Source organism: Bos taurus, chromosome 6, assembly GCF_002263795.3.
Source record: "Bos taurus isolate L1 Dominette 01449 registration number 42190680 breed Hereford chromosome 6, ARS-UCD2.0, whole genome shotgun sequence".
NCBI classification, from domain to species: Eukaryota; Metazoa; Chordata; class Mammalia; order Artiodactyla; family Bovidae; genus Bos; species Bos taurus.
In genome coordinates, this window is record NC_037333.1 from 21345591 (window position 1) to 21489769 (window position 144179).

Here is a 144179-nt window from a genome sequence, read left to right on the forward strand (position 1 = left end):
GAAACTGGAAGAAATTTTCCAGTTTGTTATGTTTGTTATAAACTTGGCTGACTGGAGATTTGCTTTTGAGTGGAGAGTATAACTTGTAACCGACAAACTTGGATGTTTATCTGAGGAGATTTCCAAGCAAAGCATGGAAGTTCAGCCTTGGTTTCTACTTGCTACTTGTAATAAAATGCAAGTGTTACCTTGGAGAAAGCCCTGCTAAGTCACAAGGAGCTAGAAAACTTGAGAAAGTTTATAAAATTCTTAGCCTGTCCATATGGTAAAAAATGAGAATACTGTGCTTTGGAGAAAACACCAAGAGTGCGGCTGGACAAACTTTTGGAAAGACTAGGCGTGTGATGGATACAAACAGTCATCTTAGCAGAAACACTGCCATCTTGGACTGAAGCAGAGAGAGACAGGATGACATGAAGAAGGGCATTTGGACTTTTGGAATTCTGTTGGTAGGAAACAAGAAATAAGCTAGTAGAGATACTAGACTGTAAATGTGTGTTGTCTTTCCAAAAAAGGAAAGAAACATTGTTTAACCATCCTGCTGGTTGAGTGGTCAACAAAATGGCACCTCCTCATTTCTAGAGGATAGGGCTACCCCTGTCCTTGGGCCCGCAGGATGGGAAAACCTCAAGCTAAAATGGCAGGACTACCACTAAGAGCCCAAGGCAGGAACAAATAGGGCTTTGGTTGACCCAGAAGCAAGGACTGATGGAATCTGCAGACCCAGAGGACAGAGCATCAAGCAACAGAAAGTAATTTTCATGCCTTATATCTAATGGATTTTGCCTTGCTTGACTCTGAATTTTCTTTAAAACTGTGATTCCTTAATTCCTTCCATTATCTCCCTTTTCGGAGGGGAATGCCTATTTCATGGCTGCCTCACCATTGTGTTTTTTAAATAATTATTAATTTGGGGGTGTATTGGTCTTCACTGCTGCACGAGTCTCTTTTAGTTGTGGTAACCAGGGACTACTCTGTCATTGTGGTGCAGGCTTCTCTCGTTCTCTCTTGTTGCAGAGCACAGGCTCTAGGCACACGGACTTCAGTAGTTGTGGCATATGGGCTCAGTAGTTGTGGTCTTGGGCTCTACAGCACAGACTCAGTTGTGGCACAGTGACAGCTGATTCGTAGCTTGTGGATTCTTCCCAGACCAGAGATCAAACCTATCTCATTGGCAGGCAGACTCTTTACCACTGAGCTACTATGAAAGCCCCCAGCACTGTATCTTAAAAACAGATAACTTGCTTTCTAGTTTCAAAGATCCATAAATGGAGAGGAATTTTGCTGCATGACAGACTATACACAGAATCTTATGCATTTCTGATAATGATAAGATTTGGAGCTTTTTGAGTTAATATTTCATAGGATTTTGGACTTGACCTTGGAATAGGTAAAACTTTGGGGCATGTTGAGTTAAAATGAATATATTTATACAGGTGAAGACATTGTTTGGAAATAGGGGCTTTGCAGATGTAAGCAAGTTAAGATGATGTATGCTGGCTTGGGGTTGCCTTTAAGCCAATAACTAATGTCTTTATAAGAAAAGGATCATTTGGACACAGAACAACATACAGGGATGTGATGTAAAGACACACAAGTTTACCATGTGATGACAGGCAGAGATTGGAGTAATACATCTACAAGCCCAGAAACACTGAAGATTGACAACAACCAACAGATACCAGGAGAGAGTACATGGAACACAGTCTCCCTCAGAGCTTCAGGAAGGAAAAAACGACCTTGTTCATGTACTGATTTCAGATTTCTAACCTCTCAAACTGTGAGAAAATAAGTGCTGTTGTAGGCCATTCTGTTTGTGGTAATGTGTTATGACAACCCTAAGAAATTAATGCAAATGTCAAATGCTAATGCTACAGAGAGATCAAGAAAGTTCAGGATGGAAAGTGAAAAATTGTTTAATATGCAATTTGCTAAGAGTCGGACACACCTGAGTGACTGAACTGAACTGAACTGAACTGAATTGATAGGACTAAACACTGACACAACAGTATTAAGTATTTTCATACCTAAAGATATTGTGAGTGATGAAGTGGAAATATTAAATTTAGACATTTTGTTTAAAAATTTTATCTAGAAACAAAAGAAGAGAGAGAACAGTGGTAACCAAAATGGAATGTAATCAGGAAAAGGGCTATTTCATATAGATTCTTAAATATGCCTCAGTCTTAAAGAAAAGTAAGTGTTTAAGAGAGAGAGAGGATAGGAATTGTTGAAAGAATGCATAGCACAAATGAAAGAAGATAAACCACTTTCACAGAGACAATAAATTCCTAAGAGATGGATGGAATGCACAGAAATGTGAAATTCTTCTGTCAGATACTTTGGAAACAACATAATTTGTTAAACACAAAGAGGAAGATGGAGAAGAAAGAGAACTGAAGAATGGCTGGGAACCGATCATAGACCCATCATAGAAAGGGTGTCTGGTAGACAGCAAATATTGCTGAGTAGCTGTCTGCACAATTAAGTGGAGATGATCTACTATTGATTAATTGGTGGGTTGCCAGCAATACTGAGCCCTCTGATTTTAGGAGCCCAGAACTCAGAGGGTAGAAATGACCTCAGTGTAACTGCCAAGCAGGTACAATGAAATAATAAAGGGAAACCAATAAAGCGAGAGTCAAAGAGTAGACTTACCAGGAAATGATACTGATGAAAAATAATATCTCAACATAATGGGGAATAATGAACATATTGAAACTAAAAGTGCTGGAGAACTGTCAAACAGATTATTGCCAGAGACAGAAATCTAGAAGTTTGACAACCTTTCCTTTCTGAAAATAACTCCTTCACTAGCCAGCAACGGTGCCTGAAATTCTATCCTGAAATGTTTATTTTGGGGAGGCCTGTTAAAAATAAAACTAGAAGCATGAAATATGCCATATTGTTTCCTTGAGTTGTAAGAGAGGAAAAAAATAATACATGGCCAGGATCCATTCTATTAATATAAATTGTTAGCAAATTAATGAGGCACATCACCAGTAACTATTATAAATAAAAATATGGAGAGTAAATAAAATTTGGAAAAATGTAATCTATTATGCACAGTAAAATGGGCAAACATTTCTTGGTTCTTAGGAACAAACTATAAACACTCACATAAACGATCATAATTTGTATTACATTTATTCCATCAAACCAAGATTTACACACTAAATCTAAAACCTATTAATGTCTCCCTCGGTACCATGCTTGGCCTACTTCCCAGGATCCTCAGATATTTCCATAGGCACATACTCAAACATACTTCCCGATTCTAGCTGTGGGAGCATTGGATACCTCTCTAAGTCACCTTCTAGTGTGTTAGAAGGTGCATCTTGGCCTCTTGGCCTCTTTCCTTGGTAGTTCAAGGCTAAGACTTTTGGAGTTCTTAAGAGAAAGAGGATGAGGAAGAATTAGGAAATCAGCAGAGTGGGCTTAGATAAAAGCAGGATTCAGATTCTGGAGCTATGATGGCCAGATTATTCAACAAATTCTCTTAGTTGGAAAACTTCCTCCTTAACCATTATCTCCTAAGCCTTCCTATTTTTCAAGGCATAAGCTTCTGCTAAGTCTATCTTCATTTTAGCACTTCACTTTATCCTCACAAAGAAAAGTTTTAAACAAAGTTAAAGGAATCCAGTGGGTACAGCATCCACTTCCTTGGTGACATAGCTCCACTGCTCTCTGTGCCTTCCCATTCTATTACTCATGATTCTCACCTCAATGTCAAAAATACTACTAGACTGCAGGTTCTGTGAAGACAGGGTTCGTATCTAGTCGTTTCACTGCTATATCCCTAGTATCTGGTATAGCTTCTGGAAAGAAGCAAAGAGAATGCACTGGTCATAACAAACACCCTCTTCCAACAACACAAGAGAAGACTCTACACATGGACATCACCAGATGGTCAACACCAAAATCAGATTGATTTTATTCCTTGCAGCCAAAGATGGAGAAGCTCTACACAGTCAGCAAAAACAAGACCAGGAGCTGACTATGGCTCAGACCATGAACTCCTTATTGCCAAATTCAGACTGTAATTGGAGAAAGTAGGGAAAACCACTAGACCATTCAGGTATGACCTAAATCAAATCCCTTATGATTATACAGTGGAAGTGAGAAATAGATTTAAGGGTCTAGATCTGATACATAGAGTGCCTGATGAACTATGGATGGGGTTCATGACATTGTATAGGAGACAGGGATCAAGACCATCCCCATGGAAAAGAAATGCAAAAAAGCAAAATGGCTATCTGAGGAGGCCTTACAAATAGCTGTGAAAAGAAGAGAAGCGAAAAACAGAGGAGAAAAGGAAAGATACAAGCATCTGAATGCAGAGTTCCAAAGAATACCAAGAAGAAAGCCTTCCTCAGCGATCAATGCAAAGGAATAGAGGAAAACAACAGAATAGGAAAGACTAGAGATCTCTTCAAGAAAAGTAGAGATACCAAGGGAACATTTCATGCAAAGATGGGCTCGATAAAGGACAGACATAGTATGGACCTAACAGAAGCAGAAGATATTAAGAAGAGGTGGCAAAAATACACAGAAGAACTGTATAAAAAAGATCTTCACGACCCAGATAATCATGATGGTGTGATCACTGACCTAGAGCCAGACATCCTGGAATGTGAAGTCAAGTGGGCCTTAGAAAGCATCACTATGAACAAAGCTAGTGGAGGTGATGGAATTCCACGTGAGCTATTTCAAATCCTGAAAGATGATGCTGTGAAAGTGCTGCACTCAATATGCCAGCAAATTTGGAAAACTCAGCAGTGACCACAGGACTGGAAAAGGTCAGTTTTCATTCCAATCCCAAAGAAAGGCAATGCCAAAGAATGCTCAAACTACTGCACAATTGCACTCATCTCACACGCTAGTAAAGTAATGCTCAAAATTCTCCAAGCCAGGCTTCAGCAATACGTGAACCGTGAACTTCCACATGTTCAAGCTGGTTCAAGCTGGAAAAGGCAGAGGAACCAGAGATCAAATTGCCAACATCCGCTGGATCATGGAAAAAGCAAGAGAGTTCCAGAAAAACATCTATTTCTGCTTTATTGACTATGCCAAAGCCTTTGACTGTGTGGATCACAAGCAACTGTGGAAAATTCTGAAAGAGATGGGAATCCCAGACCACCTGACCTGCCTCTTGAGAAACCTATATGCAGGTCAGGAAGCAACAGTTAGAACTGGACATGGAACAACAGACTGGTTCCAAATAGGAAAAGGAGTACGTCAAGGCTGTATATTGTCACCCTGCTTATTTAACTTATATGCAGAGTACATCATGAGAAATGCCAGGTTGGAAGAAGCACAAGCTGGAATCAAGATTGCCGGGAGAAATATCAATAACCTCATACCTGCAGATGACACCACCCTTATGGCAGAAAGTGAAGAGGAACTAAAGAGCCTCTTGATGACAGTGAAAGAGGAGAGTGAAAAAGTTGGCTTAAAGCTCAACATTCAGAAAACTAAGATCATGGCATCTGGGCCCATCACTTCATGGGAAATAGATGGGGAAACAGTGGAAACAGTGTCAGACTTTATTTTGGGGGCTCCAAAATCATTGCAGATGGTGACTGCAGCCATGAAATTAAAAGATGCTTACTCCTTGGAAATAAAGTTATGACCAACCTAGATAGCATATTGAAAAGCAGAGATATTACTTTGCCAACAAAGGTCCATCTAGTCAAGGCTATGGTTTTTCCAGAGGTCATGTATGGATGTGAGAGTTGGACTGTGAAGAAAGCTGAGCACTTAAGAATTGATGCTTTTGAACTGTGGTGTTAGAGAAGACTCTTGAGAGTCCTTAGGACTGCAAGGAGATCCAACCAGTCCATTCTAAAGGAAATCGGTCCTGGGTGTTCTTTAGAAGGAATGATGCTAAAGCTGAAACTCCAGTACTTTGGCCACCTCATGTGAAGAGTTGACTCATTGGAAAAGACTCTGATGCTGGGAGAGATTGGAGGCAGGAGGAGAAGGGGACAACAGAGGATGAGATAGCTGGATGGCATCACTGACTCGATGGACTTGAGTCTGAGTGAACTCCGGGAGTTGGTGATGCACAGGGAGGCCTGGCGTGCTGCGATTCATGGGGTCGCAAAGAGTCGGACACTACTGAGCGACTGAACTGAACTAGAAAGAAGTACACTCAATACACATTAAAGGAATGACTGAAGCAATGCATGAACAATAACTACTCTACTAGGACACATGGAAAGTCTTTCCATGTAAGGCAGATCTAAAAGGAAAGCTATGATTGGATCCCTATCTTCTTCTGAAAGAAAACAACTTTTTTTGTTTGTTTTTATTTTATTTTTTTAACTTTACAATATTGTATTGGTTTTGCCATATATCAACTTTTTAAATGCCTGTTATTGTATCTTCTCCTAATTCCATTGTCAATCATTTTCTGTCATATCACTTCTACTTCTGTGTAAGTACAATGAGGACAAAATTACAGACTTATGATGATCTGTATGGACAAGTAACTGTAGAAGGAAATGGTAACCCACTCCAGTATTATTGCCTGGGAAAGCCCATGGACAAAGAAGCCTGGCAGGATACAGTCCATGGGGTTACAAAGAGTTGGACACGACTGAAGCAACTAACACAAAAAAGTAAAACAGTAGTGTAAACTGAATAGATTTTTACACGAATAAGTAACTTTTATCCATATTTTGTGGAGAAGGCAATGGCAGCCCACTCCAGTACTCTTGCCTGGAAAATCCCATGGGTGGCAGAATCTGGTAGGCTGCAGTTCTTGGGGTCGCTAAGAGTCGGACACGGCTGAGTGACTTCACTTTCACTTTTCATTTCATGCATTGGAGAAGGAAATGGCAACCCACTCCAGTGTTCTTGCCTGGAGAATCCCAGGGATGGGGGAGGCTGGTTGGCTTCCATCTATGGTATCACACAGAGTCGGACACGACTGAAGCAACTTAGCAGCAGCAGCAGCATGCATATTTTGATCAAATATTTAAAGTTATAATTACCAAACCACAACGTGGTCCATTTCATAATCTTGATAAATGGTGTGTGTCATATGAAAGAACTTAAAAAAAAATTCTTCCTTCATTTCATTAGGGAAGGAAGACTTTCATTTTAACTTAAGTAATTTCAAGATGGTAAATTGACAGAAGTAATTTGCCTTTCAAAAGAAAACAATTTAATTTAGAATTAATTAGCAGGAAGTGTGGAATCTGTTAACTTATGATTTATCACATGTTTTTCAGGTCTTTCTGGGAAAAAATAGAAAATAATAACCTTTGATAATTATCATTTTCAGCATGCATTTATTTTGAAGCAGTGCTGTGTCCATAGAATTATTATTAGGGTGCCTCAAATTTATTTCTATACACTAACTTTTTGTCATAAAAACTAAAAAAAAGAATATTATTCATCACTCTAAGTCCATATATGCAATAATTAGGGTTTTTAAGGAATAGATACTTACACCAAAGAATAGTGTTCACAAATCACAAGCTACGTTCTCTTGAAGCAAATCAAACTTGCTCTCCAATACATCTTACCTGAAAATGTTTTATGTAATGCATATTGTAACAAGAGAGAAGGGCACTAACATTTATTGAGGTCTCTCTCCTGCTTGGTATTGTTGAAAAGCTGTTATCATCCCCCTGTTTACCCTGAAATGTAGATTTAAAAAAATAATCTTCACTTTCAAGTAAAGAAATCGAGGCACAAAGAGTTCAAGTGGGGGAAAAAAGAGCTCAAGTAGGGGGAAAAAGATTTCAAGTGTTTTGGGGAGATTGCTAAAATACGTGTAGCCCTAAATCCCTTCCACAAGAGACTAATATAAAAGAGAGTCTTGGCTCTCCTGATAAATGGCTGGTGAGATCCACCTAAGCACAGACTCCAGCTCACACTCCACAGAACACTCCAGCTCACCTGCTGACAGCCAAAGCTCATTTGTCTCATTCTCATCAGTGTATCCACATGATCAGACCCTAAAAGCCAAGGCTCCAAATGTTCAAAACACTATAGCCCTGTGTACTTATGTAGATTGTTCATAGGATACATTCATTGCTGAGAAATGGTGAAATTTAAGTCTTGTCCTTGTGTTTCAAGAAGACCTACATCTCAATATTTCTGATTTACCCTCAGTATGTTATGGCATTCCAAGCTGAGAGAATCCTCTGGGCCAAAGTCTCTCTCTGTCTGGGGGTTAGGAGAGAGGAGGGGACAAATTTCTGGTGACTGAGATTACAGGAAGAGAGGGAATGGGTGGATTTGGGAAGCGGGAAAAGCAACGGGATCTGAGAAGGGAAAACAGAAACACACAAGCAGAAATTTGAGTGAAATTCCAAAAGCCAGTGAACAAACGAGCGGTTCTCACAGTCCTCAGCTAACTGCACCCACAGGCGATCTTGCCAGAAAATCTTCTGGGACTTTGCCTATGCCTTAGGGGTGAATGGTTTAATTGGTTTAGAAAATAAGAGTCCACAATACAGCTGAAAGCAGGGACTTAAGCAAAATATCTTGAAGTTAAAAGACGAAAAACAATCTTGTCAAGATTTTAATTACATATAAGAAAGTGCAGCCCTTCCTTGAGCCTGTCAACCCGCCAAGCTCCAGCGAGTAGCGAATGAATGAAACCCAGAGGGCGGGGGTGGAGGAAAGGAGCGCAGTCGTCTTCCAAAAAGGGGTTGTCAGCTCCGCGGCCCCCACAACGTCACCGAAGCAGAGCCCTGTAAGAGACTATAAAGATCGCAGCGGCTCCTGAACCTCAGCGCTTCAGCTGGTGCCCCGGGAACTCCAGCAGGAGTGATTCCCGGAGGGTCTCCGCTGGCGCCAGTCCCTAACATCACTTTTTTCAGACTGTCTCATCCTTCTTGCCCGATAGATGCTCAAAGTCGCTTTTGGAGAAAGCGCCTCCTTTCTCCCCATCACCTACAGGGTCAAAGCATCCCTTAACTAGCAAGGGCTGTGGTACCTTCTCCACCTCGATTCGGGGCGGGGCTGAGGTCCGCTCAGCAGCGAAGCGACTGGGAGGCGGAGAAGAACTTCGCGGGAGACGGGCCGGGCTGACGGTGGGTGAGCGAGGGGACTCAGGTTGCACACCCATCGCTATGGCCTCTCTCCCAGTAGCCGCGAACTGGACGAACGGGGGAACGGCCGGCGCGGACATCGGGAACCTGAGTGCGCTCGAGCCTGGGGCAGCCGCGGGAAAGGCTGAGACTGAGTGGCTGCAACTGCTCGTCCAAGCCGGCAATCTTTCCGCTTCCTTCTCCCCGCTGGGTCTGGCTGCGGCCTCCCCTGCGCCTTCGCAGTCCCGGTCTAATATCACCAACCAGTTCGTGCAGCCGTCCTGGCGCATCGCGCTCTGGTCCCTCGCCTACGGCGTGGTGGTGGCCGTGGCCGTCTTCGGGAATCTCATCGTCATCTGGATCATCCTGGCCCACAAGCGCATGAGGACCGTCACCAACTACTTCCTCGTGAACTTGGCTTTCTCCGACGCCTCCATGGCCGCCTTCAACACCTTGGTCAACTTCATCTATGCGCTGCACAGCGAGTGGTACTTCGGCGCCAACTACTGTCGCTTCCAGAACTTCTTTCCTATCACAGCGGTGTTCGCCAGCATCTACTCTATGACAGCCATTTCGGTGGACAGGTGAGGAGAACACTGGGAGGAAGGAGGAGGAGGAGACAGACAGAGAAGCTGGGCAGTGGGATAAGGTTAAAAAGAAATGGATCTGATGAAAGGAAAGGGACTGGGTGAAAGTTCTTAAAGCAGGTCACTAACCTTGGTGGCTCAGAAAATAAACAATCTGCCTGCAATGCAGGAGACCCAGGTTCAATTCTTGGGTTGGGAAGATCCCCAGGAGAAGGAAATGGGAACCCATTTCAATATTCTTGCCTGGAAAATTCCATGGACAGAGGAGCCTGGAGGGCTACAGTCCTTGGGGTCACAGAGTCAGACACGATTGAGTGACTAACACTGATGATGATGAACCCATTTACAAATGGGTCCATCAATGGCTGAACTTGTTCTGTTTCTATGGCCTCCCCACTCCCACCCTAAACCCCTAATCCCCATTGAGGTCATCTAGAGAGAATGAAGAAGGTGAATGAAAGAGATGGGAAAACCTGTCATTCCAAGTAGGACAAACTCAACTAAAAACACTTAACACTGGTACATTTTCTCAAATGGCTTCAAACAATTGCCACAAAAATTATGTGACCTTTAACCTTGTACTTTGGAGGCTTCCTCCTCTCCGTTAGTCACTGTTCTGTCAGAAAAATGAATGCTACCTGCCTCCTCTCTCTGGTTTGCTGATTCTTAGTGCCATCCATCCTGTGCCCGATCCTTGCCCCAAGGCCAGCACCGGTTTGGTCTCCCAGTTATGGAGGATCCAACAGAGGCAGTAAGCTCCCTCCAAATGATTGCTAGCAGCCAGCAGTTTCTCCAGTTCTCCAGGTTAGTTTTCACTTCCAGTAATCTGTGGAGACCCTGTGCCTGGAAGATGGTATCTGACTCTTTCAGATGATAGGCAAGAAAAAGCCCAAAGACTAAGTGGTTAGGAAATGAGGCATGCCACTTGATAACTGTTTAAAGATAATCTTTTAGAATGTTCCCCCATCTACTTTGGGAATCCCGAGATTCTTAAGCAATTATAAGAAGCTGGAGAGACATTCAACATTTGTTCTCATAAACCAGTTTATGAAATTTCAGTGTGTGTTTGCTTCCTCATATTGAATATTATGGACAATGCAGACTGTGTTAAGACAATGGTAAATATCTACCTGTTACTAGTGAAAGTGAAAGGCACTTAATCAGGTTGGACTCTTAGAGACCCCATGGACTATACAGGCTATGGAATTCTCTGGGCCAGAATGCTGGAGTGGGTAGCCTTTCCCTTCTCCAGGGGATCTTCCCAACCCAGGGATTGAACCCAGGTCTCCCAAGTTGCAGGCAGATTCTTTACCAGCTGACCCACAAGGGAAGCCCAAGAATACTGGAGTGGGTAGCCTATCCCCTCTCCAGTGGATCTTCCCCACCCAGGAATTGAACCGGGGTCTCCTGCATTGCAAGCAGATTCTTTACCAACTGAGCTATCAGGGAAGCCCTGTTACTGATGGTTACACTTTAATTCAATAGTATGCTAAAAATGAACCACATTAGTGGCTTTTAGTCTCCATTTTGTGATTGGCAGTTTGCATGGGGTTGATGGGGGTAGGGGAGGTGAAGTGACTTTAATTTCAAGTATTAATGTTCTCATCCATGAAAAGGAAAGAATACTTTTTTCTATATTAACAAACTTGTTTGAAAATAAAATATAGCTTAATATTAATTCTTACTACAGTAATTCACCATTATGAAAAAAAATAAGAAAAAAAATGACTTTTTTCCATCAGTCCATCCTCTGTCTTTATTGTTTTGAAATTGAAGGTATTGAAGGCATAAAGCTTTAGAAACAATTTTCAAATGCCAGGCCCATGGGGTTAAATTGAAGGAGCAGTGGTTAGTTACCACTGACTAGGATATGTAAGCACAAAACCACATTTTTTTAAAGCCTCTGACACTGCCAGTCTTCTTTTCCCCTCTATGTCTAGTTTTCAAGTATCTCACTCCTTCATTTTTGTAGGCACAAAGGTGAGTACAAAGAAGAAACAAAGTCAGTTCCAAGTTGGAAAACAAGTGAAAGCACCTCTAATCTTGCTCCACTGATCTAGAAAGGAATGTTTTTTTGGTTTGGAATCTGTCTTTAGTTTTGTTATGGTTTGATTTATTCTTTGCTCTAATCTGGAGGAGGTATGCATTAGCATATCAGGTTGTAAGATTCTCACAATGTTCTTAAAATGTTAATGATACATTATGAAATTTGATGAAAATTTAGTGTGTGAAGGCTGTGAGGGAAAAAAAAATTTAGTGTTTCAAGTATGTGAGGGGGAAAAAAGGTCATTTTCCCAGTTACTTTCTGCCAATATTTATGTAAAATCTGAAATAACACTGGAGTTATTCTAATTGATAATGTAATGCTATTTCATCACATTCACTGGTTTGAAATCAATGAATGTTTTACTACTTACACCTTACTATTTCCTTACTAGAAAACATTATTCAATTACCAAAACTACTCAAAATTAAGGATCATACAATTTGCAATAAAGTCTGAGGCATATTCAGTGCAATATGCCTGAAGAAATTTTAGTTTCCAATATAATTAATGCTTTATTGAAATAACCATAAAATTACATAAGCCCTAATTGGGTCTTAATTGGTAAAGGATTACATCATTTAAATTGTGATAGTAACACTTGGCTTATTGAATTGTGAGTGTTTTCTATTCCCATTTTTTTCTTAGATTATATTCCATTATAGGTTATTACAGGATATTGAGTATAATTTCCCATGTGCTTTGTTGTGCTAATTTTCTTCAGTCATGTTCGACTCTTTGGGAACCTATGGACTGTAGCCCACCAGGCTCCTCTGTCCATGGGATTCTCCAGGCAAGAAAACTAGAGTGGGTTGCCATGCTCTCCTCCAGGGGATCTTCCCAACCCAGGGATCAAACCCATGTCTCTTATGTCTCATGCACTGGCAGGTGGGTTCTTTACCACTAGTGCTACCTGGGAAGCCCCTCTATTCCCATTTAACATAAATTGAATTGCATCTTCCCAGCCTAAATGAAAAATGTATTGAACTCACTGTGTCCCTCTCCATGTGTGTGCGCTCAGTTGTGTCTGACTCTTTGTGACCCCGTGGACTGTATAGCCTGAAAGCTCCTCTGTCCATGGGATTTTCCAGGCAAGAATACTGGAGTGGGCTTCCAATTCCTACTCCAGGGGATCTTCCCGACCCAGGCATCCAACCTGCATCTCTGTGTCTCCTGCATTGGCAGATGGATTCTTTACCACTAGCGCCACCTGGGAAGCCCTTGTGTCCGTCTGCCTAAAATCAAAAAGATCTTCTGAGGTTTAAAACTACTTCAGCTTTGAGGCAGGCACTTATAGCTTTGCTTCAGCTGTAGCAAAATGCTTACAACCTCCTCTGAGAAATCTTAGACCTGAAAAGGATTGCAGATCCTCCCTAATAAACATTTGTATTTTACACATGGAAAACCTCAAACCAACAGTCCCACATTTTAAATAAAAACACTGTGTTTTCCTTTAAATGTTTTGCACTCATTCTGCACTGGAAGAATTGCTTGACTTCTAACTTCACATTTTTAATGTAATTAATAATTCTACTAAAGATTTGAATGTGAGTTCACAGGTTCTGATCTTATCCTGAAACATCCTATGTATTTGCTTTGTTAGAAATTCTTGCAAATCTTATATATGTTCTATAGACCAAAACATCATCTTTAAGTTCTACACAGTTCCTTCTTGCCTATAAGGCTACTTCACCATCCTTACACACACACACACACACACACACACAGTGGAATTAGTGCCAATGAAGAGTCACTGTTTCTCTCAACTATCCTTCCCAAATTTGGCATTTTGAAATGTAACATTTGAACACAACTTTTATCTGAAAGATGTTTGGCTCTCACAGGATCACGCAGTAGCGCTTCAAACCACTGCAGTCCACTCCAGGACCCCTACTGTTCTTAACCTCTACACTTTCTTATGACTCCTAACTAGTTGTGATAACTATAGGTTAATATTAAAATTTAGCACTTGTCTATGCTATCTATTTCACATGTATATATAAAACATCTCATATATTTACATGTTTTAATTGAGAATGCTAGAATTTTAAGATGTTAGAAAATTATTAATAGAACAGTTATTATCTTTTTAAGTATATGGTATACCACTTGATATATAGGGATATTAGAAAATATTTTCTTCCATTTTCTAAGCACATTTTCAAGTTAAGTTAGAAACTCTAGAAAAGTGTATTAGTATATGTGGTTTAGTCCCTAAGTCGTATCTGACTCTTGTGACCCCATGGACTGTAGCCCACCAGGCTCCTCTGTCCATGGGATTCTGCAGGCAAGAATACTGGAGTGGGTTGCCATTTCCTTCTCCAGGGGATCTTCCTGACCCAGGGATTGAACCTGGGTCTCCTGCTTTGCAGGCAGATTCTTTACCAACTGAGCTATGAGGGAAGCCCTTATTAATATATAGTAAAAGACAACAAAGGTCCGTCTAGTCAAGGCTATGGTTTTTCCAGTGGTCATGTATGGATATGAGAGTTGGACTATGAAGAAAGCTGAGTGCCGAAGAATTGATGCTCTTGAACTGTGGTGTTGGAGAAGACTCCTGAGAGTCCCTTGGACTGCAAGGAGATCCAATCAGTCCATTCTAAAGGAGATCAGCCCTGGTTGTTCTTTGGGAGGAATGATGCTAAAGCTGAAACTCCAGTACTTTGGCCACATCATGCGAAGAGTTGACTCACTGGAAAAGACTCTGATGCTGGGAAGGATTGGGGGCAGGAGGAGAAGGGGACGACAGAGGATGAGATGCCTAGATGGCATCACCGACTCGATGGACATGAGTTTGAATGAACTCCGGGAGTTGGTGATGGACAGGGAGGCTTGGCGTGCTGCGATTCATGGGGTCGCAAAGAGTTGGACACGACTGAGCGACTGAACTGAACTGAAAGGACAATTTCAGAGCATAGAGTCCAGTATCAATTGAAATATTTAAAGACTTTTTTAAGTGACAGTCACTGTTTTTTTACCTGGTAACCTTAAGGATGTAATTTAATGTGTTTTATTTAATAGTCCCAAAGCCTTAACAAACACAGCAAAAAATTCTTTATATTTTTCAAACCCAGGGACACCTGACATAATTATTAAAATAAATATTTAATCTAACTGAAATAATTTCTGTTTTATCCAAATAAATTAAAATTTTACCTTGTATGCTATACTTTTTAAAATTTGCTTTTCATAGAGCTGTTATGCAAAGTATTCATAGAACCTTGATTTCTTTTGAAATTTATTGTGGACAGATAAAAATATATAATCATAAATCATGAGGCCTCAATCTGATAACAAATTATCTAAATGTACTGCAGTAAATTTTACCATTGCTTTAAATATTATGGCTATAAATACTTCAGTAAATTTTTTTAAATGCCTTTATCAGTCTTGTGCCTGACCAACGTCTTCATTCTTCTCTACCTGGTGTCATGCTCAGTAGTTCAGTCGTGTCCGACTCTTCGATCTCATGGATTGTAGCCCTCCAGGCTCCTCTGTCCACAGGATTCTCCAGGCAAGAATGTTGGAGTGGCTTGCCCTTTCCTCCTTCAGGTTATCTTCCCCACCCAGGGACTGAACCCACATCTCCTGCGTCTCCTGCACTGGCAGGTGGGTTCTTTCCCATTCTGTACCACTGAGCCACCGGGCAAGCCCAGGCATATCCCAAAGCAAACTCAGTGAATGAAGCTGTAAAACCTCTATCTGATCACAATTTCCAGATGGTCTGATTTGTTGAATTGAAAAAACTGCCAGAAAGGATAAAATGCATTTCCTCCAAAAGTATCTTTTTACCTGAACTTTGGATATAGCTTAAGAATCAAATAATTCAGAGTTGTAACATATGGTAAAAGCTCTGTAAATCATTCTCATTCCAGTCCCCAATTTCTGATCCTAATCCGTCCTCTATACCAATCTTTTATTTAAATGTATTTTCCCCTGATTAATTATAACGAGTATACAGGCATAGTGAAAAAATTAAACATATATATTAGAAAGTTAAATTTATCCATAATTTTCCTACACCCCAAATATAGCCAATCTATGATCTTGACATTCACATTTTAACTCTCATTTGTCGTGATATATTTATCTCACATGTATGTATTTTATATATATATATATGTGTGTGTGTGTGTGTGTGTATACAACTCTTGAATAGTACATTATCAGTTCAGTTCAGTTCAGTTCAGTTGCTCAGTCGTGTCCGACTCTTTGCAACACCCCTGTCCATCACCAACTCCCGGAGTTCACTCAGACTCACGTCCATCGAGTCAGTGATGCCATCCAGCCATCTCATCCTCTGTCATCCCCTTCTCCTCCTGCCCCCAATCCCTCCCAACATCAGAGTCTTTTCCAGTGAGTCAACTCTTCACATGAGGTGGCCAAAGTACTGGAGTTTCAGCTTTAGCATCATTCCTTCCAAAGAAATCCCAGGGCTGATCTCCTTCAGAATGGACTGGTTGGATCTCCTTGCAGCCCAAGGGACTCTCAAGAGTCTTCTCCAACACCACAGTTCAGAAGCATCAATTCTTTGGTGCTCAGCTTTCTTCACAGTCCAACTCTCACATCCATACATGACCACAGGAAAAACCAAAGCCTTGACTAGACGGACCTTTGTTGACAAAGTACTGTCTCTGCTTTTGAATATGCTATCTAGGTTGGTCATAACTTTTCTTCCAAGAAGTAAGCATCTTTTAATTTCATGGCTGCAGTCACCATCTGCAGTGATTTTGGAGCCCAAAAAAATAAAGTCTGACACTGTTTCCACTGTTTCCCCATCTATTTCCCATGAAGTGATGGGACCGAATGCCATGATCTTCGTTTTCTGAATGTTGCGCTTTAAGCCAATTTTTTCACTCTCCACTTTCACTTTCATCAAGAGGCTTTTGAGTTCCTCTTCACTTTCTGCCATAAGGGTGGTGTCATCTGCATATCTGAGGTTATTGAGATTTCTCCTGGCAATCTTGATTCCAGCTTGTGTTTCTTCCAGCCCAGCGTTTCTCATGATGTACTCTGCATATAAGTTAAATAAGCAGGGTGACAATATACAGCCTTGACGCACTCCTTTTCCTATTTGAAACCAGTCTGTTGTTCCATGTCCAGTTCTAACTGTTGCTTCCTGACCTGCGTACAAATTTTTCAAGAGGCAGGTCAGGTGGTCTGGTATTCCCATCTCTTTCAGAATTTTCCACAGTTTATTGTGATCCACACAGTCAAAGGGTTTGGCATAGTCCATAAAGCAGAAATAGATGTTTTTCTGGAACTCTCTTGCTTTCTCAGTGATCCAACGGATGTTGGCAATTTGATCTCTGGTTCCTCTGCCTTTTCTAAAACCAGCTTGAACATCTGGAAGTTCAAATTGCCAACATCCGCTGGATCATAGTACATTATACATATGCATAAATAAAGATACATTTTTAATTACTAAACTTAACTAAAATAGCATCACATTATTGTGTCATTTTAAATTTACCATTCACAGAGTTATCAAAATATATTTATTCTGTGCTTAGCCCTTACTGTGTCCTTACGTCTGTCATACCAGCTGGCACATGGTAAGCACACAATCCAGACTACTGAATAAAATAATCATAAAAGTAATCAAATAAAAATTAAAGTGATGAGATACAACCTTTTTCCATTAAAATTTACACATATTGCTATATTGTACTAAATATGACATTTTTACACATGCTTTTAGATTGAACCATATGTAACTGCCAATTTTTATAGCTTAAAATGTCATTATTTTATATGATTTAATCTAGTAGTTGGATATGTATTGTCAAATTGCAGGGGTGCAATTTTCCAACAGGTTCAAAAACATTTTTCAAATCAAAATTCATGTTAAAGCATTTAAAAATCAAATTTTACCTAGCAAATTAGAAATTACATTTGAATATAACATCAATTTTATCAAGTCTCTGAAGTGAAGTGAAGTTGCTCAGTCGTGTCCGACTCTTTGCGACCCCATGGACTGTAGCCCACCAGGCTCCTCCATTCATGGAATTTTCTAGGCAAGAGTACTGAAGTAGGTTGCCATTTCCTTCTCCAGGGGATCTTCCCCACCCAGGGATTGAATCCGGGTCTCCTGCATTGTGGGCAGATGCTTTACCATCTGAGCCACCAAGGAATCCCAATCAAGTCTCTAGGCACATATATATAAATGTGCTAACATTAACCTACCCAACATTTTTTAGTCCATAACCTTTACTTATAAATCATTTCTTGCTAGTTATTTCAAAGACAACTAGTCTCCAGTATTTCAAAGAATCCCTAGAAAGGTCTGATAACAGTTTATCCGTAGTCTTCTTTAGCATTTCCATTCTCCGTACTCCGCTCTGGCCAGAGACAGAGAAAGAGACAAAAAAGGAAAAGCAATGTCAACACTTTGGTACAGAGCATAACAGTGTGTCGGGAATAAGCCATGCCCTTTCCCGGTGGCTGTTTTGGGCATATTGCAGCCAAACCTGCAAAAGTCTTAAGTTACAAACTACCCTCTGCCTGATATTTTTGTGATGTCTATTTGTGTTCCATATAGAATTCAGAGAAATTATCTTGTCCCTAAGCTTCGCTCCATTAACAATTTCTTAATGACCAGTGTTCCTTCATCTACTTGCAACTCTCTCTCCCTGGGGCTCAGCTCTAAAGCATATGTCCAGGATGAGGGATTGTCCTACTTCCCTATGCTTCATTGCTCTGAGAATAAACCATTCTAATTAAGGCTCCCTCACTGGTACATTAAATAAATGCTGCAAAACATACAACTGGGATTTGCAGCCCCACCACTTCAGGTCATACAGTCAGAATCTGAAAGGCATTTTAGACTTAACAGGATCTGAGGAATTGTTAGACAATAAATTTAACAGTCTGATATAATTCTATATGTACAATAAGGTAGATGTAGATTTGATTTGCTCTGAATGGTGAGATTTGGGGTAATTTTATTTTCTTTTATACTTTTCCTTTTCTAATTATCTACAACAAAATGTGCTTCTTTTACATGAAACAAAATACAGTAAAAAATTAAATAATAATTAAAGCCCTGGAGATGTATGTTGCTGATGGTTGCACAACAATGCGAATGTATCATTGAACTGTACACCTAGATATAGTTACCTAGTAAATTTTATGTTTGGTATATTTGACCACAATAAAATTTTTAAAATATTAAATAAGTAAACAATGTTTAAAAACCCAATAATGACTCTGAAAAAGTCAAGCCAAAGAGTTTGGACTCAAGAAGATAGTGACTTGATTAAACTTTGTATAGATATTTTATTGATAAATGTTTTATGGCAACATTTTTAACATACTTTCTAGGCTAACTTAGAAATCATGAAGACACTCTTGCAAGAGAGTACTGTTAATATTACAATGGATTAATTTGTAAATTGAAATTTTTTTCTCAGGAGTTATGTAAAGATATCACATCTGTGTGGAGTAATTTAGAAGACTACCTAAAGGCACAGGGATAAATTAGCTTAGTATTTCTACTATTCAGTCTGGTATATGACAAAGGTTTTTAAATATTTGCTCAAGTCCTCAATTTTGAGCTCGTATGAATTATCATCTATGAATTTCTTTACCTTCAAATCTGCCCAAGTGTCAAAGATTATTTATATTTTCCATACCTATAAGTAAGGAAAATATGTATCTGATTATATCACTAAGCAACAAAGGGCTCAGTTCTGTTCTGGAGCTGCTTTATTACTTGTTAGAGGGAATCAACTGTGTATATTTCTTCTCAATTCTGCTGTCAGCAATGTTACTTTGGTAGCCTGAAATCATAGTAGGAATATTTGCATCACAGAAATCTGCAAATGCTAGAAATCATGAATTTTGCTTTGTTCTGTTCATTTTTTCTTTAGAGAGCCTGTGGTTAAACATTTACCAGCACACAAATCACTATTCTTGTAGTCATTCACTCAGAAGGTATTTCTTAAGAACCTTGTAAGTATTAACACTGTGTAGAAAGAGGGCACACTGGGATAAACAAGAAGGACATGTCCCCTATTCTAATGAAACTGTGATTAACATCTCCACTTGAACCCCTTGGCTGTATTCCATAGTCCTAAATCCAACAATCTATTGGACTTCATCATTTGAATGTTTAATAATCATCTCAGAAGTCACGTGCTTCAAACTGAGTTCCCTACATTCCTCCAAAACTTACTCACCCTACAGTCTTGAGGTCAGAACTCTTGGAAGTATTCTCAGGTCATCTCTTCTTTCATACTCTGTGTCTAATCAATTAGCAAATCTAACCACTTTTACTTTAAATATATATATGGAATCTAATCACTCCTTAAGATGTCTACTGTTTCCTCCCTGCTGCTGCTGCTGCTGCTAAGTCGCTTCAGTCGTGTCCAACTCTGTGCGACCCCATAGACAGCAGCCAACCAGGCTCGGCCGTTCCTGGGATTCTCCAGGCAAGAACACTGGAGTGGGATGCCATTTCCTTCTCCAATGCATGAAAGTGAAAAGTGAAAGTGAAATCACTCAGTCGTGTCCGACCCCCCTCGACCCATGGACCTCAGCCCACCAGGCTCCCCCCATCCATGGGATTTTCCAGGCAAGAGTACTGGAGTGGGGTGCCATTGTCCAAGTCAATCCTGTTTCTCACCTAAGAGTTTTCTCAGAGGATGAGATGGTTGGATGGCATCGCCAACTTGATGGACATGAGTTTGAGCAAGCTCTGGAAATTGGTGATAAACAGGGAAGCCTGGCCTGCTGCAGTCCACAGGATCGCAAAGAATTGGACACGACTAAGCGACTGAATTGAACTGAACAGTTTTTTCTATCCCTGCTCTTGTTTCCCTTTCTCAATGCAACTATCAAAGTGATCCTGTAATGAGTCAGATCATTTATCCCCTCTGCAAGTCCTCCAGTGGCTCCTCAGTTCTCTCAGGGTAGAAATCAAAGTCTTACAATGGTCTATAAGATTTTATAATAAGCAGTCCTTTGTTTCTCTCTGATCTTATCTCCTACTACTCACCATGTCACAGCTCTGCTCAACCATCTCTAGACTTCTCTGTTACATCAATATGCTAAGCATATTTCCGCCTCAGAATCTTATACTCTGTGTGAAACACTTCCTCCAGACAGCCACATTGTTCATTACCTGTACTACTTTGGACCTTGAGCACTCTTGTTTTAATTGCTTTAAATTTTTCTTTGTCACATGTATCTGTATCACCTCCTAAAATACTATATAATCAGCTCATCTCTATGAAGTAAATGAATAATAGGGTCTATGGTAAGTATGAGAACACATAGCAGGGGAAAGCACTAGAAGGCGATGGCACCCCACTCCAGTACTCTTGCCTGGAGAATCCCATGGACGGAGGAGCCTGGTAGGCTGCAGTCCATGGGGTCGATAAGAGTCGGACACGACTGAGCGACTTCACTTTCACTTTTCACTTTCATGCATTGGAGAAGGAAATGGAAACCCACTCCAGTGTTCTTGCCTGGAGAATTTCAGGGACGGCGGAGCCTGGTGGGCTGCGTCTGGTGGGGTCGCACAGAGTCAGACACGACTGAAGCGACTTAGCAGCAGCAGCAGCAGAGCAGAAAAACACAGAAATGTAGAAGCACTTTTTTTCACATGGTGATCACCTTTATTTGCGAAACACTGATTTTTTTTTTAATTGGGGTATAATTGCTTTACAATGTACAACATAGTGAATTAGCTATATGTATACATATATTGGCTGCTTCTTGTTCCTTCCTTCCACCCCAACCCCATCCTGGCCATCATCAAAAAATCTACAAACAATAAATGCTGGAGAAGGTGTAGAGAAAATGAAACCCTCTTGCACTGTTGGTGGGAATGTAAATTGATACTGTCACTGTGGAGAACAGTATGGAGGTTCCTTAAAAAAATAAAAATAGAACTATCATATGGCCCAGCAATCCCAGTACCGGGAATATATCTAGATACATTTTTAAAGTTATTTTACAAAAGTATAGAAAATTTCTCCTAGTAAATTTGCTATGAGTAGTTACTATTTAAATAAAAATGAAACATTTAAAATAACTATACAGCTTAATATGTAACTATCATATTAAACTGAATTATCTATAAAGAAAAAGATTAGATTTTCAAATGAGCAAAGGGAACAATTCTGAAGAAATTAAAATACAAATGGAGTGTTTATTCTGCATAAGTACTCTTAATCACAATTCAGAATTCTTAGATGAATAAACTTAACTGAATTTAAAAGATGTCACAGTACCATATATCAGAGTACCGTAGTTATTTTTTGTTTTGTTTTGTTTTGTTTTTTTAATTTAATTTTATTTTTAAACTTTACAATATTGTATTAGTTTTGCCAAATACCGAAATGAATCTGCCACAGGTATACCTGCGTTCCCCATCCTGAACCCTCCTCCCTCCTCCCTCCCCTACCCTCCCTCTGGGTCGTCCCAGTGCACCAGCCCCAAGCATCCAGTACCGAGCATCGAACCTGGACTGGCGACTCGTTTCATACATGATATTATACATGTTTCAATGCTATTCTCCCAAATCTCCCCACCCTCTCCATCTCCCACAGAGTCCATAAGACTGATCTATGCATCGGTGTCTCTTTTGCAGTCTCGTACACAGGGTTATTGTTACCATCTTTCTAAATTCCATATATATGCATTAGTATACTGTATTGGTGTTTTTCTTTCCGGCTTACTTCACTCTGTATAATAGGTTCCAGTTTCATCCATCTCATTAGAACTGATTCTAATGTATTCTTTTTAATGGCTGAGTAATACTCCATTGTGTATATGTACCACAGCTTTCTTATCCATTCATCTGCTGATGGGCATCTAGGTTGCTTCCATGTCCTGGCTATTATAAACAGTGCTGCAATGAACATTGGGGTACACGTGTCTCTTTCAATTCTGGTTTCCTCAGTGTGTATGCCCAGCAGTGGGATTGCTGGATCATAAGGCAGTTCTATTTCCAGTTTTTTAAGGAATCTCCACACTGTTCTCCATAGTGGCTGTACTAGTTTGCATTCCCACCAACAGTGTAAGAGAGTTCCTTTTTCTCCACACCCTCTCCAGCATTTATTGCTTGTAGACTTTTGGATCGCAGCCATTCTGACTGGTGTGAAATGGTACCTCATAGTGGTTTTGATTTGCATTTCTCTGATAATGAGTGATGTTGAGCATCTTTTCATGTGTTTGTTAGCCATCTGTATGTCTTCTTTGGAGAAATGTCTATTTAGTTCTTTGGCCCATTTTTTGATTGGGTCATTTATTTTTCTGGAGTTGAGCTGTAGGAGTTGCTTGTATATTTTTGGGATTAGTTGTTTGTCCGTTGCTTCATTTGCTATTATTTTCTCCCATTCTGAAGACTGCCTTTTCACCTTGCTAATAGTTTCCTTTGTTGTGCAGAAGCTTTTAAGTTTAATTAGGTCCCATTTGTTTATTTTTGCTTTTATTTCCAATATTCTGGGAGGTGGGTCATAGAGGATCCTGCTGTGATGTATGTCGGAGAGTGTTTTGCCTATGTTCTCCTCTAGGAGTTTTATAGTTTCTGGTCTTACGTTGAGATCTTTAATCCATTTTGAGTTTATTTTTGTGTAAGGTGTTAGAAAGTGTTCTAGTTTCATTCTTTTACAAGTGGTTGACCAGTTTTCCCAGCACCACTTGTTAAAGAGATTGTCTTTAATCCATTGTATATTCTTGCCTCCTTTGTCAAAGATAAGGTGTCCATAGGTGCGTGGATTTATCTCTGGGCTTTCTATTTTGTTCCATTGATCAATATTTCTGTCTTTGTGCCAGTACCATACTGTCTTGATAACTGTGGCTTTGTAATAGAGCCTGAAGTCAGGTAGGTTGATTCCTCCAGTTCCATTCTTCTTTCTCAAGATAGCTTTGGCTATTCGAGGTTTTTTTGTATTTCCATACAAATTGTGAAATTATTTGTTCTAGCTCTGTGAAGAATACTGTTGGTAGCTTGATAGGGATTGCATTGAATCTATAAATTGCTTTGGGTAGTATACTCATTTTCACTATATTGATTCTTCCAATCCATGAACATGGTATATTTCTCCATCTATTAGTGTCCTCTTTGATTTCTTTCACCAGTGTTTTATAGTTTTCTATATATAGGTCTTTAGTTTCTTTAGGTAGATATATTCCTAAGTATTTTATTCTTTCTGTTGTAATGGTGAATGGAATTGTTTCCTTAATTTCTCTTTCTGTTTTCTCATTATTAGTGTATAGGAATGCAAGGGATTTCTGTGTGTTGATTTTATATCCTGCAACTTTACTATAATCATTGACTAGTTCTAATAATTTTCTGGTGGAGTCTTTAGGGTTTTCTATGTAAAGGATCATGTCATCTGCAAACAGTGAGAGTTTTACTTCTTCTTTTCCAATTTGGATTCCTTTTATTTCTTTTTCTGCTCTGATTGCTGTGGCCAAAACTTCCAAAACTATGTTGAATAGTAATGGTGAAAGTGGGCACCCTTGTCTTGTTCCTGACTTTAGAGGAAATGCTTTCAATTTTTCACCATTGAGGATAATGTTTGCTGTGGGTTTGTCATATATAGCTTTTATTATGTTGAGGTATGTTCCTTCTATTCCTGCTTTCTGGAGAGTTTTTATCATAAATGGATGTTGAATTTTGTCAAAGACTTTCTCTGCATCTATTGAGATAATCATATGGTTTTTGTTTTTCAATTTGTTAATGAGTTAATGTGTTAATGTGTTAACAATGTGTAAACACAATGTTAATGTCTATAACATTGATTGATTTGCAGATATTGAAGAATCCTTACATCCCTGGGATAAAGCCCACTTGGTCATGGTGTATGATCTTTTTAATGTGTTGTTGGATTCTGATTGCTAGAATTTTGTTAAGGCTTTTTGCATCTATGTTTATCAGTGATATTGGCCTGTAGTTTTCTTTTTTTGTGGGATCTTTGTCAGGTTTTGGTATTAGGGTGATGGCAGCTTCATAGAATGAGTTTGGAAGTTTACCTTCCTCTGCAATTTTCTGGAAGAGTTTGAGCAGGATAGGTGTTAGCTCTTCTCTAAATTTTTGGTAGAATTCAGCTGTGAAGCCGTCTGGACCTGGGCTTTTGTTTGCTGGAAGATTTTTGATTACAGTTTCAATTTCCATGCTTGTGATGGGTCTGTTAAGATTTTCTATTTCTTCCTGGTCCAGTTTTGGAAAGTTGTACTTTTCTAAGAATTTGTCCATTTCTTCCACGTTGTCCATTTTATTGGCATATAATTGTTGATAGTAGTCTCTTATGATCCTTTGTATTTCTGTGTTGTCTGTTGTGATCTCTCCATTTTCATTTCTAATTTTATTGATTTAATTTTTCTCCCTTTGTTTCTTGATGAGTCTGGCTAATGGTTTGTCAATTTTATTTCTCCTTTCAAAGAACCAGCTTTTGGCTTTGTTGATTTTTGCTATGTTCTCTTTTGTTTCTTTTGCATTTATTTCTGCCCTAATTTTTAAGATTTCTTTCCTTCTACTAACCCTGGGGTTCTTCATTTCTTCCTTTTCTAGTTGCTTTACGTGTAGGGTTAGGTTATTTATTTGACTTTTTTCTTGTTTCTTTAGAAATGCCTGTATTGCTATGTACTTTCCCCTTAGGACTGCTTTTAAAGTGTCCCACAGGTTTTGAGTTGTTGTGTTTTCATTTTCATTAGTTTCTATGCAAATTTTGATTTCTTTTTTGATTTCTTCTGTGATTTGTTGGTTATTCAGCAGCGTGTTGTTCAGCCTCCATATGTTGGAATTTTTAATAGTTTTTCTTCTGTAATTGAGATCTAATCTTACTGCATTGTGGTCAGAAAAGATGCTTGGAATGATTTCTATTTTTTTGAATTTACCAAGGCTAGATTTATGGCCCAGGATGTGATCTATCCTGGAGAAGGTTCCATGTGCGCTTGAGAAAAAGGTGTAATTCATTGTTTTGGGATGAAATGTCCTATAGATATCAATTAGGTCTAACTGGTCTATTGTATCATTTAACGTTTGTGTTTCCTTGTTAATTTTCTGTTTAGTTGATCTATCCATAGGTGTGAGTGGGGTATTAAAGTCTCCCACTATTATTGTGTTATTGTTAATTTCTCCTTTCATACTTGTTAGCATTTGTCTTACATACTGCGGTGCTCCTGTGTTGGGTGCATATATATTTATAATTGTTATATCTTCTTCTTGGATTGATCCTTTGATCATTATGTAGTGACCATCTTTGTCTCTTTTCACAGCCTTTGTTTTAAAGTCTATTTTATCTGATATAAGTATTGCTACTCCTGCTTTCTTTTGGTCCCTATTTGCATGGAAAATCTTTTTCCAGCCCCTCACTTTCAGTCTGTATGTGTCCCCTGTTTTGAGGTGGGTCTCTTGTAGACAACATATGTAGGGGTCTTGTTTTTGTATCCATTCAGCCAGTCTTTGTCTTTTGGTTGGGGCATTCAACCCATTTACATTTAAGGTAATTACTGATAAGTATGATCCCGTTGCCATTTACTTTATTGTTTTGGGTTCGAGTTTATACACTGTTTTTGTGTTTCCTGTCTAGAGAATATCCTTTAGTATTTGTTGGAGAGCTGGTTTAGTGGTGCTGAATTCTCTCAGCTTTTGCTTGTCTGAGAAGCTTTTGATTTCTCCTTCATATTTGAATGAGATCCTTGCTGGGTACAATAATCTGGGCTGTAGGTTATTTTCTTTCATCACTTTAAGTATGTCTTGCCATTCCCTCCTGGCTTGAAGAGTTTCTATTGAAAGATCAGCTGTTATCCTAATGGGAATTCCCTTGTGTGTTATTTGTTGTTTTTCCCTTGCTGCTTTTAATATTTGTTCTTTGTGTTTGATCTTTGTTAATTTGATTAATATGTGTCTTGGGGTGTTTCGCCTTGGGTTTATCCTGTTTGGGACTCTCTGGGTTTCTTGGACTTGGATGATTATTTCCTTCCCCATTTTAGGGAAGTTTTCAACTATTATCTCCTCAAGTATTTTCTCATGGTCTTTCTTTTTGTCTTCTTCTTCTGGGACCCCTATGATTCGAATGTTGTAGCGTTTAATATTGTCCTGGAGGTCTCTGAGATTGTCCTCATTTCTTTTAATTCGTTTTTCTTTTTTCCTCTCTGATTCATTTATTTCTACCATTCTATCTTCTAATTCACTAATCCTATCTTCTGCCTCTGTTATTCTACTATTTGTTGCCTCCAGAGTGTTTTTAATTTCATTTATTGCATTATTCATTATATATTGACTCTCTTTTATTTCTTCTAGGTCCTTGTTAAACCTTTCTTGCATCTTCTCGATCTTAGTCTCCAAGCTATTTATCTGTGATTCCATTTTGATTTCAAGATTTTAGATCAATTTCACTATCATTATTCGGAATTCTTTATCAGGTAGATTCCCTATCTCTTCCTCTTTAGTTTGGTTTGGTGGGCTTTTATCCTGTTCCTTTATCTGCTGGGTATTCCTCTGTCTCTTCATCTTGTTTAAATTGCTGAGTTTGGGGTGTCCTTTCTGTATTCTGGCAGTTTGTGGAGTTCTCTTTATTGTGGCATTTCCTCGCTCTGTGTGGGTTTGTACAGGTGGCTTGTCAAGGTTTCTTGGTTAGGGAAGCTTGTGTCAGGGTTCTGGTGAGTGGAGCTGTATTTCTTCTCTCTTTTTTTCCCTCTGCTTCGTCTAGTTTCACTTCCTCCTAAGGAACTGCATGTGGAGGCGTTGCGCTGGACACTTCAGACCAGGGTTCCAAGTGGAAACGTCTGCACCCAACTCGGACAGCTCAGTTCAAGATGGTGGCGGACCTGGGCAGAGGCACTGGCCCAGGACCTGGAAGGATCTAAGCAGCACTCCCATAGAGCACTGCCAGTACCGTAGTTTTAAATCTTCAAACTAAAGGGATATATGAAGGCTATTTTCTCCATTAAGTTAACTACATGGTATAAAATAAATTCAAAACTTTTAAACGTCCTTCTTGTTTCATTAGCTTAAAATGTTTTACTCCAAAAATATAAATATTTTCAATATCTCTTCAACAAAAATTAACATAATCTAAATTTCATGTTGAGGGCTCTGATATTTCAGAAACAAAACTGTATAATAATATGTTTAAAATAATAGATTACTAATTTTTTCTACCTAAGAAATTACTGACAATCCCCATTGACTAGTCACAAAACCATTGCAGAGACTATCTTTAATGAAAATGAATGAAACAGGTCTCCTTAGAAACATATAAAAGGATACCATTTTAAAGTTTTAGCAGCTCAAAAATAGGACACATATGCCAAAGAACACACACATATGCAACAAATTCTATGCGTGCACAATTCTATACATGAACTTGCTTTACACGAATTTCAATTAACGAAGATTATTTAGTTATATATCTATACATTTATTTGTAATATAGTAATATAACAGACATAATAGTTATATATATATATATATATATATATATATAAAAGAATACCAGTCCCCTCAAGAGCAAGCTCAAGTTTTTGTTACCATGTCATATCAACTGTATTTGCATAAAGTAAAGCTGTTAGCTTTTCAGTCCATGAATTGTTCCACAAATAACATATGCACTTCATAATCAGTGGTCAATCATATTCCTATTTTTCAAAATCTGTTACTGACTGGTCCCTGATTATCTGTTAGTTGCTTCCTGCACACACAGCAAAGCACATAGTTGCATTGCCTCGATGTCCTTCAGTGATAACCTCAAATGACATCTTAGAAAAATGGCTAATCAAAAGAAAGACTTGCCAACAAAGAAGAAGGTGTAGTGAAGAAATAAAAAGTATTAACACCAAAAGTGAAATTCAAGTTCAATATAGGTGAAGATAAAGAAGAATAGCTGCATATGTGAATGTTGACAGTCACTTAACAAGAGACTCAAAGTATGCAGCCAGGGGAAATTAGTAAAGGTGAATTTATCAACATAAATGAGGAAAATGATACTGACAAATGAGGAAGATGTCTGAGAGGAGGAGACACTGGCCAAAATCGTCATGTTAAAAAACAAAACAAAACCTCTCAGAGATATTTCAACGTTTTCCAAGTTCAAGAATAAAATGTTGAAGTCAATTCAAACTCACAAAGGTACAAAAAAAAAATATGCTGGCTCTGTATATGTTATACGAAAGAATAAGTAAACAATATTCAGATTCAGGACTTTTTTTTTCTAAGGGTTTATTTTAGAGAAAGTTTTGTTTAACAGCAAAAATGAAGAGAAGGTACAGAGACTTCCTATATATCTTCTGCCCATCCCCCTTATGCACAGCCTCCCTGTTATCAACATCTCCCACTAGACTGGTACATTTGTTAGCACTGATGAACCTATACGGACTCATCATAATCACCCAAACCCTGTCGTTTACATTAGGCTTTACTTTTGGTATTATACATTCAATGCATTTAGGCAAATGTATAATGACGTGTATCTACCATTATGGTCTCCTCCAGAGTATTTTCAGGACCCTGAAAATTCTCTGTCCTTTACCTATTCAACCCTATTTCCCTGAATCCCTAGCAAATACTGATCTTCTTCTTGTGTCCATAGTTTCATCTTTTCTGTAATCATACAGTTGGAATCAGTGTGTAGCCTCTTTCAGATTGCGTCTTTCACTTACCAATTATGGATTAAATGTTGTTAATGCTTTTTCATGGCTTGATATAGAATTCTTTTTAACAGTGAATGATATTTCATTATCTGATGCACCATAGTTTGTTTATTCATTCATCTAATGAAAGACATCTTCGGTGCTTCCAAGTTTTTGGCAATTATGAATGAAACTGTGATAAACATCCATGTGCAGGGTTTTTTGTGGGGGGTGACACTGCTGTGGGGGGAGCTGTTGTGGGACATAAGTCTTCAACTCCATTTAGTAAATATCATGGAGCACAATTGTTGGATTTTATGGTAAGAGTATGTTTGGCTTTTTAAGAAGCAACCAAACTATCTTCCAAGATGGCTGTACCATTTTGCATTCCCACTAGCAATGTATGAGAGTTTCTGTTGCTTCACATCCTTTCCAGCATCTGGTGGTGTGGGTTTTCGCCATTCTAACTGATGTCTACTGGTATCTCATTGTTGTTCTCATTTGTATTACCTGATGATGTATGATGCGGAGCATATTTTTGTATGCTTATTTGCCATCTGTATATCTTCTTTGCTGAGGTGTCTGTTAAGGTTTTCAGAACCTTATATATAAGTTAGCTCAGAGATTCTTTCTTCAGCCATGCTCAGCCTACTAATTTTGTTTCTTTCTTTCTTAGGATTTCTGTCTCTCCACTTGCATTGCCCAGTAATTCTTACATGCTATCTACTTTATTATTAGAGCCCTTAGGATATTAATCCAATTGTTTTAAATTCCCAGTATGATAATTCCAACATCCCTTCTATGACTGGTTCTGAAGATTGCTTGATCTCTTCAGTTTTTCTGTGTGTCTTTTGGCATGCCTTGTACATTTTTTTTTTTTTTTGATAGCTACTGTCCTCACACTATTTATTGAAAAAAATACTATTTATCCCATTAAATTGCCTTGGATGTATATGTGCCAAGAGTCAATTGAACACAAATGTGTTTGTTTCTAGACTCTTGATATTTTTGATTTATTGATCTACATGACTATTTTTATGCCAGTACTACACTATCTTGATTACTGTAGCCCTCTAGTAAGTTTTGAAGTACAGAAAGTATAAGTACTTCAACTTTTTATTTTTCAAAATTTTTGACTATTCTAAAAGAACTGTACTTCCAAATTACTTTTAGGGTAAATTTTTAAAATTCTGGAATTAGAGTAAGAATTTTTATAAGGATTGTCTTAAGCCTTTCAATGAATTTGGAAAGCATTATCAGTTCAACAATATTGAGTCTTCCAATCCATGGACATGGACTTCTACTTATGAGGTCTTCTTTAATTCCTTTCAGCAATGATTTACAGTTTTCAATATACAGGTATCAATTATTTTTTTTACATTTCTTCCTATATTTATTAAATTTTACTAAATGTTACTTTTTTGTGCTACTGAATACGATTTTTTGAAGTTCATTTTCAGATTGTTCATAACTAGTATCAGTTCAGTTCAGTCGCTCAGCCGTGTCTGACTCTTTGCGACCCAAAAGACTATACCACACCAGGCTTCCCTGTCCATCACCAACTCCTGGAGCTTGCTCAAACACATGTCGATCAAGTCAGTGATGCCATCCAACCACCTCATCCTCTGTCATCCCCTTCTCCTCCCACCTTCAATCTTTCCCAGCATCAGGATGTTTTCAAATGAGTCAGTTCTTCGCATCAGGTGGCCAAAGTATTGGAGCTTCAGCTTCAGCATCAGTCCTTCCAATGAATATTCAGGACTGATTTCCTTTAGGATGGATTGGATAGATCTCCTTGCAGTCCAATGGACTCTCAAGAGTCTTCTCCAACACCACAGTTCAAAAGCATCAATTCTTTGGCATTCAGCTTTCTTTATAGTCCAACTCTAACATTCATTCATGACTATTGGAAAAATCATGGTTTTGACTAGACGGACCTTTGTTGGCAAAGTAACGTCTCTGCTTTTTAATATGCTGTCTAGGTTGGTCATAACTTTTCTTCCAAGGAGCAAGTGTCTTTTAATTTCATGGCTGCAGTCACCATCTGCAGTGATTTTTGGAGCCCAAGAAGATAGTCTGTCACTGTTTCTACTGTTTCCCCATCTTATACCATGAAGAGATGGGACCAGATGCCATGATCTTCGTTTTTTGCATATTGAGTTTTAAGCCAGCTTTTTCACTCTCCTCTTTCACTTTCATCAAAAGGCTCTTTAGTTCCTCTTCAGTTTCTGCCACAAGGGTGGTGTCATCTGCATATCTGAGGTTATTGATATTTCTCCCAGCAATCTTGATTCCAGCCTGTGCTTCATCCAGCCCAGCATTTTGCATGATGTACTCTGCATAGAAGTTGAATAAACAGGGTGACGATATACAGCCCTGACATACTCCTTTCCCAATTTGGAACCAGTCCATTGTTCCATGTCCAGTTCTAACTGTTGCTTCTTGACCTGCATACAGATTTCTCAAGAGGCAAGGAAGGTGGTTTGGTATTCCCATCTCTTGAAGAATTTTCCAGTTTGTTGTGATCCACATAGTCAAAGGCTTTGGCATAGTCAATAAAGCAGAAGTAGATGTTTTTCTGGAACTCTCTTGCTTTTTCAGTGATCCAATGGATGTTGGCGATTTGATCCTTGGTTTTGCTGCCTTTTTTAAATCCAGCTTGAACATCTGAAAGTTCTTGGTTCAAGTACTATTGAAGCCTGGCTTGGAGAATTTTGAGAATTACTTTGCTAGTGTGTGAGATGAGTGCAATTGTACAGTAGTTTGAGCATTCTTTGGCATTGCCTTTCTTTGGGATTGGAATGAAAACTGACCTTTTCCAGTCCTGTGGCCACTGCTGAGTTTTCCCAATTTGCTGGCATATTGAGTGCAGCACTTTCACAGCATCATCTTTTAGGATTTGAAATAGCTCAGCTGGAATTCCATCACCTCCACTAGCTTTGCTCATAGTGATACTTCCTAAGGCCCACTTGACTTCAGACTCCAGGATGTCTGGCTCTAAGTGAGTGATCACACCCTCGTGGTTATCTGGGTCATTACGAATTTTTTTTTTTTTTGTATAGTTCTTCTGTGTATTCTTGCCTCCTCTTCTTAATATCTTCTGCTTCTGTTAGGTCCATACTATTTTTGTCCTTTATTATGCCCATTTTTCCATGAAAGATTCCCTTGATGTCCCTAATTTTCTTGAAGAGAGCTCTAGTTTTTCCCATTCTATTGTTTTCCTCTCTTTCTTTGCATAGATCACCGAGAAAGGCTTTCTTACCTCTCGTTGGTATTCTTTGGAACTCTGCATTCAGATGGGTATGTCTTTCCTTTTCTCCTTTGTCTCTTTTTAGCTTCTCTTCTTTTTTCAGCTATTTGTAAGGCTCCTCAGACAACCATTTTGCCTTTTTGTACTTCTTTTTCTTGGGATGGTCTTGATCACTGCCTCCTGTACAATGTCATGAACCTCTCTCCTAAGTTCTTCAGGCACCTGGTCTATCAAATCTAATCCTTTGAATCTATTTCTCACATCCACTGTATAATTGTAAGGGATTTGATTTAGGTCATACCTGAATGGGCCTGTGGCTTTCACTACTTTCTTCAATTTAAGTCTGCATTTGGCAATAAGGAGTTCATGATCTGAGCCACAGTCAGCTCCTGGTCTTGTTTTTGCTGACTGTATAGAGCTTCTCCATCTTTGGCTGCAAAGAATGTAATCAGTCTGATTTCGGTGTTGACCATCTGGTGATATCCATGTGTAGAGTCGTCTCTTGTGTTGTTGGAAGAGGGTGTTTGCTATGACCAGCGTGTTCTCTTGCAAAACTCTATTAGTCTTTGCCCTGCTTCATTTTGTACTCCAAGGCCAAACTTGCCTGTTACTCCAGGTATCTCTTGACTTCCTACTTTTGCATTCCAGTCCCCTATGATGGAAAGGACATCTTTGGTGCTAGTTCTAGGAAGTTTGTAGGTCATCATAGAACTGTTCAACTTCAGTTTCTTCAGGATTAGTGGTTGGGGAACAGAGTTAGATTACTGTGATACTGAATGGCTTGCCTTGGAAATGAACACATATCATTCTGTCATTTTTGAGATTGCACCCAAGTACTGCATTTAGGACTCTTTTTTTTGACTATGAGGGCTACTCCATTTCTTCTAAGCGATTCTTGCCCATAGTAATAGATGTAATTGTATTTCTATATACTAGTTATGTCTTGCACATATCTACTACTAGTGTGGGCAAGACATAACCAGTATATAGAAATACAGTTGATTTAACCTGTATCCTGTGACCATGCTAAATTTATTTATTAATTTTAATGGGTTTTGAGTTTTGTGGATTCCTTAGGATTTTCAATTGGAGTAGGCAATGGAAATATGGAAGATCATTTCATCTGCTAAGAAAAGCAGTATTACTTCTGCTAGTATTACTCCTGTCAGTAATAAACACAGTATTCCTGTTGAATCTGGATGCCTTTTCTTTCTTTCTTTGTAGCTGTTATTGTTGCTACTGTTTGCTATTATTTTCTTAGCTGATTTTTCTTTTTAATTATATATTCATAATACCTTATTAAGTTAATTTGAGTACAAATTTTTCAATGATAGAAAAACAATTTTTAAAATTACCTCCATTCATTCATTAATTTAGTCATATAATAAATATGTTGTTTAATTGCTAAGTTGTGTTAGAGTCTTGTGACCCAATGGACTGTGGCCCACTAGGCTTATTCTGTCCATGGGATTTCCCAGGCAAGAATATTGGAGTGGGTTTCCATTTCCTGCTCCAGGGATCTTCCCAATACAGGTATCAAATCTACATATTCTCCATTGGCAGGTGAGTGCTTGACCACTGAGCCACCAGGGAACCCCCAATAAATATGTTATGGGTGCCAAATATATGCAGTATTATCCCAGATGTTATGAATATATTTATAATCTAAGTATATATCCAAGAATGGGCTTCTCCAGTGGCTCAGAGGGAAAGAATCTGCCCGCAATGCAGTCAACATAGGAGACTTGGGTTCGACCTCTGGGTAAGGAAGATCCCCTGGAGGAGGGCGTGGGAAGCCACTCCAGTAATCCTGCCTGGAGAATCCTATGGACAGAAGAGCCTGGTGGGCTATAGTCCACAGGGTTGCAAGGAGTCGGACATGACTGAAAGGACTGAGCATGAGCATGATATCCAAGAGTATATTATTATTCTAGTTTCTTCAGTTCAGTTCAGTGGCTCAGTCAAGTCCAACTCTTTGCAACAGTTATCTATACTTCTTTTAAGTAAGCATTTACATCATCACAACTCAAATTACCTGAAGATGTATAAGTCCTTATGCTTGATTGACAACACTGTCTCTCTAATGTTAAAGATAACAGAGTGGAATTGCCACTGCTGCTGCTGCCAAGTCGCTTCAGTCGTGTCCGACTCTGTGAGATCCCATAGATGGCAGCCCATCAGGCTTCCCCGTCCCTGGGATTCTCCAGGCAAGAACACTGGAGTGGGTTGCCATTTCCTTCTCCAATGCATGAAAGTGAAAAGTGAAAGTGAAGTCACTCAGTCCTGTCCAACTCTTCACAAACGCATGGATTGCAGCCTACCAGGCTCCTCCGTCCATGGGATTTTCTAGGCAAAAGTACTGGAGTGGGGTGCCATTGCCTTCTCCGAGAATTGCCACAGGCCACTTCAAAAAGGAGTTTAAGATGGTATAGATGCATATTAAACAAAATTGAGGGAAGGAAATTAATTCCCACTGCACCCAAAGAACTTACAGAGTCTCCAAATATAACATTGAACCTTTCTATTTAATCACTGAACCACTGAGCATTAGTTGCCCTGACTTGAGGGTGCAAAGACCTTACTAGTCTCCATACAGGAAATTGCCTAAGGGAGAGATTTGAAAGAGAAATAACCCATAATGCACTACTCTGGTTAAATATTTTCTGTTGAAGAGCTAGGATAATATCAAAAGAAATTGTTTTAATCCTTAGGTCAGAATTTTGGCATGAACTTATTTTTCTTTCCACTCTATTCACAACTAGCTAAGAACCACATTAGATGTGTTATCTTTGCTTGGTTTTATCTCAAGCTTACCATAGCATCTTGCTTTTTAAGTTTCAAGTGTTAATTTAATTGTATTCAACATAATTTTAGCATGATTTGAGGGTCTACTGTGCCTGATATTATCTAAGTCTCCTTGTATACACTATGTTATTTAATGTCATTTTTACCACATAATTATACTCTACATTGTGTTTATTATTCCCATTTAGCAAAGTTAAGAACCCTAAGCGACTTAATGACTGAACAGCAACAAAGAAAGCTATTCCTTCTTAATTTAGGTTTGTTTTATTTGTTTAATGTTAATCCATGCTATATTTCAGTATGATACAGATTCTGTACCTGTGACTCCAGTCAGATATCCAGCAGTACAAATTAGCTTCACATTACACATATTGAACAAAAGACAGACGTTGAACGAGCAAGGAGGGGAGGGGCAGGGCCCAGGGGGAGAGGTAAAGAAAAGAAACAAAGAATTGAACATGCATGCAGGCTTTTCCATACCACCTTCAATGCTAACCTGCGTCAGAGGGAGAGTAAAAGTAGGCAAGAATGAGCAGCCATGGACTGTTGAACTGTTACCAGCACCATGCTTTTCAGCAACATTTCAGCAGAGTTTGAAACACAGCAAAACTATTACAACAAACTCCGCAAACAACCTTTTACCACCTCAAGTTAACATCCAATTAATTTTAAACACTGGTATAAAATTCAACTTAAACAATTAGAAAAAGGGGAAATGATACCACATAACCTCTATAGTGCAATTAACCTTTCTCTTAGATACGTGCATCAGGTAAAATTCTAATGGCTTTCGAATGAATGTAATTTCCATTCTAATGGTGATCTTGCCACGTCTGGCAGGAGACAACACAGTAATGCTGAAAAAGCCTCTATGCAGTCCTGTTAGTGTTCTTAACCTAAAAGCTGGAACTAGTAAAATCCACAGAAATTCACTCTTGCTTTTAAGAACTTTTGTACCGGGGTCCAGCCCCAGTTGGATCCAGGGATTCCCTCGGGAGGACGGTGTTGGTGATTAAAGGGATATCACAGCAGAGAGATCAGAGGCCTATAATAACTGGTTTACGTGGAAAATCAATAAAACCCGTGACACCAGGTTTGCCCTGAACACAGAGGCTGCAGGCGCCCTCTCGAATAGCGGAAGATGCCCCACCTTAGGCACCTTCTCCAGTGGGTCTTAGAAGCCCAGGCAAGTAAGTGGTCTCAGAGGACCCCCACGCTCCAATTATTTTGGCCTGAAAGAAGAACAGAAAAGAAAAGGAGAGAAAAGGAAGCAAGAACGACACAGGGAGACCAAGCCTGTTGAGCAAGGTCCACAACTTTATTTTCAAAAGGAGCTTTTATACCCTAAGTTATACATAGAAGATAATAGGGGATGCAGAGTCATGCAAGGTCAGCAGACCTTGAGCATTATTGAAACCAGGCTTTCTTTCTACAAACTTATCATAAACAAAGGCTTTAGGTGATTTACATCATCTTCTGGTCAGGAGACCTGCTAACATTCTTCTTCTGATAAGGGTTAATTAACCAGAAAAACTTATTTTCTCCTCAGGTGATTTTTCATAGAGTTTAGCGCCACTCCCTGAGCACACTAGATAGAGTTGCATTCCTATAGGGCAAAAGGTGCAGTGGGGGATAATCAAGGAAAGAATTTATTAGCTCAAAGGTCTAAGGTTATTAACATTAAAGTTACTACTTATATTTCTATATGCTAACTATATTAATCAATACACTCCCGGGGTACAGTGAGTGGGTAGGAGATATGGAAACTTGGCAGCAGGCATTGGTTCAACAAAGAAATCCTCTATTAGTTCTATTATAACCGTTTCTAACTCCCCAAGAGGCTCTGCATTGTTAGGATATCTTGAACTTCCTGTGCTTCTCATGGTTGGGAGGCTGCGAACAATCACATGCGTAGCTGTAAGAGTCCGGAAACCTGTTCAGGCAGGTTAGAAAGTTTTCTAAGGGATTTGAATTGGAACACACCCATTATACCCTGGAGACTTATTAACTAGAGCTCTAAGTTGATTTTCTTACAGAGAAAGGTGGTCGGGGATAGCCCCCGTAAATGTCAGAGGAGTTGGTGAAGGTCATGAAATAATAAAACAGACAGATTCTGGTTTTGGGGTAGACACTCAGGCAGGTCCAGGGGGGCGGGGGCCTCGAACTCTGACTCGCCTTGCCCATCAGAGCTCTCCCACATGACCTTGTCATGGGTGGGGACTCCCATGCTGGCTCCCGGCACTTTTGAAAACTGTTAAAAAAAAAAAAAAGAAAGAAAGAAAGAAAGAAAGAAAACCAACAGGGCAGGAACCTAAATTCTAAGACCAAATGTAAAAGTCAGATTTGGTGGTTCTCAGTGACAATGGGGGAATTCCAAGAGGGGTAGGATGGGAAGGTCTAGGGTGGTCAGAGATGGTTTCTCTTGTTGACTTTTATGTCTCACAGATTTTCATCTTCCACATCCTGCAGTGCTTCCTTATTCTGAAGTACATAGTGTCAGATTATCACGTAGTAACTGCATGATAAATGTAGAGTCCTTATAGCTTTCTTCACTCAGCATGTCCAGTTCTGCAATTACATCATCAAAAGCTGCTTTTGCCAACCTGCAGGCACAGTCAGGGGAATTAAGAATATCATAGTAGAATACAGAAAAATTGAGAGCAAGACCTAAGCAAATGGGATGTTTTGGTGGAAGTTCTGTCATTGCAATATCACTAGCAGCTTTATAAGCCACTAGGCTGTTCTCTGCAGCCTCCTTCCTGTCATTTCCTGTGGCAAATTCAGCCTGACACCTGTGGTAGTCCCCTTTCATTTTATAATAGAAAACCTTGGACTCACCAGTGTTAGCTGCTGGAATGAGGTGTCCAGTACATCCAGATTGTCACAACAGATTAACTTTAGCTCAGTCTCAACCATTTGTTGATATTCCCGAATCATTTTTAGTTTGTCTTCTCCTCCCTTGTTTTCTTCTTTCTTCCTTTTTAAAATTGTGTACACTCTGAAGTTTTCATTTATAAACAATTATTCACTTATCTATCTGTCCAAATATTCAACAACTATTTGCAGTCACTATTCAACAATCAAGCTGACTACTATGGATAATTTGTTAGGTGCTAGAGAACACTGAAGAATAAATCACATCTCTGATGAGCTAAAATCAAAGTATGAGCATAATTCTGTTGCAGCACTGTAGACATAAAAATAAGCTCTGGATAGAGAGAGGAAAAGAGTCTGCAGTGTCGTTCTGTAATCAGAGTGGAAATTAAAGGATGGATAGAAGTTTTCCAGCCGTAGAACTTTAGAATAATGTATAAGCAAGAGAAAATCACTTCAGCAAGGAAACCAGCATGTGAAAAAACCTGAAATTACTATCTGAGCTGGATAATTTCCATTTTTAAATTCAGATCTACTCACTGTCTATTCCACTCTTTTTTCTGACCCTGCCTACCAGGCTGACTACTTCTATAGACTGACTATATCAATAGCATCCCTTGTTCTTTGGCCTCTTCTTGGCTTTACCTAATGTAGACCCCTGGCGGGCATGGCAGGAAGAACATAACTTCTGAGATATATGTACCACTCTTGCCTTTCAGTTTTGCTACAAATTGGCTAAGTCTCCAGCTGTACACATATTTCTTACCAAGTACTTCTTCCTAAGGCTTCATCTCTTCACTTCAGATTAGAGGGTCCTGAATTTACATACCAAAACAGTGTCTACTCTGGCCAGAAGCAAAGTGGAAAATAGTAAAATCTGTATTATTTCAGGTAAATAATACTTAATATAAGCAAGCAAACATTTGAAGGTTGTACTGTCTTTATACCCAAAAGTTTAAGTGTGTATAAGCATATAAAGATCCAGAAACAGAGCTTATAAAAAGGTTAACAAAAGGAAGAATTATACCATATACCAAGAACAATTACAAAATGGAAAGGCTTACTTACTGAAAGTAAGCAGTTATGTCAAATAATTCTATTTTGCAAAAGACATCTTTCTGATGAAAAAGACCCCTTGAATCATATCAGAAAAAGAAGTAAATGATAAAGGAAAGTGATCTAGTATTGCAGTGAAAAAGAAAACTAATAAAAGATGGCATTAAATGTGAGCTTCTGATGGATATAGGGACTTCCCTAGTGGTCCAATGATTAAGACCTTACCTTCCAACACAGGGGGTGCGGGTTCAATCCCTGGTCAGGGAGCTAAGTTACATGCCTTGCAGCCAAAAAAAAAAAAAAACCAAAGCATAAAACAGAAGCAATATTGTAACAAATTCAAAAAATACTTTAAAAGTCATCCACATCAAAAAAAAAAATCTTTTAAAAAAAGTGACTTTAAAACTTCCTTAGGTGATATGCTAAGCAGAAGAGTGAAGAATCCAATCATAGCTATTTTTTGGAAAACAAGTCATACTAAGGGGGCTCTAATATACTGAGAATCTGTTTGGTGAGGGAAGAATGGTAGTGAGCTCAAACAAACACCTAGAAAAGTCAAATGTGATCATATCAAAGATATATATTTATTAAAGGAATAATAAAGTACTGACAATCATTTGAGTAAAATTATATCCTGGATTTGATCATTTCTCCTTAAGGTCCAAAGTGTCTTTATTTGCAGACCCTAAGGATCCATTTTCTTCATGTCACTGTTGAATGAATTATTATTTCTAGAGAGAGTTGCAGAATAGGAAATATCGATGCCACAGTGAATTCCTAATCACCAATTTCTTCAGCAGTACCTATTAGGTACTGCTGAATAGGCAGTTCCACCTATTTTTTTGGCCAACTGGCTCTCCCTTTCTACAATATTTCAACATTTCTTTATCTTCCTCAGGCATTAATGTAATTCAGTCTCCAGTGGTAATACTCTGCCCCAAGCAGCAATCATCTCTCTCCCAAACAAAAACAGTAACGAGGTAACTTACTTCCCTGCTTCCATTCTTTCCCTCTTTCAATCCATTCTCCAGGCTAAAATCTGATTACTCTCCCTTCCTGATTGAATCACTTCAATTACTTTCGAGAGGACAAAATTCCATGACCTATACTACAACTTCATCTCAAATCACTTTCCCCCTTCACTTTCAGCATTTCAATTACTTTAGCCTGCAGTTCCTCAAGTGCACATGGTTCTCCCACCCTTACCTATCAAATTGTAACAAACCAGAGCAAACTGGGTGACTTACCAGAGATTTATTTCTCACATTTCTGGAAGCTAGAAGTCTGAAATCAAGGGGTTGGCAAGGGTCATGCTCCTCTGAGGCCTATGAGGAAATTCTGCCTGACCTTCCTAGCTTCTGGTGGATTGCTGGTGTCTTTGGCATTCCTTGGCTTGTAGACACATCACTCAATCCTCCATCTTCATCTGGCATTCTTTCTGTTTTTCTGTTTCCAGAATTCTCCTTTATACCTTATATTGAATTAGGGCCCATCCTGATGACCTTATTTTAATTTGATTACCTATATAAAACTATCTCCTCACAAGGTCACCTCCTATGATACTGGGTATTAGGACTTGAATGTATCTTTTATTAGGGGGACATAATTCAACCCATAAAATCACTCCAGATGGTGACTGCAGCCATGAAATTAAAAGATGCTTACTCCTTGGAAGGAAAGTTATGACCAACCTAAACAGCATATTACAAAGCAGAGACATTACCTTGCCAACAAATGTCCGTCTAGTCAAGGCTATGGTTTTTCCAGTAGTCATGTATGGATGTGAGAGTTGAAAAAGAAAAGAAAGAAAGCTGAGCACTGACGAACTGATGCTTTTGAAGTGTGGTGTTGGAAAAGACTCGTGAGAGTCCCTTGGACAGCAAGGAGATCCAACCAGTCCATCCTAAAGGAGATCAGTCCTGAGTGTTCATTGGAAGGACTGATGCTGAAGCTGAAACTCCAATACTTTGGCCACCTGATGCAAAGAGCTGACTCATTGGAAAAGACCCTGATGCTGGGAAAGATTGAAGGTGGGAGAAAGGGATGACAGAGGATGAGACGGTTGGATGGCATCACCGACTCAATGGACATGAGTTTGGGTAAACTCCGGGAGTTGGTGATGGACAGGGAGGCCTTGCGTGCTGCGGTCCGTGGGATCACAAAGAGTAGGACATGACTGAGCAATTGAACTGAACAGAACTGAAAAACCCACCATTTGCACAGGAATTTTCCACGTGTTGTTTGTTCTCCCAGAAATCTTTTTTACAACTCTCACCCTTCTGCTACCTTGCCTAGTCACCTTTTCAGATTTCAACCCAGAACTCTTTTCTCAGGGAGAACTGATTGATCATCTAAATGCTTTTTCCAGTAAATGCACTAAAACAGCCATAAACATTGCCTTTGTAACACTTATTATATTTGTAATTTTAAACTTATTCTTGAGATTATTTGATTAGTATCTGCCTACTTCACTCGACTGTGAGTTCTGCAAAGATCATTTTTTCTCACTGTTGTATTACTACAGTGTCTGGAATGTTACAGCAGGCATCCAATAAATATTTGGTTGAATGAATGAATAATAGATCAAACCAAAAGTGACAAAAATGTCAGCTTGAAGTTTCAAAATTTCTACTTTCACTTAAGTGTTGGTGAGAACATAAATTGATTGCTTGCTTTCATACAGTTTAAGTGAAACAGTATTCTACCTATAGGAAATAATTTCTCTAACACTAAACTAATAGATTAAAAAAAAAAGATCAGTGAGAACTTTGCAGTTTATTTTGAATTATCCATGCTGAAGTGGCTGTACAGGACTTTAAACCTACTCATGTCACTCAACTTCTCATTTTAGTTTCAACATAGCAACTGTCTAAACATTCGAACTGGATTCATAAATTTCCAGTACAAGCAAAAAAAAAGCAAAGATTACAATAGGATTGAAGAATATTCAGTTCAGTACAACATTTACTGATAAGTTCTGTGTCTGACTCTGTAAATACCATAAAGCAACACTTCAATATAATAAGAGAAATGGCGTGGTGAGCTACAGTCCACGGCAGGCAGAACAGAAATAACCAACCAAAATTATTGCCTTGATATATTTGACTTTTGTCTTTAATGTTACACATAAATGTTTGAATTTATAAACAAAATGTGACTTCTGATTCTTTGGAAGACATCTACCTTACATATTTCTCTTTCTCTTCCTTATGTGAATAGTTAAATTCAAAGCCATAATCTGTACCTATATAGACTTCAAGGATTGGCAGAGCTGGCTTAGAATTCCAATTCTTACCATCTAGGACATTTTTAAACAATGTACTTAAACTTTAAGCCTCAAGTTTTCTTTTCCGTAAAATAGAGATAGTATTATTTGATTTATTGAACTTTTCTGGATGTTAAATATATATATGTATGTGTATATATATATATATATATATATATATACAGTGTGTGTGTGTGTGTGTGTGTGTGTGTGTAATAAGTTGCCTGGTTATGCTTAGCAATCAATACACATTGCTAGAATTAATTTTTACCAACATAAGCATGAGAGGTGAATTTTAAACAGTTTTCAGATTCAAACATATGCGTTTTATTTTCTTTTTTTCGGCAGTGTATTTGCTTAAACCAAGGTACTGTTTACGGTTACTTTTGTCATATCTAACATTCACTTTTGCCTATTAGCTGTCAATGGATAAGGAAATGGCAACCCACTCCAGTATTCCTGCCTGGAGAATCCCATGGAGAGAGGAGCCTGGCGGGCTACAGTCCATAGGATCGTAAAGAATCGGACACATTAGCTGTCATATATAATAAATTAAGAGTATTTCCTCTAAGTAAATTACAACTAAAGCTAATATTATGAATAGTATATAAGTACCAATATATCACTGAAGATCTAGTTCTACCTAATAGTTGCAAAAGCAAAGAGCAATAAGCAAATTAACGAACTACTCTTATTTTGAAATACTTATTCATAAGAGTAAATTTTTTTGGTTTAAGTAATATTCATTCTTTGATAAAACTGTTACCTTTGAGAAATACAAAATGGTCAATAGTAAAAGTAGTATGATTAAATAATATGCTTTATTGAGAGAAATGCCAAGATACAATTGATTTAGCATACATTATTTTCTACCCTGACTATTGGCCATAAGTTGGCAATGAGCCATATTATCCAATTTAAAACTAGAATTTGATTCTCCCAGACATAGTGTTACTATTTTACCAAGTGAATGAAGCTTGACTTTTGTTACCATATTCAAAGAGTTTCTAATTTCCCAAAAAGTTGCACTGTAAAAATAATACGTGCTTATGTTTCAGAGAAGGCAATGGCACCTCACTCCAGTACTCTTGCCTGGAAAATCCCATGGATGGAGGAGCCTGGTGGGCTGCAGTCCATGGGGTTGCTAAGAGTCAGACATGACTGAGCGACTTCACTTTCACTTTTCACTTTCATGCATTGGAGAAGGAAATGGCAACCCACTCCAGTGTTCTTGCCTGGAGAATCCCAGGGATGGGGAAGCCTGGTGGGCTGCCGTCTATGGGGTCGCACAGAGTCGGATACGACTGAAGCGACTTAGCAGCAGCAGCAGCATGTTTCTTAGAGCCTTAAATATATTTTCCAATGACAATTATGTTATATATAGTTACATAGACACTATGAAGATTTATATGATGTAGTATGAACTCAGTTTTGGAGGTAACAGCATAACCTTAGTCAAACTTGATTTACTCATCCTCCTCTAAATCCTGAATGATGTCTCTGGATGCTTTTCAATGGATATGTTGACAATATCTTTTCTAGGGATTCCTCATCTTTGTCAATCATGTAGACATTATCCATATTAGTTCTTTAGAATTTTCTTTTTATAAAGTTAAACATACACAAGAAAAATGGGAGTCTTGGAGTACAGAACTCATATATTTAAGTGCTTAATGCATATGTTTCCCATTCCATTCAGCAGAGTTCTGATAATGTGCTAGGCACAACACCAAATAATCGATACCTTTCACTTGTATTATTTCTATTGATCTTGACTTCACCACTAGGAGGGGGTGTTCTTATTTCTATGTTAAAAATAATAAAGTTGAAGCTCAAAAGTTAAATAAGTGACAGGATAGGATTTGAACCTTGATCTGTCTGATTGATAAGACTATGCCATAATTACTCTATGCAAGTGAAATTTTTATCAATTTGTTTACTAGAAAAGAGATAACCATGGCCCTTGAAACTCCTCTGAAACTCACTTTAAATTCCACTAACAAGAGACCCAACAAAATGGTTTTGTTTGTTTTTATACAGGTATATGGCCATTATTGACCCCTTGAAGCCCAGACTGTCTGCCACCGCAACCAAGATTGTCATTGGAGGCATTTGGATTCTAGCATTTCTACTTGCACTCCCTCAGTGTCTTTATTCCAAAACCAAAGTCATGCCGGGCCGTACTCTTTGCTACGTGCAATGGCCAGAAGGCCCCAAACAACATTTCACGTAAGTTAATTATCTATTATAATCTTCAACTAAATGCATTGAACACTTAAGGAACTATAGGTTGGGAACAACAGTTAAGTAGATAAGACATAGTTCCCTCAAGGGCTCAAACATTACTTGGGAAAAAAGACACATAAAAATACTATACTATCTATATATAGTACAGTATGATATGATCAATTAGTTTGTATAAGTTACAATGATTTCTAACTGGAAAAATGTGATGACCTTTATATGGGGTAGCTCTGGAGAGTTTCCGGAGAAGATGATAAGATAACTGGAGATGAAAGCATTGTTCTGGATTAAGGAATGAGTGAGAAGGGTGGAACTGAAACCCAAAGGTGTGGATTGCTCTTGTAAGAAGCCCGGCTGAAAGGAAAGGGAGTCTTGGTATGTTCCTGGTTGTGTTCCTTTGTTTTAGCATTAAAAACTTAAACACTTAGGTCGGAAAGGAGATAGGAATGCTACATGTTAGAATTTGGTATTTCATATTTTGGACACACCTTTAAAAAAGCAAATTAGCAAAATAATTGTTTCCATTTTGTTTTTTATTCTGACCATTTAAATTTTATTTCAAATAAAATTCTTATTTAGTGATCTATTTTTTTCCTTTACAAACTAACACATAATGCAAATACAATGATCATCTTTTAAAGCAGATATTTTATCAAACTCTGCTCTACTCAGAGTCCAGATTTTTAAAGGAAAAGATTGAGGAGTGTTTATTAAAGGAAAAGCAGGCAGCAGTTATTAAACTGAGGACTGCATTCTTTCCATTATGTAATACTAATATATCTTATTTGTATGATAGCAAAACAAAATTATTCATAATAATAAAATTAAATTATTTGTTGACTGAATCAATTCGCCACTGACTTTAACACTTAATAAGCTATCAGGAAGACAGCTTTACCAAATAAACACAGATATTGAGATTAGTATACCAAAATCTTTAATTACTTTAAAGCCTTCCTAAGACAGTGGAAGTCACTCAAAAGTTTATACAAATTCTAATTTGGCTATTATATTATTGGCTGCCATCTTAGTCCACCATAGTAATATTTTTATAATTTTTATTGAAAGCTATGAAATCCCAAAATTTAGTTTGATAATTTATAGTATAATGACTTTGACATGACTAATACCTCCATATGGAGAAGGAAATGGCAACCCACTCCAGTATTCTTGCCTGGAGAATCCCAGGGACAGAGGAGCCTAGTGGGCTGCTGTCTATGGGGTCGCACAGAGTCGGACACGACTGAAGCAACTTAGCAGCAGCAGCAGCAATACCTCCATATGTTATTTACCAAATTTAATGATGCAATCAAAATGTGCCAAGACTTTGAAAAAACTCTAATATGACTCAGAACATCTAGTTACATTTTTTCCCTTTGGATGAAAAATGATTTATTTCAAATATGACTGATGTTGCAAGATGTATGTAATAGATTTACACAGAAGAAAATGTATCAGTTGATCAGTTTACTCTGTGCCATCTCTTTTCCTCTGATTATCTGTTTAATCAGGTTAGCCTAGTGATTACCAAGCAAAGGAAAAGTACTCATCTTGAAGCCTCTAGGCAAGGGGAAATGTGCAGTTTAAACGAGCTCTGTAAGAATGCTATAGTTTTCATATGTGAAGTAAAAATTGACAAAGTTAAACTGGTAGTATATGGATGATTGTAGATGACAATAGCTAGGCCTTCCCTTGGTGGCTCAGTGGTAAAGAATCCACCTGCAATGTGGGAGACGCAGAAGCCATGAGTTCAATCCCTGAGTCGGGAAGATCCCTGGAGGAGGGCATGGCAACCCACTCCAGTATTCTCGCCTGGAGAATCCCACGGACAGAGAAGCCTGGTGGGCTACTTTGCACGGGGTTGCAAAGAGTTGGACACGGCTGAAGCGACTGAGCACAGCACACAGCACAGGTGACAATAGCTAGGTGTTTTGGTGAAATTGTGAGATGAGGACTTAGAAGAGAAAATGTGGGCTGAGCATTGGCATTTTCAATTATGACTTAAAATGGAATGAATTCAAAGTCTCTTTATTTTACTCCAATATGCTCTTCAGCATGTATTTTTCTTATTTCTTGCAGTTACCATATTATTGTTATTATACTGGTGTACTGTTTCCCATTGCTTGTCATGGGTATCACATACACCATCGTTGGAATCACCCTCTGGGGAGGAGAGATCCCGGGGGACACCTGTGACAAGTATCATGAGCAGCTAAAGGCTAAAAGAAAGGTACTGTTCTGTATAACTTTCCCAGCATTTTGCGTAAATTGTGGTGCATCAGAGAAGGGAAAAAAAATCTAGTTATGGCATTTTAATATATAACTTGATGCTTTACTCCTACTTTTATTTTTCTCCTTTTCTTTTTTTTTAAATTTTGCTTTCTTTTTATCTTCTATAACCCACTGCTGCTGCTGCTGCTAAGTTGCTTCAGTCGTGTCCGACTCTGTGTGACCCCATAGACGGCAGCCCGCCAGGCTCCGCTGTCCTTGGGATTCTCCAGGCAAGAACACTGGAGTGGGTTGCCATTTCCATCTCCAATACATGCAAGTGAAAAGTGAAAGTGAAGTCGCTCAGTCGTGTCTGACTCTTAGCGACCCCATGGACTGCAGCCCATCAGGCTCCTCCATCCATGGGATTTTCCAGGCAAGAGTACTGGAGTGGAGTGCCATTGCTTTCTCCGTCTATAACCCACTAGTCATGTACAATAGTAGTTTATGACAAGAGTAGTCACTTCCCTACAGAAAGACTATTACCTTTTGCAAAATAGTCTTAATTATACCACCAGAAACTTCTGAAATTTCACTGTAGGAGTCACAGTTGGTTGTATTTCTGCAGCTCTAGTTATCTTAGTCTTTTATTAAATAAAATGCCTCTGATGTACTATATAATCTTTCAGAAGTTTTATTTATCCCAGGAAAGGCATCTCTCTTAGTATGTGCTATAATTCTGTAATATCCATTTATGTATCCCATTCTTCTCTTCCCCACATCTCCCCACATTCCACCCCTATCCTTTATCTGGTTTCTACACAGCCATCTGATTAACAAATGAAGTTACATTAATACTGTTGTACAACTTACTGGGTGACATGATAAAACTTATTTCTGAACAATTGACATTAAGCAAGAAAACCTATAAAAATTATCATAGTGATATTTTAGCAGGATTATTTTTTCATTGTTTCCTTTTCTGACTACTATTATGTGACTCAGTGAGTGAGATTTTTTATAATAAATTTGCATAGTTAAAAGGAATCTTAGAATCTGTATTCCATCTTTCTCTCTCCAAGTGATGATGTCAATTATTATTATTCCATTTATGATTCATTTATTTACATGGAACTATTACTTACCTATACTCACTTAACAACAATCAATCAGGTTTTAAAAATCTAGTATAGAAAATAGATTTTATTTTAACATTAATAGGTTTTTCTCTATTGACAAACAGATAAGACTTTATGTTTGGTTAGCATTTTATCATTAGGTTGAGTATTTGAAAGCAAACATTTTTTCACATCAATTTAGTTATTTCAGCCTATAATATATATAATTTCATTTTATTTCTCTTTGGGAAAAAACCTTAAAAATGAAGTACACGATTCCACTGCTGGGCATATATATCAGAGAAAACTATAATTCAAAAAGAAACATGCATCCTATTGTTCCCTGCAACACTATTTACAATAGCCAAGACAAGAGACCACTTAATTTTCCATTTACAGACAAATGGATAAGGAGGATGTGGGACATGTATATAATGGAATACTACTAAGTCATAAAGAGAAAGTAATAATGCCATTTGCAGTAATATGGATGGACCTAGAAATGATCATACTAAGTGAAGTAAGAGAGAGAAAGACAAATACCATATGACATCATTTATAGGTAGACTCTAAAATATGACACGAATGAACTTATCTAAGGAGGGCACGGCAGCCCACTCCAGTATTTCTTCCCGGAGAATCTTGTGGACAGAGGAGCCTGCTGGGCTACAGTCCACAGGGTTGCATAGAGTCAGACATGACTGAAGTGACTTAGAATGCACGCAACCACACACAAAACAGAAATGGACTCACAGACATAAAGAACAGATTGTGGTTCCCAAGGGAAAGTGGGGGAGGGAGAGAGGATTGCTTGGAAGTTTGGGGTTAGTAGATGCAAACTATTCCATTTAGAATGGATAAACAACAAGATGCTACTCTATAGACAGAGAACTATATTCAATAGCCTGTGATAAAAACCTAATGGAAAAGAATGTATATATGTATAACTGAATCAATTTGTTGTAGAAATTAACAAAACTTGTAAATCAACTGTACTTCGATAAAATTTAAAAATGAAGTGCACAAACAAGCAAACTATGTCTTTACCACATTTAAAAAAAAAAAGAATCGTAGAACTAGCAGAACTTCAGTAACATGATCATCTTAAGTGAACAGTTTCTCCTCCTTTATTTTGATTCTCACTTTCTAACATCTTGATCATGCTGCAAGATCCTCTTGGCAGGGGGCATATTCTCTAACATGTTTTAGGCATAATCACATTAAATAACTGATGTGATAGTCTACATAGTTGGCTGTTGTTCAGTTGCTAAGTCCTGTCTGACTCTTTTCTACCCCAGGGACTATAGCCCACCAGGCTCCTCTGTCCATGGGATTTCCCAGGCAAGAATACTGGAGTGGGCTGCCATTTTCTTCTCCAAAGGATCTTCCTGACCCAGGGATCGAACCCATGGCTCCTACATCTCCTGCATTGGCAGGAGAATTCTTTACCACTGAGCCACCAGGGGAGCCCAATATTCTACGTGCTATATTTCAGAATCACTTGTCTTTGTACTTCCTGCTTACTTTCTTGTCTTTTATTTCTTTCCTACTAGTTTAAGCATTTTTAAAATACTTTTCCCCTGTTCAACTCTACACAACTTAAAATAAGTTCAGTAATTATAGATTATAGCTCCTTTTCCTTAATATTGATGTAATATTTTTCTAGGAAGAGATAAAAATTTAATCTGAGTGTTCCTTTTTATTTTTGAGTTGAATCCCAGAGGGAACAAAAGAAAGAGGGAATATTTTTGCATTTGCCCCTCTATAGCAGATGAGAATATGGCATACATATTTCATTTTTACTGCTGCTACTGCTGCTAAGTCGCTTCAGTCGTGTCCGACTCTGTGCAACCCCATAGACGGCAGCCCACCAGGCTCCCCCTATCCCTGGGATTCTCCAGGCAAGAACATTGGAGTGGGTTGCCATTTCCTTCTCAAAGTATAAATATCAATTCAAACTGAGAGATTGACTCTTCTAGCATATTTCAAAAATTAAGATATATAAAAGTTCTAATCCATATTTCTATTTCTCAGGTTGTGATCTTGGCTGAAATAGTATAAAATGACATCTATGACATGGGCTTCTCATAATAAATCACCTGTCCTTAGGTTTCTTTCACAGTCACTTACCGATATGACCATTAGTATTGTGAAAGTAACCCTCATTTTGCCCCAAAATTTAAAATTTCAAAATAAAAATAGCTCTTCTCTTAATTTTTTTATTTAAAATTTGAATATTGTCTAGTATAGTTTGGAATACAGTTATTTCTAGTAATTATGCTCTTTTCTTATATCAGTATGACTGTTTAGGTGAAAGATATGAATTTTACCCTGGATGGGAGATTACATCTTTGATATTACAGATTGGACTTGAGAAACAAGACAGTATTGGTTACAAGAGAGCAAATTCATCATGACTGCTGGGAAAAAATAACTCCATAAACAACTCTGAGTCAATGTACTATTAATAAAAAAACTGCAGTTACTGATTGAGCTCCCCAGACATGTGAATAAGAATTAAAAAAAGTTTAAGAAATTTTAGTCAGGACACTGAAAAGATCTTTGCAACGACTAAGAAGCATTGCTTCCATTTCTCTTTTTTCTTAAGGTCTTCAGGAACTGTATTCAGTTTTGAGTCCTGTAGATTAAATTCTATGAAGAACAGCCAGTGGAAATAAATTCCATGTCTAAGCTATATAGAACCTAATACGTCTAAAAGTTAAACTAACATGAAGCTGTCAGAAAAATGAGGATTAACCACCCCCACTCAACATTTACATTTGTCCTGCCTAACAATATGCATACTTTGAAAATAATACCAGTGGCACTTCAAAAATTTCCTGGCACATAGAACTGTTCTCAGTAAATTGTACCTGTTACTTAAGGCACTTTGTATATATATGCACTTTATTAAATAGGCACTTTACTTTGAATATATAAAGCACTTTATTATGAAGATCAGAAAGCATCATGTGGTAGAAAAGTAAAGAGGTATAAAACGGGTCATTTATCTATTTAAACATAATATTGACCTACATTTTAACATGAGTCACAGTTTGTAAATAACTTTCACATGAATATTATTGAATTCTCACATTATCTATGTGATTTTTTCTTGTTTTACAGAAAAATGAAATTGAGCCCCAAATTCACAAAATTAACAAGTGGCAGAACTTGGACTTGAATCCTAAACAAAGTTTTTAGAGTTCTTTCAGAGAGCTATCTCAAAGGAATAGGTTTCAGAATGATATTTTAAATCCAAGTATTACTTATATTATATGAAGTGCATTCTCATACATAGACTGTACTAACATCACAGTAGTCCCAAGAGGTATGTCTAAGTAAGTAAGTAAATAACTTCAGTCACTCAATCATGTCCGACTCTTTGTGACGTCATGGACTGCAGCACACCAGGCTTCCCTGTCCATCACCAGCTCCTGGAGCTTGCTCAAATTCATGTCCATTAAGTCAGTGATGCCATCCAACCATCTCATCCTCTGTCACTCTCTTCTCTTCCTGCCTTCTTCAGTCTTTCCCAGCATCAAGGGTCTTTCCAAATGAGTCAGTTCTTCACATGAGGTGGCCAAAGTATTGGAGCTTCAGCTTTAGCATCAGTCCTTCCAGTGAATATTCAGGACTGATTTCCTTTAGAATGGACTGGTTGGATCTCCTTGCAGTCCAAGGGACTCCCAAGAGTCTTCTCCAGCACCACACTTCAAAAGCATCAATTCTTTGGTGCTCAGCTTTCTTTATGGTCCAACTCTCACATCCATACATGACTACTGGAAAAACCATAGCTTTGACTAGACGGACCTATGTCAGCGAATGTCTCTGCTTTCTAATATGCTGTCTAGATTGGTCATAGCTTTTCTTCCAAGGAGCAAGCATCTTTTAATTTCATGGCTGCAGTCACCATCTGCAGTAATTTTGGAGCCCAAGAAAATAAAGTCTGTCACTGTTTCCATATCTATTTTCCATGAAGTGATGGGACCAAATGCCATGATCTTCATCTTTTGAATGTTGAGTTTTAAGCCAGCTTTTTCACTCTCCTCTTTCACTTTTATCAAGAGGCTTTTTAGTTCCTCTTCACTTTTTGCCAAAAGGGTGGTGTCATCTGCATGAGGCTATTGATATTTCTCCTGGCAATCTTGATTCCAGCTTGTGCTTCATCCAGCCCGGCATTTCACATGATGTACTGTACATATAAGTTAAATAAACAGGGTGACAATATACAGCCCTGACATACTCCTTTCCAGATTTGGAACCAGTCTGTTGTTCCATGTCCAGTTCTAACCATTGCTTCTTGACCTGCATACAGATTTCTCAGGAGGCAGGGAAGGTGGTCTGGTATTCCCATATCTTGAAGAATTTTCCACAGTTTGTTGTGATCCACACAAAGGCTTTGGCATAGTCAATAAAGCAGAAGTAGATATTTTTTTGGAACTCTCTTGCTTTTTATACAATCCAACGGATCAATAGGAGGTAGGCATAGTGAAAATTATTTTCTTCCATTTTTAACAAATCAGGAAACTGAAGGTCTGGGAAGGTGAATGGGACCCAAATTCATACAGCCTGTAATAGCATAAATAAGCCCTTTCAGTCCTGTGGAATACATTCTTTCCATTACACTGAACTGCAAAGAGTTGGCAGCTACCTTGAGCCAGTCTCCTGTCCATTTTCTCATTCACAGTATATGAACTTATTTTCCCTTTTCTTGAAAGTTTTTTGATGAGGGCTAATCAAGATAATGTATGTATTAATGTGTCTGGTACTTAATGTCATAAACATGCAATTCCAATCCGCATGTATCTTCATCTATTTATGAGACAAAAATAAACCTAATCATTATCATTAATATAAAGAACAATGCTTGTGATAACTCTATATAAGCAACAAGCATTTACTGTGCGTGTTATGTGCCAGACACTTGATTTAGGTGCTTTAAATAGTTTAGCCAATTGAATTCTGACAACCACATAAGGGAGGCATTATTGTTATTTTCAGTTGACAGATGAAGAAACAGTTATTAGCTGGGTTAAGTAACTGCCTAGTCTGTTGAATGACAGAGTCAGGATATAAACCCAGAAAGTCTAATTCTAGAGAAGGTGATCATAATTTCTATATTTTAATGATCATTTCTGTACTTTGCTGGGTGGTGGTGATAATAAGATAAAGTAATTATTTTCCATCTTTCTAGTTGTTTAATTACCAGGAGTACAATTGAATAAATTATTGTATTATTTATTGATACATTCTGAGTTTAAAAGCTCTTGTAGATTAAACTGACCAAAATACATAATGTTGTTTTTAAGAAAAAATTATCTTCCAGTACCACCAGTCAACTTAACACTTATTTCTAGTACCAGCAATCAACTTTAAAATTACATCTTAAAAAACAGTTTATCTGTACACTAGAACTGCATGCAATTACCAAAGTGAGGAGGCATCTATTTTACCTGTAAAAGTATACACTAAAACCTGGTTTTGATTGTTAAAAATTATAAATCAGCTCAACTGAGTACTTTTTTTATTTTTAGTTCAAATGAGTTTTTAAAACACTTTAAAGCTCCTCTAACATATGCTGAATAAAAACATACACAACCTCCTTTAACAAATTCTCCTCAATTAATATAACACCCTAAAACATAATGACATTAATGGTTTTGCTGCAACTAAAAATATTCCATAATAATTACATTGCCACTGCCAAATATCAATAGACAGATATAAGTGTAATTGTTCCTCATATCTGGAGAAAATTCAGATTTGTGAAGCCAAATGAGCACAATGTCTTGTGTGTGCTTGAGAGAGAGACGTAATAGGAAAGAGAGTGATAGATATGATACAAAACAAAAGAGATATAAGAGATACTACTGTGGAAGAACTGGGACTCTGGACAGTTGAGTTCCAAACATGATATTTTATTTCAGATTTACTTTGTTTGAATCATCACTTTTCTCTGGGCTCATTGTCATATTTGTAAAATGAGAAGATTGAAGCAGATCACTTCCAAGTTCTCTTTCAGCTATACATATCCATGATTGAGATCATCAAATATTTATTTAACATATAATGTGGACCAGGCATTGTGCACAAATGATTTTATTTAAACTTTATAAAATCCTATAAAAGAGGATATATTTCAGGTCATAAATATTAGTGAGCAAAGCTTACAGAAAATTTTCTAATGGGTTCTGTATAGTTGATTTAACTTGGAGGCAAAATTTTCCTTCACACCTTTGACCCAGCATAAGTTTAAGAAACCTGTATGCAGGTCAGGAAGCAACAGTTAGAACTGGACATGGAACAACAGACTGGTTCCAAATAGGAAAAGGAGTACATCAAGGCTGTATATTGTCACCCTGCTTATTTAACTCATATGCAGAGTACATCATGAGAAACGCTGGACTGGAAGAAGCACAAGCTGGAATCAAGATTGCCGGGAGAAATATCAATCACCTCAGGTATGCAGATGACACCACTCTTATGGCAGAAAGTGAAGAAGAACTGAACAGCCTCTTGATGAAAGTGAAAGATGAGAGTGAAAAAGTTGGCTTAAAGCTCAACATTCAGAAAACGAAGATCATGGCATCTGGTCCCATCACTTCATGGGAAATAGATGGGGAAACAGTGGAAACTGGCTGACTTTATTTTTCTGGGCTCCAAAATCACTGCAGATGGTGATTGCAGCCATGAAATTAAAAGATGCTTGCTCCTTGGAAGGAAAGTTATGACCAACCTAGATAGCATACTGAAAAGCAGAGACATTACTTTGCCAACAAATGTTCATTTAGTCAAGCCTATGGTTTTTCCAGTGGTCATGTATGGATGTGAGAGTTGGACTATAAAGAAAGCTGAATGCCAAAGAATGGATGCTTTTAAAGTGTGGTGCTGGAGAAGACTCTTGAGAGTCCCTTGGACTGCAAGGAGATCCAACCAGTCCATCCTAAAAGAGATCGTCCTGGGTGTTCATTGGAAGGACTGATGCTGAAGCTGAAACCCCATACTTTGGTCACCTGGTGCGAACAGCTGACTCTTGAAAAGATCCTGATGCTGGCAAAGATTGAGGGCAGGAGGAGAAGGGAATGACAGAGGATGAGATTTTTGGATGGCATTACCGACTCAATGGATATGGGTTTGGGTGGACTCTGGGAGTTGGTGATGGACAGGGAGGCCTGGCATGCTGTGGTTCATGGGGTTGCAGAGTCGGACATGACTGAGAGACCAAACTGAACTGACTGAAGTAACCAGTCACTCATTATACTGTTGTTTGCAAGGATACTGTGCAGAGATTGGGATGGGAAGATCAATGCTTAAGGTCAGTTTAGCATGAAGCACCCCCCACTCAAAAATAAAATTTGTTCTTCTACTTTGTTGGACTTCAGTTCCTACACTTTTTCTCTCCAGTCTCAGCCACCCCTCCACATCCTTCTTATCCTACCTCTAGCCCTATCTAGTTTGAGGAAAGAAAAAAATACATGCTTTGACCTATGTTTAGGTAGGTGTTTCATAGGCACACTAGTGGGACAGAAACAGGAAGTAAAATCACAGGAAATATTAATATGTAGAGCATCAATTTATAGTGCAATATCATGTTGTTTACATACAGTAGTTCTATATCCATTACTTTTATAAATGTGTATATATGAATACATGTAAAATCCACATAATAAATATATGTGCCCTAGATGAAAAAGCAAGAGAGCAATCATGGAGTCCAAAACTAGCTCAGAATCTGTGAGGAAAATTTTTTCCATTTTTTTTTCTTTTTTTTGCCAACTCTATTTTTATAGAATACAATCTATACACATTTTTTTATTTTACCTCATAATAATATTTTGGAATAGATGGAAAATGTTTTATTTTAAAGACAGATAAGCAGAAATGTTGAAGCTAGAGAAGCTCATGGCAAAATAGAAGGGATCAGTCTGGAAAACCCTGAATATTCATTGGAAGGACTGACACTGAAGCTGAATCTCCAATACTTCGGCCACCTGATGTGAAGAGCCCACTCACTGGAAGACGCTGCTGCTGGGAAAGACTGAAAGCAAAAGGGGAAGGAGGTGGCAGAGGATGACATGGTTGGAGAGCATCACCAACTCAGTGGACATGAATCTGAGCAAACTCCGGGAAATAACGAAGGACGGGGAAGCCTGGCGTGCTGCAGTCCATGGGGTGTCAAAGAGTAGGACACAACTTAGCAACTGAAGAACTCTGTGAAAAAAAAAAACTTTTAAAATAATCATCAGTTTGATCAGAAGACTGAGGGAGAGGAAATTGACAAATTCTATTTAAAGACTCAATCACTGAGAAAATTAGGACATTATTGACAAGAATTATGAAGCCTGTGAGAAAATACAGCGGTTTTGGATGAAGAAGATAAATTTACTTGAGGAGAATCTAGCAAGGTGGAAAGAGGCAGAGTCTTTACCACTAGCACCACCCAGGAAGCCCAGTTGTTAGATTTGTACTTAAGGCTAAAACGCTCTTCTGCCTTTCCAATGGAACCTCTTATATGGGAATAGATTGGTCTTTGTACTCTAATGTGTGGTTTTCTTTGTTCATGTTCTTTCAACGAGCTTTTAGTGCAGGTTTTCGGTTGACAAGATTCTTAACTTAGGTCACATATCTTATGCTGATCACCGATCTCTCGTTGCCCACTGCTGCAATCTGTACATTGCCCAGATATAGGATGGCCACCAAGACCTTAAAAACGTCCATCTGAAAATCTTCCTTGAAACCCAGCAGTGTGAAGGTCTTCTGAGTCTCTTCTTGACAAAATGCATTTCAATGTTTTCCACTTCTAATCTGATAAAAGTAAATCTCCTCGAACATGCTGTCTTTTCCCTGCTCTTAAAACTAATGCCCATTGCTAAGTGTTAATCATATTCTCCTATTTTGCCTTGCTTGAGTAGTTCTTAAAGTAAATTTAAATAGTTTTAACTAGATTATGTGTGAATGATTGAAATTTCACTATGTCAACAATAATGTATCATCTAATAACCATCGACACTTCTTCAGTTTATAATTAAACCTCATTTTCAAGTAAGTTCAAGTACTGTTACAGTATACAAAAAATAGAGGAGGAAAGAATAAGGTACTTTAAAATTAGTTTAAATTAAAATGATGCTTGGTAATACCCCTAAGAAATGTGGGGCATTTTATCACAGGTAAATTCTCAGATCTGTTGTAGACTACTGATCAAGAGATGTGCTGTACTCACCTTGGTTTCCTTGGTGCCTAGCATAATGCTTTCTGGATGGATGGATGGATGGTGAATTAATAAATGATTGAAAGAATGAAGTTTTGTGAATCAGCTACTTTCTCATTTTCTACATGAGAAAATGTAGGCATGTAATATGATTTGCTAAAGGTCAAAAATTATTAGGAGGAGAACTAAGTCTCCTGAGTTCTAACCTGATGCTCTACCCCTAGACCCAGCACACAGAGGAAAGATTTTGGTCTAAATCTTCAGGACAAAATGCATGTCTTCCGGATTATATTAATACCCTCAGAACTAAAAATGAGGTTTACTCATCTATTGCTGAATAAATTAAACTGTTCTTGAAAGTTTTCTATATTTCATTAAATAAAAACATTTCTTAGGCCTGCCACAAGTAAAACAATATATAGGATCTCCCCCATTGTACACAATTTTTGATATAGTATTCCAGTAACCTGAAAATTTAAGTTAGTAAAAAGAATTTATACCATGCATATACTTGTCACTGTAAAATTCCAAATTCCCTTAACATCAAACTACATTGGGGGAAAAAAAATTGCCTCTTTCTTTCTTAGAGGGGAAAAAACACTTCAGAATTCTGCAAGACTAACTTTATCAACATCATATATACCCCTCGTCCAAGGTAAGGAGCAATGGCTGCGCTTTGCTGGAGCAGCCGTGAAGAGATACTCCACGCCCAAGGTAAGAGAAACCCAAGTAAGACAGTAGGTGTTGCAAGAGGGCAAAAACACTGAAACCATACTCACAGAAAACTAGTCAATCTAATCACACTAGGACCACAGTCTTGTCTAACTCAATGAAACTAAGCCATGCCCATGGGGAAACCCAAGATGGGCGGGTCATGGTGGAGAGATCTGACAGAATGTGGTCCACTGGAGAAGGGAATGGCAAACTACTTCAGTATTCTTGCCTTGAGAACCCCATGAACAGTATGAAAAGGCAAAATGATAGGATACTGAAAGAGGAACTCCCCAGGTCGGTAAGTGCCCAATATGCTACTGGAGATCAGTGGAGAAATAACTCCAGAAAGAATGAAGGGATGGAGCCAAAGCAAAAACAATACCCAGCTGTGGATGTGACTGGTGATAGAAGCAAGGTCTGATGCTGTAAAGAGCAATATTGCATAGGAACCTGGAATGTTAGGTCCATGAATCAAGGCAAATTGGAAGTGGTCAAACAGGAGATGGCAAGAGTGAACATCGACATTCCAGGAGTCAGCGAACTAAAATGGACTGGAATGGGTGTATTTAGCTCAGATGACCATTATATCTACTGCTGCGGGCAGGAATCCCTCAGAAGAAATGGAGTAGCCATCATGGTCAACAAAAGAGTCCGAAATGCAGTACTTGGATGCAATCTCAAAAACGACAGAATGATCTCTGTTCGTTTCCAAGGCAAACCATTCAATATCACAGTAATCCAAGTCTATGCCCCAACCAGTAACACTGAAGAAGCTGAAGTTGAACGGTTCTATGAAGACCTACAAGACCTTTTAGAACTAACACCCAAAAAAGATGTCCTTTTCATTATAGGGGACTGGAATGCAAAAGTAGGAAGTCAAAAAACGCCTGGAGGTGGTTTGCCATTCCCTTCTCCAGTGGACCATCTTCTGTCAGATCTCTCCACCATGACCCGCCCATCTTGGGTTGCCCCACAGGCATGGCTTAGTTTCATTGAGTTAGACAAGGCTGTGGTCCTAGTATGATTACATTGACTAGTTTTCTGTGAGTATGGTTTCAGTGTGTTTGCCCTCCGATGCCCTCTTGTTTCCTTTTACCTGGAGTAACAGGAAAATTTGGCCTTGGAATACAGAATGAAGCAGGGCAAAGACTAATAGAGTTTTGCCAATAAAATGCACTGGTCATAACAAACACCCTCTTCCAACAACACAAGAGAAGACTCTATACATGGACATCACCAGATGGTCAACACCAAAATCAGATTGATTATATTATTTGCAGCCAAAGATGGAGAAGCTCTATACAGTCAACAAAAACAAGACCAGGAGCTGACTATGGCTCAGACCATGAACTCCTTATTGCCAAATTTAGACTGTAATTGAAGAAAGTAGGGAAAACCACTAGACCATTCAGGTATGACCTAAATCAAATCCCTTATGATTATACAGTGGAAATGAGAAATAGATTTAAGGGCCTAGATCCGATGGATAGAGTGCCTGATGAACTATGGATGGAGGTTCGTGACATTGTACAGGAGACAGGGATCAAGACCATCCCCATGGAAAAGAAATGCAAAAATGCAAAATGGCTGTCTGGGGGGGGAGGCCTTACAAATAGCTGTGAAAAGAAGAGAAGCAAAAAGCAAAGGAAAAAAGGAAAGATATAAACATCTGAATGCAGAGTTCCAAAGAATAGCAAGAAGAGATAAGAAAGCCTTCTTCAGCAATCAGTGCAAAGAAATAGAGGAAAACAACAGAATGGGAAAGACTAGAGATCTCTTCAAGAAAATCAGAGATACCAAAGGAACATTTCATGCAAAGATAGGCTCGATAAAGGACAGAAATGGCATGGACCTAACAGAAGCAGAAGATATTAAGAAGAGGTGGCAAGAATACACAGAAGAACTGTACAAAAAAGATTTTCACGACACAGATAATCACGATGGTATGATCACTGACCTAGAGCCAGACATCCTGGAATGTGAAGTCAAGTGGGCCTTAGAAAGCATCACTAGGAACAAAGCTAGTGGAGGTAATGGAATTCCAGTTGAGCTATTCCAAATCCTGAAAGATGATGCTGTGAAAGTGCTGCACTCAATATGCCAGCAAATTGGGAAAACTCAGCAGTGGCCACAGGACCTGAAAAGGTCAGTTTTCATTCCAATCCCAAAGAAAGGCAATGCCGAAGAATGCTCAAACTACCGCACAATTGCACTCATCTCACACGCTAGTAAAGTAATGCTCAAAATTCTCCAAGCCAGGCTTCAGCAATATGTGAACCGTGAACTTCCAGATGTTCAAGCTGGTTTTAGAAAAGGCAGAGGAACCAGAGATCAAATTGCCAACATCCACTGGATCATGGAAAAAGCAAGAGAGTTCCAGAAAAAACATCTATTTCTGTTTTATTGACTATGCCAAAGCCTTTGACTGTGTGAATCACAATAAACTGTGGAAAATTCTGAAAGAGATGGGAATACCAGACCACCTGACCTGCCTCTTGAGAAACCTATATGCAGGTCAGGAAGCAACAGTTAGAACTGGACATGGAACAACAGACTGGTTCCAAATAGGAAAAGGAGTACATCAAAGCTGTATATTGTCACCCTGCTTATTTAACTTCTATGCAGAGTACATCATGAGAAACACCGGGCTGGAAGAAGCACAAGCTGGAATTAAGATTGCCGGGAGAAATATCAATCACCTCAGATATGCAGATGACACCACCCTTATGGCAGAAAGTGAAGAGGAACTAAAGAGCTTCTTGATGAAAGTAAAAGTGGAGAGTGAAAAAGTTGGCTTAAAGCTCAACATTCAGAAAACGAAGATCATGGCATCTGGTCCCACCACTTCATGGGCAATAGATGGGGAAACAGTGGAAACAGTGTCAGACTTTATTTTTCTGGGCTCCAAAATCACTGCAGATGGTGACTGCAGCCATGAAATTAAAAGACACTTACTCCTTGGAAGGAAAATTATGACCAACCTAGATAGCATATTCAAAAGCAGAGACATTACTTTGCCAACTAAGGTTTGTCTAGTCAAGGCTATGGTTTTTCCTGTGGTCATGTATGGATGTGAGAGTTGGACTGTGAAGAAGGCTGAATGCTGAAGAATTGATGCTTTTGAACTGTGATGTTGGAGAAGACTCTTGAGAGTCCCTTGGACTGCAAGGAGATCCAACCAGTCCATTCTGAAGGAGATCAGCCCTGGGATTTCTTTGGAAGGAATGATGCTGAAGCTGAAACTCCAGTACTTTGGCCACCTCATGTGAAGAGTTGACTCATTGGAAAAGACTCTGATGCTGGGAGGGATTAGGGGCAAGAGGAGAAGGGGACGACAGAGGATGAGATGGCTGGATGGCATCCCTGACTCAATGGACGTGAGTCTGAGTGAACTCCGGGAGTTGGTGATGGACAGGGAGGCCTGGCGTGCTGGGATTCATGGGGTCACAAAGAGTCGGACACGACTGAGCGACTGATCTGATCTGAGTTGAGAAAATAATTGAGAGGTTCAGTTAACAGATTCATGGATCGCAGGGGTTATACATTTGGGCTTAAGTGTTGAGTATCCCCAAAACAGTTTTAGTAGCCTAGCAAATATTTCCACGAGCCTCCCATTCTACTCCAGCCCCTCAGCTGGTAACATCAGGTGTAAATAATTTTCCTGAAAACAAAACTCCTTTCTAAACGTAAAGAATACATGAGTACATTTCTTTCTTAGTGTCCCCCTGGTTGACCGCGAGGACACAGGGTTTGATAGAGTCAAGGGCTTCTGGCCACCAAGGAGGACTTCTGCTCTGCAACAAAGGTACATGATCCTTGGCCTGCGCAAGCACTCTTTAACAAGAGACCAGTATCACTCCTCTCCACTTCATTCTAACAGCATATCCTTGAGCAGAAAGAAAATGACGGAACTGCTTTTCTGTTTGTTTGACTTGAACGTTTTACTTCTTTATCTCATTCCCAGTGGGCAATTTACTTTTGAGAGCTGTTCTATTTCCCCTTTCTCCTTGACCCCTCTTTCTTCATTCCTGCCTTAAAGGAGACAGTTCTTTTTGAAATTATTCTGCCTTTCCATCTTTCCTTATTTTTTGCATCAGGGGACAGTGCAGTCTTTAGAAGAGCCTAGACTCACACCTGTCTGCCTCCACATAGTGCTGTATGTGAGTCTTACCCTTAATTTTGTAGGATAGCTAGTTCCCAATAACCTATTTTCACTTACCTTTATTTATATGACCCAAATTTTAACTAACTTTATGTCTATCACTTTTTTTTTTTCATTTTCACGTAACCTGAATGAGAGATGTAAATTTCACTGAGGATTTTGTATGTTAGTCCAAAGAATTTGCCTCTCAGAACACAAAACTCCTCTGGCATTTCTTCTCTAGTCAGCTCCTGGGTGACTGTATTAATATGTATGTCTCTCTTTCCCCCTTCTTCTCCTTCCCACTTTCCTTCTCCCTCTTTACACTTCCTTCTTGTAGTCTCTCCTTGATCTATTTCTCTGCCTCAGAAAGACCATTCACCCATAATTTTCCAAACAAATCCAGCACAGTTCCTACAATTCAAACAGTAGCACAGATCCTGTGATTCAAAGGATTCCAAACTTACAATCTCCATCTATATCCACTACCCTTCTCAGCAAACAAGATAATCTTCATAGACCCACTTTCACTCTCCTTGAAGTCAGGAGAGGACTATGAATAGAAAACTAATGCTGGCGTCGCTGTTGTTACTGTTTCTGTCATACCAGGTAGCACGTGAACCCTTTATGGATGTAATTCTAACTACTTGCTCCAAGTCTTTCCATAGGTTTTTCTTCTACTGTTTTCATTTTCATTTCACTTATGAAAAGATTTCATAGAGACCCTCTTCTACTACTTTGCTTAAGCAGTAGATCCCCAAAGGACTATGATTCTCTGTTCTTCTATATGCTTCACTCAGTATATTTCCAAACTTACAGATTTTCAAATTTGTACATTTGTACTTCTCCCAAACATTTCTTTAATCTGTTTCTATTTGGAAATATTTATCTTTTTAATTTAATTTAATTTTATTTTTTAACTTTACAATATTGTATTGGTTTTGCCATGTATCAAAATGAATCCGCCACAGGTATACATGTGTTCCCCATCCTGAACCCACCTCCCACCTCCCTCCCAATACCATCCCTCTGGGTCGTCCCAGTACACCAGCCCCAAGAATCCTGTATCATGCATCGAACCTGGACTGGCGACTCGTTTCATATATGATATTATACATGTCTCAGTGCCATTCTCCCAAATCATCCCACCCTCTCCCTCTCCCACAGAGTCCAAAAGACTGTTCTATACATCAGTGTCTCTTTTGCTGTCTCATATACAGGGTTATTGTTACCATCTTTCTAAATTCCATATATATGCGTTAGTATACTGTATTGGTGTTTTTCTTTCTGGCTTACTTCACTCTGTATAATAGGCTCCAGTTTCATCCACCTCATTAGAACTGACTCAAATGTATTCTTTTTAATGGCTGAGTAATACTCCATTGTGTATATGTACCACTGCTTTCTTATCCATTCATCTGCTGATGGGCATCTAGGTTGTTTCCATGTCCTGGCTATTATAAACAGTGCTGCGATGAACATTGGGGTACACGTGTCTCTTTCCCTTCCGGTTTCCTCAGTGTGTATGCCCAGCAGTGGGACTGCTGGATCATAAGGCAGTTCTATTTCCAGTTTTTTAAGGAATCTCCACACTGTTCTCCATAGTGGCTGTACTAGTTTGCATTCCCACCAACAGTGTAAGAGGGTTCCCTTTTCTCCACACCCTCTCCAGCATTTATTGCTTGTAGACTTTTGGATCACAGCCACTCTGACTGGCGTGAAATGGTACCTCATAGTGGTTTTGATTTGCATTTCTCTGATAATGACTGATGTAAAAGCAAAAATAAACAAATGGGACCTGATTAAACTTAAAAGCTTCTGCACAACAAAAGAAACTATAAGCAAGGTGAAAAGACAGACTTCAGAATGGGAGAAAATAATAGCAAATGAAGCAACTGACAAACAACTAATCTCAAAAATATACAAGCAACTCCTACAGCTCAATTCCAGAAAAATAAATGGCCCAATCAAAAAAATGGGCCAAAGAACTAAATAGACATTTCTCCAAAGAAGACATACAGATGGCTAAAAAACACATGAAAAGATGCTCAACATCACTCATTATCAGAGAAATGGAAATATTTAGAACTGGTAAAGTAATATATCATGGATACTTCTTAACTTTGGATTCTCAGGTATTACCCTCATTATTTCATCATCCTCCAACATGCTCTGAAATATAGATCATACAAATTACATAAGCCTCTGAAATAGGGATTTCTAAAGCCTTTTTGCCACAGCCATCTAAGCCCAGATGAAAACAAGGATTTTCACTGATACCTTAAAGGAATATGTTTCACATATTAAATTTGTAAAGGAAAACAGCATCCTAAAAGAACTGAAAACAATGGACAGAATAGTAGATGCATACCAAAGGGAATAGGAACCCCAGTATTCATTAGAATAAACATCCTTCAAATGCCACCCATGCTGATTAAAAAGCAGAAAATCAAGTGATAATAATTCCCTACATACACAGTGCATCATTTGGAAATTGAAAACCAATGATCGGTGACCATAAATTTGTATACCACAGTTAATCCAGCTTGAACAAGGGAGAGTATTTTGTTTTAGACAAGGCTTTATGGAGAACTAGAAGGTCCTTAACTTGATTGAAAATACAAACCAGATCTCCATCATTACAATACCTGGAACATCACAGTCTATCTTCTAGACATAAGATTTCATGAGGCATCTCCTGGAACATCTCATTACCAGACCACATATTTTCACTAGGAAGTATTCAGTACAATGAGCAAAAACTCTGGTGCTTTGAGTTAATAAATAAATAAAAGAGACACATTTGCTTAAGTATCACCTATAATACAATGAATGAGAGACACTATACCTTACAATGCCATTTCTTTTGCTTTCTTATCTGTTTCCTATATCTGAGAATTTAGGCAGTTTCGAGCAAATGATTCAAAGGGAAAGGTGTTTACCTATACCTTCTTCAAGTCTCATTGGAGAAGGCAATGGCACCCCACTCCAGTACTCTCACCTGGAAAATCCCATGGACAGAGGAGCCTGGTGGGCTGCAGTCCATGGGGTCGCTAAGAGTTGGACACAACTGAGCGACTTCACTTTCACTTTCCACTTTCATGCATTGGAGAAGGAAATAGCAAACCACTCCACTGTTCTTGCCTGGAGAATCCCAGGGACGGGGGAGCCTGGTGGGCTGCCGTCTAGGGGGTCACACAGAGTCGGACACGACTGAAGCAACTTAGCAGCAGCAGCAGCAAGTCTCATAGCCTGAGATGAGAAGCATAGTTTAGGAGAGTTTTGCTACATGATTTCATTTCTGAATACATAAAAGGTATAGCAATGGCTGCTCTATTATATTCTGTGATAATAAAACAAAAAAAATATCATACACAAAAGGAACTATTTTCCACACATGAATTTGTTAATAGCATTTTAAAGTTTTAGAGGAAAGTCACAGAGTCTGTGTCTTTGGGTGACTTAACAGCACTTATCAGATTCTCACTTCTCTGAAATGGATTGCTTCACACACAATCATTTTTTTCATCCAAACTAAAGTACCAGGTTATACTAGTTGAGTGGGGAAAAGCTTATATTGCTAGCTTTATTTATATTAGCTTTAAGTATTAGGAAAAATAATTAATCTATTCAGTTTGAATCCTTTATCCTGAGATTGTAGGTATTTGTTTCAGAGCAGGTAGATATAGCAAATTGGAGAAGGTGATGGCACCCCACTCCAGTACTCTCGCCTGGAAAATCCCATGGACGGAGGAGCCTGGTAGGCTGCAGCCCATGGGGTCACGAAGAGTCCTACACGAATGAGTGACTTCCCTTTAACTTTTCACTTTCATGCATTGGAGAAGGAAATGGCAACCCACTCCAGTGTTCTTGCCTGGAGAATCCAGGGACGGGGGAGCCTGGTGGGCTGCCGTCTAGGGGGTCACACAGAGTCGGACACGACTGAAGCAACTTAGCAGCAGCAGCAGCAACAGATATAGCAAATGAATTCACAACATGCCCATTGATCATTTTTCCTTACCATTCATTTTGGTTAAAACTATGTGCTTCATTTTATTTTTGGAAGTGTGATTCCTTAAAGCTAATGAATACCCTTATCCGGTCACCTTGACACTGGTCTCTTCTGGGTCTGATCGCTCCTTGCAACTAAGCTCCACATCTTCATGACAACACAGCTCTTCTGCAGTATTATATTTGGATTCCCTTCAGCATGGGGATGGGGGTTCAAGTGGTCATGGACTGCTGACGAGGCTCACTGTCCACACACCTCGTCAAGTGGCTGCCTTCTTCCTCTGTCACTGTCTTCTTATGTTCTTCATCCATTACCTTCACGCATTACCTATGTTCCAGATCCTTAGCACCTTCTTCTCAAGAGCAGTCATCCCTCAATTAAGCCATTTCTCTTCTGAACCATGACCTCTTTCATTTCACTGTACTTCCCTTTCAAAATGTAAGCACAGCTCTTCCAGCTTGTTTTGCTCACATTTGCTCTCTCCTGTTTACCAATCTTTGACTCCTCTGGTTAATGCCTGGTGACTTCCAACATACCATTCTGCTGAGACCAGTCTTGCCAAAGTTACCTTTGCCTTCTTTGTTGCTAATCTCACTGGATATATTCAGTCCTTGACCAGACTGGCACAATAGAAACCTTCTCATCACTCTCCACTTCAGAAGTCTCTCCTCCCGTGTTATTTACCTCCTTTCTCTCCTCAGGCCACTCCTCTTTAGTATCCTTTACTCACTTTCCTTCCTCTACCACATAAATGCTGTTCTTTACCACAGAAGCCAATTCTCCACATTTTTATAGCTTTCAAATACAGCCTTATTTGGATAAATTCATCCACTCCCAGGACATTAACACCTTTGGAAAATTACTTCCAAATTGACATTAGCATTCTGTTCCTATCTAGACTTCTAAGATTCAGGCTCTGAGCTCCAGATTTAAGTCCTATTAACCGTCTCTCACACCAGGGCTATGTCTAACAGACACTTCAAAATAAGCTTGTCAACAGCAGTATCCTCTATGACCCACCTCCCAAAATATTGGAAATAAAAGCAAAAATAAACAAATGGGATCTAATTAAAATTAAAAGCCTCTGCACAACAAAAGAAACTATAAGCAAGGTGAAAAGACAGCCTTCAGAATGGGAGAAAATAATAGCAAATGAAGCAACAGACAAACAACTAATCTCAAAAATATACAAGCAACTCCTGCAGCTCAATACCAGAAAAATAAATGGCCCAATCAAAAAATGGGCCAAAGAACTAAATAGACATTTCTCCAAATAAGACATACAGATAGCTAACAAACACGTTAAAAGATGCTCAACATCACTCATATCAGAGAAATGCAAATCAAAACCACAATGAGATACCATTTCACACCAGTAAGAATGGCTGTGATCCAAAAGTCTACAAGCAATAAATGCTGGAGAGGGTGTGGAGAAAAGGGAACCCTCTTACACTGTTGGTGGGAATGCAAACTAGTACAGCCACTATGGAGAACAGTGTGGAGATTCCTTAAAAAACTGGAAATAGAACTACCTTATGACCCAGCAACCCCACTGCTGGGCATACACACCAAGGAAACCAGAATTGAAAGAGACACGTGTACCCCCAATATTCATCGCAGCACTGTTTATAATAGCCAGGACATGGAAACAACCTAGATGTCCATCAGCAGATGAATGGATAAGAAAGCAGTGGTACATATACACAATGGAGTATTACTCAGCCATTAAAAAGAATACATTTGAATCAGTTCTAATGAGGTGGATGAAACTGGAGCCTATTATACAGAGTGAAGTAAGCCAGAAAGAAAAACACCAATACAGTATACTAATGCATATATATGGAATTTAGAAAGATGGTAACAACAACCCTGCATGAGAGACAGCAAAAGAGACACAGATGTATAGAATAGTCTTTTGGACTCTGTGGGAGAGGGAGGGTGGGATGATTTGGGAGAATGGCATTAAAACATGTATAATATCATATAAGAAATGAATCGCCAGTCCAGGTTGGAGGCAGGATACAGGAAGCTTGGGGCTGGTGCACTGGATGACCCATAGGTATGGTATGGGGAGGGAGGTGAGAGGGGGGTTCAGGATTGGGAACATGTGTACACCCATGGCGAATGCATGTTGATGTATGGCAAAACCAATACAATATTGTAAAGTAAAAAGTAATAATAATAATAAAATTTTTAAAAAATTCTTTGAAACTCTTCGCATTTCACAGAATATTACTGTGAGTAATATTACTGTGAGTAATACTCCATAGAGTAGCCAAAGACAAAAGAAACTGGAAATGATCTATAACATCTCTCTTTCCTCAGCTGAAATCCAGTTAATTACAAAGTCCTTTAAATTAACTCTAAAAGCACTCAAATATATATATTTTTCTTTCCTAAGCTCCTGCTTCACTTATGTTTAGACCTACATAGTTTCTTGCCTAGTAAAGTGACCTTCCCAAGTGGCGCTAGTGGTAAAGAATCTGCCTGTTAATGGAAGAGACACAAGTGATATGGGTTCAATTCCTAGATCAGGAAGATCCCTTGGAGTAGGAAATGATAACCCAATCCAATATTCTTGCCTGAAAAATTCCATAGGCAGAGGAGCCTGGTAGGCTACAGTCCATAGGGTTGCAAAGCGTCAGACACAACTTGCACACCCCCACAGTTTCTTGCCTAGATTAATATGCTTTTCAACTAAAGATCTTCCTGCATCCATTAAATCTGATCAAATAAAATTGATACTACACTGTCTTCAATGTAATCTTTCTGAAATCTGAATTTATTAATATGCGTGTGTGTTTAGTTGCTCAGTCGTGTCTCTTTGCGACCCCATGAATTGTAGAATACCAGGCTCCTCTGTCCATTGGATTCTCCAAGCAAGAATACTGGAGTGGGTTGCCATTCCCTTCTCCAGGGAATCTCCTCGACCCAGGGATTGAACCAGGATCTCCTTCATTGCAGGTAGATTCTTTACCATCTGAGCTACGAGGAAGCCCCAAATTTATTAATACTCTCCTTAAAAGTCCTTTAGTAACTTCTCTAGCCCTCCCTGGTCTAACTTCTATCTCTCTCACTTTCTCCATCAGCATATCTCATAATAATATTACGCACTAAATCACCGTCAAACTTTGTAGTACTTAGGGAGGCCTGAGCTTTGCATATTTTATTTCGGTGACTAGGGCACTCTTCTCCCCTTTCTCCCACTCCTTTTCTGGTTCTCTCACCTGGCTATTTCCTATTTGTCTTTAAAACTGTATCACAGGCACTTCTTCCTTTAGAAAGCCTCTTTCAAACTTCCACCCCCAATCTGCATTCAGTGTTTGTCTATGTGCTTCTATTATATCACATGGCAAACTCTAGCATGCAACTTACAACATTATACAGGAAACATCAATTTGCTTAACTAGCTCTTCCAACAAATTTTACAAAGCCTAAGGGCTCAAGTGAATCATTACTTTAAAAAGAATTATTATTGCATGTGAAAGGTCACACTTATGAAGGATGGAATATTTCAAAATGAATGAAAGTTTTCTAAGTTTCTTTGTTTGCTTGTCTTAAACCACAACTCAAATGATTCATGATCTTCTAACATCTATGACTCAAAATATTAAAAGATCATGACTCATTTTGGCTCTCCAAATCTGGTTTTCATTTTTGTTGTTGTTATTGTTCAGTCGCCAAGTCGTGTCCAGCTCTTTACAACCCCATGGGCTGCAGCACGCCAGGCTTCCCTGTCCTTCACCAGGCTTCCCTTCACCTTCACCCTGTCCTTCCAAATTCTCCCAGAGTTTCCCCAAGTTCATGTCTGTTGAATCAGTGATGCCATCCAAACATCATCCCTTTCTCCTCCTGCCTTCAATCTCTCCCAGCATCAGGGTCTTTTCCAATGAGTCTGCTCTTTGTATCAGGTGGTCAAAGTATTGGAGCTATTGACTGGTTTGATCTACCTGCAGTCCAGGGGACTCTCAAGAATCTTCTCCAGCACCATAGTTCAAAGGCATCAATTCTTTGGCACTCTGCCTTAGTGTCCAAGGCCATGAGATGAACCTGCAGGCACGATTCTACCGCAGCCACGATCACCTGAGTTTTGTTCCCACCCAACTGGGCAGTCACTCTGCACTTCAAATGGCAGCAATCCAACTGCAGGCACTGGAAATACCAATGCCTCCACTATACAGACCTTTCTTGGCAAAGTGATGTCTTTGCTTTTTATACCCTGTCTAGGTTTACCAGTTTACCTGTCTAGCTTTCCTGAGAAGAAGCAGTTATTTTTGATTAATGTATCGAGTTTTGTGACTTGCTAGCAAGAATAGACGCTGGCCAGAAAAAGAATCAATTAATGTGAACTTAGCACTTCAGTGATCCTAAAAAAGTGTTTTTCTCTTCTAGTAGTAGTGGAAACAAAAGAAATGTCTTTTTCTGGGAGTACAATCTTGGAAAGTGATAAGAGATACTGACAAAATGAATCAAGCATTATCTAGTATGTATTATCCAATATTTACACAGTCAGAATTGAAATGAAACATCTAGGACTTTATTAGATGACTTCAGATATTGTTCTAATATTTCCACATGAATTTTTTAGTTTTCCAATTTTCACTTATCTCCTGAAATTCTCCACCTTTTAATTCACTATAACCATCTGTTTCTGTAAATGCTTCACTTAACATATTTAGCATAGTTATTTAAAGGCTTTACCTATTAATTGCAAAACCTACTGACTCATTTTTTCTTGATTATGGTCACATTTTTAATTCCTTTGCATATATGCCCATCTGAGGTGGTATACTGAATACTATGAGACATGATAAGACACAGACTGCTGTTCATCTGAAAAATGCAGTGCTTTCTCTTAGCAGGCATTTAAATTGCCAGTTCATCATTCAAATCTGCAGAGGTTTGGTACTTTTTTAGGATGAATCAATTTTACTTTTGCCCTTGGTATTAAGGTTAATCTCTTAATCCTTGGCACAGTATTTATTCCTAAGGCCCAGAACTTCTAGGAAAACTCAAGTTGTTTCCTGAGACTCTAGTCTGATGAGACTCAAACTCTAAATACTATCTCCCTTATGAGGGGTAGCTGCTAAAATATCTCCACTCTTCAAAGGTTTCAACTGTTTTTCACCTAATTAACTGCTCATAGTTTTGTCCTGCATATTGCAGGAGCAGTCAAGGATTAAGAAGCTAATTTTCTGGAACATCCCCAATTTTCCTGTCATATCCCGTGGACCTAAATTTGATGTTTTAAAATATATTTCTGGAATTGTTAGAATATAGGACATTTCTCTGTCCAGAAATTATTCATGTATCTAAAAGAATAAATATATAGACAGATTAATTTTTATTTTTGTTTGATAAATTTGCAAACAAATTGAAATCTTAAATACCAATAAAAAGATACTGAGATTATATGCCTTGGATTAATTTTATGCTGTAAATATTATAGATAATAAATAAATGGCCAGGTAAATCTAAGTATTTTTAACTTTTAAAAATATTCATGGTTAATTTATGGTTAATCTTTTTGTTGTTAAATTAATATTTTATTAAATAAATTTTAATTTGCTAATTATCTAGTATAAAACTAAAATATATATCAAGAAAAGAATATTTATTTTTCCTTTTTCCCCCTCTTATAAAAATCTTAATCATTTTTCTTATAGAAATGCTTTTCAAGGAATATCAGTTATCTTGCTCTTTTATAGAAATATGCTGTATTGAAGAAGTGATAAAGCCATTGTAACTATAAAATGACTGGGCTTAAAACATGGATTTGATGCCATCTCTATATATCTCTACTTTTGGTCACAATCATATAAACACAGAGAGCAGGAATTATGATTCTTAAAAGAGCTGTTTTTAAAACTCCTATTGTCTGTATACCTTCTATCACAAAATTTAAGAGAAAACCTGAGTTCTTCGATACCCAGTCTTCACTTTACCTCTTGTCCCCCAGCCCACCACCAGAGCCCTCCTTTGCCTTTACAAAATTCATAATCAGTTTAGGCCATAGTACCAATAACTTTAAAATATGCTTATAAGTTAGTCAGTTCCTGGGAATGAAGTAAAAATGAATACCTCAGCATGCCCTGAGTATTTTATGAGCCTGGCAGTCTCATTTCCACTTAATCCTCACAATCCCCTGTGTGATGAGTGTTCTTATCTCTTCTTTACTAACAAGATTATTGACGTTCAGAAAGATTTAAGTCATTTACCCAATTTTACATAGCTATTTACAATCAGGGCCTAGACTTAAATCAAAGTATTTGAGTCCAGTGCTCTTGACACTGCTGTATACCACTGTGCAATGCAGACTTCAAAGTTTGCTTCAAATTGAAGCGAAAGTTCACGCTTTCAGTAAAATCCAATTTGCTGGTTATTGCATTTGTCCAGGAGAAAGATAATGATTTTTGTCAGAGGTTATTGTAATAGAGCTAAGACAAAAGGCTGAGATATTTGGTGACATGGCCTACAGGATTTTCCTAGGTATTGAGAGGGGCAGTGAAAATGAGCTGATGCAAAGAAACAAGCATGACTTCTAAGTGTCTAGATGGGTGGTGGTGCCATTTACTAAGATAGGGAAGTTCACGGAAAGAACAGCTTTGGAGGTGGGGTGGAAGGGGACAGGAGAATCAAGGGAGCTTTTTTAATACATAAAACTTTGATGTCTTTAATACATAAAACTTTGATGTCTTTGGGGAAGACGGTGGCCTGAATTCTACCTTCTCATCTGCCACTTGCCAGATCTCCTGAGTGAAACAGCAACTGTGATGGGACAGTGGGCAGAGCTCAGAGGAGCATGTAAAGCCAAGTGGGTGCTGCAATCAAGGGGAGAAAAGTAGAGGGTTTTATACAACAACCTCATTATTCCTGAGACTGTGACAGGGCTGATGCACCCACTAGGGACACATGTGGAGACGGAAATGGCAACCCACTCCAGTGTTCTTGCCTGGAGAATCCCAGGGACGGGACAGCCTGGTGGGCTGCCGTCTGTGGGGTCGCACAGAGTCAGACACGACTGAAGTGACTTAGCAGCAGCAGGAACAGATGGGGCAGATTGCTCCGTCTTCTGAGGACACATAGCTGTCCAGCAGGAGAGAAGCCTGTGCTCCTTCTATGATGTCCAGATTTAAGAATACTTTCAGTTTATCTTTACAGGCAAAGAGTGATAGAGCCTGGACTTACAAAAAGGAAATAAAAACAAGCCTTGAGGAATCTACTGCTAGAAACAAGACAAAGAACCAGAGTACCTAGATTAAGTTTACTTCATGGACTAAAACAGAAAAGATAAGATCTCTTAATTATGGCATGAAAATAAGGAGATTACATGTATCATTTTCAAATTTAAAATTCCAGTTGTTGAAAGATGTTACCATGGAAAAGTGAAGAAATACTTCAAAACACAAACAGATTTGCAAAGTATCTAAGGATCACAAGGCAAAAAATAACAGGTTAGAAGAGAGGTCTAGCTTAGCAATGTGGAGTCACTCACTTGAATAGAATTTCATGTACAGAAAAATGCTCTATTTACCTTTACTGCCAGAATCAGCCTCTGCAACTCCTTGACAACACTCTCTATTAGAAAATAAATTTGTACCTACTAGACATTTCAATTTAATTAAAACATGGCTAGCTAGGCACTGCTAATATATACCAGTAGCATTAATTAAAATGAGCATATAATGCATACAATGCAAGCAGAGCATCTTGCACATAAAAGGGCCTCAACAAGTTTTAGTTTCCCTTCTGCTTCAGGAAGCAAGTGTTTGTCCCTTACTTTTACTTTTTGAGGTTTTATTTATCATTTATTTATTTATCTATCTGTTATCCTCTTTCTTAAATAGTCTTATAACAATAAATGTACCTACATAGTGTTATTCTTTTCTGAGTTACTCCTTTCAATAAAAAGCAAGGTCTAGTTTTTTGAGGAATTTCCATAATCTTCTCTGTAATGGCTGTATCAGTTTACATTCCCACCAACCGTGCAGCAGGATTCCCTTTTCTCCACATCCTCTCCAGCATCTACTGTTTGTAGATTTTTTGATGATGGCCATTCTGACTGCTGTGAGCTGATACCTCACTGTAGTTTTGATTTGCAATCAGAAACCAACACAGCATTGCAAAAATTAAAAAATAAAAAAGCAAGTTCTTTCTTTTTTACCATTGCTTCTATTAAGAGAAGAAAGTACAAGCTTCTAGAATATGTATTTTTGACTTATATTTACCCTAGGGTATAAATAAATCTTCACTGACACAATCACACATGTTATAAAAGTAAGTTTGTGTATGGAAGTATTTTCTCTGGCCACCATTGAAATAGAATGCAATGAGCAATGCAGACAAATATCTATCTTACGGCCACAGAACTGGAAAAGATCAGTTTTCATTCCAATCCCAAATAAAGATAATGGCAAAGAATGTTCAAACTACCACACAATTGCACTCATCTCACACTCTAGCAAAGTAATGCTCAAAATTCTACAAGCCAGGATTCAACAGTACATGAAGTATGACCTTCTAGATATTCAAGCTGGATTTAGAAAAGGCAGAGGAACCAGAGATCAAATTGCCAACATCCGATGGATCATCGAAAAAGCAAGAGTTCCAGAAAAATATCTACTTCTGCTTTATTGACTACGCCAAAGCCTTTGACTGTGTGAATCAAAACAAACTATGGAAAATCCTTAAAAAGATGGGAATACCAGACCACCTGACCTGCCTCCTGAGAAATCTGTATGCAGGTCAAGGAGCAACAGTCAGAACTGGACATGGAACAACAGACTGGTTCCAAATAGGAAAAGGAGTACGTCAAGGCTGTATATTGTCACCCTGCTTATTTAATGTATATGCAGAGTACATCATACGAAATGCCAGGCTGGATGAAGCACAAGATGGAATCAAGATTGCCAGGAGAAATATCAGTAACCTCAGTTATGCAGATGACACCACTCTTATGACAGAAGGTGAAGAAGAACCAAAGAGCCTCTTGATAAAAAGTGAAGGAGGAGACTGAAAAAGTTGGCTTAAAGCTCAACATTCAGAAAACTAAGATCATGGCATCCAGTCCCATCATTTCATAGCAAATGGATGGAGAAACAGTGGAAATAGTGGCAGACTTTATTTTTTGGGGGGGGGCCCTCCAAAATCACTGCAGATGGTGACTGCACCCATGAAATTAAAAGACGCTTGCTCCTTGGAAGAAAAGCTATGACCAACCTAGACAGCATATTAAAAAGCAGAGACATTCCTTTGACAACAAAGGTCTGTCTAGTCAAAGCTATGGTTTTTCCAGTAGTCATGGTTGGATGTGAGAGTTGGACTATAAAGAAAGCTGAGCACCAAAGAATTGATGCTTTTGAACTGTGGTATTGGAGAAGACTCTTGAGAGTCCCTTGGACTGCAGTCCATCGTAAAGGAAATCAGTCCTGAATATTCACTGGAAGGACTGATGCTGAAGCTGAAGCTCCAATACTTTGGCCACCTGACGTGAAGAACTGACTCATTGTAAAAGACCCTGATGCTTGGAAATATCGAAGTTGGGAGGAGAAGGTGACGACAGAGGATGAGATGGTTGCATGGCATCACTGATGTGATGAACATGAGTTTGAGTAAACTCTGGGAGTTGGTAATGGACAGGAAAGCCTGGTATGCTGCAGTCCATGGGGTCAGAAAAAGTCAGACAAGACTGACAGCCTAAACTGAACTGATCAGTAATATACTAAAATTCAATTCAATGGCATAAAGGAACCCTATGCTATTGCAATGGTTAATTTTATGTGTCAGTTTGACTGGGACACTGGGTACCCAGAGAGTTGGTTAAATATTATTTCTAGGTGTGTCTGTAAGGATATTTCCAGAAGAGATTAACATTTGAATTGGTAGACTAAGTAAAGCAGATGGTCCTTCCCAGTGTAGGTGGACATCATATTGAGCCTGAATACAACTAAAAAGCAGAAGAAGGTTGAATTTGCTCTCTCTCTGACTACTTGAGTTGCTATATCAATTTTCCCCACCAGCCTTCTTGGGTCTCCACCTTGCAGATGGCAAATTGTGGAAATTCTCAGGCTTCCTAATTGTTTGAGGCAATACTATATATATATATATATATATATATATATATATATATATAATGCTCAATAAACATTTGCAGAATCAATGGATTAACAAAGTATGAAGCAATGCTATAAAGGCAGTAACTAAATGGCATTAGCTACTGATGAGCAATAGAATAGATGATCAGAAAAATATATATTCTCCCCTAGATCAAATATATTTTTATATTAAAATGAAAGTGCCCAGAAATTGGACTACTTCTAGAATGGCGAAACATATAGAGTATATAATAGGGAACTGTGAAGTATATTATAGCTATATTAGAGTTCTCCATAGAAAGAGAACCAATTATATAAAATATATTCATTATTCTATTTTTATATTCATTCCTATACTCATTCATTTCCATGACATTAAATATCATCTGTAGATCACTGACTCTGATGTGTCTATTCCAAGTCAGTTCTTCCTCCATTAGCTCTAAGTTTATACAATAATCAGCTGCGTAATTGATGTCCTTGCTTTTGTTATTTCTGAGCTATTTTTAAATTATAGTATACAAAACTGATCTTTGAGTTTGTCTTCATATCTGGCATAAAGGAGAGTCTTCCTCCAGTCATCCAAATATTAGTACTTGTTACTTCCATTTACCCAGATGTTAAATTCTGCAAAGAGTCATCCTTGAAACTTCCCTATCCCTCTCACTGCCACCTAATGCATCACTAAATCCTATTGATTCTCCTCCCTAAAAATATCTCCCATCTCTGTACTTCTCTCTACTTCCACTGAAACTCTCCAAGATACTATCACTACAACAGCCACTAGGTCCACTAGAGCAGCCTTTCCAACATTTCCCCAGATCTCCACCTGTTCTCTTCAGATTTATTCTCTATTCAGCATCCAAGAATTTTTATTGAGATGTAATTTATAATATAACATTATATTAGTTTCAGGTGTACAACATAAAATTCAATATTTGTATATATCACTATATGATACCACAATAAGTCCATTGGTACATATAATTTTTTCTTTTTATGGGAATCTCAAAGATCCTACTCTCCTAGCAGTTTTTAAATATTCAATACAGTATTATTAACAGTAGTCATCATGCTGTGAAAAATGATGTTTTAAAATTCTAAATCAACTCTTGCAATCTGCTTAGCTTTATAGTGGTTCCCCAATATATTTAAGAAAAATAGATTTAAAAAATTGGGAACTCCAAAAACAATTTATGGGGTCCTGCAGAATCTTGCAAATCTTACTATTTATTCTCATTCTAATCCTATGCAGCTGCATTATTCCCATAGTATGTTCCAATGATGCTTGCTTTCAGCTGCCCTTTCCTTCATTCACACTGTTATCAGGACATAGATACTTGATACTTCTCTCTGCACATCTTCTGGATTCCAGATGAAATATTACTTCTTCAAATAGAGTTTCCATTGTATTCTATAACCTAGACATTCTTTTTCTCTATAGAATTCATCATAATTTGTAGTTTTATACATATATGTCTATTTATTATTCAATAACTACCTCTTTAGTATAGTGTGCAATTGTGCAGTAGTTTGAGCATTCTTTGGCATTGCCTTTCTTTGGGATTGGAATGAAAACTGACCTTTTCCAGTCCTGTGGTCACTGCTGAGTTTTCCAAATTTGCTGGCATATTGAGTGCAGCACTTTCACAATACCATCTTTCAGGATTTGGAATAGTTCAACTGGAATTCTATCACCTCCACTAGCTTTGTTCATAGTGATGCTTTCTAAGGCCCACTTGACTTCACATTCCAGGATGTCTGGCTCTAGGTCAATGATCACACCATCGTGATTATCTGGGTTGTGAAGATCTTTTTTGTACAGTTCTTCTGTATATTCTTGCCACCTCTTCCTAATATCTTCAGCTCATGGGAAATAGATGGGGAAACAGTGGAAACAGTGTCAGACTTTATTTTTGGGGGCTCCAAAATCACTACAGATGGTGACTGCAGCCATGAAATTAAAAGACGCTTACTCCTTGGAAGGAAAGTTATGACCAACCTAGATAGCATGTTCAAAAGCAGAGACATTACTTTGCCAACAAAGGCTCGTCTAGTCAAGGCTATGGTTTTTCCTGTGGTCATGTATGGATGTGAGAGTTGGACTGTGAAGAAGGCTGAGTGCCAAAGAATTGATGCTTTTGAACTGTGGTGTTGGAGAAGACTCTTGACAGTCCCTTGGACTGCAAGGAGATCCAACCAGTCCTTTCTGAAGGAGATTAGCCCTGGGATTTCTTTGGAAGGAATGATGCTAAAGCTGAAACTCCAGTACTTTGGCCACCTCATGCGAAGAGTTGACTCATTGGAAAAGACTCTGATGCTGGGAGGGATTGGGGGCAGGAGGAGAAGGGGACGACAGAGGATGAGATGGCTCGATGGCATCACTGACTCGACGGACGTGAGTCTGAGTGAACTCCGGGAGTTGGTGATGGACAGGGAGGCCTGGCCCGCTGCGATTCATGGGGTCGCAAAGAGTTGGACACAACTGAGCGACTGATCTGATCTGATCTGATCCGTTAGGTCCATACCATTTCTGTCCTTTATCGAGCCCATCTTTGCATGAAATGTTCCCTTGGTATCTCTGATTTTCTTGAAGAGGTCTCTAGTCTTTCCCATTCTATTGTTTTCCTCTGTTTATTTGCATTGATCACTGAGGAAGGTTTTCTTATCTCTCCTTGCTATTCTTTGGAACTCTGCATTCAGATGGGTATATCTTTCCTTTTCTCCTTTGCTTTTTGCTTCTCTTCTTTTCATAGCTATCTGTAAGACCTCCCCAGACAGCCATTTTGCTTTTTTGCATTTCTCTTTCTTGGGGAGGGTCTTGATCCCTGTCTCCTGTACAATGTCGTGAACCTCCATCCATAGTTCATCAGGCACTCTATCAGATCTAGTCCCTTAAATCTATTTACCACTTCCCCTGTATAATCATAAGGCATTTGATTTAGGTCATACCTGAATGATCTAGTGGTTTTCCCTACTTTCTTCAATTTAAGTCTGAATTTGGCAATAAGGAGTTCATGGTCTGAGCCACAGTCAACTCCTGGTCTTGTTTTTGCTGACTGTATAGAGCTTCTCCATCTTTGGCTGCAAAGAATATACTCAATCTGATTTTGGTGTTGACCATCTGGCGATGTCCATGTGTAGAGTCTTCTCTTGTGTTGTTGGAAGAGGGTGTTTGCTATGACTGGTGCGTTCTCTTGGCAAAACTCTATTAGGCTTTGCCCTGCTTCATTCTGTACTCCACGGCCAGATTTGCCTGTTACTCCAGGTGTTTCTCGAATTCCTATTTTTGCATTCCAGGCCCCTATAATGAAAAAGACATCTTTTTTGCATATTAGTTCTAAAAGGTCTTGTAGGACTTCATAGAACCGTTCAACTTCAGCTTCTTCAGCGTTACTGGTTGGGGCATAGACTTGGATTACTGTGATATTGAATGGTTTGCCTTGGAAATGAACAGAGATCATTCTGTCATTTTTGAGATTGCATCCAAGTACTGCATTTTGGACTCTTTTGTTGACCATGATGGCTACCCATTTCTTCTAAGGTATTCCTGCCCACAGTAGTAGATATAATGGTCATCTGAGTTAAATTCACCCATTCCAGTCCATTTTAGTTTGCTGATTCCTAGAATGTCGATGTTCACTCTTGCCATCTCCTTTTCGACCACTTCCAATTTGCCTTGATTCATGGACCTAACATTCCAGGTTCCTATGCAATATTGCTCTTTACAGCATTGGCCCTTGCTTCTAACACCATTCACATCCACAGCTGGGTATTGTTTTTGCTTTGGCTCCATCCCTTCATTCTTTCTGGAGTTATTTCTCCACTGATCTCCAGGAGCATATTGGGCACTTACCGACCTGGGGAGTTCCTCTTTCAGTATCCTATCATTTTGCCTTTTCATACTGTTCATGGGGTTCTCAAGGCAAGAATACTGAAGTGGTTTGCCATTCCCTTCTCCAGTGGACCATATTCTGTCAGACCTCTCCACCATGACCCGTTCGTCTTGGGTAGCCCCACATGGCTTGGCTTAGTTTCACTGAGTTAGACAAGGCTGTGGTCCATATGATCAGATTGGCTAGTTTTCTGTGATTATGGTTTCAGTGTGTCTGCCCTCTGATGCCCTCTTGCAACACCTACCATCTTACTTGGATTTCTCTTACCTTGGACGTGTATCTCTTCATGGCTGCTCCAGCAAAGCGCAGCTGCTGCTCCTTACCTTGGAGGAGTCACCACCCCTCCTGACCTAAATGTGAAGTAGCTCCTCTCAGCCCTCCTGCACCATAACAGCCACCACTCCTGGGGCATGGGGTAGCTCCTCTCAGCCACCCCTGCGCCTTCCCAGCCTGGCAGTCTGGGTCACCACCCCTGATTCTGGGCATGGGGTAGGTCCTCTCGGCCATGCTTCCTACATGCTCCGCCATTCCAATCTCAAAGAAAGGCAATGCCAAAGAATGCTCAAACTACCGCACAATTGCACTCATTTCACATGCTCGTAAAGTAATGCTCAAAATTCTCCAAGCCAGGCTTCAGCAATATGTGAACCGTGAACTTCCAGATGTTCAATCTGGTTTTAGAAAAGGCAGAGGAACCAGAGATCAAATTGCCAACATCCTCTGGATCATGGAAAAAGCAAGAGAGTTCCAGAAAAACACCTATTTCTGCTTTATTGACTATGCCAAAGCCTTTGACTGTGTGGATCACAATAAACTGTGGAAAATTCTGAAAGAGATGGGAATACCAGACCACCTGACCTGCCTCTTGAGAAACCTATATGCAGGTCAGGAAGCAACAGTTAGAACTGGACATGGAAGTCTAACATGATATTTAGCAATACTTGTATCCCAGACATACAACATTAAAAGGTACACTAAATTCTGAAGGTAGCTATGCTGCAAAATAGTTTAAAATTAAACGATTGTACAATAGTCATTTATGCTTGAAACTCCAGTCCTAGACCAAGCTTGTGGCCACCAGCATTGACGTTCTTGCCATCCAGCAGAGCCGACAGTGTCAGTTTGTCAGAGCCGACAGTGTTAGACTTCCAGGTTAAAGATGATTCAGCTTTAGGGTGTTACCCTCTCAGAGGTACAGAAGAAACCCAATTTAAAAAAAGGTCCTTTCAGTTGTAGACTTGGTGGGGAGCTTGCTGGCCCCATTAGAGATGTCAGGTTTCTTTTTTACCTAGAAATGGCTGCAAGTGGAAGCTGATAATTTGCAGGCACTTTGTAAATTCCTATTGAGTAACTGAATGAAATTGTAACTTCCTGAGAATTGAACCTTGGTTTCCTCCCCTAATTGATTGAGGAGAGGCTCTTTGTTTGATGGTGTGTACAAACTTATCTGAAAGGGACTTTTTTAGGCAGGGACTTTTTCCACCTCCATCCATCACCTCTTTTACACAAAAAGTAGTCTGCAGGATGTGGTAGCTGTTTCTTTTGTGCCATTTTGGGGTGGAGAAGTTGTGATGAAGCCAATAATTCAGGACTTAATTCCCTCTCACGTTGTGGTTTTTTTGCCCTTGCACCAGAGTATGAAATAGCTTCTAAGAGCCCCAGCTGCAAGCTGGGAAGAGTCTCTGTGACTGTAATCACATGGTGACAACACTCAGAATCTAAATTGGACTTCTGTTGTATTCTCGCCACTAAAGTTTATTTTTTAGCAGTTTAATGGGTACATTTTAGAGTTCCATTTTGTGTGGAATTAGATTCTCCCCTTCAAATGCTGTAATTAACATCACTTAAAATAAAACTTGAATAAAATATTGAAACCTTAAAAAAAAAAAAGAACTGGACATGGAACAACAGACTGGTTCCAAATAGGAAAAGGAGTACGTCAAGGCTGTATATTGTCACCCTGGTTGTTTAACTTATATGCAGAGTACATCTTGAGAAACACTGGGCTGGAGGAAGCATAAGATGGAATTAAGATTGCCAGGAGAAATATTAATAACGTCAGATATGCAGATGATACCACCCTTATGGAAGAAAGTGAAGAGGAACTAAAAAGCTTCTTGATGAAAGTGAAAATGAAGAGTGAAAAAGTTGGCTTAAAGCTCAACATTCAGAAAACGAAGATCATGGCATCTGGTCCCATCACTTCATGGGAAATAGATGTGGAAACAATGGAAACAGTGTCAGACTTTATTTTGGGGGGTTCCAAAATCACTGCAGGTGGTGATTGCAGCCATGAAATTGACGTTTACTCCTTGGAAGGAAAGTTATGACCAACCTAGATATCATATTCAAAAGCAGAGACATTACTTTGACAACAAAGGTCCATCTAGTCAAGGCTATGGTTTTTCCAGTGGTCATGTATGGATGTGAGAGTTGGACTGTGAAGAAAGCTGAGAACTGAAGAATTGATGCTTTTGAACTGTGGTGTTGGAGAAGACTCTTGAGAGTCCCTTGGACTGCAAGAAGATCCAACCAGTCCATCCTAAAGGAGATCAGTCCTGGGTGTTCATTGGAAGGACTGATGCTGAAGCTGAAACTCCAGTACTTTGGCCACCTCATGCGAAGAGTTGACTCATTGGAAAAGACTCTGATGCTGGGAGGGATTGGGGGCAGGAGGAGAAGGGGACGACAGAGGATGAGATGGCTGGATGGCATCGCCAACTTGATGGACATGAGTTTGGGTAAACTCCGGGAGTTGGTGATGGAAGGGAGGCCTGGCGTGCTGAGATTCATGGGGTCACAAAGAGTCGGACACGACTGAGCAACTGAACTGAACTTAGTATAATGTAAGTGTTCTGAAAATAGAAAATATATTTTCTTTTTAATTTAGCACTGTATCTCTAGAGCATAGGGCCTAGGTTTCTGTAGAAAAAATGGCATTATTGTAGAACAATTGTAATTTAAGGATATAATTGATTAAGTAAACAAAGATAACTGAACTTCTTTCTTAAGGTTCTACCTTTACATGGTTCATATAACTGTTCTTTCCAAACGTCCAGCTAAATATCAAGACCAAGGGCAATAACAATTATTTTAATTAGGTTTAAAACATTTGAAATAATTTTTGCTTTTAAGTTTACTTTAATACTATATTTGAATTCTTATTGTGTGCATGATAGGGCAAAACACTGGTAAGAAAAAGATAAATGATATTTCTTGCAATCAAAATTTTCATAACATGGATGATAAAGTTAAGATATCCTCAATCAAAAGGTATTTATTGAATGTCAAGAACTATGTTAAGTTTTGGAGACACAAAGATTAATAATGTACGTGCCCATATCCAGAGAGAAGGAAATAGAAACAGGCTTGACTATAATATGTATCTGTGTTATAAGATATAATATGCTAGGATTAACTGCATGTATGTGTGCTAAGTCGCTTCAGTTGTGTTCAACTCTTTGCAACCCTATGGACTGTAGCCCACCAGGCTCCTCTGTCCATGGGATTCTCCAGATAAGAATATTGGAGTGGGCTGCCATGTCCTCTCAAGGGATCTTCCTGACCCAGGGATCAAACCTGCCTCTCTTACACCTCCTGCATTGGCAGACAGGTTCTTTACCACTAGTGCCACCTGGGAAGCTCACTAGGTCTAATTAGGAAGTATCTAAACCCTACCTGCATGAAGAAATATGAGGGAAGCTACTCCAAGAGTGAGCTTGAGGTACTACTCTCCCAAAGTTTCGGTAGAAATTTTTACAGGGAAAGAAACTGGATTGGGACTTTCCAGGGGTAAGCATGTACAAATCATGCAGATTTATTTCAAGGTAACTACAAATAAGGATAGCATCATTTACAAATCATATTTTTAGTGTGTCATATACTGTAGAGAAAAAATTAATTTTCAGTGACTGATCATATTTTCTACAGAAATACAGAAAAGAGTAATCTCAAATATTCCAGATTTATGCCATTTCACAAAAACAAAGTATGCACACCTTCAAGATAAAAAGTCAACTGCAAAAGACACTGGCTGGCTCAACATTTTGGACCACAATATATTAATAATAACATATTAATAATATATTTTAAAGGACAAGCTATGTCAACACATAACAAGACATGAAATCTGTTTTGGTTTTTTTTTTTTTTTTGCAAATGATATCAGCCTAGTCCTTTTTCTGACCAGGCCCATTCGCAAGAAAACAGATCTCTCCTTGCAACTTCTAGAACACAGAAAAATGAGGTGACCTGGCAGTTGATTTCAGTTCTTTCCTCTCTTAAACCCTCTTCCATAGAAGGGTAATTGAGGCAGAAATTTTCTTGAGTCTCTCCCCTTCTGTTTGTCAAAAGATCCTAAACCTTTACTGGAGCAGGAAATGGCAACCCACTGCAGTATTCTTGGGAAATTCAATGGACAGAGAAGCACTGCAGTCTACAGTCCATGGGGCCTCAAAGAATTGGACAGACCGAGCACACACACACTTTTAATTTCATTACATTTTTGTGTTATTTGCTGGATGTATGCCTTTAAAGTAAACCACATTTTAAACCATATTTTAACATTCTTCCCTATTCTACCATAAAAGAAGCCTCAAAAACATGACTTGGCCCCAATATTCATAATAGGTGACAATTTGTTTTTTGTTAATCCCTGTTGAAATTGATCTTGCTTAATTGAATAGCTGAAATATTGGCAAATAGATCTACTTCTATTGTTTTATGAGCCATAGAATTTTTTATGGCTATTTTATATTTTGATTATTTTCCTCTAAATACTAACAAGCCAGATCTGCTCCTTCAGAAGAGAATATCTAAGTGTATAACAAAGAAGCCTTTTGCCTTAAACAAAGGAACCACTCTTCAGTCTAAGCTCAAGTGACAGATTCAATTGGATTTTTGATTTGTATAACAACCACTAAAAACCTATCACCTTGCCCAGCAAGTAAGCTTTCTGTGTGCTTGTCATTTCTGTTGCAAAGGAATTATCATGGAAAACAGCGCTTGTGAGGAAGGCCATATATAACCTAAGAGAGGCTCAACTGATGGAAATAAAGATCCTGATCTGTCCTTTACTTCCCTGAAAGCAATTCTCAGGCAATCAGAATCTCTCTGGAAATCTCTATTTTCACTGGGAAAATGTATAGTATTTTGCCTCCTACTTTGCTGGAATGAAGCCATACATATTAAACTGTCCTCAGCATTTCAAACATAATATTAATCTGCTCAGGTTGCCATAACAAAATAACATAGACTGCTATTTAAACAACAGAAATATTTTCTCACAATTCAGGGGCTAGAAGTATAAGTTCAAGTGTCATCAAGAGTGGTTTTTCTAAGACCTGTCAGCCATGTTTGAAGATGGCTGCAAACCTCTGTCTTTACATGGTCTTCATTCTGTGTGTCTGTGTTCTAATTGTCTTTTCCTTTTAGAACACCAGTTATATCGGTTTAAGTCCCGCCCTAATGACCTTATTTTAACTTAATTATCTCTTTAAAGAAGACCTGTCTCCACATACAGTCACACGCTGAGGTACTGAGGATTAGGACTTCAACATATGAATTTGGGGGAGTGACATCCGAAAGATGGCCAAATAAGATGTCCCTCATCATACCCCCCTCAACAACAACAATTGGAAATCTATGCATAAACAATAGTGCCTTTCTGGTAGCTGGGGGATCCAGGTAGGAGACTAAAACCACAGTGCGGTACAAGAATGAGCAGAATCACTTTGAGAAGTTAGACCTACACCCTGGAGGATGGCTTACCTACCATGGTCCCAGCTATAGACCCAGAAACAACTCCACACCTCAGAGGACTTAGCCACATCCCCATCTGGCTTTGGTTCTGTCACCAGCACCAAACCTGGGAAGAGTCTTGCCCACTGGGAGTCAGATAATAAACATACAGACCTCGCACCCTGTTCACTCCATGAACCCTGGAGTGGCCCTTAGCTGTGAACCAGGAGTCCCTTGAAAAAACTGACTTAGATGGTCACCCATGGATCAGAGAACCTTTGTGGAAGTCCGGGATTCCAATAGAGAAGTTGCAGTACAAAAAAAAAAAAAAAAATCTGAGATTGGATGTCCTGGAAAGAGTAAGAGGAACAAACTGACTTTGTACACATCACATCCTTCCCATGGCAAGGCAACTTGGTACCAAGAGGGTCTTCTGAGCTGTGATTTCTCCCTGAGGGAGGGGGTGGTGGTGATAAGAGGATGTCAGGGATGAGTTCTCAGCTTCCTCAGATGTGCAGAGCCCTGCCAAAGAGCCCATCTCTGTCTCCCTCTATCCAGAGGACTGTGGAGATCTGCACAACTAGGGGATGGAGAGAGCTGGGAGAGAAGTAGGCAGGGCTCCAAACCAAACATGTCAAAGCCATTCAGATCCTACTAACCCATCATGGATCCCATCAGGAAGCCAGTTCACAAGCCACTGGGGATGCCTCATAGATGTTACACCAGAGTAGATATTAAATGTTCTCAACAAGCACACACACACACACATACACACATATACACACAAGTAACTGTGTGAGGTGACACAATATGTACATGCATCAAATCATCATGCTGTACAATTTAACTTGCATAGTGTTATGAGCTAATTATATCTCAATAAATCTAGAAAAAATTTAATAAATTAAAGGATAAGTAAACTTTAAAAATGTGGGGGTGGGGACATAATTCAGTCCCTAGTAAGCCTCTATAAGTTCTATCTCTAGCCATGATCCCATAACATCAGTCTTTATCCCTCTTGCCTTAATTTACTTTATTCTCTAATGTCTTCTTGCCTTCCTTTATGTGACATTCCTTTTTGTTTTGGCTTCAGAACATCATTAACCTGAAATTAATAATACTTTAAAAGGCTGTTTCCATTGGAAAACTAAAATTATATTAAAAGTGAAACAACCAATGAAATGTAAAGAAGTGGAATCTAAACACAATACCACACATACACACAAACATACACACACACAGAGAAGCATTTTACACATTTGCATGCATATACATATATGGTTTTTTGTTTGGCCTCAACATAATTCCATACAATCATTGCTCTAAGCTAATGTTAACTGGATAGTCACGTAGCTGGATTTGGCAACAGTGTCAAATTTCTTGGATGACACTAACACAATATTCTCATTTAATTCTGAAATTATTGAGAAAATTCAACTCATCTTCTGGACTACCCTCAACTTTTTTCACAAGTGTTACTACTTAGTTTTATTTTCTCACTTGGGATTGACATTTTAAAATGTGTTTCTATCACAAAAAAGCCCACCTAAATAATCCAAGATGCAGTACTTTATATTTTGATGTTTGTCATTAATTTTTTCCTTATATTATTCTTGAGAATATTATAATTTGCTAATATGAAGCTAGAATAAGCAAGCATGTAATTTTGACCTAAAGAGATACATTTGTAATTTAAGAACATTTGTGCAGACAAAAGTTACAGAGAAGTAGTAGGGTATAGTCATGGGGTGGTTCTTTAAAACATGCTCTGAGATTTTAATCAAAACAGGATGTTTCTTCTCACTACAGGTTGACCATTTCCAATCTAGACATTTACAAAGAATAAATTCTGCCTTGAAGAGTATAATTCCCAGATTTTTTTTAACATTGGCAATATTTCACTTAATCTCCTAGCCTGATCCATTTTTCTTTTACAACTAAAAACCTCAAAATCATCCATCCTGCATTAATTTAATGATAGATAAGAACAGCTGCAGGCATTCCAGTCTAACCTGCACAAGATATGAAAATCAAAGAATATTTTTCCCTTAGATACATGAATAAAAGGTGCCCAAAGCTTATTCTCACTAACTTTTGATATGCATTCAATCCTGCCTATGTGAGTCAAGTGGATTCTAAACTATTAAAGAGGGGCAGTGTTGTTACAAGAGCTACTTGTCCCACCTCCCTTTTTCTTCTGCTAGTAAGTGCTAGTAAGGACAGGGTGGCCACAAGTGTCCATGTTGCCATGGAAAATAAATCCCATTGCCTCAGAAGCTGGATATGTCTTTCAGCTTCAAGAAATACCCACACCAACCCATCTTTGTATCAAGTCACAATAAAATTTGTTAAGACATGGTGAGAGATTTGAGTAATCTCCATCCCAGTCTCTTATCTTGCCTAAAACATATTAAGTCTACCAACTTTCCTGAAGAGCATTTAGAGCCTATCTGAGCTAGTGCCACTCTCTAGCCATGAGACATGGGGGGAACTGAGCAGTTACACATCTATCATTGCTCAAGGTTTGTGCTTCCAAGTGCTCTTTCCCTTGCCTTTTTATGAGGGAGATGATTACAGTTTCATGATTTCAGTATTTCATAAAGCAAAAAAATTCTGTCCACCTGAGAGACTACTTTTGCATTTACATCAAACCTGGAGGACTGAGAGTTTGATATCTGAAATCATTTCACAAAATTTTATGAGCAGAGACCCACAGTAATGATTGAAACATTGTATAGCAATAAATAAAATATAGCAGTTGTTTCACTGTAAAAGATCCATTCTCTTAGATTCTTTTAGATTTTTCCTAAAAAATCTTCAAATAAGCTTCTAAATGTCTTGCAACAGAATCCTTAAGGCCATGTGTATGTGAATTATAAGTTATCTGATACTGTTTCTACACATGCAGTTTAATTTTCCTTCTTTTTGGACTTTCTGCATTGATGGTTGGCAGTTACATTAAAAGATTCTGATAGCCTTTGCAGCTCTTCAGCTATTGTTGGAAAACAATTTCATGCAAAGAGAGTTTTCGGTTAATCTGTATAAAAGCAATTTTATGTATATTTGCTGATACTGTATTTAACATAGTAGCTTGAACCATGTTCACACTGTCATAAATAGTTTTTCTTGCTCTTAACATTTATTCAGAATGAAATGCAATGCATTCATGCATCAAAAATAATATATTGATAATATTACTTTTGCACTCATATACATTACTTGAATTCGTTTGCCTGGAAAGGGAAATAACTCATTGTATATTACATATGATCATCTAAAGTTGGAGGACAAATGATACGAGTAATTCATGATGGAGTAAAATCATGAGCATCACCTAATCAACTACATGTCTTTTAGTTTCTTTCTTTTTTTATTCAGTTTAATTAACTTATTTTTCAAAACTCTGAACACCAGTTTTGTGTGAAATCTAGTCTACATGACTGAAATATGTAAGTAAATAAGACAAGCAGAAAATACTTGCTTTTTTTTTTTTTAGTATTCTAGCATAAGGAGACACAAAGTAAAGAATACACATGACACATAAACTGAAAATAAAGAACAGGCTAAGGGGGTTAGGGAGTGTTGGAAGGACAGATTGCAATTTTGAATAGGCTGATCATAGAAAAAGTGATAATTGTGCAAAAGTTTCTGGGAGAAGAGGTTGTTAGTCAATGAGAATAACTGGGGCAAGAGGGAAGGGAGGAGCTAGGGAGAGTGGGGAAAACTAGGAAGAGGGAGGAGCTAAGGAGAATAATCTTGGACAGGACTTCTGTGCACCATGTTGGAAGAACAGTATGACGTTCACATACTCAAGGATAAAAAAAAATCAACCAAACCCATGTCATTCAACCTAATCTCCCCTAATCTACAGGTAACATGCATTGAGTCATTCCTGCTTATAATAAACGATTAAATGGGCTTCCCTGATAGCTCAGTTGGTAAAGAATCTGCCTGCAATGCAGGCGACCCCAGTTGAATTCCTGAGTCAGGAAGATCTGCTGGAGAAGCGATAGACTACCCACACCAGTATTCTTGGGCTTCCCTTGTGGCTTCTGCCTGCAATATGGGAGACCTGGGTTCAATCCCTGGATTGAATATTCCCTGGAGAAGAGAAAGGCTACCTACTCCAGTATTCTGGCCTGAAGAATTCCATGGACTGTATAGTCCATGGGGTCGCAAAGAGTCCGACAAGACTGAGCGACTTTCACTTTCAAGGTCTCATAAATATTATTTTTTACTTTATTTACACATGTTTATATTCAGATTTCTATGTACTTTAATTTATATTTCAATATTTTTCATTATATCATAATCTTTTTCAGGATAAGGAATTGGTTCTCCACCCATTATCTTTCTCTATTATGTTTTTTTAGACCCAGTAGACATTCAGTAAGTGTTATTAATTGCAAGCAGAAAAAACAGACTTAAGAGTCTGGGTTTTAAAAAATATAACTTAGATTTCATGAATCACAGTGGTCAAGTCCTTTGGCCTTTGCCTTAGCTTCCCAAAGTCCAATTGAAAACCAGTCAGTAAGTTGTTAGATGTGTGAAGCATTGTATAAATGTAAATTATATTTAAATATGCCCCTTACTTGTATTCTACAAATATATAAATTAAAATGAGAGAGATAAAATGCAGAATTCTGAACACAGTTATTCAGAAAAAAAAATGCAATTGAAAAAACATGGGAAAAAATAAAAACATTTTATGTGATGTAGCTAATGATGACATTTAGTGAGCTACTGATCTGGAAAAGCAAAATGGCTGTCTGAGGAGGCCTTACAAATCGGTGTGAAAGAAGGGAAGCAAAAAGCAAAGGAGAAAAGGAAAGATATACCCATTTGAATGCAGAGTTCCAAAGACTAGCAAGGAGAGATAAGAAAGCCTTCCTCAGCAATCAATGCAAAGAAATAGAGGAAAACAACAGAATGGGAAAGACCAGAGATCTCTTCAAGAAAATTAGACATACCAAGGGAACATTTCATGCAAAGATGGACTTGATAAAGGACAAAAATGGTATGTACCTAACGGAAGCTGAAGATATTAGGAAGAGGTGGCAAAAATACACAGAAGAACTGTACAAAAAAGATCTTCACAACCCAGATAATCACGATGGTGTGATCACTCACCTAGAGCCTGACATCTTGGAATGTGAAGTCAAGTGGGCCTTAGGAACCATCACTATGAACAAAGCTAGTGGAGGTGATAGAATTCCAGTTGAGCTATTTCAAATCCTGAAAGATGATGCTGTGAAAGTGCTGCACTCAATATGCCAGCAAATTTGGAAAACTCAGCATTGGCCACAGGACTGGAAAAGGTCAGTTTTCATTCCAATCCCAAAGAAAGGCAATGCCAAAGAATGCTCAAACTACCACACAATTGCACTCATCTCACACGCTAATAAAGTAATGCTTAAAATTTTCTAAGCCAGGCTTCAGCAATACGTGAACTGCCCATTTCCAGATGTTCAAGCTGGCTTTAGAAAAGGCAGAGGAACCAGAGATCAAATTGCCAACATCCGCTGGATCATCGACAAAGCAAGAGAGTTCCAGAAAAACATCTATTTCTGCTTTATTGACTATGCCAAAGCCTTTGACTGTGTGGATCACAATAAACTGTGGAAAATTCTGAAAGAGATGGGAATACCAGACCACCTGACCTGCCTCTTGAGAAACCTGTATGCAGGTCAGGAAGCAACAGTTAGAACTGGACATGGAACAACAGACTGGTTCCAAATAGGAAAAGGAGTACGTCAAGGCTGTATATTGTCACCCTGCTTATTTAACTTATATGCAGAGTACATCATGAGAAACACTGGGCTGGAGGAAGCACAAGCTGGAATCAAGATTGCCGGGAGAAATATCAGTAACCTCAGATATGCAGATGACACCACTCTTATGGCAGAAAGTGAAGAAGAACTGATGAGCCTCTTGATGAAAGTGAAAGAGGAGAGTGAAAAATTTGGCTTAAAGCTCAACATTCAGAAAACTAAGATCATGGCATCTGGTCCCATCACTTCATGGCAAATAGATGAGGAAACAGTGGAAACAGTATCAGACTTTATTTTAGGGGGCTCCAAAATCACTGCAGATGGTGATTGCAGCCATGAAATTAAAAGATGCTTGCTCCTTGGAAGGAAAATTATTACCAACCTAGACAGCATATTATAAAGCAGAGACATCACTTTACCAACAAAGGTTCATCTAGTCAAGGCTATGGTTTTTCCAGTGGTCATGTATGGATGTGAGAGTTGGACTATAAAGAAAGCTGCGCACTAAAGAATGGATGCTTTTGAACTGTGGTGTTTGAGAAGACTCTTGGTAGTCCCTTGGACTTCAAGGAGATCTATCCAGTCCATCATAAAGGAGATCAGTCCTAGGTGTTCATTGGAAGGACTAATGTTGAAGCTGAAACTCCAATACTTTGGCCACCTGATGTGAAGAGCTGACTCATTGGAAAAGACCCTGACGTTGGGAAAGATTGAGGGCAGAAGGAGGAGGTGACGACAGAGGATGAGATGGCTGGGTGGCATTACCGACTCGATGGACATGGGTTTGGGTGGACTCCGGGAGTTGGTGATGGACAGGGAGGCCTGGCATGCTGCGGTTCATGGGGTCGCAATGAGTTGGACATGACTGAGCAGCTGAACTGACTGAACTGATCTGGATTTTCAGCTCTGATGGCCAATTTTTATCACCTAATACTAGATACCTAGATGTTACCATGATTAGACCCTTGGGAAAGCTTTGCCTTCCACCCTGACCCATTTCATGCTTTGTCTATTTCTAGAATCCTGTCTCTCATGATTTTTAACCTTGTCAACTTTCATCTGAACCCCACTTGCAATCAAATGATGAACCCAGTACTTAAATAATGTATTTTCATAGTTTCAAGATGCTACATAGGTCATTTACATCAGGACTTTCTCTGATTTGTGTTCTAAATAAACCTGGATAAACCTCAAAATTATTTTGTTTAATATGTATTATTTTAAACTTTTTACAAATTCCCAAAAGAAGTATGAACAAATTTACTCAACAAATTGGTTGAGTAAGTGAGAAATATTAAATGAGGTTATTCTAGAACGTTGTTACTAATTTTTCCCTTTCACTGAGAAAGCCAAGCCAAGCCACTTGGCTTTCTATGCACTTAATCACTGTATTGATCACTGTGATCACAGTAATCACTGTGTTGATTACTTTGAGTCTAGCAAATTTTATCCTATTTTATCCGATTTGGAGACATACAAAACATCCTCCCACTCAACTTCCTGTTACAAATTCCTGTATAGTCATTCCTTATTCATTCATCTTATATCTAATTATCTATCTCTAGCAATATACTAGACACTGTGCTAGATGCTAGGGATATTAAGATAATTAAGAATTCTCTATGCCTTTTAGGAATTTAAAGACTAGCGGAGGAGAGATTGCATTCTACTTTGACAGGAGCTTTCAAACATATTGTAGTTCAAAAGTGTGGAAAGAGGAAATAATCCATGCTTTCCAAAATCACAGAAATCGATATATAGACCAGGTGTATAAGCCAACTGCCTACTTACAAATTTAAAGTTAGTGATATTTTCTCAGACTAACGTGAATATCCTTTATCACTATCGAGAGAAACCTCTCCCAATATCCAATTACAAAAGAAACCAAATTAACATTCTGAAGGTTTCCCAGTGAGCATGGCATTAAAGTAAAGAAATCTGAATAGTCATGAGCTATACTCAGGCAATAATAAATACGGAGGAACTTGCTCAACCCCTACAGTCTGATACACCCCAACTGTCACTCAACAGTCTGTTTCTCTAGATAGAATGTCTTCACTCTTTTATAGTGTGGGCTAGCACAGCCAAATCCTAGTTCTTTCTCCTTTCTGCTCCCAGACTCTTTGTTGTTTTATAAACACTTATTTTCTTCAAGCCAATTAAAATATATTTATATTTGAGTGAGTGCCACCCATTCACAAGGTGACACAAGAATGCTTTCTTGAAACTTAGGTAACTCTCCCGATATTACCTTGCCATTTTTTAACTTATTGACTATTTCTTAGGCAAGCCATATATTTAACTGTATCGGTAGCAAAATATGATTTGCAGTAAGCTATCAGAACTAATATAATGACTTCCATATTTGCCAAAAATGACCTCTTTCTTTCTTTCCAGGTTGTAAAAATGATGATTATTGTTGTGGTGACATTTGCCATCTGCTGGCTGCCTTATCATATTTATTTCATCCTCACTGCAATCTATCAACAACTAAACAGGTGGAAATACATTCAGCAGGTCTATCTGGCTAGCTTTTGGCTGGCAATGAGCTCAACCATGTACAACCCCATCATCTACTGCTGTCTGAATAAGAGGTAAAAACAAGATTACCAAATGCAAGTTCCGTGTCACTTTTGGCTTCACTGAAAGCATATAATATTGTTTAAGCTTCTTGGTAACCAGTTAAAATTCAAAAGGAATGGAAAATTGAAAAATTCACTGAGAGGAGCACAGAGCTAGGTATTTTTCTAGTGAAAAAGTGAAAGTGGAAGTCACTCAGTCATATCTGACTCTTTGCAACCCCGTGGACTACACAGTCCATGGAATTCTCCAGGCCAGAATACTGGAGTGGGTAGCCATGCCCTTTTCCAGGGGATCTTTCCAACCCAGGAATCGAACCCAGGTCTCCTGCATTGCTGGCAGATTCTTTACCAGCTGAGACACCAGGGAAGCCCAACTCCTCCCTATTTAATGAACTATCTCACCTTAACAATTCCCCCCTCAAAACAATGCTCTTGGGGGTTCTAAACGGCTGATTTCTATATAGGCCAAATTCTCTCTTCAAATCCTTCAGAATTTTACTTGTCAAAGAAAAAGAAATGTCCTGTTATTAAAGGAGGTGAGGTGAAGGTGTGCTCAAGTCCTCAAAGAAATGAAGACACTTTGTAAAAATGCACAGATGGAGAGATGATGGCATATGTGAGTGGACTCTATTAAGAAGGGTGTTTTGTAAATAGACTTCAAAATAGAAAGTGTCATAAGAGTAACAGAAGCAACACTAAAGAGAAGAATCCCAAACCTCCCTCCAGTATGATGAAGTCAGTGAGTAAGACAGGGTGCAACCTCTGGAAGAGGGGAAGCTAGTTTTTAAGTGAAGTTGGAAAGAAAAGGAGAAATATTCACAATTAAATTTAAGACTGGGAAAAAAAAGGTAAACTTTGGTTTCCAGATTAAAAACACCTTAGTTGTAAGGTTAGCACATGGAGGGGGTAGTGTTAAATTTCATAAGGTGAATAATTTCCTTAATAAACCAATATGGTACACAAGTAGAAACAGGACTTCGTGTAAGTAACTACTCAACCTAAATTCTCAGCTCTATTTTAAGTTAGACCTCTACCACACCATTCCTTAAGTTTCTTAAAAATATTATTTAATTCTTACTTTTTTTCACTAATTGCACAAGCCATATATCAATTCAAATAACCCCAAAAGCAGAGCATATGTTTTTAATCAACTTCATTTAATGGCTTACAAAGCCAAGGATTTTTCACTTTCATATGCAATTAGATAAAAACATCCAGCTGAGCAATTAATTTTAATATTAAATGAGACTAATTTATAAATGTGTAATTATTACCATAAGAATCTATTTCAAACTATGTCATTTTTCAGGGCGGTACCCAGAAAGCTTAATTCACTTATGCAAATGTATAAAGTTATTGAAGAAACCTACACTGCTTCTTTGGCATATTGATTACTGATACTGCACTTTTACTCTTTGACAACTTGCTTTTGATCAATGAGAAATTAAGATTCAATTCAAACAAAAAGGACTTAGAAAACTAGTACCAATACTGTGGCATAAATTCTAAAAGTTAGACTAGAAAATTAAATATAAAAAATGAGTTGGCTTAATTGCATTAAGCAGAGCTTTCTGTAGAAGTTGAAGGAAATGTCCACTTGAAAATATGACTTTTTCTTCTTGTGGCCTGCTTCTCCTCAGATTTCGAGCAGGCTTCAAGAGAGCATTCCGCTGGTGTCCTTTCATTGAAGTTTCTAGCTATGATGAGCTGGAGCTCAAGACTACCAGGTTTCACCCGACTCGGCAAAGCAGCCTGTACACTGTGACCAGGATGGAGTCCATGACGGTGGTGTTTGACCCCAGTGATGCAGATAACACCAGATCCAGTCGGAAGAAGAGAGTGCCTCCAAGAGACCCAAGCTTCAATGGTTGCTCCCGCCAGAATTCCAAATCTGGCTCCACCACTTCAAGTTTCATAAGCTCACCCTATACTTCTGTGGATGAATATTCTTAAATTCATTTCTTGAGCAGAAAGAGTAGAGTGAGGCCATCAAGGCGTCACCATAGTGTCCACACTCTCCTGATTGTCAGCCCTGTCCTACATAGTCTCTGTAAAAAAGAGGGCAATTTTTAGGCAACTGTGTTTCAACTGAGAAAGGTAGCATTTGAGTTTAGCAAAGACACTATTAAGGTATTTGCCCCCTCAAAAATAAAATGGGCTTTAAATTTATTCTTTGAAAAATTTAGTAATTGTATGTAACAGAAAAATATTTCTGACAAGTATTTGTAAAGAGTTTCATTTTTCTCATTGAAAAATTGCAATATATATTTATGACATTAAGGTGACATATGATTTCCCCAAAAGATTAAAGAACCATAAAAATACAATGATGTGAGTGAATAAAAATAAAATCTATATAAAATGAAAATTTTCATCTATAGCTATTAAAGAAAAAAGTTATATGACTTATTTTACAACTAAAATGATGGGAAATTAACCTCTTAGAGTAAAAATTGATGAAAATCTTTGCTAAAGAGAATTAACTCTGTAGGATAAAAGTTTTTTGAGATTTAAAGATATTCGCCATGAAATATAATTGAAAAAGAAACCTGATCAAATTATTAGGTAGCTGCACACATTATTCTCTTTATTTTTCTGGGAAAGTGTTTTCAAAAGAAAAACATAATCATTTAGTTTTTGACTATTACATATTTTAAAGAGCCAAACTAAGAAATAGTCAAAGATAGAACTTTAAAATGACAAAGCAAATCCCTCAGTTCAGTTCAGTTCAGTCACTCAGTCATGTCCGACTCTTTGCAACCCCATGAACCGCAACACGCCAGGCCTCCCTGTCCATCACCATCTCCCGGAGTTCACTCAAATTCACGTCCATCGAGTTGGTGATGCCATCCAGCCATCTCATCCTCTGTTGTCCCCTTCTCCTCCTGCCCCCAATCCCTCCCAGCATCAGAGTCTTTTCCAATGAGTCAACTCTTCGCATGAGGTGGCCAAAGTGCCTCCTTATTTTATTTTTCACAAATATTTGTAGGTTTAAGAAAAAAATAGATTACATAATAGTAAAGAGGCTTTCTAATGAAGAAGGGAAGAATCTCATTTATCTCTGAAACTGACTACCAATTTTTAGGCAAGAATTAAAGATACTAATTTATAGCTATGACAGCAGACAAGAGCATCTATTAGGTCCAAAGGAAAATGTATTTTTCCTTCATAACCCAAGGGAAAAGTTTAAGGTGAGTATTAACAACTGTACAGTGCCCTTATTCTCTCCCCTTCCCCCACTGGAAAAAAAAAAAAAAAAAGAGTAAGGACTAGGAGAAGGTACCAGAAAATACACTTAAATGCAAAGCCTTAGGACAAAAGTCTATGTACTACTTATAAGTACTTGTTTGAGTGTATGCTAAGTTGTTTCAGTCATGTCCAACTCTTTGTGATCCTAAGGACTGTAGCCTGCCATGCCCTCTGTCCATGGGATTCTCCAGGCAAGAATACTGGAGTGGGTTGCCATGCCCTCCTCCACAGGACATACTAGTATACATCTAGGTAAATCAAGTAAGATGTAGAAAACGGAATCAACTGTTAGAATAAAAAGCTGGACAAAATGTGGATACATGTGAACTAATACCGGGCAAACAGGAGTATAATATACCTATTTATACAGAAAGAGCCTTCCTTTATCTGCTTAGATAATTCAGAAATTCCCCCAGAAAGAAATGAGCTAATAGTCCTAAAGAAGAATCTGTTTTACTATAAGAAAAAAATATACGGACACATTTCTGAGAGCTATAACAAATCAAGGCACACCATTAAGTGTGGAATTTATCTTCCAGACTCAGTGCTCAAAAGCCATCTTTTCTTGAATTAGAGATATCATCAATCCGGCTCAAGAAAGCAGTAACCTTCTGGGAATGTGGATGTGTAGGACAAACTTCTCATTCAAAACATTCAGTTAGATTTTTAAAGGTATCCAACTACAATTACCTGCGACACTGTACTGGATTGTTATGCCTCCATCAATATAGAACCATTTTTCTTAAGAACAAGATAAAAAACAATTATTTCAAGAGAATATATGGTGTTTGCCGCCAGAACATTAAATTTTCCAATCTTCCTCCCCTGTTTTGGATCCAGCATCAGAAGTATCTAATTGTTACAAAGTTTTAAATGTCTAAACACCCCTATCATAAGTGTTTAAGCTAAATTTATTTTAATTACACTAATAAACAAACAGATACACATATATACATAAACATGCAAGTGTGCAGACACATACAATTGGTTTAATGCATGCAAAAAAAAACCTCAAGGAATTAAATTCAAAATTGAATGCTGAAATAGTAAGTGGCCATTACAGAGTTACCACAAACAGCTCAATAAAGTCTGTGAAGCTTGTATGCATGCTTTAGATAAGCAAATGTATTATTATTTAGTCCCTAATCATTGAATATAGTGTTTAAGTGTTCATTCCAAAACATGTAAATGCTTATCACTAACATTTTAAAGCAAACATTTCTTCTTCTTAAACTTATGAATGATTGTGAGACCAGCATTAATGAATGTTCTCATGCATGGGACCATATTCAGCTGTAGATTAGAATGTGAAATCTCGCCCTCAAATTCAATGTAATCAGCCATTACCAAAGCACATTAATACATCTGAAAAACATAGCTCCTGCCTTCACACATTACAGAAACTCAACATAATTTCGTAGGACATCTAAGGGAAAATATTGCTCCAATCAGCTGTTTTGTATGTTTTCTTGTTGTTGTTGCTTTGCTTGCCAAGGATCATCCTTCTGGCATGATGGAAGTACCTGAGGTCCAGACAGTATCCTTAATACTTTTTACAGAAAACTGACATCATTAACTCAATGCTCATGACTCTTAAACCAAGACCTTATAAAGCAGAATATTTTAAGTTCAAAAATTTGAAAAGTAATAATAATAAAACAAATGAGTACAATATGAAAGAATGAAAGAGATAAGATTTTAGTCCTTTTGTCTGAATCTTCACACTGAGAACTGTAGAATACCACATGGAAACCAGCTTTAGTAGATGTCATTTTAAATAAAGCTGTGCCAGTGTTTTCATATTTGTCAGGGTTTGGAAGAATTGGCCTCCAAAGTTCACTCTACTCTCTGATGTTCAAGTTCACTGTGAATCTTTTTCATTGTTTGTAGGCAAACACTGACTGGAAATACCAGCAGATGGTCAAAACATTCTAGATTTTTTTGTACCTAGATCAGCAGCAGAAAAATACAAACTATTTTGAGAGCACTCTAAAAGTTCTCAAGAAAAGATTCAATTAAAATATTCTTCTTAAAGACAAAAAATAACTAACATTGTATTTTCATTATTTTGCATCTGGACAAAATGTTTTTTAAATTACCTGCATGGGAAAAAAATTAAAGCAAATGTGATTACTACAGAATACAAGCTAACAGCTTTCATTTTTTTAGCAAGCTCAGTATGCTGCTGTATTATTCTGTCTTCCAAATTCATGATGATGACATTTCTGACCCAGCAGCCAAATTCATATTCTTTTCCAGATCTGCCCAATCTCATAAACAGAGATCCTAGGTACTTCACAGTGAGCTCCATCCTTACAAAGCACACAGAAGAATGCCAAGAAGCTTAGTATCAAACCTCAGAAGCACAAAATAAATGTGAAAAATCAATGCTAGCTAGCTCAGAATCTGAATTTGATATTTGTCAATGCAGAATTCCATCAGAAAACTTCTGATTAGTGTCTGGCAAATTATTCCATCAACTATAAAGGCAGGAGAATTATAGCGATTTCTCACACTTTTAAAAGTAACAATCTGAGATACCACTTATTGTTGACAGTGTGCCAAAAGTTAAGAAAATTCAAGCATGACATCGGCCAGGTTGTGAGATTTTCCTTCGGGCCAAGCATCAGTGGAGAATAATGTCCAATAGTAACTGTGTGTTGTAAATAGCTTGGCAAAAATTCTGTGTACATAAGAAATAAATGTATATACGGTTTGTAGCTAGTGAATAAAGTATTTTCAAGTTGCGATAATTATACTGAGCATTAATAGATTTAATACGTTCATTACCCTTTGTATGTGTGGTATGTGTAACAGATTTGATTTATTTTTATTTTCCTTTAAAATCATTAAAAATAATATTAAAAATAAAAGCAGTCAGTATTTTCCTACTGGTTAGCAAAACATATGTTATGGAAACTTCTATCTTCTCTAAACATACATAACCATCCCTCAATGCTATTTTGTGCTTCCTCCCTTATTTTTCCTCATAAAATGTCTAGTGCTACTGCTAAGCTGCTTCACTCGTGTCCAATTCTGTGTGAGCAACATGGACTGTAGCCTGCCAGGCTCCTTTGTCCATGGAATTTTTTAGGCAAGAATACTGGAGTGGGTTGCCATTTCCTCCTTCAGGGGATCTTCCCAACCCAGGGACTGAACCCATGTCTCCTGTGTCTCCTGCATTGGCAGGCAAGTTCTTTACTACTAATGCCAGCTAGGAAAGCCCATAAAGGTCTAGTTTTCCTAAATTACTTTGGTTCAGAAAAAGCATCTATGGGGAGCAAAGATATTAAACTGTAGAATAATATTCTGAGTAGAAAGCAGGAGCAGATTAACTGGAACATAGACTCAAAAGTGCCTATAGCTGGAGGGCAAGAATAGAGCCACAGACACGGACAGTGGACTTGTAGACACAGTGGGAAAGAGAGGTGGCATGACCCGAGAGAGTAGCACTGACGTAGACACACTACCATGAGCAAAACAGAGAGCTGGTGGGAAGCTGTTATACAGGGAGCTCAGCTTGGTGCTCTGTGACGACCTACGGGGGTGCGATGCAAGGGTGCGGGGAGGACAGCTCAAGAGGGAGGGGATATATGTGTACATACGGGTGATTCATGATGCTGTACAGCAGAAACTAACCCAACATTGTAAAGCAATTCAACTCCAATAAAACAAGTGCATGCAGCTGAGTATGGAGCAGAGCATCTTAGAGCCATGGCATCAGAGCTGTAACAAGTGACAGACTCGAGTTTATACCTAAGCCTCACCATCTGCTAGCTAGGGGACCTGGGGCAAGTGATTGTCTGTTCTGAGCATCACTTAATTCATCAGTGAAAAAAGAAAACAGTAATTTCTTCAAAGTGCTAATGTGAGGGTTGAATGAGCTAGTATGTGAATAAGGCAGAGTCAAACATTAAATAAAGGTTCGAAAACATCATTGGTGTCATTGTGTTTATGGGGGGATTAAAGAAACCCTTGTTGCCTGTATCATTCTGCCTTCATCCAAAGATCCTGAGGGACATAAGTAGCTTATAACCTCCTATCTCTGAGCTCTGGGCTGTTTCCAGAGTCTGCATAAAATTTCAGAGATTACCTGAGTGTTCTGGAAATTAGCCATCTGGCTGTAGGTCCTGAGTATGGAAAGCTATACAGGTGAAGGGTTAGAAATGGCCAATTAATAGAAGGAGTAGCTTCAGACACACAGAACTAAACTCAGTTCTTAGGAATGGTGCAACCCTTTTAGGTTGAATAATGAAAATGTTAAACTTCAGGAGATAAGAGATGAGGGAGGAAAAGCAGAAATTTTTCCTTTCCAGTTTCCTTGGCAGCATCACTGACTGCTCCAAGGAAGAGTGCTTTGGGACAATTTCAGGTCAGGGGACAGCAGTGACCCACACTGATTCTATTTCCACCAGCTGCAAGAACAGCTTTTTTGATTTAGTCTCTCAACCTCATTTAGATACAAGCAATTGCTACCTATCCCAACAATTTATCATGAAGAAGGAAGGAGAGAAAAAAGCAAGATATCTTCACCAGCCACCACATATCCAAAGCATCAAGAAATCTTCTAAGCTCTTAAAAGATATCCAATGTTCTATAGAGTCACATTACATCAACCACTACTAACCTGATCTATGTCGCCATTACCTCCTGCCTGGATTATCGCAATAATCTCCATCCCATGCCCTCCTTAAAGCTTATTCTCAAGAAAGCGACCAGAGTGATTCTTTTAAAACTGCATCACATCATCTCACATCTCTGCTTAAAATCCTCTCATGTCTTCCCATTCCACTCAGAATAAAAGCCAAAATCCTCACAATGGCCTGCAAGGCCCTTCATGATATGACCCTTCTTAGTTTTTCTGCTTTTCTCTCCCATATCCCACGGGATCCACAGGGCCATCTACATCAACTTCTTTCCTGGAATGTGTCAAGCATGCTACAACCTCAGGACTCTGGAACTGGCTTTTGAGTCTATGGTCCAGTTAATCTGCTCCTGCTTTCTACTCAAAATATTCCTTTGTCCAGTATGTTTTCCACCAAGACAACCACGTGACAAACTCCATCGTTTTTTTTAAATCTTTGCCCAGTGAGGTTAATCCTGATCAGCTCATTTAAAACAACAAATCTTCACCCCTACTCCGTTTCCTCCCAATTATCCACCTTGCTCTTTATTTTTTCACAGAAGTAAAGAGAAACTCGCTCAGTCGTGTCTGACTCTTTGCAATCTCATTGACTATACAGTCCATGGAATTCTCCAGGCCAGAATATTGGAGTGAGTAGCCGTTCCCTTCTCCAGGGAATCTTCCCAACTCAGGGATCGAACCCAGGTCTCCCACATTGCAGGCAGATTCTTTACCAGCTGAGCCACAAGGGAAGCCCTAGAATACTGGAGTGGGTAGTCTATCCCTTCTCCAGCACATCTTCCCGACCCAGGAATTAAACCGGAGTCTCCTGCATTGCAGGTAGGTTCTTTACCAGCTGACCTAACATTAGCCTGCATTAATCATTGTTTAGAATACCATATAATTTACTTATTCATTATATTTATAACCTACCCCCAAATAGATCAATATAAACTCTACTAGGGAATGGACTCACTAAATAATTGTTAAATTAATGAGTGAATATAAAAGCTTTGATACAAAGTATAGTGGAGATTGAAGCCATCATTTCTTCATATAGCCACCATTTCTCAAATAAGAGTATGTCAGATGACATTTTCCAGCTGTCTCTCACCACCAAGCCCCCTCTTCTGTATGCTGTTCACTGTGAAACCAAGACTAATTCTTGGTAAAAGTATACATTGTCTTATTGCCTGAATTTGTTAGGGTCTGTAATGGGAGTCAGTAGAAGGAACTCAGAACATAGAAGGCGAAAGATTCTGGGCAGCAGCGTTCTAGCAGCAGCAAACAGTTGACACCTACCACTACCATCTTTCAACAACTCCAGCACAAGCTTTCCATGCAGCCACCAAGATAACAGTAAAAACCATGCTACACCCCTTTAACAATCAGATATCAACCATACCACATTCCCTCATCTGAAGACACAGTTTACAATTTTTCTTTTTCCTGTGTTAATCATATTTTCCTTAATAAGCATATGCTGCACAAGTAATAAAAATCTTAAGAGTATTATTCTGAGGAGAAGAGTAAAACTATTTAAGTGGAATTCACAGGAAATCTCTCCATTTTTTCAAGGTTACCATACCTTGCAAACTTGAAAAACAATTGCTACAGGTTTTTACAGGTCAGAATATTTGGCTATTGATAGGCAGATGATATCACGATTAGGGGAAATTAACATAACTACTCTCTAAATATAATGTCACATTCCTAAAGAAATGGTATAAATTAGAAAGGAACTCCCGTGACTCTGACAAGCCAAACAAGCAGTGATGAATGGCCCAATCTCCTCCTGAAGAATTTGAACTTCTGCCTGGTCTGAGATTTCAGGAGGATGAGATGAAGACCTCTTTTAATTAACTTTACATTGTTTTAGCAATGAAATATTCTTTTCAGTTTATAACAAGATGCCCACAGCCCATTCTAAAATGCATTGGAAAGGATGTAGAAAAGGATTCTAGTGTATGAATCAAAAAGGCATCACACAGAGTGAAGTAAGTCAGAAAGAGGAAAACAAATTATTGTATATTAACCCATGTATGTGGAATCTAGAAAAATGCTACAGATGAACTTATTTGCAGGGCAGGAATAGACATATAGATATAGAGAACAGATGTATGGATACATGGGGCAGGGGGAAGGAAGAGTGGGATGAATTGGGAGACTGGGATTGACTATCATGTGCAAAATAGACAGCCAGTGGGAGCCTGCTGTACAGCACAGGGAGTCCAGCTCCGTGCCCTTTGATGACCTAGAGGGGTGGGATGGATGTGGGAGGGGTGAGAGCGAAGTCCAAGAAGAAAGGGATATATGAATACAAATAGCTGAATGACTTCATTTTACAGCAGAAACTAGCATAACCTTGTAAAGCAACTAACTCCAATTTGGGGAACATGTGTACACCCATGGCGGATTCATGTTGATGTATGGCAAAACCAATACAATATTGTAAAGGAATTAGCCTCCAATTAAAATAAATAAATTTATATTTAAAAAAATAAAATAAAACAAAACATTTTGAAAAAAATAAAATAAAAGGTATCAGAAATTTGTCCTACATTCTAAATCAGAATCATTATCTATACCAGAGGTTTCAATTGTTAGATTCCATCTTCCTCCAACCTCCAAATACTCTGAGTCGATCTGGGTGGGAAGTCCTAGTTAGCCTGAGAGGATAAATGAATTTTAAATGAATTTAACCGTTGAGCATATGTTTATGCACTAGACTAAAGAAGCACTAAAATATGTAAAGCCTCAGCTTTGTGTTCCTAAAATTTAGGCAGAGCTTCAAAGTACAAGACTCTTCATTTGGCAGAGCACCATTAATAAAATACGCAAGTGTAGGGCATAGAGATAGTTTGCAAGATGCACGGATGAATGAACTGATTAATATGCACTGATGTTAGCAACAAATTCTTAGCACTCAAGAAGCCACCAAGAACCTAAATTAGGCAAGTTGGAACTAAGTGCAACAGATTAAGGGGGAGTCCAGTGGGGACCTTGGATCAATGAGAGCTGTATGAGGGTTTTAAGTAAGAGAAACAGGCTCAAAAATGTTGGGTATTAGGGAAAGAATGGGCTTCCTTGGTGGCTCAGATGGTAAAGAATCTGCCTGGAATGTAGGAGATGCAGGTTTGATCCCTGGGTCAGGAAGATCCCATGAAGAAGTGATTGGCAACCTACTTCAGTATTATTGCTTAGAGAATCCTATGGACAGAGGAGCCTGGCAGGCTGCAGTCCATGGGGTCACAAAGAGTCAAACATGACTGAGTGACTAACACCACAAAGGTAAGGCATACAGGCATCTCAAAAACAATGTTGCATGCTTAAAAATAGTTTATATATTCAAAGAATTAATGCTAAAATGCAAATCTTGACAAATATGTCTAATTACTAAAGAATGAGGGATCTGACTGAAATTAAACTTTTTCTGCATACACAATAAAGGTATGAAAAGAAGAACATATATTCTTGGCCAATATTCTTTACCTTTTTCATTCCAAAGCCTTGCAAGTATGGGTACAGAATAACAGTTTATTTACTAAAGAATAGTCATCCAGGCTAATATGCTCAAAAAACTTGTGCAATTTACCTCCCAACTCACCAAAGTAGACCCTGCTGCTACACAAGAATTCCATTTCATCTCACCTTATCCTTTTATGTTGCATCTCCTCAACCCAGTTATCCTGTACCACCGCTGGGCAAGTCAGTGCTCTGCTTTTATCCTACCTTTACATTATCCCAAGGTTGGGTTTGCAATACCAATAGTGGAAATGGCAAAGAGATAGCTGTCTGCAAACTCAAAAACTTTAGAAAGACTGTTAGTCCTCTAAAATGTAAAGAACAAGGTGATATTATGGAAAACACAGACCTGTGATGCATTAAAGCTAATAGCTTAACTACTTCAAATTAAAAATGAACAATAGTTTCAGAAATCAGATGTTCATTCCTTGAGAAACAAAAACTAAAAATAGTCCTCACAAACATAGCCAATTTAAAGTCACGAAATAGTGTATTTGAAGAATTTGACTTCTAAATATCAAACACATATTGGCATTAGTACAAGTAATGATCAATTAAGTGCATGAAACAAAAAAATGTATATTATAAAATAATCATTAAATATATTTAACAGTTTATTTTTCACACAAAGTTCAAAGATGGAATTTCTGTCTTTGAGAAGGAAGATGTGGTTCTCCTCCAAGCTGAGTGAATGAACCGAGCTCTTTTCCTCTGCAGCATCAGTATTTTCAAAACCCAGCTTCCAAAGTGAGTTCATTATCTTGAATCAAAGCATGAGGGAAATGAGTTTAGGTATGTCTGATTCCTAATCTACATGGCACCATCTAAATGCAAGGAAGCCAAAGAAATATCAACCTTGGCTAGGCAGCCACTCCTCAGCAACAACTTTGCACTATGGGAGGATAGCCTAACTCTTTCACGGAAATTTAGCCCCTGCCACAGATGATCCATCTGACCACTAAATGTCTATAAGCACCATTTGTGCTCAAAATGGAATAGACTCCCCACACACCCCATTGTAGACATCAGAAAGTGATACCCAGTTACTTCATCCAGTACAAAGATTAGGATATCCTGGTGGTGTGCAGCCCTCTCCATCTACCTGATTGGAGTTACTCCTGGCACAGCAATCTACAATCTAAAAGACAAGCATCTGTCCCACCCCACATCCAATGTACAGTGGTGGGAAAAGAACAGAACAAATATAACTACAAACTTAAATTCAAAAAAGGGAAAAAATAGAAGTAAGCAGCAGGCACTGGTTTTAGCAATGATAAAATTCTAGAGGAAAAGTATTGTGTCTACCTGGCAGTGGAGTATTTTAGTAGCTGATTTTAATGACTGTCATATCTAAAAATACATGCTTCACAAATACGTGTATAGAATCAAATGTAAAAACAAGATGTTATCAGCTCCCTTTACTATTGACTATGGTCTTTAAGACACAAGATAAGTAAAAATACCTCTTAAGATTATAAGCATACAAAATAAATAATTATACTTATTTTCTGCTTGGCAATTTAATTGCTTATGTTAACATACTGAAAGGTACTGTATCTTCTTAGGTTAACATATATTTTAACATTCTGCCTAAGTGTTGAAAATAAAACTTTTAATTTAGAAGATTTAAATATTTCAGAAAATTATGTTTTTAGGTTTTATAAGTATGAATATAAGAAGGAATTTTTTAGGCAGTTTTCCTTTTTGTTCTTGGATTATTGGAAACCTTCTTTCAGACTTGGAGCTCCAAGTTCATAGTAAACCAAAATTAAGCAACTGTTTGGAAAGTTCTTTTGAGCCTGATATGACAATTATAGTACTCGTGCTAGCTAGCTGCTCTCCTCAAGCTGAAAAACCTATCACCCCAACTACCTCAAGTTCAAAGAGATGAGTGCCTCCTCCCCATGGCTTAACTTCTCTTGGATTTCACCTCCTAATTTCTCTCGGTAATCAAAGGACCTCCAGCAAACATGAGTCAATCATTTCCCTTTTTTCCCATCAGAGTCCACGAAGATCAGGTCAAGTTTAAAATGTAGTCTATTTATCTCACATAATAACAGAAGAGCAGACTATTAAGGATAGCCATGTATGGATAAAGGTGAAAGCAGCTAAAAATTATCTAAACATTATATAATTGCTTTGGTACTAATACTTCTCAATGATCATACAAACTTTCATTGTTCAGTACAGGGTTGAGACAACCATAATTTTTAAATTTATTGTTATGCTCATCCTCAGAAACTGTGAGTATATACAGACTGTGAGGGTACAGAACTTTCACAATAATCCATAATCTTATGCCAAAGAATAAGGATTTCCTTGCCATGTAGACATAGAGATTGCTCAGTTTATTTTGTCTGTTTCCAACAAAAAAACACTTATGTGAAGGCAAGAGAAAATCATGCCCAATTTACTAAAATATTTTTAAAGTTCACATATTTATTTCAACAAATAAAATTCATCTTCGATCAGCTTCACCCTCTTTATTACCAAATGAAGCACTTAGACTCTATTTTTAAATCATGCATAGCTCATTAATTTTTATACAGCTTTATAAGGTGAAATATTATACGTGTATTTATTTACTAATTTAGTAAATAAATGAAAACACAAATATTTTAAGCATCTTGCCCAAATTATGCAGCTTGTTTTTGGTGAAAATAAAGCTCTGAATCCAGAGTATTTGACTCCAGAAGCTATCTATACCTTTGACTAGTAATGTGTGAGATCCAGCTACATAAAATGAAATAAAGGTTATGTATGTCTGTCTCTGACTCTGCTAATAATCTTAGGAAGCAAAGAATCCTGACACATTCTGATATTGTAATCTTTAAAGAATGGATAGTATATATTGCATTTGGTGGTTTTGAAGTAGATGAACTACTACCATCAAACATTTCAAAACATGTAGAATTTTCAAAGACGATCCTGACCAGTTAGATGCTGAAACATCTTATGAGGTCTGGTTACCTCAATAAACAAATGTCAGTCCTGGTTCTTAGTCTAAGCTTGCAGCATCCCAGAGTTAACTCCAAATTCAGTAGTTGAGTAATATTAGCAAATCTCACAAGCAACTGGAGAAGATATCAGAATACTAGTTAACTAGCATATTAGCTTCCTACATGGAAAAACAATTATTCAGGAAATTTATTGAGAATGGAATCAGAACAAGAGTTATAGTCATTTTCTTTTATTAGTTTTCTCTGTATGTTTCTCCTTGGACAATTCTTTAACTATGACTAAGACACTGTTGACGAACATAACATCTGTTCTTTTGAATCTCTCTTGTTGAATCCTCAAAATGCTATGTCCCAGTTTCATTTGCCAACAAATAATTTCACTACAATATAGCAAAGGATTAAAGAATATATTTATAAGGTGCCTTGGAAAGAGCACCTCTGTCTGTGTGGGAAAATTGGGAAGAAAAAAAGGAGATGTATAGAGAAAAAAATTTTCACAGGAGAGGTGATGCTTGAGCTGAATCCTCAAGGATAAATCTCTTCTCCAAGGAGAAGAAGAAGTGAAGCACAGAAAGCAGAGTGTACAGGGCCAAGGAGGCCTAAATAATCTACATTTTCCCCACTAGCTTTTAAATTATTTTTAAAGTTAAACATAAAGGAAGCTAACAGTACATCATTAGGCAACCCTAAAATTATTTTGAGGCTTGACTATGCCAAATAATAAATCACTTCCACTAGGCAGAGCCAGTTACCTTTTTTAACATCAATTTAGATTCACACAAAGTGCCCTCTCACATTCTCCTTAGGTTCTTCCAACCATGCATCAACATCATAAGAACGGATGCTAATCTGATTACAAATGATCAAGGCCTTTCTCCTCTGTAACATTTCAGATCAAATTCAGAGTCCAGTGTGTTTCCTAGGTCAGTAAAGGCAATTAAAAAAAATTTTTTTTAGAGATTCTTTTACTTGAAAAATACAAACAAAAAAATTATACATTGGGAATTGAACTACTATATTTTTTCTTTCACCCATGTTTTCTGGCCAGTAACGTTCTATCAAACATTGTAATAAGACAATGTACTGAATCTAAGCAGATGACCAGTAAAGCTGTTTGCTATCTCCTACTCATGCTAAGCTAGACCATGGAACACTATCTTGGTGGGATTATTTTGACAGCCAAGAAGGAAATGCAGAGCCCCTACCCCAAACCTAAGGAGCTGATTTACATAGAAAGGGTATTAAGCAAACCTGCACAAACACAAACATGATCTAAGAAAAGGATATCTTTTAGACTACTTCCAGCATACATTCATTGGCACCCAGTAAAATGGACCACCAAGGTAGAAAGCATTTTAGCTTTCACAACACTAACAGCTAAAAAGCACACAGCATATAATACTTTGATCTTGAAATGAGTAATCACAGAAGTTCTAAGACTGTATCCACTAGGTTAGCCTGAGTATTCACCTACGAAAATATTTTTTCAAAAACACGTAAACAAGGGTTATAGAAACAATGGGACAACATCTGGACCTGTAGAAGACAGTGATACAAAGACTGCACATGTAAGACTAGGAATTCATTTTCACATTAGCTTTTAGGTAAAGGAAATCTCTGCAAGTTGATTCCTACTAGCTGTGATGGTAGGATTTTCAGAAATCTTGAGATGGGCAGCTAACTTGAGTTAACCCCTAGGTAATTACCCCCAGTCAAAACGCCCACTGAGGCTGCAGGACTATGATCCATATTAAGAGCTATGAGTGCACGAAAAGCCTGATGGGATATGTAAGGCCAGCTCAGCCAAGAGAGTTGGTGATGGTGGATTTTCCCAACACAGACACCCCGACATGAATGCTGGGGATGGGAATCCCAGGTGGAATGCTGGACTTGGGTTTGCTGCAGGAGCCAGACTCAGAAGTCTGAGAGAAGGGTCTACTCAGGAAGGAGTACTAGGGTTACCAAAAACAAGAACATCTTGTCCCAGGAAGGTCAAGTAATTTTCTTCTGACCCATCAATACTTAACATTAATGAGTTGCAGAACAGAGTTAGTATGTATTCTTCTGACGTCATTAGCCAAAGCCTCTCCCACTCTATTGAGTTGGTGACCTCCAGGAAGAGCCCACAGCCTAGAGGTGGGGCCTAGGACCACAGATTGTTCTGGGAGGCTGGCACAGAAGATGATTTGCACAGTGAAGTCACCATTAAACCGCTGTTCAAGTCCAGTGCCCGGCCCTCTTTTTCTGCTCAGTAATCCAGAAACATTTCTTTAAAAGCCAGTAAATCCGTAAATGTGAGCAGCATGTTGAAAATGTCACCAGCCACTTCATTTTTATGGTGCTGTAAAGTTTAGTGTATTGAAAACCGGAGACATTACTTTGCCAACAAAGGTCCATCTGGTCAAGGCTATGGTTTTTCCAGTGGTCATGTATGGATGTGAGAGTTGAGAAAGAAAAGAAAGCTGAGCCCTGAAGAATTGATGCTTTTGATCTGTGGTGTTGGAGAAGACTCTTGAGAGTCCCTGGACTGCAAAGAGATCCAACCAGTCCATTCTGGAAGAGATCAGCCCTGGGTGTTCTTTGGAAGGAATGATGCTAAAGCTGAAACTCCAGTACTTTGGCCACCTCATGCGAAGAGTTGACTCATTGGAAAAGACTCTGATGCTGGGAGGGATTGGGGCCAGGAGGAGAAGGGGACAACATAGGATGAGATGGCTGGATGGCATCACTGACTCGATGGACGTGAGTCTGAGTGAACTCCAGGAGTTGATGATGGACAGGGAGGCCTGGTGTGCTGCGATTCATGGGGTCACAAAGAGTCGGACACGAGTGAGCGACTGAACTGAACTGAAAGTTGTAGTGAAAGCTGCCATGTTAAATCCAGGAATCCACTCCAACAGCTGTTCTTCTACATACTTTTCTACCAAAGAAATATATTTATTTTAAAAAGGCTTGTAAACTCCTGGTAGTACTTGTCCATGAAATTCCTCTGTAATAACTGGAACTCATCATCCATGATAATGCCCTCTAAATATCCAACCATAGCATCAAATTCTGCATCAGAGGCACAAGAGGAAGACAGAGCAAAGCTGTCTTCCTCTAGGACATCCATCGCTGCTGCCGCATCTGCATCCACTGTGCATGGGAGAGCCGACCCGCTGGCCTTCTATCCCTGCCTGTAACCGGGGCACAGCCTCTGTTTTGCGCTGCAGAGCTCCAACTGGCATCCTGGAGGCCTCACTGCCAATGCTGCAGCCAGCTCACAGCCCAGCCGGGTAGCGCCTTAGGGCAATCCCCCAGCTTCAGTGTCCCTGGCTGCGGCCACACGCGGGCTGGGCCTCCCTGCCCTGCAAGGCCTCATTAAGCTCCAAAAAAAATTTTTAAATTATTTTACACTATTTGTACAAACTATCGGAGCTACTGGATACATAACATTTTATTTTAACCCAGCAACATTAATAAAATCATTTTTGCTTCAGGAAGACTTTAATGTAAAACAGATGAACTTACTGCATGGCTGAGACTAATTTCTTAAGATTAGGGATGAAATGAAGGAAGACATGAGAGTCAGGTATGAGTAAAGAGATCAAGGACTTAAGGTGGAGGGGGGAATAAAGATACAGAGATTAAGAATGTAATGACATCAAGTTCAGAATGAGATGAAGATCAGCATGAAGTAAAGGTAATGAATCCATGTCAGAGTGCCCTTCCTCAGAACCTTTTCTACTGCTCCTGAGTAGATTACTAACACTTATGTCCATGAGATAACAAAAAAAAAATAATTCCAAGGCACTATTCCAATACCAACAAAATTTTCCCATATTTGTCATTTACTAATATTTAACAGATATATGCAATATAAAAATAGCTACAAAGATAGATAAAATAACTTATAATAATAATAAAATATATTAACTAGGGTAGTCTTCCTTGGAATTATTATTTTTTAATTCAATATTACAGTTAAAACTTTGAATAGATTTTTAAAGGATGAAGTTCAGCATGGAAATTCCACACCACATACTAATATTTTCAATAAAATTATTCCAATAAGCTATCCTAAAATTAGAAGTTTGGAATTAACATATACACACTACTATATATAAAAAAGATAAACAACAAGGACCTTCTGTATGGCACAGAGAACTATATTCAATATCTTGTAATAACTAGAAGAGAATCTGAAAAGAACAGATATATATGTATAACTGAATTGCTTTGCTGTATACTTGAAACTAGCACAACACTGTAAACTAACTATACTTCAATTTTCTAAAAAGCTATCCTAGACATAAGATAAAAAATTAAAAAAATAAAAGAATGGGTTCTGTCCTTATCCTTCCTATTGAATGAAGCTCTTCCATTTTTACTTATGACTGGGAAGACAATAATCGAAATATTTATTGTTCATTCTCATACCAGCACTTGTGTCAAGCACATGAAATACCATTAAGAACAAAATAGAGTCTGAGACATCATAGAACCTATAGTCAAGTGAAGGAGACAATACTGAAATAATTACATGGATATGCATTTAATGATTACCATGGAAGAGTTGTGAAGGAAGAATTCACAGTGAGAATGCAATTGGAGAAACATAACCTCATTTGAAAGCACATGGAGGATTCCTGAAAAAAGAGACATTTAAACAGAAACCTAAGTTGATCCTGATTTAGATTATCCTTAAGAAAATAGGAGTTTCTTTTTTCAGGCAGAGAAAAAAAGTATATACAAATTCTCTGGAGCAGAAACTTGTCCTGCTTGTGAAACTAAAAGAAGGTATCAAGGCTCCAAAGGTAAATACTGAGGGAGTATGACATGAGAGGAAGGCAGCACTGTGAGCTGGCTGCTCTACCTGTTTTTTGTGACTTCTCAGGTGTTAAGTACTTACGTAAAACCCAACTCACAAATTCTTACATCGGTCTCTGAAAGAGAGATGAACTCTAAATGAGGATCAACAAAGAATCTCCAATATCCTCTCCATTTTCCACAACTCCACAGAGACTCTTGTTGTGGTTATCATGTTTTAATTCTAATGACTACATATCTTACAAGACAACTCAGGAGCATTTGTCATATATGATCCCTTCCTTCTTGGAATGCTTCTTTTGGATCAAGAAACTTCAGCCATTTGGTTTTCATCCAATCTCACCATCTACACTTCCTAGTCTGCTTGACACTCTTTCTCTCAGGGTACATTTGGATACCTTTGAAAATGTATCCAAAGCTAAGTCCTAGGCCCCTTTCTCTTCCCTATCAATATATTCTCCCATCCAGATTCATCATTTTAAATATTTCTATCTCCTAAATCATTGCTTCCAGCTTTGACCTCTCATAGTTCTAGATGTGTATATACAGTTTGACAGCTCTACTTGAATAGAATCTTCACACAAGCATCTAAAACATAATATGACCAAAGAGAACTTTATTTTCCTGCTGTATTATAAGATCTGATATCTTAAGTGCTGCCATGACATCTCCGAGCTTCACAGGGTCCCAAAGTTCTAGCTGTGAGTTCCATGCTCTTGCCAGAAATGCTCCTACCCAATAGAAAATGTTTCCCATCTTACTAGTTCCCTTTCAGCTGAACCAGTTGCCTCCACCTGGTTCTCAAGCTAACAAAATCACCTGCCTATCAACTTATGAAATTATTTAAGCAAGCTAATCATATCCTACTGCAGGAACCAGAGGGCAAGAACCATGGGCAACTCACCCTCTTGTTACTATACGACCTACTTCCACAGCCCCTTCTGGTTCACTGTGGCCCAGAGTGCAACACCTGTTAGACCTGGCATGGCACGTGGTATCCTCTTCCGCTGAGCTGTGAGAATACATGACTGATAAGTTGTCAATCGCATCTATCTAGTGTCAGTATTGTTATTTTACCATCTTCTATGATTTGGGACATAGGAGCTCTCCTTCAGCCATGGAATGAATAGGACATGGTCATAACATCTACAAAATGAATTCCTTCTGATCCACATTTTAATATATAGTGCACCATCCAACAAGTTGCTTAAGTCAATAAGCTAACTTCTACAGTTTTATTTCCCTCTTACATTTAATCTGTTTGCAAGTCTTATCAACTTTGCCTCAGAAATGTAACCCAAAACTATCTGTTACTTTCCACCTGCATTGCCTCTCATATTTAGCTAGCATTATCTCTCACCTAGGGCTTCCCTGGTGGCTCAAATGGTAAAGAATCCACCTGCAATGAAGAAGACCTGGGTTCAATCCCTGAGTTAGGAAGATCCCCTACAGGAGGGCATGGCAATCCACTCCAGTATTCTTAGTGGGAGAATCCCTGTGGATAGAGGAGCCTGGCGGGCTACAGTCCATGGAGTTACAAAGAGCCAGACACGACAGAGAGACTAAGCACAGCACAGCACAGCATCTCTCACCTATATCAACACAGTGATCCCCTATCTGGACTCTTAGCCTTAACTCTTACTATGAAAAATTCATGATTCACGCAATAGCCAGTTTAAAAATTCTAGTAGTTTGCCATCATACGTAAAACAAAATATAAATTCTTCTCCTGACTTACAAAGTCTTACATGATTTCATTCCGCTTGCCTCCTTGATTCATCTGGCCTTATGCTTCACATCATCCACTCTGTTTCAACAACAGAACTAAATTCTTCTTCTCTCCCTAGAATTCTTGCCTTTGGGCTTTTAAGTTAGTTTCTTTCTGCCAAGCAATACCTTCCTTCTGATCTTGTCATGGCTGGTTAATTATCGTCCATCAGATCTCAGTTAAAATATTTCTTCTTAGATATATTTCCTGATTTCTCAGTTTCCACCTTATCAACTCATACATTTTTTGATCTGATACCTTTCTTGTTTATTTATTTACTCATTTACTTGATAACTGTCTCCCATATCAGACTGGCTTATGTACCAAGGGAATCTCAGTATCCAGGGCCATGTCTGACATATAAGGAAAATTAATATAAAACGGTTAAACGAACAAATGAAGGAAGCAAAGGAACACAGCTGTTAAAGCATAAAATTTGGATTAATACAGGCCATCGTTCCAATCCCGCTAGCTTTGTGATCTTTCTGAATCTTAATTTTCTTCTGTAGAATGGGGAAAATAACTGTTTCACAGGTGTTTCCTGTGAAACTCATATCACAAGTTTCATGTTTCTAAACAATTCCTAAAATGCAGTACCTACATAATAATAAAAACCAGTATTAAACAGACATGGTCAACTGCAGTCAGCCTCTAATAACTTCTGAGACAGCACATAGAAGGAAGTAAAATTGGAATTATGAAATTCTAATTTACTCAGATTTCTCAACTGTTAGACAGTTTTAAACGGGATTGAATAGAACTCATATAACTTCCTTGTGAGCATCTAGTCAAAATCCATTCTTAAAATTATAGCAAAATAAACAAGCTGTAAATAAGCATGTAAGAGAGACAGTTTGCCCTTTATACTTGATTAGACTGAGCTCTAGTCTTGTTTATTTTTAAGTCATGTCTCCCAAACTCTGTTTAAGCCTCAGTACAATTGTATAGAAATATACAAAAGTTATAATGCTATGCTATGCTAAGTGGCTTCAGTCGTGTCCGACTCTGTGCGACCCCATAGACGGCAGCCCACCAGGCTCCCCCGTCCCTGGGATTCTCCAGGCAAGAACACTGGAGTGGGTTGCCATTTCCTTCTTCAATGCATGAAAGTGAAAACTCCAACATATAACATATAATATACCATTTGATGATAGGAAGTTCTATTTTAGGTTATATGACTATGTCAAGTCCAATAGGTCACCACCAAAAATAAAATCCAACAGTGAACTAAAGATTTAAGTAACATTTGAAAGCAACTACTGACCTTCTTTAGCTGCATGGGGTTTGAAATTTGTTAATTCTGTACAGTACTCCCTTGTTCTATGTTTAAACACTGGATATTTTCAGTGTTGGGACATTACAAACAGTGATGCTATGAAATATTCTTATATTTGTTTCTAGGTGCCTTAGTCATAAGTTTTAGGGCATATGCAAGTTCAGTTTTAGTAGGTACTGTCAAAAGTGGTTGCAGTAATTGATACTCTCTTGGGCAGTCTACAAATATTCCATTTATTGCATGTCCTCAACCACTTTGAGACTGTTTTTCACATTAGCTGTCCTATCCTTTATTGTTTTAATTTGTGTTTCATTGATGACCAGTGAAGCTGAGTACCCTTTTAAAAATATATTGGTTGTATAGATCTATTCTTCTTGTAAGTGCTGGCTTGAGTCTTTTGCTCAAAACCTATAGAGGAAAACACAGGCAGGACACACATAAATCACAGCAATTTTTTTTTTTTTTTTTTGCATCTGTCTCCTAAGACAGAGACTTCCCTTGTAGCTCAGTCAGTAAAGAATCCAACTGCAATGCAGGAGATCCAGGTTCGATCCCTGGGTTTGAAATATCCCCTGGAGAAGTAAATGGCAACCATCTCCAGTATTCCTGCCTGGGAAATCCCATAGACAGAGGAGTCTGTCAGGTTACAGTTCATGGGGTTGCAAGAGCTGGACAGAACTTAGCAACCAAAACACCACCACCTAAGACAGATCTTGGTCCCATTACTTCATGACAAATAGAAGGGGAGAAAGTGGAAGCAGTGACACATTTTGTTTTCTTGGGCTCCAAAATTACTGCAGATGGTGATTGCAGCTATGAAATTAAAAGATGCTTGCTCCTTCGAAGAAAAGTTATGACAAACCTAGACAGTGTATTAAAAAGCAGAGCCATCACTGCTGACAAAGGTCCATATAGTCAAAGCTATGGTTTTTCCAATAGTCATGTACAGATGTTAGAGGTGAACAACAAAGAAGTCTGAGAGCCGAATAATTGATGCTTTCACATTGTGGTGCTGGAAAAGACACCTGAGAGTCCACTGGACAGTAAGAAGATCAAAGCAGTCAATCCTAAAGGAAATCAACCCTGAATATTCACTGAAAGGACTGAGACTGAAGCTGCAGCTCCAATACTTTGGCCACCTGATGCAAAGAGCTGACTCATTGGAAAAGACCCTGATGCTGAGAAAGATTGAAGGCAGGAGGAGAAGGGGACAACAGAGGATGAGATGGTTGGATGGCATCACCGACTCAATGGACATGAATTTGAGCAAACTCCAGGAGATAGTTGAGGACAGGAAAGCCTGGCATGTTGCAGTCCAGGGGGTCGCAAAGAGTCGGACATGACTTAGCAGGTGAACAGCAACAACAACCTAAGACTAAGGAAATGAAAGCAAAACTAAACAAGTGAAACTTCATTAAACTTTAAAGTTTGCATAGCAAAGGAAACCATGGACAATATGAAAAAAAAAAAAAAAGAATGGGAGAAAATCTCACAAATAATATAACTGATAAGGAGTTAATATCCAAAATATATAAAAGACTCATACACCTCATTATCAAAAAACAAATTATTTTAAAATGGTCAGAAGACCTGAACAGACATTTTTTGAAGAAGACTTACAGATGGCCAACAGGCACATGAAAAGATGCTCAACATCACTGATCATCAGAGAAATGCAAATCAACATCACAGTGAGATTGTGATTACCTGTTAGAATGGCTATCACCAAGAAAAACACAAATAACAAATGTCAGCAAAGATGTAGAGAAAAGGGAACCCTCCTACACTGTAGGTGCAGATATAAAGTGGTACAGCTGTTACAGAAAATAGTATGAAGACTCTTCAAAAACTAATAATAGAACTACATATGATCCAGTAATTCTACTGCTGGAAATATATCCAAAGAAAAAGAAAATACTTATTCAGAAAGATATATGTGCCCAAATATTCACAGCAGCGCTATTTACAGTACCTAAGACACTGAAGCAACATAAATGCCTATCAGCAGATAAATATATAAAGAAGATGTGGTATATATGCATACAATGAATTATTAGTCATTAAAAAAGAATGAAATTCTGCTTTTTGCAACAAGGTAGGAAAAATGATAATATCAATCTCAGTTTCAGTGCAGAGGAACCACTTATTGGAGAAAATAATTTTCAAAGGTTATAAACATATCAATTAATTTATCCTCCAGAAAAACATCTAAAATAAAAGAGTAAGTAGCTTCAGAGAAAATAGATATTTCAAAAATCACAAAATTATAAGCATGTAAAATTCAAAGCATTAAATTCCAGAGCTCCTATCTCCAATGAACTGATACTCATTAAACAAAATCATCTAACTGAGGATGCCCCCAAACTGAATTAAGGCTTTATAGTCTTTATAGGCTAATTTATTGCATTTCTCTCTGACCAGTATTATACTAAAGCTATACTAAAGCAATTTCTAGCAAAAATAATTATATGACAGCCTTTTAAGCAGATCTGGTCAATAATAGTTTCACTACATGGAGATTAACATTTCAAAATTAAAATTTTAGTAACTGCAGAAACAACTATTTCTTTGCATTTAACCAACTTATCTCAATACTTAATTTCTTCACAGAAATTTAAAAGTTGTACTTTAATTTAGGAAATTAAAACTTTTAGTAAAGTTACTAATAAGCTTACATACTGATCTGAGCTGATACACATTACAATTGCTTCCTTAGATAATTTCATTCTGCAAAAGATGTAATTTGAGATAAGAAGATAATTGCTAGGGAAAAGAGTATTTTGTCATTTTTAATATAGTGTAAATAAAGAGACTGAAGGAAAGATGTAGTTTACGAACAGCCTTTAAGAGAGATGAAAGCCAGGCAGCCAAGGTACCCATGGTAAACCTGAATTTGGAATGAAGATTTAAATACTATCTCATTCCTAGTCAGCAGCTTTTCCAGACTAACCATAGATATTCATGGATACAATAAAGGTATTTACGAAATATAATGAGTCAAATTATAGAAAGCTGTTAAAATTAAATACCCATATCCTTCATCAGTGCTTGAAAGTAGGAATGACACAGATCCTACCGCCCAGCCTTTTCTTTTGTTGTTGTTTTGTTTTCCTACAACTTGAAGTTGCTGCTATTCAGCAAAGGAGGAAGGGCTGGAGACTGTCTTGGGGGTGATATTTTTTCGTGAATTCTACATACAGATAATGGCTGGCTCAATACTACATGGAATCTTAATCTCACCAAGTGGAAATCAAAGTTAGAGCACAATATGAATCAGCATATGGTCAATCTGCAGAGGAGTTACGGCTTCACCATGAACCTTAGCTTGGGTTCTGCCTTCAAATAAGGAATTAGCCAGAGAGAACAGGGGAAGGCAGCACCGCAGCAAAAATAAGATGATTTGAAAACTCAAATGAAAATGGAGAATTTGAAGAAAATTGCAATTGTTTTCTTTGAGTAAAGGGTTTAAGCATGGGAACGGCTTGATTTTGTGCCTTAGTCCCTAATCTGATGTCTTAAATGGATGACCTTGGTTGAATCTAACAGAAATCAGCAATTGTCCTTTTCCCATTAAAGGTCAAAGAAACGAGAGCACAACGTGAACAAATGATGCTTTAGTTCTCATTTGTCAGGGCCTCCTTTTGGACCTCCTTAGATCCTGCAGCTAAAGACTTCCAAGCAGAAGCTACCTTGAGCCAAAATTTTACTTTTCTTATGAGAGATAATAACAAAATGAGTGTTTTGAGGGGTAAAACTGTTAAGCATTATATAAATGTTCATTAAATCAAGATAAAGGAGCTCCATGCAATGGAACTCTAGTATAGATGAAGCATACTTATATAACTACACATTTTGAGTACTTTGAGTTAATAAGTCCCAAGACAAACCCTCACTATGGCTAAATGTATATTGCAGGATCTTGAACCAGACCTCAAGACATTAAATTAAAAAATAAAATAGCCTTCCACAGCAAAAAATTAAATGTACATAACTTTATAATTCTTGTACTACTTATTATTATGAAAGAAAATTTAGCAGAGTCCTTTTGAATGCCAAAATCAGGACCTGGGTTCATGCTTGAAGTCTGAACTAATCTGAAAATCAGGAGCATATATTTTCCATTGCTATACTATTTCCACCTCTAGAAAGCTGTTTTCCCTTCTAATTCTATCCTACAGATAGCATAGTTCCCATTGTCATAATTCTTTTATTCTTGTGAAAGTGAAAGTCGCTCAGTTGTGTCTGACTCTTTGCAACTCCATGGACTATACAGTCTATGGAATTCTCCAGGCCAGAATAATGGAGTGGGTATCCTTCCCTTCTCCAGAGGATCTTCCCAACCCAGAGATTGAACCCAGGTCTCCCACATTGCAGGTGGATCCTTTACCAGCTGAGCCACAAAGGAGGTCCTTGTTATCAGCGTACCGTTGGTATAGAGAAAAAAAATCCAAGTAAAGGAGAACATGCATGAGGCATAGTCACTCTGGAAAACAGTTGGCAGGTTCTCATAAAGTTAAAACACACTTACTGTATGGCTCAAAAATCCCACTTTTGACTATTTATGCAAGAGAAATAAACACGTTTATACACACACACATACACACACACATCAAAATCTCATTCTAAGCAGCAATAGGTTTCAAGAAGTCCTAACTTGGGTCCATTGCCCAATGTAATCTAGCTCATAGAACACTGGAAACACTAGAATAGAAATGTCATAAATTCATTGCAGTTAAAGAAAATAAATGTGGCTTTTCTAGTTGCTTCTTAGGAGACTCAAAAAGCAGCTAATGTCCCCAGATAGGTTTTAAATCATATTTGCCTCAGAAATTGACCTAGTGAAGTGTTTCCCTGCAAAACAAACTCTCGGTTAGGACAGAATAGCCCATTAGTTTTCTCCAATGATTTCCTGGGGAGATGACACCCAGAAGTTGATTTTTTTTAGCCTCTCTGAGTACATTAATCTCTCTGATTTGTAGGAGAATTCTATGAAACTCAACCCTTATGAAATAAAGATAGAAAGGATTTAAAGATAATTAAAATAATACCTGAATGCCTTTTGGAGATTATATAACCTAATCCTTGATTCTTAGACATTTATCCAGTTCTATGACATTTTATTCAAGCAGAGCAGTAGACTTAGTTTTAAATTTGTTTTTGTTTTGTTTTAATGTGTTTGACTTCTAATCACTCTTTTATCTTTTCTGATTTTTCCCTTTGTGAGTTACTTACACTGAAATGAAAATTAAGCATGTTTGTACATTCAGAAGATAAGGAGGAACAAATTTATAATCAAATTTGCTATTGAGAAAAGAGAATAGAACTTTTTCTGTTGTCTCAAAATTTTACCTAATACTTCAAAGCTGGAGAAAATGGGTGATACATTATGATAAACACATTGAACTTAATAAGAGCTATCAAAATGAATCCTTTGACAAATTCAAACTAGATAAAAATGAAGGAAATCCATATAGAGACATTGTGATGGTTCCTCTCCTGAGGGAGAGTGGAAGCGGTGTTTATCCTTCTCCCTCAAGCTGAGCTGGAAAAGGGAAAAGAAACTCAGAATTTACAACCACCATGGAATCCACCTGCAATGCAGGGGATACAGGAGACACAGGTTTGGTCCCTGGGTTGGGAAGATCCCCCAGAGGAGGAAATGGCAACCCACTACAGTATTCTTGCCTGAAAAATCCTATGGACAGAGGATCCTGGCGGGCTACAGTCCAAAGGGTCACAAAGAGTTGGACATGACTGAGTGACTGAGCATGCATGCATATTATGTACATAATTTAAATATCTGGTTGTTGTACAAATTAAATAATGCGTGCAAAACTCTTAGCAAAAGATTAGTGCTGTTTAGTCGCTCAGTCGTGTCCGACTCTTTGCCACAGATAATGCATAATTATTTTTCTATAAGTATTATTGCTGTTGTTGCTGTTATTGTTTCTTTAAGGAAGGTTCATGTAAGTATAATAGTATCCACTCACATGTTCACAGATATTTGATTCTTATATTATTTTTTCAAACTAACACCCAGTACATATGTATATTCTCTCAATAGAAGAAAAAATATTTGGAAAGGGAATTAATATCTATTGATAAAGATTGTATTAGTAGCAGTTATTGGAGAAGGAAATGGCAACCCACTCCAGTGTTCTTGCTTGGAGAATCCCAGGGACGGGGGAGCCTGGTGGGCTACCATCTATTGGGTCGCACAGAGTCGGACACGACTGAAGCGACTTAGCAGCAGCAGCAGCAGCAGTTATGGTCTAAAATATCTAAATCACACCTTTAAGCATGTATTCCAAGACAAGAATTTCAAGGAGATGCTTCCTAATCACCACCTCAAGTCTCACTGAGCATACTATTAATAAGTTTTCTAATATACGGTACCCCAACACCTGCTTTTATAAACAGGGTAAAGACTGTCACAATCAAGCACTGGCTAAGCACCTGATTTGTCATTTATTGTTGCTGTTGTTCAGTCACTAAGTCATGTGACTCTTTACGACTTCATGGACCCTATGGACTGCGGCACACGAGTGTGCCATTGATGACTAAGCATAAATGAGAGGGTGATTCGTGGAGGAAATAATGTGTGGTCAGTGGTGCCTTTTGGAAAATACAACTGAAGTTCTCAGAGACCCACTTGGCAGAAGGTTTAATCATCCCATTGCAAGACTCATTGAAAGCCCAGATTAGATAGAGGTCAATACTAGTAATGCAAAGGCAAACTTCTATTCCTCTTAACTTTGAAAATATTCTGTGTCATTCTTCTATCCCAGGGAAAGAAGAATACTTTAATATATACTTCTCGAGGTTTTCTGTGAAAATTGTCTCCAGAAATTTCAGCAGGCTTGGGAACTTTTTGTGAATGATCAAATCTCCTAAGCTATTTCAAGTTGTTATTTCCCTGCCCTTGGTTAGCAAACAGTCTACTTTTGAAAAGTCTGTCTTTAAGAAAATGACAGAAAATACTCTCAAACTACTGTCAAAGCAAAAGCTGGAGCAAAGTTAAACAGTGTAAGTCTTCACTCAAGTCTACTGCAATAGGAAAGAGCGACCAGAAGTCGGCTATGCTCAACTCGCAGCAACACAGGGTCAGACCGTTTTCATCACTGGGGTGAGAGGAGAACATCAGCCATTTGTGTTTGCTAATTGACCTCACCCAGAGAAAAAGCAAACTTTCTCCTATGTTTATGACAGGAGATAGTTCTTCAACTTGGGGCAACTGAAATTAGGCTCTTGCCCTCCCAGAGAAACAGGGAGGTGGGAGCACTATCTTTTATGATGATTATATTTCAAAGACATAGCTTCCAGGTCCTTGAAAAAGATAGTACTGGAAACTGTCAAAACTGCCAAGAGGGATTTTTAAAGATTTACATCTCAATAGAGCAGAAAAAGAATGTACAATTACATGTGTTCTAAATTAAATGCTCTAGAGAAAGGAAGGGGGGGGACCTCGGGGGTGAGGTCATGTGGATTCCCTAAAAGGGAGGGATGAGAGAGAGGGAGCTTATAGGCAGGAAGTGAAGTGAAACTCGCTCAGTCGTGTCCGACTCTTTGTGACCCTCCAAAGAGAGTCTCCAGGTCAGAATACTGGAGTGGGTAGCCTTTCCCTTCATCCAGGGGATCTTCCCAACACAGGGATCGAACCCAGGTCTCCCGCATTGTGGCTGGATTCTTTACCAGCTGAGCCACAGGGAAGCGCAAGAATAATTGAGTGGGTAGCCTATCCCTTCTCCAGGAGATCTTCCCAACCCAGGAATCAAACCGGGGTCTCCTGCCATTGCAGGCGGATTCTTTACCACTGAGCCACATACATAGGCAGAAAGAAATTGTCTAAAACTTGGTCAAGCTGAGGAGAACACTCAGACCACCTCGTCCACTAAAAAGTAAATGAGCAACACAAAAGATAAATTTTTAAAATAAAGAAATTGTGTTATTTTTCTTGTTTTTCCCTCAAATCACCTTTTAAAATGTATTTTAAATCACACCCTTTTAAAATGTATTCCACCTAGATAAACTTTATTCTCTATTTTTATCCTAGCTTCTTCTCAATCTAGTAGCCCTTAATATTATTTTGCAATTCACCTCTTGTTCTTTAGCTCCCCCAGAAAGCTTGGATCTGAAATTACAGTGGCAACAAAACAACTTACCATCAAAGCCCCAGCTGGAACCCTGAGGCTAGTTAGTTACTTTCAAGTATATCCCATCTTCCTCTGTATTCCTTGCCTTTCTAGTGCCCTTGATCTATAATCCACATTGCAAAGCCCTCCATCTAATTTATCTCTTCTCCCTCCCAGAGCTATCATTATCTTGCTGATTTCTACTTCTACCTCTTTTTACTGGAACCACATTGAATCCCATTCTGTTTCAAAGAACTTCTCTATAATGCACAATATCCTAACAATTCCCTTCACCTCTTGGCCCTAACTATACCCCAGCTCTCTTCTAATGATATAAAGGTCCTGCACAGAAGTTGTTAATTCTCCTTGTACAATATTTTATAGTGAGAAGATACATTCCTCTTTCTCCTGTTTATCCACTGTAATTTCATTCTCATTATATTTGCTGTTCACCCCAAAATCCCTCCTTATTTGAGCCCCTAAAGATTCAACTGTACTCTGTGCTTCTCATTTTCATCACAGCCATTAACTGTCCTCCATTTTCTTATGCCACCTTTAGTATCCTGATCATAGTCTTTTATTCCACCAACTCCTGTTATTAATCTGAAAGACAATGCCCGTGTGGACAGCCATTTAACAATCTTCACTCCCATTCCCCTCTGACAAAACATTATTAAGGTCTATATTTCCAGTCTTGTCATTTTCCCAAATTCATCTTCTGATCTAAAATGTGAAAATATAATGCTCATACCTACGTTTACCACTACCTGTTCCCACTAAGCATCCATGAGGACTTATATCTTCTTAACTCAAACTGACCCTAGGAACCAGCACTTCCAGGGCGTCCTCACAGCACCGTTACTGCTTTCCTGTGACAGTCACTCCTCTGCCAGCCTGCTTTGTAAATCTCTGTCCTGGAGGTATGGCAGATGTGAGTGCAATCAAAAAGCTTCTCTAATAGATAATTACATGTGCTTAGGCCTTAAATTTCCTAATCCTAAGTGTCCTCATCTATAAATAAGGAAAATGTTGAAAAGATTAGATGAATCATTACATATAAAGTGCTAAACTCATTCCTGTATAAATAAATTGTAGCCATTATTAAGTATTATCAATGTCAAAAATGCCTTGTCTCTGAAACTATACAATACTGGTAAAATTTCACCAAGGAGCCAGTGCTTCCCTATTACACGTTGTGCAGTTGCTCAGTCATGTCTGACTCTGCAACCACGCGGACTGCAGCACGCCAGGATTCCCTGTCCTCCACAATCTCCCAGAGCTTGCTCAAACTCATGTCCACTGAATCAGTGATACCATTCAACCATCTCATCTCTGTCACCCCTTCTCCTCTTGCCTTCAACCTTTCCCGGCAACAGGGTCTTTTCCAATGAGTCAGCACTTCCCGTCAGGTGACCAAAGTATTGGAGCTTCAGCCTCAGCATCACCCCCTTCAATGCATATTCAGGAATGATTTCCATACAGTTCAGCTCAGTTCAGTCACTCAGTCATGTCTGACTCTTTGCGACCCCATGGACTGCAACATGCCAGGCCTCCCTGTCCATCATCAACTCCCGGAGTTTACTCAATCTCAAGTCCATTGAGTCAGTGATGCCATCCAACCATGTCATCCTCCGTCATCCCCTTCTCCTCCTACGTTCAATCTTTCCCAGCATCAGGGTCTTTTCCAAGGAGGCAGTTCTTTGCATCAGGTGGCCAAAGTATTGGAGTTTAAGCTTCAGCATCAGTCCTTCCAATGAACACCCAGGACTGATTTCCTTTAGGATGACTGGTTGGATCTCCTTGCAATCGTAAGAGTCCTCTCTAACACCACAGGTAAAAAGCATCAATTCTTTGGTGCTCAGCTTTCTTTATCGTCCAAATCTCACCTCCCTACATGACTACTGGAAAAACCATAGCTTTGGCTAGACGGACCTTTGTTGGCAAAGTAATCTCTCTGCTTTTTAATATGCTGTCTAGGTTTGTCATAACTTTTCTTCCAAGGAGCAATCTTCTTTTAATTTCATGGCTGTAGTCACCATCTGCAGTGATTTTGGAGCCCCCAAAAATAAAGTCTGTCACTGTTTCCACTGTCTCCCCATCTATTTCCCATGAAGTGATGGGACCAGATGCCATGATCTTAGTTTTCTGAATGTTGAGTTTTTTAAGTCAACTTTTTCACTCTCCTCTTTCACTTTCATCAAGAGGCTTTTTAGTTCTTCTTCACTTTCTGCCATAAGGGTGGTGTCATCTGCATATCTGAGGTTATTGATATTTGTCCCAGAAATCTTCATTCCAGCTTGTGATTAATCCACCTTGGCATTTTGCACGATGTACTCTGCATATAAGTTAAATAAACAGGTGACAATACACAGCCTTGACATACTCCTTTCCCAATTTAGAACCAGTCCATTGTTCCGTGTTGTTTCTTAACCTGCATACAAGTTTTGCAGGAGGCAGGTAAGCATGCTATCACATACTAAGCACAAAAATAGGGCTTGAATGGGAGTCCTATTGCATACTTCATATAAGCAACAATATTTCACCATTACTATGGTGAAGTTTTGGCCACAGCAATCAGAGCAGAAAAAGAAATAAAAGGAATCCAAATTGGAAAAGAAGAAGTAAAACTCTCACTATTTGCAGATGACATGATCCTCTACATAGAAAACCCTAAAGATTCCACCAGAAAATTACTAGAAATAATCAATGACTATAGTAAAGTTGCAGGATATAAAATCAACACACAGAAATCCCTTGCATTCCTATACACTAATAATGAGAAAACAGAGAGAGAAATTAAGGAAACAATTCCATTCACCATTGAATGGAAAGAATAAAATACTTAGGAATATATCTACCTAAAGAAACTAAAGACCTATATATAGAAAACTATAAAATACTGGTGAAAAAAAACAAAGAGGACACTAATAGATGGAGAAATATACCATGTTCATGGATTGGAAGAATCAATATAGTGAAAATGAGTATACTACCCAAAGCAATTTATAGATTCAATGCAATGCCTATCAAGCTACCAACAGTATTCTTCACAGAGCTAGAACAAATAATTTCACAATTTGTATGGAAATACAAAAAACCTCGAATAGCCAAAGCGATCTTGAGAAAGAAGAATGGAACTGGAGGAATCAACCTACCTGACTTCAGGCTCTACTACAAAGCCACAGTTATCAAGACAGTATGGTACTGGCACAAAGACAGAAATATAGATCAATGGAATAAAATAGAAAGCCCAGAGATAAATCCACGCACATATGGACACCTTATCTTTGACAAAGGAGGCAAGAATATACAATGGATTAAAGACAATCTCTTTAACAAGTGGTGCTGGGAAAACTGGTCAACCACTTGTAAAAGAATGAAACTAGACCACTTTCTAACACCATACACAAAAATAAACTCAAAATGGATTAAAGACCTAAATGTAAGACCAGAAACTATAAAACTCCTAGAGGAGAACATAGGCAAAACACTCTCCGACATACATCACAGCAGGATCCTCTATGACCCATCTCCCAGAATATTGGAAATAAAAGCAAAAATAAACAAATGGGACCTAATTAACCTTAAAAGCTCCTGCACATCAAAGGAAACTATTAGCAAGGGAAAAGACAGCCTTCAGAATGGGAGAAAATAATAGCAAATGAAGCAACTGACAAACAAATAATCTCAAAAATATACAAGCAACTCCTACAGCTCAACTCCAGAAAAATAAACGACCCAATCAAAAAATGGGCCAAAGAACTAAATAGACATTTCTCCAAAGAAGACATACAGATGGCTAACAAACACATGAAAAGATGTTCAACATCACTCATTATCAGAGAAATGCAAATCAAAACCACTATGAGGTACCATTTCACGCCAGTCAGAATGGCTGCGATCCAAAAGTCTACAAATAATGAATGCTGGAGAGGGTGTGGAGAAAAGGGAAGCCTCTTACACTGTTGGTGGGAATGTAAACTAGTACAGCCACTATGGAGAACAGTGTGGAGATTCCTTAAAAAACTGGAAATAGAACTGCCTTATGATCCAGCAATCCCACTGCTGGGCATACACACTGAGGAAACCAGAAGGGAAAGAGACATGTGTACCCCAATGTTCATCGTAGCACTGTTTATAATAGCCAGGACATGGAAGCAACCTAGATGTCCATCAGCAGATGAATGGATAAGAAAGCAGTGGTACATATACACAATGGAGTATTACTCAGCCATTAAAAAGAATACATTTGAATCAGTTCTAATGAGGTGGATGAAACTGGAGCCTATTATACAGAGTGAAGTAAGCCAGAAAGAAAAACATAAATACAGTATACTAACGCATATATATGGAATTTAGGAAGATGGTAACAATAACCCGGTGTACGAGACAGCAAAAGAGACACAGATGTATAGAACAGTCTTATGGACTCTGTGGGAGAGGGAGAGGGTGGGAAGATTTGGGAGAATGACATTGAAACATGTAAAATATCATGTAAGAAACGAGTTGCCAGTCCAGGTTCGATACACGATACTGGATGCTTGGGGCTAGTGCACTGGGACGACCAAGAGGGATGGTATGGGGAGGGAGGAGGGAGGAGGGTTCAGGATGGGGAACACATGTATACCTGTGGTGGATTCATTTTGATATTTGGCAAAAAAAAAAAAAAAGATTTAAATGTTCAATGCATGATTATAAAATTTCTAGAAGAAAACATTGAAGAAAATCTGCATGACCCTGAGTTTGGTGATAAGTTTTGCAACTACCAAAAATATAATCCATGAAAGAAGAAACTGACATTAGATTTTATCAAGTTTAAAAGTCTGGGGACTTTCCTGGCAGTCCGGTGGTTAAGAATTCATCTTCCAATGCAGGGGATGCAGGTTTGATCCTTGGTCGAGGAACTAAGATCTCACACGCTACAGGACAACTAAACCCACCGGCTTCAACTAGAGAAGCCCACACACCACCACTAGAGAGCCTGTGCCCCGCCATGAAGAGCTTGTTCACCACAATTAAGACATAGCGCAGCCAATTATTTATTTACTTTTATTGAATAAATAAATAAAAGTCTGCCCTGCAAAGACACTATAAAAGAATGAGAATATAAGCCACAGGCTGAGAGGAAATATTGCAAAACACATATCTAATAAGGGATTTATACCCAAAGTCGAAAAGAACTCTTGTACCCAAAATTAAAAAATAAAATCTTAAAACTCAACAATACAGAAACAACCAAATTTAAAAATAGGCAAAGATCTGAGCAGACACCTCACCAAAGAAGATACATGCACAGCAAACAGACATATGAAAAGATGCTCATTACGGCAAACGAAAACAGAACTCCAGCAGCAGATATTTCAAAATATTTATTCTTCTAAGTGGTTTCTATAATAAGTCATGAATACACTGAAACAGTCCCTTTTTTTATTTTTCATATTTATGCTCTTACAGTTCAGAAAAAAACAAGAATTGAATTTTATTGAGAAGTTTTTAATTGTCCTTCTGCCTTTTGCTTTATACAACTGAATTCAATATAGATGGTTTTTTGCTCTGAAACTGAATTTTTTGAGAATTTCAGTTTTTCTTATGTATCCCTCAGATATTTTTCCTTGCTTTACTGTTAAAAAAACTGTTTTTGAAAAGTAAAATTATTAGCTTTATCTTAATATCTTTCTTTTTCCATGTTATGTTCTTATTGTGGTCCATATGCATTCATACTTTAAATAGTGGGAAAATGTCATGTTATAAATTATCCACCTCTGTTCTTATTGCCTATTTGTTTCAGCTAGTATTTGGGTATACTTTTAAGTCCAGTACAATGCCCCATATTCCAGTAGTTTCCTAGCTTTAAGAAAGAACATGGAGACTGTTTGAGTCTATACTCCCTGGAGTTTTCATGGCTCTCAGTCTTGCATGATGAGAAAATTTGAATGGCTAGGAGCACAGGGCATGTCCGTCCCACTTATAAGAAAGAAAGCGGAGTTGTTAGTAATTTCCAACTTTTCTTTTTATGTTATCTCCCCTTGCAGAGTTTTCCCCTTGTGAATTCATGGTATTATTGGCTATTCTTATTTCCAGTGAAAGAAGTCAGCAAAGTTTAGAGTTCTATTCTCTCCCTGGAGAGAGCAAGACTTCAAAAGAAGAAACCACATGATAGTGAAATTCTAGGCATTATATGATCTGGGTGGTAGAGATATTTTGGAGATGTCCTTCTGGCACCCTTCTGTTGCCTGCCAAAGTATGCAAAGCCTGCTGCAAGCACATATACAGCAGTGAATTGTCTGTAATTACAGAAATAGTAGTTCAATTAATTCTCTCTTTTTATCATTAATTGCTCCTAAGTGGATCATAAATTGGGAACTGCCACTTATTTACATATTTGTTGGCTTGATAATTAATACATGTGACCCAATAGACACTCCTATAGATCAAGAAACTTTTCTTCTTTGTTCACCAAGCTCTTTCTCCTTAAATTTTGCTAAATACATTGACAGAAAATGTTTTCCTACTCTGCTTTTTACATCCTCTGCTCTGCAGTTTAGTACATATTGGGGCTTAGTTTTAATAAGAATTGCAAACTTCCCAAATTGCATTCTCTTCTCCCAAGCGTGTGAAAAAAAGACTGCTTCTTAGTATTGGCCTCGTCTGAAGTTATTTACTTTCTGCAGTGGATGCTTTGAGTGGGCTAATCGTACCTCTCACAAACCCAGAGAAAATGTTTCTCAAATTATAAAAAAGGGCATAATTATGAAAATATAATAGAGATTATAACTTTAATATATTGCAATTTTCAAAGTCCCAAACCTAATAATATCCTCTGCAACAAACATTCTCTTATATAGAGAAGAGGCTTGAACTTCCAGGGCTTGGTAGAGGAACATGAAAAATGCTTAACTTCCACAAATCAAAACAGATACTCTAGAATTTAGCCAGGCTTGATCAGTTTTCAAAGGATACCCTTCTAGGATAATAATCTGCTGTGGATAACAACCTGCAGAAAGAAGCAGCATAGCTGATGCCACCCCAACAGCTGCTGAGCTAGAGCAATGAGAAGCTGGTAGAGGGCAATGCATAAGAAAGTAGAGTATGAGGGGTCCAAGCTGGGTGGGTAGAGTTCTCCAAGAACCCACAAAAGCTAACTTTAATGCATCTGGCAGACAGAAGGCCTAAAGACAAATAACAACGTATCATTTCCTCTTCAGCCCCTCCCTGTCCCAATGCTGGAGGTGAGAGCAGCGGTGATGAGGGAATAGAACAGGTGCAAAGGGGGAAAGGACAGATCACACCCTCTTTCTCTGCTGGACTACACAGTCTGGCCTGAGCTGAATTGGGGGCACAGTGGGGGTTTGAAATGGGAGACTGAGGTTTCGATTTAGATAGGACTTGTCTTTTTAATATACAAAAATGGACTATAAGTATAGATGAGAACAAGTAGCAAAAACTGTTCCCTACCCTAAAGTGTAATTTTAATACTCAAACACTGTTAATGAGATCTGCTTATAGTATTATCACTTTTTAAAAACTAGACAACAAAATCATTACCTTTAAATTTCAATGTCCCTTCTGCTTATGTTCCTTCATTTTACTTTCTCTTTGGCTTTTATAGATTCTATGGGAGTGCTTTTCTGTTTATTTTTCATCTTTTTTTTTCTTTGAATAGGGCCTGTTCCATCTAGACATCTGTTTGGCTATTTCTACAAATGTGGGATTAGGCAGGAGGGGTGAATTGTTGCCTGGAAACAGTGCAGCTACATTTCTCTTCTGTAGTTCTGAAGTCAGGAATGGCCTAGTACTACCATACTTCTTTCATCTTCTTCCTGGGAATAGAACTTACCTTGATTTTCAGAATTTAGGAGGTCAACTTCAGGGAAGTTCCTCACATCACATTCTGCTCATGTTCAATGTAGTGACGCTGCTTATCTTCCTTCAGTGCAGGCTATGTTAAAGATAACAGCAATGGTGTGCTGGGGACATGGTCCCTCCCCTTTACATCCCCAGCAACGTTGTTGTGGTTTCTGTGGTGTAGAGCTAAGTCTCTTTAGAGACATTACCAGGTTTCCACAGCCCTTTTTATGCTTTAGATCTTGTTGATCCAAACTAGGAAAAGAAGTATTAATCTTTAGAACTGAAGAACTTCCTCTTAAAGACATCACCATACTTAGGATCTAAGAAGTTATGAATCATCTTTTAGGATCTCCTTTCATATATATCCATATTCACTAATCCTAAAAATGAGTGCATGTTTAATGAATGTTGGCATATTCTATCTATAACATCTTAATTATTTTCACAGTGTTCAGCAGATCGTCAATGGTGTGGAGTTGAGACAATCTTTGTTGTTACTATTAAGTCTTTGAATGATAAGGACAAATCCCATTTCATAAACAATGAGTATTGTTGTGTGTTGCTTATTTTATTGGGAAGCCCAAAATAATACACAGCCTCATCTTCTGACACTAAGCCAAATGAACATTTTGTTCTTGTCATACTTAGCATTTCCTAATTACTTGAGCAGACACAGTTCATGCTCAGGCCTTTGACCACGCTGCTCCTTCTACATGTGTTCCTTCCTAGACCTCTCTTCCTTCATGACATTTCAAGAGTTACCTCTTTGAGACAGCTTCTCTGATTTCGCTAGGAAGAACAAGTCAGCCAGCCCCTCCTATATGTTCCTACAGCACTTCCTTCATGCTTTGCTCTAATATCTGACCTTTGGCTGGGAAGGCTCTCTTTCCTGGCCCTGGAGATTCCAAGCTTTGGAACTTCTAGCACCTAAATAGTACCTTGTACACAACAGGCACTCAATAAATTTGGGGGAATAAAATTCAAACTAGTAAATATCAAATAACAAGAAAATATCTAGCATAATATATTCAATAACTTGTATTTTATACAACATGGAAAGTTAGACAAAATTACATAATAATTCCTCACAAAATTATGAGCATAAAAATTAATATTTAAAGGGGATATAATTAATTTACATGAAAAACAATTAAGTGGAATATGAATATTGGAAAAATTAAGTATCATTACAAAATATTCACTCATATATTTCATTTTTCATAGTTTTAATAGAATTCCCAAAGCATGTTCAAGATATATTTCTACTAAAACTTTATACATCACTTTTCAGTGGAATAAATTCTATTAATATATTTCTAAAACAAATATATTTCTAAAACCATTGCTTTAGTATATCTATTAATAACCGTTTGTGCAGTTAACCAAAAAATTCTTTGAAATGAACTGGAAAAGATATAGGATAATGAATGAAAACTGAAAATTATGAATTTGCTGTCTTCCATAATTATAGCAAATGTACACTACCAATTTTTTTTCTAAGAATTCAGATTTAAAGATCTTCGTTTAGTGGATTAAGCCGTCTTTGTAGATATGTCTACCAAAAAAAAAAAAAATCTTTATTTGTTATTAAATATATATGTGCTTACTTAATGAATTTTAGCTTTATTTATCTATGACATTTTAATTTATTCTATCATCTAGTCATAGCAATTTCAATAAACATCTATTATTTGAAAGGTATGATGTCACATGTTGGAATACAAATAAAGAAGTGTGGTCATTGCTTTTAAGAAGCCACTTTTTAAGTGGTCACTATTCATTTTATTTTATATTTTTATTTTTTAATTGGATAGTTGTTTTACAGCGTTGTGCTGGTTTCTGCCGTACAACAACATGTTGCTGCTGCAGCTGCTGCTGCTGCTGCGTCGCTTTAGTCGTGTCCGACTCTGTGCGACCCCATAGACCGCAGCCCACCAGGCTTCCCGTCCCTGGGATTCTCCAGGCAAGAACACTGGAGTGGGTTGCCATTTCCTTCTCCAACGCATGAAAGTGAAAAGTGAAAGTGAAGTTGCTCAGTCGTGTCCGACTCTAGCGACCCCATGGACTGCAGACCACCAGGCTACTCCATCCATGGGATTTTCCAGGCAAGAGTACTGGAGTGGGCTGCCATTGCCTTCTCCGACAACAACATGAATCAGCCATAATTCTATACATAAGGCCTCCCTGTTGAGCCTCCCTTCTCCCATCCCACCCTTCTAGGTTGTAACAGAGCACCAGGCTGGGCTCTCTGTGGTGTAGAGCAGCTTCCCACTAGCTATCATTTTAAACATCATATATAAGTCAACACTACTTTCTCAATTCATCTTACCATCTACCTCCCCCATGCAGCTCGCTGTTAACTGAAGATACAGTTACTTCAGCAGAAAAATCACTTTATGTGCCATTAAGAGATCTAAATATTGTCCCAAAAGAACCTAAAGGACATGAGCCTGTTTTTAATGCTCCTGGGATAGTCAGAAAATACTAATATGAATGGAGATATTTGAACTGAGTTTTAATAGGTAAGAAGCAGTTTGACCTAAAAGGAAGAAGGAATTTTCCTTCTTCTCTGACATTTTCCAAATCCAGTTCATCAACAGGTCTTGATTTTTACCTCCTAAATACAGCTAGAGTATTCCACTTCTCACCATCTCCAGTCTGACCACACTCCCAGGTTACCATACTCTCTCACCTAAACCAGTGCAACAGCACACCACTGTTTCTCATTGCATTCATTCACTCCTCTGCCTTCAATCTGTTTACAAAACAGCCAGATCCGATTACATCACACAGACTGCTGGGATGGTTAATCCCTTCAGTGATTTTCACTGATATTAGAATGAAGCCCAAAAAACTCACCCGAGACACCTGCACCCTGTATAACCTGTTCCACACCTGCCAGTCCAAGTTCAGCACCAATGATTTGCTCCCTTTCTCTCTGTGTTCCTACCACACAACTCTTCTCTCAGTTTCTCAAACAGATCATGTTCATTCCCATTACACAAGGTCTTTGATCACACTATTCTCTTTATCAGGAATGTCCAATTACAAAGGCAAACTCTGGGATTCTGTGTAAGGCCAACTTCTCCACTTGGGCACTGGATCCCACCTCCTTTCACCTACTCAAAGAACTTGCTTCTATGATTATACCTTCTCTCTCATCATCACTTTTTTCATACTCTCTATAGCTAGTTTTAGAAAAGGCAGAGGAACCAGAGATCAAATTGCCAACATCCGCTGGATCATCGTAAAAGCAAGAGAGTTCCAGAAAAACATCTATTTTTGCTTTATTGACTATGCCAAAGCCTTTGACTGTGTGGATCACAATAAACTGTGGAAAATTCTGAAAGAGATGGGAATACCAGACCACCTGACCTGCCTCTTGAGAAACCTATATGCAGGTCAGGAAGCAACAGTTAGAACTGGACATGGAACAACAGACTGGTTCCAAATAGGAAAAGGAGTACATTAAGGCTGTATATTGTCACCCTGCTTATTTAACTCATGTGCAGAGTACATCATGAGAAACGCTGGGCTGGAGGAAGCACAAGCTGGGATCAAGACTGCCGGGAGAAATATCAATAACCTCAGATATGCAGATGACACCACCCTTATGGCAGAAAGCAAAGAGGAACTAAAAAGCCTCTTGATGAAAGTGAAAGAGGAGAGTGAAAAAGTTGGCTTAAAGCTCAACATTCAGAAAATGAAGATCATGGCATCTGGTCCCATCACTTCATGGGAAATAGATGGGGAAACAGTGGAAACAGTGTCAGACTTTATTTTGGGGGGCTCCAAAATCACTGCAGATGGTGATTGCAGCCATAAAATTAAAAGACGCTTACTCCTTGGAAGGAAAGTTATGACCAACCTAGATAGCATATTCAAAAGCAGACATAACTTTGCCAACAATGGTCCATTTAGTCAAGGCTATGGTTTTTCCTGTGGTCATGTATGGATGTGAGAGTTGGACTGTGAAGAAAGCTGAACGCTGAAGAATTGATGCTTTTGAACTGTGAAGACTCTTGAGAGTCCCTTGGACTGCAAGGAGATCCAATCAGTCCATCCTAAAGGAGATCAGTCCTGGGTATTCATTGAAAGGACTGATGCTGAAGCTGAAACTCCAATACTTTGGCCACCTCACGCAAAGAGTTGACTCACTGGAAAAGACCCTGATGCTGGGAGGGATTGGGGGCAGCAGGAGAAGGTGACGACAGAGGATGAGATGGCTGGATGGCATCACTGACTCGATGGACGTGAGTTTGGGTAAACTCCAGGAATTGGTGATGGACAGGGAGGCTGGCGTGCTGCAGGTGGGAGAAGGGGACGACAGAGGATATGATTGGATAGCATCACTGATTTGATGGACATGAATTTGAGCAAGCTCCAGGAGTTGGTGATGGACAAGGAAGCCTGGCATGCTGCAGTCCATGGGGTTGCAGAGTCAGACACGACTGAGCAACTGAACTGAACTGAACTGAATTGACTTATTACAATTATCACACAAATATGCTATAATGTTTCCCATTAAAAAACATCCTTCCTGAATTCTCTGCTGCTGCTGCTGCTAAGTCGCTTCAGTCGTGTCCGACTCTGTACGACCCCATGGACTGCAGCCCACCAGGCTTCTCCATCCATGGGATTTTCCGGGCAACAGTACTGGAGTGGGTTGCCATTGCCTTCTCCAATGCATGAAAGTGGAAAGTGAAAGTGAAGTTGCTCAATCGTGTCTGACTCTTAGCGACCCCATGGACTGCAGCCCACCAGGCTCCTCCATCTATGGGATTTTCCAGGCAACAGTACTGGAGTGGGTTGCCATTGCCTTCTCCAATGCATGAAAGTGGAAAGTGAAAGTGAAGTTGCTCAATCGTGTCTGACTCTTAGCGACCCCATGGACTGCAGCCTACCAGGCTCCTCCATCCATGGGATTTTCCGGTCAACAGTACTGGAGTGGGTGCCATTGCCTTCTCCCTCCTGAATTCTCTACGTTGTTCTAACTGCCATTCTGTTTTCAATCCCCTTTCTAACACTATTCCTTCAGTGTTGCCCAAATTCTAAACTACTTCACCACTTTGCATATCCTCTCAAACCTGGCCCCTGTAAAGACATCCACATTGCCAAATCTAATGATCAATTCCTTCTTACCCAACTATCCCACAGTATATGACATAGTTAATCACTTCATTTTACTCAAAAGTCTTCACTTGACATTGAGGATGCCACAAACCTCTGAGTTATTTCCTACTCAACTCATCACCCTGTTAGCCTCCTTTGCTGCATCTTCTGTTTGTTGTTTAGAGGCTAAGTCATGTCCAACTCTTCTGTCACCCCATGGACTGTAGCCCGCCACGCTCTTCTGTCAATGGGAAATCCCAGGCATTTCTTTCTCCAGGAATCTTTCCGATCCAGGGATCGAACCCACGTCTCCTACATTGGCAGGTGGATTCTTTACTACTGAACTACCAGGGAAGCACATTTTCTATTTACATTCTAAGTTTTGCTGTCCCTGAGGACTCAGTCTTTGGACTATTTTCTAGCCATGTTTAATCCCCTCACCTGCCATTTACATAGAAATATCTCAAATTTTTACCATCACCCCACATCTCCCACCCTACACTCCTTACTTTTTATCCAATTCTGCACCTCTACCTGAATTTATAATAAGCATCTCATAGTTAATAAGTTCATATCAGAATTCTTGATCCCACTCACCTGTAGCTGGTGACCATGGATTTAAAATGAGATCAGTCAGAATAATGTTTTTTTGTTTTTCTCCAAATTTCAGCTCAAATAATTCAGTCTTAGAGTAGACAGACATTTTTATTTAATTAGAATGTGATGTTTCCAAACAATTGCAAAGAAACAAAAGAGAGACCAGACAGTTAAAAGTGCATGTGTCTGTGTGATCCTGACCTGCAAAGTGTTTGATCAACTGACTCCTGGCTGCCTCTCTGACCTAATTTCCTCCCACTTTCTCCCTGCCCATTCCCTTCCAGACATCCAGTTTCCTTGTATATTCCAATTTCTTAAGTCTTTGGACTTGCTGAGCCTTCTTCCCTGAACACTCTCACCCTAAATATTCATCTACACCTCTACTCAAAAGGAACCTCTCTGGGGAAATAGTCCCTTATTAATTTACCTGGAATAGCAACCACATCACTCACTATCCCATCACTCCATTCTATTTTCTTTTATTTTATGTCTTGCTACCTATAATATTATGTATTATTTATTTTCTGTCTTACTTAAATAATTCTTAACTCCTTATCAGTCATATTACTTGTGAGAAGTTTCGTCTCTCTTATTACCTAGAATTTAAATAGGATATCCTATATAGCTAACATTCAATAAACGTTTGTTGAAAAAATAAATTCTGACTCAAAATATCTATTTTATCTGTTTCATGATAATATTCTTACAGAAATAAGTATGGAAGCTTCTGCTAATAACAACTGAAATTCCAAGCGAGAAAATCTACGTAGACTATTTAAAACAGCATCTGACAAGTAATGATCATTTAACACATACTAATTGTCATAATTATTGAATAATAGAAATAACACTTTAAAACTCAAAAGCACTCAAGACATATTTTTGGTTTTATGTGCCCTAATATTTTTGATTAATAACAAAAAAAAGGAAACTTTAAAATAATCATTTTCTGGTTTTCTTTTAGTTTATTCTAGCTTGTTTTTGAAGTTATTTTATAAGTATTATGCAGAGCTTCAAAAGAAGGACAATGATGTCTGCAATGCCTTTTGTATCATAAAGTGTAAGTACATCACGCCACCAGCTCCATCCAATCTTGTATGTTGTTCTCAAATCATTGCCTTGCATTCTCCCCTTTATCTCTAATGGAGCTGTGAAATGATGAAGAATTGTATGCTTTCCAATAGATATAGAGCAATCAAAACTCCTCTGAAAGTCAAAACTGCAATTATTTTTTGAGACATATACCGAGAGAAAGAAAATCAACCTAGAATTGACAATTTAATTATGATCTTCCATAGTTTGAGGATGTGGTGTTATATAGCATTCACTCTGGGCTGCTTCAAGTCTGAATCATGAGACCACTAAATTGCCTGGTTTGTCATTACCGTGTTGCTCAAAAACCTTACATTTAGTATGTATTGGCTGAAGTAACAACACATGTTTTGAAATAAATATGGCATTTTTATTATGAGAAACCAAAAGAAAAATAATAAAAATCTTATGTCTTGTGTAATTTCATTGAATGAAATGCATTTTCTATAGTGCCAAAGAAAATTTAAGGAGTGAAGTCGAAACTCCAATTCAGAATCCCATCAAAATTAGAAATGAAAATGCCTACTGTACTTCTTAGTGTTTAAAATATTGATTTCCATTGCAGCTCTTAGAACAATTAGAACTGTTCAGTAGCTGTTAAATCATTTCCCATGTGTTGAACCCCTTGTCATCTTCTCCTTGTGGTCCCTTTCATTCTCTGTAGAGACAGAGATTAAAAAGCTATGGATTTTGTCAAGGTGAATTTTTATTTGCATCTTGGCTTCATATAGCCAAAGGAGAAGGTTTTGTATTATAATATGTCACCCTTTGGTCATGGATTTATAAATCCTCCTCTCAGAAGTTAAGTGGGCAGGATGGTACTCCCTGTATCATTTCAAGACCTATAAGGTCAATATGTCATATTAGTCATGCACAGTTGCATTGTCTTAGAGAAAACTGCAAGGGAATTCTAGCAGTTTAGTAAATCACACATTATCAAGATAAGGTTAAGAGAGAGTCTAGAGGGATGGGATGGAGAGGGAGGTGGGAGAGGGGTTCAGGATGGGGAACACATGTACACCCATGGCTGATTCATGTCAATGTATGGCAAAAACCACTACAATATTGTAAAGTAATTAGCCTCCAATTAAAATAAATAAATTTAAAATATATATATATAATAAATGTAAAAAAAAAAGTATTTTTTTTTTACACACACACACAAAAAAGAGAGTCTAGACCATTCAATATTAAACAAATTGGGAAGTTTCTCTAAAGCTTGTTTTTCTCACTTACAAACTAGAGTCCCATTTTACAACAGTACAATAATACATACTGTTTAGTCATTTAGGACTCCTATAACAAAAATACCATAAACTAGGTAGCTTAACAACAAATATTTGTTTCTCACAGTTCCTGATTCATAGACAGCCATCCTGACTGTGTCCTCATATCTTAGAAAGGGAGAGAGAGAGACTGCTCTGGTCAGTTTTGGAGGGGCACTAATTCCATTCACAAGGCTCAACCCTTATGACCTAAACACCTTCCAAAGGCCCCATCTCCCAATATCATCACATTGGGGGATTACCATCTCAACTAGAGAATTTGGGTGTGATACAAACATTCAGTCCCTAACACCTCTTCATGAAGTTTTCAGATTTTAACAATGCTTTACATAGAACAGGTGCTAAATACATGGTTGATTCAAATGAAATATTGCTATTCCAAGTTTGATGCATGAGACAGGGTGCTCAGGGCTGGTGTGCTGGGATGACCCAGAGGGATGGGATGGGAAGGGAGGTGGGAGGGGGGTTCAGGATGGGGAACACATACACACCCATGGCTGATTCATGTGAATGTATGGCAAAAACCACCACAATATTGTAAAGTAATTAGCTTCCAATTAAAATAAAAAAATTTTTAATTAAAAAAATAATAATACTCTATTGTACATTTGAAAGAGCTACGAGAGTAGATCTTAAAACTTCTCATCACAAGAAAAACATTTTTTAACACCATACACAAAAATAAACTCAAAATGGATTAAAGATCTAAACATAAGACCAGAAACTATAAAACTCCTAGAGGAGAACATAGGCAAAACACTCTCTGACATACATCACAGCAGGATCCTCTATGACCCACCTCCCAGAACATTGGAAATAAAAGCAAAAATAAACAAATGGGACCTAATTAAAATGAAAAGCTTCTGCACAACAAAGGAAACTATAAGCAAGGTGAAAAGACAGCCTTCAGAATGGGAGAAAATAATAGCAAATGAAGCAACTGACAAACAACTAATCTCAAAAATATACAAGCAACCCCTACAGCTCAATTCCAGAAAAATAAATGACCAATCAAAAAGTGGGCCAAACAACTAAATAGACATTCCTCCAAAGAAGACATACAGATGGCTAACAAACACATGAAAACAAGCTCAACATCACCCATTATCAGAGAAATGCAAATCAAAACCAGTATGAGGTACCATTTCACGCCAGTCAGAATGGCTGCGATCCAAAAGTCTACAAGCAATAAATGCTGGAGAGGGTGTGGAGAAAAGGGAAGCCTCTTACACTGTTGGTGGGAATGCAAACTAGTACAGCCACTATGGAGAACAGTGTGGAGATTCCTTAAAAAACTGGAAATAGAACTGCCTTATGATCCAGCAATCCCACTGCTGGGCATACACACCAAGGAAACCAGAAGGGAAAGAGACACATGTACCCCGATGTTCATCACAGCACTGTTTATAATAGCTAGGACATGGAAGCAACCTAGATGTCCATCAGCAGATGAATGGATAAGAAAGCAGCGGTACATATACACAATGGAGTATTACTCAGCCATTAAAAAGAATACATTTGAATCAATTCTAATGAGATGGATGAAACTGGAGCCTATTATACAGAGTGAAGTAAGCCAGAAAGAAAAATACCAATACAGTATACTAACACATATATATGGAATTTAGAAAGATGGTAACAATAACCCTATATACGAGACAGCAAAAGAGACACAGATGTATAGAACAGTCTTTTGGACTCTGTGGGAGAGGGAGGGTGGGATGATTTGGGAGAATGACATTGAAACATGTATAATATCATATAAGAAACGAGTCGCCAGTCCAGGTTCGATGCACAATACTGGATGCTTGGGGCTGGTGCACTGGGATGACCCAGAGGGATGGTATGGGGAGGGAAGAGGGAGGAGGGTTCAAGATGGGGAACACGTGTATACCTGTGGCGGATTCAAGTTGATATATGGCAAAACCAATACAATATTGTAAAGTTAAAAAATAAAATTAAATTTAAAAAAATAATAAATAAATAAATAAAAATAATAATACTCTATTGTACATTTGAAAGACCTACGAGAGTTAATCTTAAAACTTCTCGTCACAAGAAAAACATTTTTTGGCCACTGGTCACGGGTGATAAGTAGACTTATTGTAGTGATCATTTTGCAATGTATACAAATATGGAATTACTATGTGGTATACCTGAAATATGGAGAAGGCACTGGCACCCCACTCCAGTACTCTTGCCTGGAAAATCCCATGGACCAAGGAGCCTGGTGGGCTGCGGTCCATGGGGTCGCTAGGAGTCAGACACGACTGAGCGACTTCACTTTCACTTTCATGCACTGGAGAAGGAAATGGCAACCCACTCTAGTGTTCTTGCCTGGAGAATCCCAGGGACGGGGGAGCCTAGTGGGCTACCATCTATGGGGTCGCACAGAATTGGACACAATTAAAGCAACTTAGCAGCAGCAGCAGCAGCATACCTGAAATCAATACACTGCTGTCAATTTTACCTCAATAAATAAAACAAAATCCAAAATACAAACCCCCCAAAAAAAATTTTGCACAAGCCTGGGCCACAGTAAACACCCAAAACATGGTAGAAGTAGTAATAGCAATGATAGTGATGTTAGCATTAATACTGATACTTATGTTAGTCATAATTCAATATTAATATTGATTTCTTTTACATTGGATTGCTAAATCATTCATCCAGTGCTGAGAGTAACAAGAAGGATATTCCAAACAATCAAGAGATACGATCTATGTGTTCTCTGCCAGCTCTTCACTCATCTTTTTCTTTTTCATATAGATTTACCAAATTAAACCTCATGCTGTATTCTTCTTCTAGTTTCCTCTTTTCTTCAAGCCATCCTGCAAATAATGGCAACCCACTCCAGTATTCTTGCCTGGAAAATCCCATGGACAGAGGAGCCTGGAGAACTCCATGGGGTTGCAAGGAGTCAGACACAACTTAGCAACTAAACTACTACTACTACTACCTGAGTAATATTAAAATATGGCCTAAACATCCATCTCAACAAGGAAATAGGATAAATTTTTTATTGATTTATTCATTTTACTAATAAATAATTACATTTACACATTAATTATCCATGGGATCAGAGAGACTTGGGTTTGAATCCTGACTCTACTGTGCATAAAATCCTCAGAAAATTAGTCTCTGTCAATTTTCTCTTTTACAAAATGGTGATAACAACCCACATTGTTAGTTTATTATGAAGGTTAAATTAATAAAATGTGGATTATTATCAGAGGTGCTAATAATGTTTAACAAACAGCATTCTAGTTGATTTAAAAAAAACATGATTTGTAGCATTTATAAATTTCTGGGATATAAATCCTCCCACCATGGTTGATCTCAAATTACCAATATAATGCCACTAAACACAGAATTAGAGATGAGCACCATCAACTCTCATTATAAGATGACTCTAGTACACCATGGGTTGGTAAAGATTTGTCAAATAGCTGCAAACAATTTCTATTTCTCTTTGGTTCATAAGATAAAATGAGATAGGCAAAATCCTTATAACTGAGCCTAATGTTTTATAAGTAAAACTTCACTGCTTTTGTGAAAGACTAGTCTATAGCTAACTGAAAATGTAAATGATTCTTTTTTCCAGGATATCCTACTGACAATTTTTACTAAACCACTGAGCACTAATTAGAGACA

At 38.3% G+C, this 144179-nt stretch overlaps 1 protein-coding gene and 1 pseudogene across 1 annotated transcript; one reads left to right on the top strand and one right to left on the bottom strand.

Moving 5' to 3' along the window:
• Nucleotides 1-8527: 8527 nt before the first annotated feature.
• TACR3 (tachykinin receptor 3) lies at nucleotides 8528-96901 on the top strand. The gene is made up of 5 exons (NM_001192333.1): nucleotides 8528-9634; nucleotides 44558-44746; nucleotides 46841-46991; nucleotides 94063-94259; nucleotides 95888-96901. The coding sequence occupies exons 1-5, from the start codon at nucleotides 9093-9095 to the stop codon at nucleotides 96198-96200; spliced, it is 1392 nt and encodes a 463-aa protein (NP_001179262.1). The 5' UTR covers nucleotides 8528-9092; the 3' UTR covers nucleotides 96201-96901.
• Nucleotides 37620-40685, bottom strand: LOC107132552 (14-3-3 protein epsilon-like; annotated as a pseudogene).
• Nucleotides 96902-144179: the final 47278 nt, after the last annotated feature.

Bases quoted from the DNA above. Each gene is read 5' to 3' on its own strand.
- TACR3 (NM_001192333.1), top strand. From the start codon at position 9,093: ATGGCCTCTCTCCCAGTAGCCGCGAACTGGACGAACGGGGGAACGGCC. The intron at 46,992-94,062 runs GTACTGTTCTGT...CTTTCTTTCCAG, and splicing joins AGCTAAAGGCTAAAAGAAAG to GTTGTAAAAATGATGATTAT. The intron at 94,260-95,887 runs GTAAAAACAAGA...GCTTCTCCTCAG, and splicing joins TACTGCTGTCTGAATAAGAG to ATTTCGAGCAGGCTTCAAGA.